Raw genomic sequence first — 135,122 nt, forward strand, 5'->3', positions numbered from 1 at the left:
CCCAAAGGTGTGAGCAGCTACGGGATCCTTCTGCAAGTGCTCCAGAAGTACTTGTTCTAAAAAGAGGAGAAAAACAATGTTTAAATGTGGAGCTATGCTCCAGGCAGCAAAAGCTGCATGATTGCTGCTCATTAAGTTGTGGGGATCTCCCAGCTCAGCTGTGAGGGTGTGTGTGTCATTCTGTGCACAGCGTGGCTGTTGGAAAAATCATGTCTATGCTTGGGGAAAAAAAAAAAAAAGCCTTTTTTTTCTGCTAGTGTCTGAAGAGATCTGAGCTGAAACAGAGCCAGAGCAGAAATTTTCACATTCAAAAAAGCCTCCACAAAAAAAAAGCCACTACATGGTTATTTTAAAAGCTAAAATATGGTTACCTCTAATGCCTGGAATGCCAGTGATGAATCTTCTGGTTTCCTCATTCCACACAACTTCTGGACAAGCACTTTTTTGCTCACTGTAAGAAAGTGACACTCTGTAGGTGGTTTGTAACTCCTACAAGCTGGCTGCAGCCCTCTGTTCCAGGAGCACTGCCTGCTACCACCAGGGCAAACACAACAGTGCAGGTACAGCTCCTTGTAGTCACCAGGCAGGCTTCCTGGAGAGGGTCCCACAGAGGTGACATGGCAAGAGTTCTGGGTTTCCTTCAAGGCTCCCCCAGGAGGATCTTAGGATCTCAGAAGAGTCCAGCTGACCTGAAGTGTGTTGGTGCCAAAGTTGGAGTGGGCAGTTTGACCACCTGAGTTTGTTGAGTGGGGTGAATGATCCATCCCTTTCCTCACCTGAGTGGCTTGGGTATGAAGTCACCTTGGAGATGCATATCATGGCTCATTTGAAAGCACACAGAATGTGAGCAAATTATATGGTACTGCACATTTTGAGGGATTGCAGCCTCACATAAGGACTGGGAACATGTGACAGAAATATGATGTTTTTCTTCTGTGGCACATGTTATTTCCAATTGTGTTGAGAGAAATTGAGAAATGAAGGACATGTGAGGATTGTTGGGGAATTTCCTCCTGGAAGTGGAGGCTTTTTACTTTGCAATCTTCCTTGCACAACAGCTTTTTTCAACCTGGTTCCCAAGCTGAGCATCTGGCAGGGCAGGTCAACACACACAGCTGAGCAGAGCATGGACGTCCTCCTGTGGCAAAAGATTTAATCTCAGCAAGAAAATGTTGTGAGCTGCCTGGATCTGTCCCCTGCAGGAACCTGGGCAGATCCCCTTGCCCAAGAAGGGTCCTCTCCCACCTGAACTCTACTTTTGACAAAACCCCTGAGAAGTATGCAAAGGGAAAGAAGTGTCTGAAATATTTGCCCGTTACTTTTCTTCACTGACATCAACTGTTTAGCCCCATCACAGAGGGGCTGTCATCTGTCACTGCATGCCCCTTCCTCCTCTCCACTGCATTCATTGGGTTCTTGGTGCTCAAGTCCTTCCCTCTGCCATGAGAATCAAACACAAGCTCCTGCTCTCACCCCTGTCACTGGGGGTCACATACCCTCTCTGTGTCCTGCCTCACAGTTGATCCAGAGCCCCAGCTCTCTCTGACCTCAGATTAACAGGGGCAGGATGAGGCAAAGGTCAAATTCAGGTGCAGTGGGGGCAACTGGATGTGAATGTTTTTCCTTCTGATTGACCCCTGCATCAGGAAGAGGAAAGCCTCGGGTACCACTTGGCCATGGATGAGTTTCTGCCCGATGCCTTCCCATCTGTGCATCAGGAGGTGAATTTTTCTTTACCTATTTGAAGTCATTTCGTATGTGCAGAAACAATGAATCACAAAGAGAAGCCTACAGCAATTAGTTACTGCTTTCACCTTTGCCAAAGCTGGATTTTTTCCCCTAGAACAAAGCCCAGGCAAGCCTTCCTACGCACAACGAGGGTTACGTAGATCACTCTGGATGATGTTTCTTTCACAGGCCATGAGCAAGCAGAGCAGCTCAGGAGAACACTCCATGTCATGGGCATGTTTTCCATTCTTCCTTGGGAATCATTGTTTGCTGCAGTGCCTGCTCCTGGCTGGGAGTGCTGTGCCCTCCTGACATCGCTGCCTCTGTGCCAGGGAGCGGGCAAATCGGCCTGAAGTGTGGCAAACTGACAAGGTGCCAGCCCTGCCAGGCTGGGCACTGGCACTGCTGAGCTGAGTGTTGGTCAGGCTGCTTCCAGGCACAGAGATCCATCCATGGGTGACGTGCAGGCAGAGGCCTCGTGTCCCTCGTGTGTGTCCCAGCAGGCTGGAGCGCGGGGACATCGCTTTCCCAGGAGAGGACTGCTGAGACACAGCAGATGAGTAAGGGCTGGTTTGCATAAAGATTGCACACTCATGCTGTGAAGGAGGTTTCCTAGGCACAGCCTCATTTCCTTCTGCGGGCAGGTTTGACTCCATGTAGGAAAAACCCTATTCTTGAAGTCTTTGGGCAGAAACCAGTTTATGTTGGCAGGCACAGCAGCGTCCTCCTGGCAGGTTTGGGTCCACCCAAGTTTGACTGCATGGAGGCAAACTGCTCCTCTGGAGCCGAACCAAGTCTCCACTCGGAGCTGAATTCAGGTGTCCTGCCCACATGGGCCATGTTTTGCAGACAAGAGGGCTCGTTCCTCTCCCAAAAGGCTCTTCAGCATCACCAGTGCACCAGCATCTGCACGTCTTCTGGGTGGGTTTCAGCTGGAGCTGAGGGCTGCTTGCAAGAGGGAGAGAGGAACCCACAGGTGGCAAGTGCAGGGCTGAGCACTTTGGTCTCCACCACTCAAGGCTTTGCTGGAAGCATGAAGCTCAGCTCTGTTCCCTTCCCATGGTGAGAGGTAACTCAGCTCCCAGAGGTGAAGCCAGCTGGTTTCACACTAGAGCAGGAGAGCAGATGCTGAGAGGACACCCTAGGAGAGAGAGAGATTTGTGTCAAAATCAGCTGCCAGGCAGGGAAAGAGACCCTTGTCTCTATTGCCTCTGGCTTGGGTGATGCTCTGTGGAGTTACAGAAGGGCAAGATGGATTTATCTGTCCCAGAGACTCCTTTAATGTACAAGCTTTCAGTAATAGGATTTGTGCCCCTCCGACCCTGTCCAATGTCTTTTGGAATCTTTATTCAAGACTTAACCTCCTGCAGAGATAATGAATTATATATAGTTCATTCTGAACTCTGCAACGTTATTCCCAACCTTGCTCAAGTTGCCTGGAACAAATAAAATTTGTATGCAAGGAGAGAGAAAATTTAACAGCATTTGACTGCACTTAAATTATTTAAGGATTTAAAGACAGGTCGTCTTAACATGCAGGAAACAGTTAACTAAACACTGCAGCCAGAGAGCCATTTCCCCCCTACATTAGCAAATAATATAAAAAATCTCTAAAAGCAGGAGGTGGTCTGACAAAAATGCTCAAAACTTTGTAGGAAAATTCAGAAATGGCCACACAGTCTCAATTCAGGAGTCACACTTCAAGTATCCTGACCCCAAACTCTTCATTTTGCAGGTGTTACGTGCTACACATCCAGTGGCACAGTGAGTAAACACATTAACTGTTCTGGAAGGCATGGGAAGGAGGGGAGCCAAGGCTGCTCGGGGCCCTGCTGACCTACAGCAACAAGTGGCCTGGCACTCAGCTAGAAATGCCACTGCTGAAGCTGTTCTCCCCCGGGTTCTGTCTCATCCTCTCTGCCAAGTGCAGAGTTGGGGCTTTGTCACCCACAGAGGCAGAGCCACCATGCACCAGGTGTCACCCCCCAGCCCTTCCCCAAAGCCAGACCCAGTCTCTGTGGGGTTGTTCAGTGTGACAGCTCTGCCTGTCAGTCTGCTGCCTGCAGCCACCAGGCACCACGTACCCATCCTGCTGCCCTGCTGCTCCACACTGCTGCTCAACCAACCCAGCCCTCACCTGGTGACCCCAGCAGCCAGACCTGTGTACAGGGGGTGTGAAAGCCACCTCTGCACCACCCCTGAGCTCTGGAGCTGGCACCGGTGACTCCCTGCCTGTCCCCCAGGTGAAAATCTGCACGGGAGATGGAGAGGTGAAGCATCACTTCATCGGGAGAGAGAGGGGAGCCAGGGGGCAATGCTGCCCCACAACCTGCCTGCCATTCCCTCACCACCCACCTCTGCCCGGCTCCTGCTGGGGCCAGCACAGAGCTTGTCACCCGGGGTGTCCCCTGGTGGGCTCAGTGCATCAGGGCTGAGGTCACGGGCAGTCCCTGGAGGACTCGGTGATGCTCACATTCTCAGACCATGAGCTCGGGCAGCTCGTTTTGAAGCTGCTGAATTTGCAGGAAGGGTGGCTGTGGGGTGAGTACAAGCTGTCATCCCACTTGGCAGGGCTTCCCAGGACACCCGTGGCTGCGAGGGACATGGGCTGACAAAACACTCTTGGGATGGCAACGCTCCAAATTTTGCATTAGGAAAACGTTGAAAGCCGCCTACTTCCACTTTTTAAATTAATCCAAAACCAGCGGTTTCCCTAAGCTTAGAACGCTCCGTGCTGCTGTGAGGCTGAGCACAAGGCTCTGCTTTCCCCCAGGACCTGCATGGCAGAGGTGTCCGGGTGGCTGCAGGCAGGGATGTCCCGCAGCTCCAGGTGACACGGGAACCTGGGAGCGGTGGCAGGGGGATGCAGTCTTCCAGGTGACCACTAGGTGGGATGAAGCCAGTGCTGGAAATGCCACGAGGCAAGGAATGCTCAGGAATACTGACGGATGAGCGGGGTTTTTTTCCCCCCCTTTCCTTGATTTGGAACAAAACAGCTTTGGTTAAGTTGAACTAAAAAGCAAATAACAAGTTTTGACTAGTGATGAGCTGGCTGAAGTAAAATATCCCAGAAAAGGGAAACTAAATAAATAGGTGAATACATCAGCAGAAGGAGCAATCCCAAACCAGATTACTTGCTTGTTTCAGAACCTGTATTTTCTACCAGAAAAATCCTAGGGTGGAAAAATCCCTATTGAAACTTTGCTGCAGGAAGAGGGCTCTGCAGCTCCGGGGCTGTGCCCAGCGGGATGTCCTCTGGAGGCAATGCCTGAGGAGGAATGAAAGGAGTCAGGACAAGGAGCCAGCAGCAGGGACCAGGCAGTGACAGGGACCAGGCAGTGACAGGGACCAGGCAGCCTTAGGAACACCCTTTTCTGGGGGTCCTTTTCATTCCAAAGACAAGCACGTTATTAGTGAGTAGGAGAGGAGCTGGTTAGAAGCCAGGCTGCCCGAAAATGATGGCTTGGACTCACCCTGCTTGGGTCTCCAGCCCTGATAAACCCACTCCCACTCCAGTTGATGCTTGGCTTTCCTCATTTAAAATGCTCCTGTCATCCTGGTCAGCTCTCCAGGGGGGCTGGAACTTGCCAGGCCTTGCTCTGTGTCCCCACAATGCCTGCTGTGGGCATGGGTGGGCTGAGCAGTCACCCTCCTGAACAAGCTCCAAAGGTCTGGGAGGCCATGAACAGTGCTCCACATCTGCAAATTACTGAGTTCTTCTCTTGACACAATACTGTGCACCTTCTACAGCCACGAGTCTCCCCATCTTCTCTTGTTCTCACCTTAACTCTCCTCTTCTCTGTTTCTTTCCCCTTATTACCACACTTGGCTCTGGTTTTCATCTCTCCCCTCTCAGCAGTGACCTGATTCCCCTGTTGATGTGTGTATCCAGGTGGATGCCCACCTCCCCTCAGCTCACCTCCTCTCCTGAAGTTCTGTGCCTTCCTCTGCCTCCCGAATGACAGCAGCTCTGGCAGAGGCAGCTAAACTGGCTTTGCTTCCTCATTTGTGTGGCTCATACAGCTGCCCAGCTTCCCGTTATCCTGCAGGGCAGCTGGACAAACCAGACCAGAAGGAGCCACGGGACCACTGGGGAGGGCTGACAAACTGGTGGCTCGGGGCCAGTGCCTGCTCACTGTCACCTCTCCTAAACTCCTGCTGGGCTTTCCTGTCAAGGGGCTGATGCCCCCTGGTGATTGGGTCAGAAGGATCAGACTGGCATTCGGCAGGGTAGGGCAGAGGGATTTCTCAATATTTTTTGATCAGTTGTTTTAATCTCCCAGTTTGCTGGGAAAGCTTTTAATCATACAGGATGGAATTATATAATGGCAGTGTTGGAGTAATTTAGGTTTGGCACCAGCTTTATTAAAATAATGATGACTATTTATGCAAGACCAAACTTCTAAATTTACTGATGGAAAACTTTCCATCTGTCATTCTTTTCATCCATCCTTTCTTCCCTCCTTCCATGAATCCTTTGTTCCTTCCTTTCATCCATCCTTCCTTCCCTCCTTCCATCTGTTCATCAGTCAGTCCATCCATCCATCCATCCAGTCCATCCTTTCTTCATCATAAACACAAAGGATGACTGCTCCTGACCTAGCCCAGATATGCAACGAGTATCTGATTTGTAAGTCTTTCCAGCCCATTTGACCTCCTCTCTCCTCCTCCCTGTGCTCCATCACAGCAGCCCTGAGATGAGGTGCCAGATGCACTGTGCAATCCCAGGCTTGCCCCAGCAGGGACCAGGACCAGATGTCCAAAGGTCTGTCACCTCTGTGATGTAACCCAGCACCATCCCAGGACTTCCTCCAGCTCTTGGCAAGCCTGACGTGCTGACACACTCCAAGGAAACCCTCTGAAGGGGACACATGACTCACAGAGATTGCCAAAGCACCTCCAGTGACAGTGCCACGGAGCACACAGCAGGCAAGGTGGCATCTGGAGAGAGAGAGAGGTCAGCCTCTGGACTGAATGGGTCACCATGCCACCTCTTTCTGGGCTCAGATGAGGAGTGTTCTGCAGGAGGCTTGGGTTTAATGCCTGTGGGATGGTAATGCCAGGTTTGGTAACAGAGCACACCACAGACGCTGAGAAAGTTTCTCCCTCTAGAAGTGATAAGGTGATGGATGGCTGAAGGCACTGGGACTGCTCCCATTCTGATCTCTGAACTTCTGTGGCTGGCTGCTGCTTTTGGAGAGACTTCTCTCTAATGTCCTCTTTAAAAGTTTGGATATCTTGAAATATTCACACCAGTCACAGCTGCACAAAAACATTCTTGGAAGCTTTCAGGGAGCCATACTTCAAAAAAGCATCATCCTTCCACAGAGCAGCAAGGGAGGAGTTGTTGCCATTTGCTTCCTAGGTCAGACAACCCCAGGCCTGAAAGCATCAGCTGTCCTTTGCTTGAATCCCAAGAGCCTGGAATTGGGTTCCGACCAGATACAGGTGGGCAAGAACCCCACAGCAGGGCTACTGCCAGGGCAGAGCTGGGATGGGGTAAGTTTGAAAATGAGAGGGAGATGTTACATGGAGCACCACTGCAGCTGGTGGGAGCTGTGGCTGCTCAGGAGACCAGGAAGCTGCCAGTAAAGGTGCCTCAAGTGGAAAACCTGCACAGCAACACACTGGTGGCCCTTGAGGACACAGAATCACAGAACTGTCACAGCTGGAAAAGCCCTCTAAGATCACCATGTCCAACATCCACCCCAAATAAAATATATTTATCAATATCTGTATCACCCACTAGAGCATGTCCTGAAGTGCCTCACCTACACAGTTTTTAAATGCCTCCAGGGACGGCGACTCCACCACCTCTCTGGGCAGCCCATTCCAGTGCCTGACTGCTCTCTGAGTACACAAATTCTTCCTCATCTCCAGTCTAAACCTCCCTGGGTGCACCTTCAGAGCAATTCCTCTGCTCCTATCACTGCTCACTTGAGGGAAGAGGCCAGCACCCACCACACCACAGCCTCCTTTCAGCTAGAGAGTTTTCAGGGAGTTGTAGAGAGTACCCATGAGGGTAACCAGAGCAGGCAGGGAGATGTGGTACCAGGTGGGCCTTCCAGCCCCAGTCTCCAGGTCCTGTCCCCACCTGTTCCACACACCGTGGCTCAGGGTGACACAGGCATGGGAGAGTTTCCCTGGCAGGAGTCTGCAGCTCTGGTGGAGGGGGAGAAGAGATTTGGTGAGGCTGAGGAGCCCCAGGGGTCACTGCAGGTGCTCTCACTGGTGGAAAGAGCTGCAGCCAAAGGTGACTCTGATGGTGGGTGGTGAGGGCAAGGAAGAGCTGCACCAGAGGGATGGAGGTGGTGCCAGCAGAAACCATGGAAAGAATGAGGGAGGTTCACTCTCTGAGACACATTATTTGGGGTGTGTCATCAGGACCTGGCTGCGTGGTTGCTGGACTGGCAATCTACGTCCAGCCAGCCCAAGCTGTTGAGGTGGCAGGCTGGTATGTGGCCCCAAGCTTCTCAGTTGCTCAATCACCTACAGGAGTGAGAAAAACATGGGGTCTGGAAGGGCTGTTATGGGCTGGGAGTAAGATGAGCAACAGGATAGGTGGAGAAAGCCCAAGCCAAATCAAGACAGTCAGCTAAAAGCTAAGGGAGATAGAAAAATCCAAACAAATCCTGCAGAGGTCTGGCAGTGGACTGCTCCTCTTAGGTTTGCCTGATCCAACCAGCTCAAGGCACCATCAGCCCCAGGTTGCTGCTGTGCCTGCAACTGGGAACTTCTGCAAGAGCAGTGGGGAGAGGCACCTCCAGCTCCTCTGTCTGCACAGGGTGGCAGCAAGCAGGGCAGGGACAGGGCTGGGAGCCTTCTGGCCACTGGAGCTCTGCTAACAGATAGGTGGGGTCATCACTTAGACAAGGTGGGAGAGAGGACCAGCCAGAGCAGATGATGGACAGACAGGGAAGCCTGAGGGGGAAGCAAAGATGTGTCAGCAGGTGTCCTAAGAATGGTCACAGCAAGACTGGAAGGAGGCTGCAAGGATTGATTTTTGCCCCATCTTCCCACTGGAAAGGCTGTGCTAACTGTGAGGCTGTGCCTGGGGTGCCTCTAGCTGCCACCAGTTACCCAGCAGAACAGGTTCCTGTGTGACAGCTGGATTACAGGAGGAGAGAGGAAGTGAAAAGCTGAGGAGCAGCTAATAATGGCTGTGTGACACAGAGTTAACCCATCTAATTGGGAATGACCAAGGATCCCCTTCTAACCCCACGCTGAAGGGAAACACAAAGGAAGAGGCTGGGAAAAATGTGCACCAACCAGACCCATCTTAAACACTGCCTGACCTGCAGAGAGGGCTGGGCAAGGACTGGTCTGTAGCATTGCCAACAATGAGCTCCTGAGTTATCTCAGAAGATGACAGATGGGCAGGACATCCCAAGGCCAGACCAACCCAGGCTGCTCTCTGAAAGACCTCACATCAAGCAGGGGGAGCCAGCTTGCCTGCAGCCAGCAGGACGTGCACAGGGCTTCCCCTTCCACCCCTAGGTTGCTATGCTGGAAGATTTTCTTGTCTTTGGTCCATGCCTCTTGGTCAAGCTTTCCTCCTGAGAAGTGGTGATGAGCCTTAAAGCACCACTTACTTGGGCTGAGCAGGCCTGGCCCCTAATTGCATTTTGTTTGCCTGCAGGCCTGTGGCAAGCAGAGATGATGCTGTGGCTGCAGCATCCAGAACATGGTGTGGATCTGCCCGAGAAAGACCAGGAGAGCCACGTGTGCTAGTAGGTCACAGACAGCACAGCAGTGAGAGCAGCACAGTGAGAAAAAAACTCAATCCCAGGCCATAGCCTTGCCAGCAGAGCTCAGATGCAGCAGACTGGAGCACCATGGCTCTCCTGCTGTGTGCTGCTGCTACAGATCCCTCTGCTCAGATCCCTCCTCTTCACCTCATGCACTGCCCGCTGGGGAGTGAAGTGCGAGGCAGATGGGCAGGGGCTGGGCAGAGCTATTTCCACAGGCTCTGCCTGCCCACACCTCTGCTCTGGCTGCTGCTCATCAGAGGAAAAATAGCAGGGAAAGTAAGGCCAGGCTGGGAAGTGAGTAGGAAGCTGGGTGAGCAGCAGAGCTGTCATTGCACATGACTCATCTCTGCCAAAGGAAGGGGCAGAGGCCACAGGGTCAGGGCAGAGCACTCAGACAAGCTCTGCTCATCCAGCCCCAGCTGCAGGGACCCTGCTTGGGGCCCACTCACAGCCCCCCTGCTCTCTGGCTGGAGACCCAAAGACTGCTGCTGGCCAAACCAGGGGTCCAGCCTCCTCTGGGGGCCTGCAGTGTGTGTGCAGTGCTGAGCTGGCAGCAGCCTCCCCATGGCAGGTCACAGACAGGCAGTACCCTACAGAGCAGGCAAGGCAGGGTCAGGCCCTGCTACCTACAAGCTCAGCTGAAAATGATTGCTGGGCAGCACACAGCAGGCAAGAAAAGGAAAGTCACTTCTGAGAACAAGATCCTCCCTTTTATTTGCTTGATTCCAAGAGCATCTAACACAGGCAGGCAACTTAAGGAAGGGGAAAGGGCTGGTTTATTCCTCCACAACAGTCTCTGGCTGAGAGCTTGAGAAACTCATCACTTGGTAATGTCTCAGGCCCCACCACTCTTCCTTAGAAAGATCCTGTTGCACAATGCCAAGAGAGCAAAGGTCTCAGAGTCACAAACACCAAGGAACACAGGCTGGAGCAGCTCACACAGCCCTCTGGAAAAGACCAGGAATGAGGCAAAGGTTGTGCTTTTCCTTACATCTTCTGAAAACGTGAGAAGTGATGGGATGATTCAGATGTTGTAAGAATCCTTCTTGCTCACAGGAGCCACATTTGGGGCATGACTAAACTCACCAGGCTATTCTATCACTCTTTCAGACCAACAAGATACCAATTTAAAGCCCAAACTCAAAAACTGGCCTTTCTCCTGCTCCCAGCTGTATGATAGATACTGTGGCAGAAGCACTAGGGGGAAGTGCTGGTACCAGTTCTCAGTTCTGAAGTGCTGGTACCGACCAGCTCAGCCAAGCCACACCAAGGTTCCCTTTCAATCAAACCACAGAGACATTGTGACATTGTGTAGGACTTTTATTTTAAGGAGTGGAATTGTTTTGAGCATATTCACAAGAATAAATATAAAATTACTCTTCAGAGTAAGAAGATGAACTTTTATAAAAATATATCTCTATCCCACAGAACCACTCAGGTGGGGCTCTCATTAGGAAATATTATTTAATAAAAAAATAAAACACTGAAAATAAAATGCTTGACCTATACTGATTGGATCACAAAACAATTGAAATTTTTAAAAGGATATAAATATTGTAAATATCATTAATAAAAATAACATTTAAATAGATGGGAGGCCACTGACTCCACCAGATGACCAGAACACTGTAGGAAGCCTTGGTCTCTTCTACAGGGCACCAACCTCCTTGTATTCGCTGGCGTTCGTTCGTCTCTTCTTGTTTCGGTACCTGCAAGGACAGAAGTGTCAGCTCTGGAGAGCCAGTGGCTCCAGATGGCTTTTTGGGGAGCAGGGGGATGGAAGGAAGTAAAAAAAACCAACACACACTGTATGACCTGAGGTTAGTTTGAGGTCTCTAGCAGCTAGACTCTGTCTGCCCTCATTGCCAGCTCTGAGATAACTTGCACGCAGTCTCCTTTCTCAGCTCCTCATGAAGGTTTCACATCTGCATTAAAGACTTGCTGCTGGCACTAGGTTTGTCTTGGAGAAATCCTGCTGGGTCCTTCCTGCAATAGGGCAGAGTACCCTGCCCAGCTAGGCCATCTTCTGTTGGGAGGTGATGAGCCATTGAGTCTCCAGGTGGGGAAGAGGAATTCCAGTGGCTACCATCTAGCTGTCAGACCTGTGAAGCTGAGCTCTCCCTCGGGGGCTGTTCCACCTTCTCAGCTCTCTGTCAGCTGCTTACCATTAGTTATTAACCTGGAGAGCCATCCCTGCTGCTTGTGGGTCTGCTGCTGGAGAGACTGCTGTCCCCCACAGTACAGCTGGTAAGGCAATGCATGTGGTATCACACTGACCACATGAATACAGCAGGTAAACAAATCACTCAGTATTAACCCATGTCCCCCATGGCTGAGGAAACAGCATTACCAAGAAAAGGAACAATTTTCCTGTTCCCTGGCAGCCCTCTCCTGTATCTCAGCAAACCCTCTGTGACAGAGGTGAGTGAACCTACACATCCCTCCATCAGGGTTAAAAGGCACAGGAGGATTGCCTCACCTGCAACTTGAGTTATGCTCTGAAGTCAGTACACCTCTTTTTTGTTTGAACACTTACTAAGTGCAGGCCTGCAGGTCTGCAGATCCATCTATCTCCCTGCAGCCAAGTGAGTGCTGGTATCCCATCTATCTGGAGGCTTGTGGGGGACATCTCATTACACATACAGCTGACTCGCCTTCCTGAGCCACAGAGAAAATCCTTCTTACCTTCTGCAGATGTAGTAGACTGCAATGGAGATGGCAGCAAGGCAGAGCAGAACTACAATGACTGTCAGTGCCACATACTCCTTACTGAGGGGCTGCCTGACCAGCTCTGAGTGCACACACCGGACCCCGGAGAAGCCCACGTCACACCTGGGGGTAAGAGGCAGAATCAGAGACACCACCCTGGGGATGCACCTTACCAGTGCACAGCACTGCTGCCTGCTGCTTGCCCCAGGACAGCCACTTGGAACTGATGGAATGGCCCCAGAAATTACTCCAAATTCTTCAAGCAAATGAGAAATACCCTTAAAAATGCCTAGAGGGCCTTGATTTTGTAGGCTGGATCAAAGGAGAGGCCTTGCTGCTTTGCCTGAGGTCCAGATCTCACCGTGCTGTAACATAATGCAAGGTAAGAAGCCCATCAGAGGGAGTGTCCCCAGTTTGAGTTGGGTCAGTGGTAAATTTCAGGTGTCCAAAACTCTCACCCAGGCTTCACTGGAGCCAGCACACGTGCTTAACACCTGCTGATGTGCAGCTTAGGGGTACTACAGATACACTGCTCTCTGAAAGTTCTTGTAGGCATTAAATGCTTGGCTGGAGCGGTGTTAGCAGTCAGCAGCAGTGAGCTCTAGGCCTATGTATGGTTCACCTGAAAGGCACCTCGGGGAGGTCTGCAGGACACACTGTGTCCACTCCATACCTGCAGTAGTGCTCATCCAAGTCCACGATGTACACACACTGCCCGTGGAAGCAGTAATCCTTCATTTCAGGCTTGCATCTGGTTATCCCAACTTGAGCCACACGGGGACTGTTCTCTGTCTGGACTGCAAGTGAGATTTTGTTAGCACCTCATCAGCCTGATTTTCCCTTTGTATTTCCTAAACACCATACAAGCTTTACAGGTATGACTAACAGCCTTGCTACCAAGAGACCTCCAAGGCAGCAGGCAGTAAAGCAGATGAGCATTCTGAACAGAGAGAGCATTTCCGCAGGCCAGAGTTACATTGAGTTTTCCTTTGGGAGGTCCACGTAAGCTGTTTCTGATTTTACAGCAGAGTTCTCACCTCAGATAGACTTCTTCTGTTGAAGAGGCCATATAAAAGAAAATGCAGGCTAAAAAATGGTCCATGTTCAACACCACCAAACACTCTGTGGGATGTTGGCAAGGTTGCTCAACAGAAAACTGATTTCTGAGGGCACCCACCCCAGTGTGGCTGCCAGCCCAAGGGAAGATGGGAAGCCAAAACTTGTTATTTACAGAGAGCTGTGCAGTAACTCACTCAGTGCTGTTGTGCAGTTCTCCATTTCACCAGGCCCACATAATGGGATCACTGTTGTGCTCAGCACTGCTTGCAATAGGTAACCTATGAGAGAATAACAAAATAAGAGTCAAAACTTGATGCTTTTCAAGTAGAGTTAAGTAATTCAGTTGAGGTACTCTTATTAATACAAGAAACACAGAAGCTTTTGTCTTAGTAGGAAAACTCTTGTGTTGTAAGTTGAGGAAACCCACAGGCCTGAGAGATTACATTAAGGTGGCCCAAAGAAACATCTCTGAAATGCAAGCTTTTAATGCAGAAGAGATACCAAACAGAAACTCGGTGCCTGTGTCCACCTTTCGGGCACAGTCTGGGGGAAACTGGGCAGGAACAGGCTCAGAAAGGTTACACAGGAGAGAAGGGAATTAGGGCAGCTCTGACTTTGTTGGGTTTCTGAGCAGCCTGGCACACACCTGCCCAAGGGACACAGCCAGGGTTCCACAGTCAGAGCTGACAATCCATCACTCAACACAAGAGAAGTTCTTTCAGCATCAAACCCAAACTGTCCTTCAGCCACAGCAGCCCATGGGGAGAGAGTTTCTGAGGACTCAGCAAGTGAGTGGAGCTGGTAGGTGACCCAGCACACCAGGTGAGTGCTGAGCCGGGCTCAGTGCCCCACCACTGCCCCCAGAGACCACGTACAGCTCAGCCCCAAGGCTGCTCTTCAGGCTGAGCCCTCCACTTGCTGTATCCTGCCTGAAATCCTGGCCAGCCCCTGCACTAATGCCCACTCTTGGCTCCAAGTTCCTCAGCTAAAAGCTTGCAAAGACAGCTAACACAAGATCCCAAATCCTCTTCATCTGGTCACTGGGTTGGAGGGGTTACTGCCCAACGAATGGAGGACTCTGGGTACTGGGGAAATGGCTGTGCTGTCTTGGGGAGCAAAGGGCCTCCTGCCCCTCTCTCTGAGGTTCAGCTTCTGAAGCATTTTGGCATCCTTTGGGCTGTACAGTGCTGTACAGGCACACTGTCAGGCACTGCCCTAGCTAAATGAACAGTTCCAACAGGATCTGAAGGCCAGCACAAGTACCTGTAGCTTCATGGCCAGCCCATGAGGAGCAGCTAGCCATGGAATCCACTTGGCTAATGCTCCTGCTGTGGTCACAAACTAACCTGCCCATGAACTGCTTACTCATCAGCCCCATTCCACAGAAGTCTGTAATTTGTGTCTTTGGGCTGTTTGGCTCTATTAACTTGTCAGGTCATGCATGGCTAATGGAGGGAGTGTGCCTTCATAATTTCTTGATCACTCTAATTCAACTCCAGTTATTAGAAAGTTTCATTACATCTCAGAGTTAATTCTAGTAGTGATTTATGGATTTCCTGCAGCACATCTAGTTCTGGGGGATTAACAAGCTTTTTTTTTTTAATTCTTGACTCCATCAATATACAAGAACAGCAGAAAAAACTATCTTAGAGGGACAGGCTTTTTTTGTTTCTGCTTCCTTAACAACACTATTCCTTCTCCTTACCTCCCTCTCTACTACATTCCTGGCAAAGCTAATAAACCCACCAGGCTTCAGAAGAAAGGACAAAGTCTATGTCCACCAAAGTGAGAGTCACTTGACCAATGGTGCTGTCACCTTGGATTGCAGAGGAGAGGAAGCTGGTGACATCCGTGCCTGGCAGGGTGACTCATCAGGACCTGCCTTTCACTCCAGTGGGGCAGGACCAGCGAGTTTACTTTCAGGGTGGGATTTTTTTTCTTGTTTTTAAACAGCTCTGCACTTGCTCACTGTAGAGTACATCAGGAGAAGCAGTTTGACACTCTGTAAGGCCACTTTGAGAAAGAAAAGCTGAAAGTGTTTGAAGGATGAGGCCATCAGCTAGGAAATGGTGGCAGCTCAGTTACTGCTAGAACTGCAGGCTCTGAGCTTCGGCCAAGGACCTGCTGTCCCAGATGATGCTGGGAAAAGAAGATTTACCTAGTCAGTCCTTCCCAGGAAGCAGAGGGACACTTCAGGTGTGCTCCATGGGCTCCCCTGGCACAGGACAGCTCTGTCTCACTAGGCAGACAGGCTGCCATGGGTAAAAGAGATGCTGAACTCCTGAGACTGCCAGAGGCAGTGACCTGAGGCTGCCTCTGGTTCCCCTTGCCCTGCTGCTATCACCTCTGCATGACGTGCTATGGCAGGTTTGGGCTGGGGCCAGGTGAGAGCAGGGAACACAGGTGAAGGCAAAGTATGCCAGAGGTACCCGAGATCACCACTTCTATCTGCTCAGTTAAGCAGATGGATTAAGCCAGCTGACAATCTCTACATAGTTCTGTTTCAGCTTGCATACTTCCTTAAGCTGAGAATAATCTGAGCAGCTGCTTTTTTACCTAAAGTTCCCTGTTTGAGAGTTAGCAGAACCCAGCTTTTGCATCTGAGAAACTCAAACCTAGGTGCATCAAAGAGATGGGTCAGCTCTTCTCTTTGCTCCAGAAGGAGGTGCAGCTTTCCAGCTGGAGGACAGGCCAGAACTCAAGACACCTGTGAGGGACAATTAAAAATAACTTCATGCTACAACACCAAACCAAGGCTTGCCCTGTTCCAGCTGCTCCACCTGACTGCAGACACCAGGAGAGAAAGGCTGGAGTGCAGGTGTGGATATTTGCTGAAACCCAGCAGCATTTTCTATATTCAGGTAAAGTTCTTCCTGCTCCACACTGTTATATTTTGCCCTTTCCCCCATACACATAATTCTCCACTGACATCAATGTGTGTGGGGGGGGATCCTGCAGGAGGATAAGGGATCCACACACCACAGAGGTGAAGCAGAGCCTTTCCCAGAGTGATTAGCAGATGATGTATGGACCTGGGAGAGGTAGTTACATTTTTATTCCTTTGCTGTTCACTAAACAAACACTCTAGAGGGTACAAGATAACAGTAATGAGATGGTGGATATTCATTATTTGCAGGAATGTGAGTGCCAGGCTTATTGTTCCACCACCAGCATGCATGGACAGTCCCACCTGGCAGGGCAGGTGTTCCTGTCAGCCTCCCACAGGCAGCAGTGGCTGTTCCTGGAACAGTAACAGTGCTGCTGTCTGCTCATCCTTCTGTGAAGGAAGGAAGGAAAAGGAGAGACAGAGGCTGGCTGCCTCCACTTCCTGCAGCCTTCATCAAAGCTGAGATGCCAGGGCTAATCACCAACAGCCAGCAGCAGCTTCCAGTTACTGGATGACTGCTCGGGAGGAAGGGTGCTCAGGAGGCTCTTTGCAAGAACCCCTGTTTTCAAGGGGTCTCATCATCATCCCAGTTAGCTTTGCTGGTCACTGAGATCACAATCCTTGTGCTGGTTCACCTGAAGAAGACTCCATGATATATCACATTTGGCACCTCTGGTGCCTCTGCCACAGGGCCCACACTTTCCATGTAGGTTGCATTCTACCTCTAGATCAAGGTGGATCCCTGTCACCTGATTTTGGACACCCAGACCATGCCTTGGTGCTCACTCTGTCCTATTGGCTTTGCAGCTTGAGCATTTTTTCCTAGGAAAGGTGAAGCAGTCATTTGAGGATAATTTCAACCACCTCAGACCCAGCCCACTTTCCCATCCTTGCACTTGGAATACATCATCTGGCTGCTTCTTCAGATTTTGAGCAGGAAGTCCCTGGTACCTGGTTGCCTGACCACACCAGGCATCAAGACAGGTGTCCAGCACTCCTCTTCCTGAGATGAGACATACAAGATGTACAGGTTGCTCTTCTCAGCCACGTGAAAGGAGATGCTGTCAGCCCTTTCTACCCCTCATGCCTGTGCCCTGTGTACTTTTGGCAGTTGTCTAAATGGAGGCACCAGGTATGACAGCACTGGGAGAGAAAGGCTCAAATCAATGACCCTTAGGACAACTGGACAGAAGTGACTGTATGTGTTTCTGGGAAGCAGTGTCCAGGTTTCCCCTTCTCAGGTTCTGTACCCATGACTTCAGAACTGCTGACCCTAAGTCGTGGATTCCCAGGACCAGGCCAGAGCAGCTCTGAGACTGCTCTGAGTGGGAAGACTCTTGTTCCAGAATTGCTACAGGCCCACACAGCCATCTCCAACGTTGTGCCAGGACTTACCCTGAAGCAGAGATAATGCAAATAATGACATATTGTGTGCACCCAGTCACCTTGGCACTGCTGCCACACCTATGGAGACCTCCAGCCAGTGATCTTGTTCCGCCCCTGTGCCTGGGCCACTCTGCTTTCCACTACACATATGGGGGCAAAGGTCCTTACACCACAGAAGAAACAGAAATCTATTATTGCTTCCAGCCAGACACATCAGCTACTGCCATTTTCCACATCTCCAGACTCAGCAACTTTTATGTTCAGCCCACTTGGTGATGGTCAGACAAATGTCATGCAGGAAAACTTAAGATTAGCATCTCCTGAAAGTGTCTGGAGATCTGAGGCCTGCCTTCCCCACTGAGGGACATTAAGTAGCTGCAAGGAGCCCAAGTGTCAAGAAACTTCATAAAGCTGCACATTGTCTTCCCAGCTTCTGCCAGTGGCAGGGAGTTCTGTTTAGGCTGGTGCCCTGGCAGGGCAAGGCAGTAAAGTGCCCGTACCACTCGTTATGATGCCATCTAGCTATGACTAATCTGTCCCTTCCTATTAGGTTTTGTGCCTGCCCCGGAAATACATAAATCTGTATACAAATCTGTGAGGACACACCAGTTCCTTCCAGTGCCAGTTTTGTGCAAAGCATGGCTGAGTCACAGACTACAAGATGTTTAGCTCACTGTCCTGGCAAGTAAGATGCTGTGCATAAGCTACTGTGGAAATACCTGGCCAAGATGAAGGACGGAAACTCACGGTGCAGAAGGCTTAGCAGATGAGGAAACATCTACCCCAAAGGAGAAGTCCTGGGAGCTGAGCTGCCCCATCCACTGCAACCCTGAGCCCAAGACCACGAGTGTGAGAATATGCTTTGTCATTAAGGCAGCGTATGAGTGTGGCAGGTCTGGGTCCTGCCTCTGAGGTGTGCTGTCCACAAAGCTGGAGTCACCTCTGCCAGCCCCAGCGTGTGGCAGGGAGCAGCTCACACCCAGGCTCCAGGACTCTGGATGCTCCAAGGACACACGTGTCCACTGTGGACTTTCAGGTAGCTGATGCCATGCAATAGAGTAACAGCTCCCAGCGAAGAGGTGGAGAAGTGTCAAGCCAAGGCTGGCACAGCCTGCTTTGATACCACAAGGAAGTCTCTGCGGCCCTGGGGACCCACCTGCTGGGTTCAGTCTCGGTCCTCCCGCAGCAGGACAGGACCTCAGCTAAGAAAGAGAACAGACTGCACGGCCCTGAGCAGACTGTGCTGCCAGCAGAGCTGGGAGAAAGTCCATCAACACTCCCTTCCCTCAGCCCCTGGGGACACCCGGGCATCGCGCAAGGAATGCGCCCCGTAGAAGCGCCCACCGAGCCGGAGCCGAGTGCCCCGCTCCCCCGAAACACAGACACCCGGGTCCACCCATCCCTGTCCTCACCTGGGAGAAGAAACTCCTCCTGGCTTCAGCGCCAGGCAACCTGAGCCCTACGTTTTGCGGGAGATTTCCCAGCAGCTCGACCGTGCCCCAGCCCGGGGGCTCTGCGCCCGCTCCCCTCCCGCCCCGCACGGGCAGAGCACTCACCCAGGCAGAGCAGGAGGCTGCGGACCCGCAGACAGACGGTATCCATCGCCCTGGCGTCCCTGGGGAGCAGAGGATGAGGAGGATGAGGATGAGGAGGAGGAGGATAAAGATGAGAAGGATGAGGGTGATGAGCGATCCGCAGAGGGACAATGTGCTGTGGTACCGGCCGGGCCGCCCCGCACCTTTATGTGCCGGCGGGAGAGGCGGGGCGGGTCTGGCCGGTGTTGAAACCCCGGCTCGAGGCAGGTGCTCGGCCCTGGCTTCCTCGCTTCCTGCCCCGCCGCCCCCGGCCGGGGCTGTCCCTGTCCCGGCGGCCGCCCTCCCCGGGCCCCCGGCCCCCGCAACCCGGGGGCGGGCAGGAGGGACCGCATCGGCCCCCTATCCGGCTACCCGCCCCCTAGGCACTGTTCCCTGCTTCGTGGCTGCAAACGATGCGTGGGGTGGTACCGTGACCCGACCCCTCCGAGCAGACTGCTCCCCGCACCCACACCGCAGCTCATCGGTGCGAGAGCCGAGCGCTGGCCGGTGGGTCCTGCCCGCCCCTCAGGGACCACCAGACCGTGGCACTGCCTGCACGGAAACCAAGAAAACACCCCAGGAGGGTGCCTTCCCCACCCTCCCATCTCCTGGCATTGCTGGGCACACAGGTGCTGAGGCCAGGGAGCCTCGGCCCTAGGGGCAGAAAAGCTTTATGAAGTTGCAGCCCATACCAGCACCTCATCCAGAACCTCGACCCACCACAACAGGCTCAGAATCAGCAGGTGCTTATGCCACACGTCCCTCCAGCCCCTGACCTCCTTCAGCCCTTGGCCACCTCACAGTCTGGCAGCAAGAGCAGCTCCGGGTGGACACAGATCTTTCAGATCCTGAGACAGCAGACACCTGGTTACAAGTATTTTGTACAAAAATTCCTTCCAGGCACCTTGCTGAAGCCCCCACACTGTCAGTATGTTAGGCAAGGCCAAGTTTCCTGCTTCCATCCCATCCCCAGAGCTGAGGGATACTCCACCCCCAATGTATGGGACACATTTGCCTGATATATAAAGTGTTTTATCTAAACAAGCTGCTCAGCAATGGTTATTTCTCTTCCTTTTAAAGCAAAGAACTTCCTCTTCTGCCATACCACTTTCCACAATCAAAAAAGGGCAAGGTGATACCCAGTTTATGGCAGAACTGATAAGCCTATCTCACAGGTTAAGGAATTCAAGTATTGGTAGTGAGGTGCAGTTTAACAGCTGATGACTCAAGTGTCTGCAGGTTTTCCGTTTTAAAGTGGTTATTGATACAAGAAGGTTAATCATAGGAGATACTGCAGAGTATGATATACTACACCCCCATGTTCAGATTGCAATTAAAAGAAATAAACCCATCAATTCAGGGAGCTGGAATACATCTGGTACTTACAGATCACAGTCGTCCTTACTTTGGAAGCATTTTCTCAGGTCTGCAGAAGTGTGGAGATGCTGAAATGAAAGAAAGCAACATCTTAGCTATAGAATTGTATGTCAGCACTATGCTATTAACTATCCAAATGGTACAAGAGTGGAAGCAGTGTTTGGAAGTTTGTCCTCCACAAGTAAGTTGGACATGATACGGCTGGAATCTAAATCCTCCTCTTCCCCCCTCTAGCATTAGGGCCACGGCCTGCCCCCCACACGAGCAGCCTATTGCTTTAAGATGAGCAGATGGTAGATTTTTTTGATGCCACATAACTGGTTTTGTTGCTTCTATAATATAGGCTGATTTTATAGCCTGCTCTTTCAGGGATCATAATGACTAAAGGAAGGAATTGCAATGATTAGTGAAGCATTTCTGTGTGTGGGCATACAGATGCCTTTAAAAAGCAGCATCACCATAGAACTTCCACTTTATAATTAATTTCACCCTTAAATTCCTGCATGATTTATCCTCTGAAAAAGAGCATTTAATTATAGTCTTGTCCCAGTATCCAGATACTAAGTAACACTGACACAATTGGAGACATTCATTGGAATTTCCTATGTCAGATTTCAGCATCTGGAAAACAAGCCTCATACGCACAACTTGGTTTCATCTTCCTGTAACGCTCTGGGTCCCGTGGTGCAGGATTCCCCACCCGGCACCCCTGCCTTGCTGCTTTCACCATCCATCCTCTCCATCCTCACCATCACCTCTGCTCCCCCGTGGAGGAGCCTCTCGGAGCAGGGTTGCTAACACACACACACACACACAGACAGAGCTGGGGAGGCAGCTGGCACTGCAGGGCCCCTTCCTGCAGCCGGATCGCATCCCAGAGGCACCGAGCTGGGAGGGAGAGTGCCGGGAGGCAGCGCGGGTTGGGCAACCCGCATCACGGGTGCTCCGCAGCTCCCAGCACTGCCCTGGATTGCAGCTGGGCTGAAGTGGCACACCCAGGCACGGCACTGATGGATTGGTGCCACTCAGCCCCCAGAATGCTTTGACGTTTCAGGATTTTCTTCTTCACAAAGTGTAACAAGTACACAAGCAAATACCTTAAGAAATCAGGGAAAAGACTTCCTTGCTTTTACAACCTTGCAATGGCTCGTTATCCATCTTCAAATAAAAAGCTCTTTACAAACTACACAGGCTCAGCTCAGGTCTATCATGTGCTTAATCCTCTTTCGATGGAACAGGCATTCACCTCTCTTTGGACAGAGCAGAGGATTCATAGCATGAATCTGAAGGGTATGGACTGAGCTTTGTCTAATTGTACAACTGGTGACATAGAAGATTATTTTATGCACAAAATACCCTCTCCAACCTAGAGAGGAAAAAATACAGGTTAAATGTACATTTTCCTGTGCTTAAAATACTTCTCCCCATGGTGGTTTGCTGCAGAATACACTCGTGTATTTCCACTTGATGGAGTGTTTTAAAGCAACTAAGTCCATCCATGACAAGCAGCTACTACTTACTTCAGCTGCTTCCTGTAGGATTTGCATCCAGCTGTATACATTGCTGCTCTGTGGGTGGATCTGCATTGTTTTTCTCTCCTGGGAAGTCCTTTTTGCAAAATCAACATTTCTTTGTTACAAAGCATTTTTGAAACTGGAGGAAAATCACTCCTAGTCTTGCACGGAAGCCCTTGGCCCTGTTACGCACACAAGCAAAGAAACAAAATGCAGAATTTTCATCAATTCTTGGGAAAATTGGCCAGCATTTTTGAAAACAAATTTTATACACGTCATAAAAGTAAGACACTTCTTTATACACAGTAAGGTTTCACTGCACAACACAAAATTCTCAGGAAATACTCTCAAGAGATCACTGCACTGAGGTGCAGCTCACTTGACAGCCTTTTCATCTGAGCTACAGAATATTAAAGTATGAAAATCATAACTGGAAAAAAACCACAGGGCTCAAATGGAACACAAATGCCCTAAAAAGGGACTATATTTACCTGGGATAGCTCAAAGAGTGAGGAAAAACCTTGAGCCAAACTTACTCCATATAAAGGTCAGCTTCAAATCTGTCATGTACGTGAGGGATGAATCAGGTCAAATATTCTTAAACAACCAGACTTTCCTATAAACTATGAGAGGTCAAAATGCTACCCCCAAGGCTGAAAGTGGCTGATGTCTCTTCCAGTAAATGCAGGGTGAGGTTAAAGCTACTGGACAACACAGATGTTTTGCTGTTTTAAAAAAAAAAAAAAATCCACCCAATTCACTGATTCTCAGCTCAGCATTAACTAGCAATCAAAAAACCCCCCAAAACTCAAACTGCTAATTCTCATCCATCTCAGTGTGTCTCAGAAAATGAAAAAGGTGGCCAGATCCACCACTTCCTGCTGGATTGCTCCCTACAGGGCAGTTTTTAAAGCTTCACTCTTCTGGCACTTCCATTACTCTCCCCTGGGCAACCCCTGCCTGGCAGGGAGTCACATCTCAGTGGCAGGGAGAGCTTCATAATGCTCAGCTGGTGTTTTCCCTTTCCTAATTACAGCCCAGTGCTCCATGCTAACTTATTTCTTAGCCTCCAAGGGGTTTGTAGCTTTTATAATTTCTAGGGTCTTTTCATTGCTACTGTCTCTATTTGCTGCTAAAGCAACCTGTGCAAGTATCTTACTTTTACCCTTGCAAAGGGAATAAGTTGCAAGCTGGAAGAACACCAACCCCTCACCTGCCTACCTGTGAGCTGTTCTGGCCATCAGCACCTCTTTTGAGTCCTCTCTTCAAAAGTGCTTCTCATTCTCCAGGAAGATGAGAGTCAAGCACTGAGACAGAACACATGCAAACAAGAACAACTGCCCTCTCTGGTGGGTGTGGGGGCAGCACTCAGAGCCCTGAGCAGTGCTCAATGTGACAAACTAAGTGAAAACAGGTTCCTAGTGGCTGACCATGTCACACACCTGCTCAACAGCTCTGCCCTCAGCACCACATCCATCTGGGGACAGTGAAATGCAGGAATCTACAGGAAGGCTGGAGAGGGACTTTTCATCAGAGTGTCCAGTGATAGGACAAGGGGACATGAATTTGAACTGAAGGAGAAGAGGCTTAGACTGTATCTTAGGAAGAAGTTTTTTAGTACAAGGGTGGTGAGACTCTGGAACAGATTGCCCAGAGAAGCTGTGGCTGCCCCCCCGAGGTGTCCCATGGCAGGGAGGTTGAGGCAGATGATCTCCATGGGCCCTTCCAACCTAAACCATTCTATGATTCTATGAGTGGTGGGACTCAGCACTTTGGCAAGCAGACAGCACCCCTTTCACTGCTGCAGGGGGTGAGGAGACGAAAGGAAAGGCAGAGCAGAGGGAAGGTTGATTTGGAGGCTGTTTCCAGGCTCAGAGTTCCTGTGCTTGTCCTGCTGAATGGGAAGCAGCAGCACTGAGCTGTGCTCCAGGCCTGGCAGTGTCACCAAGGGCTGCAGCCACCTCCAGACTCCATGTTTTGGCTGAGACTCAGCAGTGACTGTCACCTGCCCGCTGGCCATGCGCAGAGGGAGCTGGGCACCCTCACAGGAGGAGTGTGTCATTAGGGTGATGGAGTAAACAGCAATTCACCTGAAACCAGCTCAGCCAGCACATGTTTCAGAACCTAGGAAAGAGGCACAGATCCACTGTATATTTGTTTGGCCTGGTAACCAGCGGTAGGCATGGGAGCAGATGCACTTAGTGGAATTCCCCCATCCACTGGCATTATGGGACACTCCCAATTCTCTTCTGGTAATTACTGTTAATCATTACTATTACTGAAGTGACCAAAAAAAAAAAAAAATAGAAAAGCTGTCAAGACCAGGTCTTTATTGTGTTGGCTGTTGTCATGCAGAGGCGATGAGACAACCTGCCCCAGGGAACTATAAACACAGTGCCCAATTCATCTCTAGCACCATACTTCCAACTAGGACACTGTGGTCTGCACTGAAGCTCCCCTAAAACTCGAGAAAAAATAAGTCCTGGCATTCCTCCCAGCTCACAGCATGCAGCTGTGCAGCCAGGCTGTTCACATCATGCTCCCTGGCTGATGAGATGCAGCTAGAAGGGAAAAGAGCTGATCAGGAATACCCCAGGGCCTCAACACTCATCAAGATGTTCCTGTTCTGAGCTTTCTCTCTCTCTGGGCCCAACATGCTATAAAACCCCACATTCCTTCATCTCCAGTGAATTTAGTCCCAGCAGCTCTGGAGAGCCAGCCCTGAGTCACATGGCATGTGGAAACCTCTGGGGCTTGGTTCGGAAATGACCGAGATGATGTGAAATCATTTCTAGTCACCTTCTCCTCCCATCCGTGGTCTGAACATCACCTCAGGTATCCAAACCTCCCTAGACACTGTTCCTAGGTCACAGACTGAGGAAATGAATTCACCAGCTTAGCCACAGCCCCAGGCACCAAGAGGGAGCCCCAGGGAAGGACTGGAAGCCTCTGTGGGGCTGAGAAGGGCAGAGACAGCTCCAGCACAGGGGGAAACCATCTGCCTGCAATTCTGATTTTTCCTCCCACCTACATGAAGGTCTGGCTGCTATCAGCCACTGGGAAAGGAGACAGACCCCAGATTTCTGCTTAGAGCACCCCAGGAGTGCAGCCTAGATTCTTCCCTAACCTAAAAGCACACAAAAATATGTTCAGCCCCTGCATGTTCCTTTGTCCCCTCAGCAAGGAGCTGTGGGTTTGCCTGAGGGCCAAGGGATGGCAAAAGCCTAGGGAGCTTCCCCCAGAAACTCATCCCTACCTCTCCACCCATGGGTAGGGAGGGTGCTGGTCACCTGCTGGTCACACGGGAGAGGGGGTGAAGGGAGGATCTGCAGCTGGATGTCCTGGGGGAGAGATGCCAGCAGGCTGGTTGGCTGACTGTGACACTTCCATGGATAACACCTCTGCATGGTATCTACACATCCACCCCACTGTCCTCGTTCCTGGAGCTTGATGTTATTTAAGAGCTGCAGGAGGTTTCCTTTATGTCACTCGGAGCACATGCGTGTGTGATCAAGTGGGACAGGACGAAAGCCTGGGCTGGGCTTAATGGGATTGGTGTCACTTACTGAAGGAAGAACAGCACTAAGGTAGGGCTGGCAGTTCTTCATCAGTGCTCCTGCAGCCAGGGTCTTTGCCCTTCATGAAAGGAAAGGCAATGGGTAAGGGTCAGTGATCCAAAGCTGCCAAACAGGAGTTAGGTCTGCAGATCCAGTTAAATTCCTCAATAACACCAGCCCCCCTGCAGGGCCTTCCAATAAAACTGACATCCACAAAAACTACTTTTATGTAAGAGGCTGAATAAAGGCTGCACATTAGATGCTCAGGATGAGACATTTTGGCCACCGACTTGCAGCATGCCTACAGCAAAGGTCACCCCTTCAAACCTGACACATTCACCTTCCAGTTCCACACCCAGATTAACCTACCCTGCCCAAACCAAGCACACCAGCAGCCTGACAGCAACCGAAACAAAGACCATTAAGTTAGCACAGGGGGTGGCATCTCCTGGGTGAAACATGCCAGACATGAGAGGCTGTGCAGAACACAGCTCCACACCTTTGTCTCCATCCCCGCTTCCCAACCCTTCCTCCCCTGTTTCATTCTTGTAACATTTCCCCTTTGTGGACCAGGAGAGAGATTTCCAGGAAGGGCTGCTGTATGCAAAGCTCATTGCTCATCTTTCCAAATCATCCACTTTAGAGGGTGCATAGGTTAACTAAACGACAAAAAGAGGTCCCTGTGCAAGACTCTTTCCCCTCTCTCTCGGAGCGTTCCCTTACGCAAGGCGCCGCACACATCTCCTGCAGGGGGGCAGCTTTGGTCACCTCGTGACAGCACCAGAGCTGCCAACTGCTCTGCACATCTTGGAATTGTCTTCTACGTACATCTCAGTAACAACAGAGCCTTTAGGCAATGGCCTTCGATTGTTTACAGGGTTTTCATAAACAGGATATTAGCAATTTGTAAATATCCTGCTGGAAATCACTGAGCTGTGCTTGCAGGCTGAGAGCAGAGCAGTTTGATATATGCCCATCTGCAGTTAATCTCTCTACTAAAACTTCACTGGCAGCATTGCACAACTGCTCCTGACAGCAATTGCCTCTAATTGTACGTACCAATGCCTCTACTTCATGGCTTCTATAAATTGTTTGTGCAGTTGGTACATCTTCAGAGCATTTGCTGGGGAAGTATAAATCAAAGAATACATTATTATTGCAGTCATCATTTTCCATAGGCTTATGCTGTGCAGTTCTCATTCGAGTAGAGAAGGCATGAGAATCACACTTCTCTGAATTCTTGTTGCTAAACCTTACCCAGAGGCAGGTTGGTTTTTTTTGCACCTTCATATGAACCTTCAGTCCAGGTGAATGAACACAGCGACAGAAAAAAACTATGGTTTTCTTGGCAATTCCTCTAGTGTTGAAAATAGGGTGTTCTGCAGTCAGTCTAAAAATACCTCCCAAAAAGAAGCTGTAACACTAACCTCTCGTGTTAGCAGTTCACCTCAGGACAAATCCTTTCAGCAGAGTTAGAGCCTGGAAGCTCCCTCCAAGCTAAATACTGCATTAAAAACAATTCATAGGCTGGCACATGTTTTACTGACTAGGTAGCTAGCTTTGAGGGATGGAGGAGCTGCCTTCATGCAGAGAGAAGCTCCAGCATGGAAGCTAACAGAAGAACACTTGGTGCAGGAGAAGTTGTGTTACCCCTAATCCAAGTGTGAATAACCCACTACACCAGGAGTACACTGATGCAAAGTAGTGCAACAGTACATCTTAGCTCCAACACAAGTGCCTTAGAGATTCATAACTCCAGGCTACATCTCTGCTAGCACCAAGGCAGATGCCAGTAAAGCATTCAAGAAATAATAGCTGATCCAAGCTTAAATACTACTTAGGCAGGAGTACAAGTCCTCAGAAGAACGTGTGTTGTTGTTGTCTCCAAGCATGTTGAATTAAGAAGATCTTGTCTCAGCTACCTGGTGCCCTTTAAAGTAAAGAGCTACTTCTTACCAGCACCCTAGGGTCTGCAGGTAACATGGAACCTAACACTGTTCCCATGAACTTCCATGTGTCTGAGTCAGGCTGCTTTTCCCCAGCTCTTACACTCCTGTCTCTGTTGTACCCTTGACCACAAGACACAGCACTGTGGATGGGAGGCCATGGAGGTGCTCCCAGAGACACCCAGCTAAGCCATGCACTGCAGTGAAGCTGTCTGTCCCAGCCAGCCCAGAGTCCTGAAGGGAGTTCTACAGGTAAAGAAGACCATGACAGCCCCTCAGCTGTATCTCTGTCTCTGAATTGTGGCTGTGTTGTACTCTCCAGCCTTGTGGACTCTTCTTTTGCAAAAAAACCCCATTCCTCCAGTGGCATGTAGCAATCCTTGCTGGCTTCAAGCTGGGACCACTTCATACCACAGCCTTTTTCTTGCCCTTGCTCCCAGCTGGATGCTGCACAGCTCACCTCCAAACCACATCTTCTCTGTCACCAGCTCATTTACACCATCTCCCAGTTCCAGTCCCCTACACCCATCACCCTCATTCTCTGCTTTAGCGACCACAGTCCTGAACAGCAGCAGAGCACAATGGCAGCAAATGAAGCCCAGGCTGTCTGGCACCAAACACACTGGCACCTGGGGGTCTTGTGGTGAGTCTTCCTCCCAAGAGTCCTCAGCACATACCAGAAAAAGGCACTGGACTTGCAAGTCTTGTTCATCCTGCACAGAACTCCAGAGGAACCAAGATAAGCTTTCCTAAGGTTCATCCCCCAGCCCCCTGCACACACACTTCCCCCAGACTTTGGTAAAAAGCACGTAAGTCACAAGCAGATTCCCAGAATGACCTCAGTAGGACCCGTGTCAGCAGAACATCTCAGGCAGCACCCCGGTTTCTTCTCCTCCCATGCCAGTCCCTTGGGAGGCAGCAGAGATGGCTCTGGCTGCAAGTGCTGCCCTGGCTGTCCCCATGGGGGGCACACTGCTGTCATTCCTCCTGCCACCACAAGTGGGAAACGTTGTCCCTGTTTTTCACACCTCTAACCCATCGTTACCAACACCTGAACAACAGCCAGCTGCACCTCAGAAAGGTGTCTGCCCTCAACGAAATGATCATCCACTTTTTCTTTCATTGAAAACGTTGAGGAAAAGGCAGTGGGTGTGAAGTCCTGACGCTACTTCTTCTAAGGCAGATCACTGTGCATTGCACTATGAACTCAGCTGGGCTTCAGATTGCTTTGCAGATAAGGCAGGAGGAAACTGTAACACCCACTACAAGTGTATCTACAGCTAAGGAACGAGATAACTAAACGCCCTTGGGGAGATATGAAAGGCATTTAAAGCATAAAAATTGCTTACCTTTCCCTTACCAGGCAGGCAGATAAACACAAATGTCTGTTCAATAGTGCCCGAAAGTCTGATGCAAGCCCTCAAAAACAAAGGAAATCAAGGCTTTGAAGCAACCATGGTGCAAGGATGTGCAAATTCCCCACCAACTCAAAAACAAGCAGCTTGGAAGAAAGGCACAAGTTGGCAGAGATGACGGGCAAGGTGAAGGTGGAGGGCAGAGGTCGGTGGTTGTGTGCTGGACACCAAGGCCCGGGTGTTTCACAAGGGCATTCCCAGCTTGGCAGGTGCTGCCCAGCACTCAGACTTTCAGTCACGAGGCTGCTGGGACAGACTCTGCTCACCACATGCTGAGAGAGGGTGGGAGCAATTTGCTTTACTGCTCTTGCCAGAAGCCTCCATTAGTATATGTTATGAAAGCTCCAGAGAGGCAAAACATTTCTAAAACCACTTTATTAAAATTAGTAACACCCGAAACTCCCCCCAGTTGTTTGTGGATGGCAGGGCTGAGGGAGGCAAGCAGCAAAAGGAGCCAGGGCAGCCTTGCCTTCCTCTGCAGCCTGACAGCCCAGGGGAGGCTCCACAGAATTCCCTCTGGCTGCCCGCTTCCCCCAGAGCATGCTGAGGGACAGCCTGGATTTCAAGTTACAGCTGCACAGTGTTACTGAAGGACTAAGCAGTGTCTGCCACCCCTAGCACCCACAAACTACCTGCATGGTGTGTAATGCTCTCAGCCCATGGCATCCCTGCAGCTATTCTGATACTCTGCAATGGCAGCACCAAGGCAGGCACAGCATCTGCAACACACCCAGTGCAGGAGCAGAGACCTGGACCTGCACCTCCTGTCCCCTCACACATCACCTCCTCCATGGACAGCCAGACAGAGCACTCCTATCTGCCTCCCAGACTCCCTGTCCTGATGCTCCAGGAGAATGGAACTGTGAAGCTGACCAGGGAGAGAGATTTCAGAACTGTCAGGTCGCTATATTAAACATGAGGAACACTTGGTCCCTTAGGCCCATCTGTTCTGCAAGCCAGGACATGTCAGATGCTGTGGCCTCAGCAAATCAACCCAAGCTTTTTTCCCCCCTTTGCTGCTTCCTCACCCTTAGCACAGGCCAAATAAACTTCAAGCTCATGTCTTGTGCTTTACAAAAGAGACTGGAGAGGTCTACAGCTTCAGACAGGCTACTGAAATAACAGACCCCCAGAGGCAGATGCAAGCTTCTCCTGTACCATCTAATTCCTTCTGATATATGGAAACCTCTGCTTGCATTTCTTTGGCACTGACTTGTATTGAATCATATGGAACTGTAATTCCATATTACTTCTGTTAACTATCATTTTTCCATAAGCTTTGGGGGAATTTAACATGTGGAAAGCACAGGACTAAAGATCTCATGCCACACATGAAGACTGTTCAGGCCATCATCTGCACCTTCCTGCCTGAAGATCTGTCCCTGCACCATGGGCTCCAAACACTCCCGTGGGGCTCGGGGAACACACTGTAATGGGATCCAACTCTCCCCCACACTGCTGGCTTTTGGATTTCTGGGTCTTTTTTTCCTAACCCAGTTCTTTCAAGGACAATGGGATGTTGTCTGCAGGGCTTTCTACACCTGTACTGATCATATGAACCCAAGTTCTAGGTTAACTAAGATTATTTTTATGAGAAATAAAAGACAAACTCGCTGTTCAACATTACCAAAACACCTGAACCTACGTCAGAGCTTCAGCTCTGTATCAGCGCAAGGTAAGGCATGCATATTAAAGTCAGAGATTTTCTAGCATATGCACAGGGCACCTTTGACATCTGGCCTCTATATTTCCATGTCAGGTTGACACTGATCACAGGAAATATCTTTGGCATAACAGAAATTCTGTTGCAACAAAGCAAATTTGAAGAAAAAGGGAAATTGCCTCATATCTGTGCCATGTTTTCTTTCAATACAAATAGATACAACTATATGTACTGAAGGAGAGAAGCACTCTCACTTTCATTTGCTTAAAATTACAGATAATTCATACTCCAGAAGTCCTGTGGTAGGCATGAAGAACTGATGGATGGCCAATATAAAAACCCTGTGAAAACACACCAAGTCTATTTCCCACTGCTGCCAGGTGTTACTTTACAACAAATTGCTCAAAACTGACACCATTAATTCCACTACAGTTCTATCTGCTCAAACAGGAGAGGCAGGGGCCCAAGTGCAACAGACCCCCAAACCATGAACCACGTGTAGTCTGCTCCAAAGCCTGGTGAAGTGGATGGAAAAAGGCTCAGGATTTCAACAGCCTTTGTCCAAACAGCCCACAAGTTTTTTCCTCCACCCAGGGCTTTTCACCTTCTCTTCAACCTTACCTAAATGTAAGCACACCTACATTCAGGAGTTGCTGCTTCTGAACAGCTCATTAGCTTGGATCTCTTCCCTTGATCTTCCTATATATCAGAGTACTTCTTACTAAAAAACCCACTGCAAACAGATGGGAACTGTTAAGAAGCCCATGGCCCTCAAAAGACAAATGCCCAAATACCCCAGGACTCAGAAGGTGCAAGGAGCCTGAGATTGCACCCCTAAAGTCACCAGACATTTACTATAGCCTGCAGCAGGGTGTGGAGACAGGCCAGAGCTAACTGGGAACATCACAGATCCCTGCTTCCTGATTAATTCAGTTGCTACATGTCAGAAATATATAATGGGTTAAAAAGCAAACAAACTAACCCTGTTTGGAATCATTCTAAATACCCCTTTAAAGACCTTCCAGGCTGCAGGTTGAACATGGCACCTTACTGGGAAGAGGGCACTGGTCAAGTTTACAGTGGTACCCCACACAGAGCCATCTTCTCTCTGCCTCAATGAGCTGAGGAGGTCAAACCAGTACAAAAGTGCCCTGAGCAAGAGGAAAGGAAACAAGACAGCAGCCTCCATCTTTTCTCCCAACCCCACCAGACCTCTCAGTTTCTTCTCAGTGAGATGCAGCTCAGCCCTGGGAAGAGGTCAGAATAGGGTTAAAATGCTCCTTTGCAGCTCTCCCCCACACCCCACTCAAGGAAATAATCTCCATACAGAGTAAACCCTGGGGTTTTCCTTCTGCCTCGAGGCACTTGCTCTTGGTGGGAAGAGGGGACACCTGCTTTGGGTAGGCCATGAGGGATGGATCTGAAAGGAATCAGGCTGGACCTGAAGGAAGGAGTCAGGGAGGAACGGGAGGGCTTACACAACTTGATCTGACCACCCCCAAACTCTGTGTGGTTTTGCTGCAGTCAGAGCCATGGCACGGCCACGTCTGTGCCTGCCTCAGAGCCTCTGTGTCCTGGTGTAAGGACATGCCCTTTGCCTCTGCCACTTGCCATTCTTCTTGGGAACACACAGGAAGAAACTCCTGGCATTTCTTGGCTCCTACACTCATTTTTCATGCACAGAGGAACACCGAGTCCATAGAGAACATTTTTTGCTGCTGTAATCTTGATGGAAAAAGTAGTTACTGATGGAAGAAGGAGTTCAGGAGGTGGTTGAGAAGTGCCTGAGGGAGGAGAACTTTCAAATGTATTTGCACATGAGAAGTCACGAACGTGCCACCAAAAATGTCAAGAGAAGTATTAACAAGGCAAGGGGAGAGGGAAAGGGAATTTCCTGTCTTTCAGCTCCTCAGGAGCCCTGCCTGCATGTCAGCATGCTGGTTCACCCCGGGAAACCCAGCCAGCCTGAAAGGCTGAAAGGCAGAGATAAAGCCCCTTGGGGGCCCTCTTTGCATTTCTCTTCCTCAACAGCATTTCTCCAATAACCCCACACGAACATGTGGTGCTGTAGCTTTTAAAACAGGGGAGAAGCCCAGAACTGTTAGGCAAACACTGCAGGTCATGGCTGCACAGGGTGGGCTGTCACTCCAGGTGCTCCTCACTGTCCCTGCCTGCCTCTGACTCTCCTCAGCCTGCTTCACCACCCAGCTGGGTGGCTGCTGGGCTGCATACCTCACCAAGCAGGGATGCACCAAACTGCCCGGGTCCTCCCTGTCACATAAAGCTGTCACAGCTCCCTGAGAGCACGGCCCGTTGCCCCACAACCTTTAAATTTGGAATTAGTATCTATTAATACAGCTTCCTGGAACAGAGCTGGTATTCAAACCTGCTGCTGGGCTCCGTCAAACGGCCAAGAGAAGTCAATAAAATGCAGCTCATCATGGGATTTGCCATAACAATGGGACACAAACAGACTTAGTCTTACGTATAGAAATGATGTCAAACAAATTAGCTTTGCCCAGGTTAGTCAGATGCTCTTGCAAAGCAGAGCTCTGTCCTCTCATTTCTCAACCCTGGCTGTGCTGTCAGATGGAGCTATGGAGTGATGTCTTTGCACACTCATTCTCAATGTGGAATTTAGAGGAAGGGTTCTTGCCTTTCCACCCTCAACAAAACAAAAACCCAAAGAATAACCCAAAGAAGCAGAGATTAACATATTTCACGGAGTGATGGTGACACTCCTGTCCCTGGATCATAAGGTGGGTTGCCTTGGGAAGCTGAAGGTGGTGGCAGCTCAGTGAGTCCAGGGACTGGGCTTGCAGGAGCAACTTGTGTCTGGGGCAGCATCTCTGGGGAATCAGCTCAGGGCTCACAAATGTACCCTGCCCAGGAAGCTTCCCCATGTTGGCCCCTGCCAGCTGGCTCTCCATCAGTCTGTCTCTGGTTAGCCTATGGCAATGCCATCCTTTTGCTCAGCCATGACCAGGGAACTCAGCTTGACATTTGAATATCAGGTATTCAAAGCACAGCAAACTGTATTATTGCTTATTAAAGGACTAAATGCTGTTAAAAAGAAATGTCACTAGGGAATCTCTGCAAGGAAACTTGTTGGCCAGCATTCACCAGGTAAATCTGACACACAGTTTTCATCAGTGTTTAAATAACTCAGTGTTAGACAGGTTATCAAAACCTTGCATCTGACTGCTAAGTGGAAAACTAAGCCCAGAGCTACAGCTTGATCTCACAGGTGGCCTTATTTCCACAAAAGGGAAAAAACCCCAAACAATCAGATAGAAAACTTCCTTAAAATCACTCTGAAGGACATGCCTCCTCTGCCAAGTTCAGCTGGTCTTCAACTGCTCCAGAGAACGAGCACCTGAAACTGTTTATAACTCTCATTTGTCTGTGAATTTCTGTCTCACAGACTATTTTTGTAGTTAAGATTTTTATGTTAGGCTTTTTAAAAATTAAATTCAGAATTCTAATTTGAGTCGGGCAACCTACCACCAAACATCTTCCTCTTCTGCACAGACTGCTGGTGCCAGCTGTGCTGGGGCACCTCCTTCAGCTTGCCAAGAGCTGCTGCTTACAGAGCCTGCTCCTGCTCCTGCTCCCATTCCACTCAGCGAGAGTAGGAGCAGCCCAAAGCCCCAGCCAGGGTTTTTATTGCTGTCACGACACTGACTGCTGACACTGAGCTTTTAATGAGTACCTGCACTTTTTGTTTGTTTGTTAACTGGGTCTTAAAGGAGTCCCGAAGGATTCCCTGGATTAACAGTACAAGAGGGACCTCTACAGGCGTCCCCCTCGTGGGAGCAAAGCTGAAGGCAGGACGTGTCCCAGCAGCCACCCAGATGTCACTGCAGAGGCCACCTGCCTGCCAGGCACAGACAGGGAGTGCTGAGCTCTGCAGGCAGCACTTCCAGCCTCAGTCAGCAAGTCAAGCTGCTCACTGGTACCTCCACGGCCCCCAAGTGATACCCTGAAATACAAGCATTTTGTTCCCCCCCTCCTTGTGTTTCCTGCTGCTTTTCCTCTAGACTAGATCCAGCTATCCCTCTGCCACGGTGGTGTTTGGTTCCATGCCAGGAGCTACTGAAACAAGCAATGCTACTGGAGACCCTCCCTGTGATGGGCTGCAGCTGACCCACTGCAGCCTTCAGATGACTTTCTGCATCATGCAACCTCTCCCCTTGTCATGATACTTCTCTGAATAGCTCCACACAAAAAAATACAACAATAACAAATAGTTACAAGACAAAAAGATTCCACTTGTCATACCAAATCTAGAATGAATATTCAAAAAGAAACTCTTGCTGTTTACCATCAGGGTTTCATTTTACCAAGACTAACTCCTCTTTCCCTCTCTCAACACTGCAACTCCATCACCAATCTACTAGAGAACTGTTCTTCAAAGAACTCAAAGGAGCAGAGGAATGATCTACCAGCACCAGGAGCAGGTTTGAACAGTTTGATACCTCTCCTCCAAGCAACTCTAATCCCTCCATCTTAGTTCTCCACAGCACATCAGTCCCAAAAAGCTGCCTTGCATCACAGGGATGTTCTAAAGACAAATCCATGAAGGGCTGCAAGCTTCAGGGGTCATGGGAGCTATTCTGAACTCATTTATTATAGCAGCTGTTTTGCAACACTAGTCTGCTCTTTGTAGGACCAGAAATTAAATAAAACATAAAATGGGTGTAAAGAATGACAAAGCTATAAACATTTTGCTGAGCACTGTATGACTTGGGGGGGTTGATTTGCTGTTTGCATGGGGTTATTTTGTTTTCCTATGAGGTTTTTTTTTGGTTGGCTGGTTTAGTTTTGTTTTGGTTTTTTTTTTTTCACAAACTCCAGAATCCATAGAAAGTAACCAGTTTCACAGCTAGTTCTCAGGACATAAACCAGTCCTCACACTCAGACCATAGGCTAGTAAGCCTTGAGCTACCCACACGAGCACAAATCAGCTTTTTGCTTTTAATATGCACTAGAAGCATCTGGGTTGCCCTGGTAAGAGGGAAGGACCAGAAACCCTGCTGTGTTGTTATGCAAAACATACCCTTGGTTACCAAGAATAAAAAAAACCTTCTCTAAAGGAAAACAGTCTCCTACCTGCCTGCCTGCCACCAGACCTCTGAGACCTTCTTCAGGAGCCTCTGGCACTGTCTGCAGTTGGACTGGCTATTGGAGTTGAAGGGCCAGTGGCCCAGCTGCTCAGATTGAATCAGCTATATGTCACCATCAGTGCTCCCTTCTCAGCAGCCAGGACAGGGACACCCTGTGCTCCCAACACAGCTTCCCAGCACTTCCTTGCAGTATGCTGAAAGGACAGTCCTCCCTGCCCCAGCTGTACATCTTGTCTTGCTGGGACCAGGGAACCTGCAGGCCACCCACACACCTCATCAGAAAATGGGTGTCAGAGTCAAGGGAGGTTTCCAAGGCACCACAGTGTATCTGTGTGGGGACTGCAGGTGCCAGGGCAGCAGCCAGAGGGCTGGGTGGCTGAGGGCAGCTGGGCTGGAGAGATGTACTGCAGGAAAAGCCAGTATGGTTCCACCAGCCAGGATGACACACAGGGCTACTGCTCTGCCCCCTGGAAAGGCAGGTCCCAGTCTTTAGTCTCTCTTGGGCCTGCTGAGCTGGTGACACAACAAAGGTGATGCAGGACTGCCTAAAAGCTACCCCAACACCAGGGCTCCTCTGGAAATGACAGTTTTTGGCACGTGTGGCTGATAGGAAGCAGAAGCTTAAGACTCTTTTAATTATGCCATTACAGAAGGAGTCTGAGCTTGATAAATGAGCCAGGAAAGATGATCCTACTCCTCTGACAGGCCAGTTCTGCAGGAAATTCAGCACTGTAAGCAGCAACACACCGTGCTAGCCGGGTGGCTTCTGTCACTTATCAAGGCAGGGCTCAGCAGGGCTGGCTGGAGTGATCTGAGGCACCGCAGACTTCCTCAGCCGGGTCACTGCATCCAGCAGCAGAGTGATTCATTGCTCCTGCCATGCCTCAAACACAGCCTGGGCCTGAGGAAATGCCCCCAAACTGCAGTCACAACATTCTTCTCCCACATGGGCTACAGCCTGTAAACACTGCAGGCCCATGGAGAGCTGTCCCCTGTGCAGGAGTCCCCAGCACTGCATGGCTAAGCAGCTGCTTGCCTGCTCCAAGGTTGGGCTTCAGCATGAAGGGTGTACAGCACCCAGCCTTGATAGCACTTGGGAAAAGAAAAAGACCTCCACTTCCTTCCTTCTTCCCATCTGTGCCTTTCCACTTTATTCTCATTCTGCTCTCACACAAGGTCTCATTTTGCATGGCAGACTTATCTGGTGTTTCAGTATTGAGCTTTTCTTCCACTAGCAGAAAAATCTCAGCAAATTGTCACTGGCAGTCCTTCCAAAGCTGCCTTAGGACCAGAAAGCAAACCAAAAAAATATTTTATTAATTGGTCTCTTGCTAAATTGTGGCCTTGAAATAAACCTTTCTTTCCAATTACGTTGTGTGTGTGTCTCTATAGCTACAGAGTGCTTTATTGCATTAAGAAAATACTTTTGAAGAGGCACTTGAATTTCCTGCAAGGCATCTGCTTGATCACTGGTATGTAAAGGGCATCCAAAAAGTCAATAAGAGGACATGCAGATGGTTAAAACCAAATCAAAGCCATTTCTCCCCAACAACTTTCTTTGGATAAGTGAAAGTCCAGTTGTTCCAACTCCTGCCCTTCGAGCCTGAGCACGTTGTGTCCCTGCTCCAAGGCACAGCCTCTGTGGTGCAGAAGGGTTGGTCCTCTGCAAGGGAATGTGACACTTGTGGGTGCCTGCTGGCAGAGAACTCACTGTGGAGAAAGAAATCCACACACAGGACAAAAGCTTGGAGGCTTTTCATCCTTTGACCTAGAGAGCTCTCAAGTTTTCCCCAGGATCCATGAGAAAGCTCTCTCACCTGTGTTTTCCTGCTGTCATGCATGTTTCTAGTGGGTGTTTCTGTTCAGTTTGTCCAGGGTGTGGGAGGATGAAGGGTGGTTTTGCTGTCTGTGCTGATGGGCAGACTGTAATTCCATTCTAAGTGCACTCTCACTGCACACACCTGAGACAGAAAACAGCAGGGCAGCTACTGAAAGCGGTGAGGAGCAGAAGTTGCTTTTCAGCAGATAATCAGAAAAGGTCAGAAAAATGTGAAGGAGCAAGCAATAAAGAGATCTGAAGACTTAACTCGAGATGAAGAAAACAAAAAGGCTGAGTTGGGAAATCAGCTCAGTGCCTCCTACAAAACACTTGTGTCAATGTGCAGAGGAAAGGAGAGTTCTGGCTCCATCCTGCTCCTCACCAACAATCCTTCTTGTGTGTACACATGCTTCTTGCTCCAATCTGTTGCACAGGGACTCCAGCCAGTGTGTGACATGTTTTATTTATTGGTATCAAAAGGGGAGTCGAGATGACTCAGCTACTGACCAGGATCCCCCTGTGTGAGAAGCCCACTAAACTTCAGACCACTCGAGTGCCAAATGTACATTACCCTTTCCAAATCCAGTTTTTCATACACATTCCAGCATTATCATTGTGGTCTCACAAATACACAGGGTGTTTTCAACAAACAACAAGCATCCAGTTGTGAAAATAACTCACATTAACAAAGAAATGGAACTTTGCAGCAGGACACCTAGATTTAGGAGCCTGTATCGCTCCATAAAACTGCCAAGTACCTGACTGCCCTTTTCTCACAGATGGCTAAGCAGAGCAGATGCATCTACAACGTGCAAGAGCTGAAATGAAGAACTCCTAGAGCCATCTCCAGTCTCATCAGCACTGGCAAAGACTCCAACTGTCAGAGGGAAGTCACAGTTAGTCCTAACAACTTGATAATGAATTTTCTTTCCTTTTCCTTGAACAAAACCTTTTTACCTTTGCAATTCTTGGTAGACAAGATGAAGAAAAAACAAGCATCTGGAATGTAATTTTTTTTTTCCAGGATGGAAATAAATCCCTGTGATCATTGCTTTCTTACTTGAGTGGTGACACTGTGCACACAATGTGAGAAGAGAACAGCCTGCTTCCTGGCCAAAGGTATGCTCAAGTTACATAACAAAATTCCACCTTCTCTAGCAAATGAGGTCTTGTGCTGAAATCACAGTGCAGCAAGAGGTGGTGCTCTGCCTGACGTTCCAGGCATCTGAGGAGCTGCTGTAGGATGTCAGTCAGGGCAGAGTTCTTTGTCATGAGCACACCCAACAATCCATCTACTGGAGGAGGTTCGATTCCTTTGCTTATGAAAACAGTAAGAACTTGCCATGCCTAGAGGTGTCATGATCTAATTTTCCAGGAATTGCTTCCTCCCTATTGCTAAGTTTAAGTGAGCTTTTGAGAACCATCCATTTTCCTCAGTCCAGAGCACTTTATGGTTTTGTCCTTTATGGCAAGAGAAGTCTGTACATTGTTTGGCACACTGGAGATAACTGCTGTGCTGGAAGAGGGCTGTTTGCCCACACACAAGGCAGCAGACACTGAAATCAGAACCCAAATGGTTTCTTATCAGCACATGATGTTCAGAGCACAACTCCACTGTGAGACAGGTTGTGCTTTTCCTCCAGAGGAGAAAAACAAAGAAGAAAAAAATCAAAACAAAAGAGACAACACTGTACTAGGGCTTGAAATGACTGAAAGCAGCCGAAACCAACCAGTCCTCCCCTCAGCAAGTACCAACCACAGGAGAGTGTTGAGAGGGCTGCAAGTATCCTCAGCTTCTGGAGCTGTGCATGGAGCAACCTTTACTAAAAGGAAGAAGTCTTTCTTCACAAGTGAGCAGAGCCCATCAGTCCTGCAGGAGTCCCTTTTACGTACTCGCTCTGCCATTCCCTTCATCCCATCTCCTCAGCCAGGCTGGGGGCCCTGCCAGGTGGCACGGGGTGGCCTTCCCAGCAGAGCTTCTTCTCCTTTACAGGCAAATTGGTGAGTGTTCCAACGCCAGACCTTCACAACGCTGTCTCGCCCATGCAGACTTTGTAAGGTGATTTCAATTTCCTGCATCTAAAATGGACAACATCATGTGAATTTAGTCAGACAAATCTATAAACCACAGCAGTCTGAAGAGAACCCAGATTTAATCAACTGACTCGTTGAGGCAGCCCCAGTGAAACCCATGTTTAAGCCAGTCACACTCTTTGACCCGACTGGCAGATCAGAAAGCAGAGGTATAGTGTCAGCTCCTTTGTGATCACACCACAGATCACTAACAGCTATGAACACACTCCCAGTGTACACCGTTTCCACTGTACACCGTTTCTTCCTGCCCACAGTAATTCAGATGAATGTAACCAGAAGGTTATATATCTCCCATACCTCTTTCTGACGTAGCAGTAGATGATAGCAAGTATCCCACTTGTCAGAATTCCCACACCAATCCCCACAGCAATGTAGCGCTCGTAAGAGTTATGTGCGTAGGAATTCAGTGTTAAATGCTCACACCTCTCTCCATTATAGCCTGCAAGGCACCTACAAAACAAATATACACCATGCAAAAACGATTCAGAACTTGTTATTTCAGAAATACATCTACGTTTTCATCACCTTGAAACAATTTATAACAAGCACAAATGAGGATGGGCTGAATCTGGTGCTCACTCAGAACCTCTCTGCTCCACCAAGACTACCAGTTGCCCCAGTCTGTCAGGATTAAAGCCAGCTCAAGCACTGCAGCCACAGCAGCAAAGGCAGTCTCAGCACACCCTCAGCACAGAGGGTGTGGATGAGGAGCACTGTGCTCTGCTGATCCGCAGCTGCTATCTGGTCTCCAGAGGCCAAACCTGCCCACTGTGGACCCTACTTCAAGGACACCATAATCCTGGCTGGTGTACAAACAGCAGAATCAGGGAACTGCAGCTGGTATCTTGGAAGATTCCCCCCTCCTTCACAGCACTCACTGTGAAAATCTTATTCCTCTACTACTTACCCTAGCACCAGTTGTAACCTGAGATGCCATCACAGCAGTGACCTACAGAGTTGTGAATTTTCCCTCTCCCTTCCCTAGTATGACTCCAGCACAGCACTGCTGCCCCGTTACCAGTCCTGAGCCACCACAGCACTCAAGTCTGTGCCAGAACTGAAGCCTGCAAATACTGACACAGCAGCTGTGTTCTGCTGAAAATTAGTCCCATGAGGTCAGTAACACACAGTGGACAAAGAAACAATCCTAGTGTTGTTATTTCCCAAGAAGGATACTTAGAAGCAGAGCTCTTTACTTGCATATGGGTTTCCTCAGCTCACTGTGGAAGGCGCAGAGCCCATTGATACAATAGCTGTGGTGTTCTTCCAGACAGGTCTGCATGAGCTTCAAGAGCTTTGGCTGCTCTGTGTAGTCTACTGTGAAAGGGAAAAAACTCATGTTATATTGGGGAAAAAAAATCATCTGCATAGATTTTCACAAGTCAAGGTGCACAGACACTGCCTGCAGAAGACACTTAATATACATTTACTGTGATATGTCTCTTGAGCAGATTCAAGCAGGGCTGAACAGAACAAGCTTCAAAGACATTCCAGCATAGCTTTAGAGAAAGAACAAACTCCAAATAAATTACTAGCTCTTGAGAAGTATGGATAAAAAACATGATGGGAGATTTCACACAGGGTAACAGCTGCACTATCTAACCTGCAATCCTATCTGAAAAGCCATCCCAAGAACATCAGGGGTCTAGGACATAATGAGATCATTTACTTATTCTCAGTATGCTTTTCCAGTCTGGATTAAAGTTATTAGTTAACTCATTTTTTCTTTTCCCCATCACAAGACAAACTACTACATTTCTACCACCCCTACCTGCCAGCTCAGCAGCTATGAGCAAGTGATGAATGGTGGGATTGCTCCCTCCATCCACTCTCCACGGGCTAACATCAGCAGTGTTCAATTCAGCTTGCAAGCACCCAGGACTGCTCAGATGCTCTTCCTGTGCAAAACCACAGTCTGCTACTCTTAAGCTTCTGAATTTGTGCAAAATTCTATCCACCCAGGTCAGTAAGAGTGCTTCTATGAAAGTACAGACCGTGACTCCTACACATTGACTGAAGAGCCCCTGAGCCCAGGAACAAGGCACTCTCCTGTGCAGGAGGAGTGCAGAGGCTGGCATGAAGCTGTATCACAGGAGCAGGGGTGCAGCAAGCGAAGAGAAAGCTCCAGAGCTTCACCATGAAAGCAGGAATCTTCTGGAACTGGTTTCTGCCCAGTGACAGGTATTGCTGGTGGGGTGGGGTGTCCAAGCAATGTCTTACTATTTCAGGACAGGGAACTCTTTTAGTGATGGCTGAGCATGATTTCCTAAGCCATGGCTGTCAACACCAGCTTTCAGTTATGACCACAGAAAAATAACATCATGCAGGAAGGTGACAAGGTCTGCTCAGCATGACTAAGCAATGGTACAGCAACCAGAAACCTTCCCTTCTGACTAAGAGCTGAATCAAGGTCTGGAGATACTACACTGATGGAGCCACTGGTAGAGATGCAAGCCTCCAACTGTCCTGCGGGCAACTCAAGATCAGGAGTAACACCACCAACCTCCTAAATTCCCAATCAAATTCCAGTTTGAGTCACTTAATGGCAAGAACTCCCCTGTGTACTCAACTAAGGGATTTTTTCTTTGTTCTTCATGCAGCTTCATCACAGAGATGACAAGCAGTGGTAAACAGCTGCTCTACTCTACACCCACATGTTAGAGCAATTCCCATCCTCAGTTGTGAATCACCTCGTTTGGGCACCAAAAAGGCACAGTGCTATCACTGCTATCAGATCAAACAACACTGCTTTGAAAAGTGCCCTCTAAAACCTGACAATCAGACTTTCAGCTTATCAAGAGACTTAGAAAGAACAAGTAACAATTCAAATCTGCTTGAGAAAAGAGCATGTTGGACAAGATAATCTCCAGAGGTCAATTCCTTAGGAAGAGCTACAGGCTGGGAAAACATCTCTTACTTTCCAATGAACTTCTTTGAGAAAAGGTCACCTTTTCCATTCCTGTATGGAAAAATCACCAGTTCCTCTTCACACTGTGGAGATGGCAGACCTAAAGCCAGAAGCTACAAACCAAATGCAAAGTTCTGGCCTAGCAGTCAAGTGACAACCCCTACACACAGAAGGACACACCGAGATGCAGCAGGGAGTACCTGAGGCAGTTCACACACCAGGTTTGGGGCAGCATCACCTCACAGCAAGCTCTACACTGCCACAGCAAGGTTGTCCCCCTGTGCTGACACCAAAGCAGCCTCTCTGCTACAGAAAGCCCTGTGCAGACCAGACACAACCACAGCCTTGAGCCACACACTCTGCAAGGGCAGGAGTTGGCTATGGCTACACGTACCAAGCTCTGGCTCTTTTCTGTCTGTCTCAGACTGGTTGGCTGAGAGCACAGTCAGCACAGGACCAGGCCTCGGAGGGACAGATTTAAGGAAGAAAAGAAAAACTTGAGAAAGGACAGAAAGGAAGTAAACACAGATTTTATGACAAGAGATGGATAATCCTGTTTTCTGCACAGGAGGAAACTACAGTGCTCACTACTGGAGAAATCACCATGCAGTGCACAGGATGAAATCTGCAAAAGGACATTTTCACTCAGGGCTGATGCACCTGCAGACCAGATCAGAAAATAAGCAGTGGCACATTGCTGCTTCCACCATGCCTCTCCCCTTTGGCACCAACTGCTTTGTATCATCATTTCAGCACAAAGAGGGGTGAAGCCACTGAATCTACCCACCTACCAGGAGCCTTCAATGTGTGCTTCCTGACACCTGAATTACTGCTTTTCCACTGGGCACTCAGATGCCTATTGCACGTGTTTAATATTTCACTTCTATCTCTGCCACACAGAGGAAAAAAAAAAAGACCAAGGAAGGCACAATTCAGCATACCATAGGTGTGAAATCCCCAGCCAGCTCTACTCAAATTTCCACCAGCTGGATCCATGTGGGTGGAACACCCCTCCTGGTTCACCCTACCACTGCCGAGAGGTGGCAGCCTCCCATCTGCCAACGCCTGGAAGAAACCTCACCTCATGCAGGTATGGAAAACCTCTTCCCCCGAGTGCCCTGAAAGTTAGTCCTGTCATTAGAAACAAAGCTCAGCCTAGAGCAGAAGCTTGCCTAGAAAGCGACTGAGACAAACATCTTGCTGTGCAGGTGACAAACAAACAATTCATCCCTCCCTCCTTCTCAGGAGCGAGAGCTTTGTCCATCGTGGGCTGCAAGATCAGACCTTTCTTAAACGTACACACACAAACTGCTAATTATTTTGACATTGCAAAAGCATAAAGTGCCTCTGAAAGAATGATGAGTCTTGAAAAGAAAGAGCAACTTTCCAACCCATCCCAGAGAATTGTGCTAATTCATATCCTACTACCCACCTAGATCCTAAATGAGCTGTTGAATAAACATATCCATGTGCCCTTTCATGTCACGTGAGTTAAAGAATGCTGCGTAAGCACTTGACAGCTGCCTGCAACTGAGTCATTCCAACAGATACACTTGGCAAGATCTGACATGAAATCAAACCTACAGGTACCTGGGAGCCCGGGCATGCCAAAACTGACAGACAGGCAAAGAAAAGAGTCAGCCACTCAGATCAGGACAGCTCAGCCTGCAAGAATGGTGCATCGAGGAGGAATGGGAGAGTCAGGAAGGGGAGGGAGAGAAGGGGTCAGCCCCAGGTTCAGGGCTTCCCTCACAGGCTGCACGGAAGACACAGCTCATGGCATTGAAGGATCTCATTTCTTCCCTGGTAAAACCAAGCCCTTCCCTACTCCTGGTTGCATATTTTTCTATCAAGGCTCCCCTTCAGCCCAAACACCATCAGGAGTTCTTTATCCCTGCCAAATCACCTACCAGTCAGGCATCCTCCCCATTTTCCCCGTGGCTGATGACTGAACCTAATGCTTCCTAACCCCAGCACTGGTCACAAGTAAAGCCTGAGCAACATAAAATAAGGAACTAGAACATGATCTTGTAAACAGGAGGCAAGTGGATCAAGCAGAAATTAATGGTTTTCAACAAAATGCACCTCAGTCCCCAGGAGATTTGCAATCCCACAAGAAACTGTCAGTTCCTCCAGTGATACCTAAGCAGGAATCCAAGTTCTTAGCATCCAGTATCACTAAACTTTATTATGAACTCAACTTGCACAAGGACCAGAAGCTACAAGAAACCTTCAGTGATACAGTCAGTTTCTTTGTCAGCTCTTTAAAAATTTCTTTTCAGTCTTCTTTCTGGAAATGCTGTTTTCTAACCTTTCAGTGTTTTTGTAAAAGATAAACCAAAATATACTTTTACCAGGGTAAACATGCCCTCATCTGCTTGTGAATTTGCTTCTACTTTTGAGCAGAACACACTCTCAGCTACAGGTGTCTGACTGGCACAGCCACAGCTGGCACACAGCTACACCAGACAATCAGACCTGGCTGGGCCCCTCTAAATCAGCCTCCTTCTTGTTAAAGATGGTTCATAACTCATGCTCTTTGGAAATAATACCAACAGAACACTTAATGAGTCACAACACATTGTTACTTCATTGTACTCCTGACTGCTGTGTGGAGCTCTGGCAGAAGCATGTCACAGGCAAATCCACTAAACCAGACCCCAGTGCTGCTCTAACACATCAACATCTTCCTGACTTCACCTACATAGGTGTGTGTATACACATTATACATTTTATATATATGAAACCCAGATATGCACTATATACATGACTGTTACTCTGTAATACTGTACCACTACAACAAATCAGACAAAACCAAAAAATCTAAATTGTAAGAAAAAAAAACCAAAAAACTTATGGATCAACTAAGCCAAACTTGTGGCACATCCTGTGATGACATACAATTACCAGAAGGTAATTTGTATGCATGTTTATGTACTTTTTAAAGTACAAAGACATTAATAAGTATTATGGTTAAAATCCTTTCCTCCTTTACCGACCTGCCAAAGCCTCAGCTGCAGATCACACAGTTCTCCACAAGGAATGACATCACTGGCACCTGAAGTAACACCAAGAATGCAGCTTGCAGGAGCAACACAGCCCTCTGCTCTTAGATGTTGGCAGAAAATAGCTTGAGTTCACATTTCAATCAGAAAAGAGAAAGAGAGAGCTAGCAGTCTGAAGAGGGCTATGGAAGCTGCAACAGCCAGAAGCAAAACTCCAACAAAGCAAGCAGGCACCCAGGGCAGTGAGAGGCACCACCTGAAGTTATGCTTGCTGCCTTCTCACTGTGTGCATGTTCACACTGAAGACAGATCGAAACCAAGCACTCGTTCAAAGGGGCAGAAACAGCCACCAGAAATGCAGATCTGTCCCAATTAGCCTTAAAATACCTCCTGCAAATTGTAACTGCCTTCAGATAAACGATTCTCCAGCTGGTGGACACTGAGCCTACCCCAGCTGAAGGGGAGGTTCTGCTTCAGAGAAGTTTTTCAGGCTCCTTGAACAAAGAAAGGAGCTCATCTTGCAAATAAAACCCACAAAATTCAACAGTGTCCAAGTGACAGAAGCATGATAGCAGCTACCAGCTTAACAGATTTCATTGGGGTTTTTAATTTTGCCTTTTTTTTGGGAGTGTGACAGATTCACAGAGACAAACAGAACAAAAAAGAAATACCTTCAGTGTTGTTTTTTGTCCAGTTATTCCATAAGTCCGCGCTGAGGGATGACACAGTAACAGCTGACTCTTCACTCAGTGCCCCCATTGCTGTGTAATGCAAATAGATGCTTACTGTAACAGAAAAACTCAGTATACCTATTCAAGGTTCAATTCAGAAAACATGTACCAACTTAAAACAACTGTGACCCGATGCAGCAACATGGTAACAACTCATTTAAAACATTCTTCGCCACAGCATAATTATGCTTGGAGGAAAACAAACTATTGTTTGCAAATTTCCAAAATAAATACCCATCCTGTTCTTCATGCTGCTACCTTACACCATTTACAACACTCTTTACCAGCCTTAGTAGCTTCCTTTTTAAAAGTCTGAATTATATCACTCCAATAATTCCACTCCATGAATTATACCCTATCCATTAACATCTCCTCCAGGTTTAGAGCTGCTAACGTGATTCTCCTTGGCAATGCCTTCGTGTGCTTCCCACCCCTACTGCTCGTTTCAGAGTCAACTGTAGTTCAGCACAGCCTTGTATCTTACGACACTGAAAAGCCTCCTCCAAACCTACCTTTCAGCAAAATATAGAGTAGCATTCCAAATGCCATGGCAAGCAGCTGCTTTAACACCTTCTCAACTCTTCTTCCCAGATGGCTCACTCGCTCCGCTTATCTGTGCTCCCAGGTTTTCTCTTCCACTTATACGCCACGGAGCGTCATCTGCTCTTCTCACCAATCAAAGAAAGGTGCATCTGGCAACAACCTCAGCCCCCAGGGCAACCACACATTTATTTAGGAAACTGCTATTATCTAGCAATGGGATCAGGTTTTCTTTTGAAACCCTGGTTTCCTATTACCTGTGGGCATAATTGTGCATGCAAAGATAGAGTTTTCAAGGGAGGCCGGGTACCTGCCAGAGCAGACCAACCAAAGACAGGAAAACAGAGGTAAGCAAAATGAAAACTGTTGTATTGTGAAAAACGTGATCTTTCTTTCCCTTAGCAATGTAGGGCTTGTGTCACTGCCAGGAGAACTGTCAGTGTTCAGGATGCTACTCTGGTTTCCAGGGACCAGCCCCTGCTTTGCTGGTGTTCCTTCCTTTGGTCCTCCTTGTACCTCAGCTCCCTGCCATCCAGAAGAGGAACTGCAAGACCAGCTAGTGCAGAGATTAGGAAGCGATCAGACATGAAGATAATGGATGCTGCTCTCCATCAGTGACTGCTAGCAAGATGCCTTTGATCCCAGGTTCTGTCAAGCCAAGGGGCATGCTAATCACTCTTCATCCAGCCTCTCCGTGTGCACAGCACTGCAGCAAGGCAGGCCACCTGCCTGGTGCAAGGTTTGGGGTTGCTGGCTGCAGCTACGTGAGGTTGTGCAGGGCAGGAGGTGAAATCTGGCAAAGCACTGGCACCAAAAACACAGACAGAGAGCAGGTAATGCCTCCTGAATCAGGTGATGCCTGCGTTACTCCTGCCTGGCTGCTGCTGTAACAGCCCATTTCTGCCTTTTCCAGGAGGTGGGTGTGCACCTGTACCAAGTGTTTGTGGATCTCCAAGATGTACCTGCCACACACATTTCTTATACAGAACCATTCTTCACAGCCCCAAACGCTGTTCAAATTCCTCAGTCACAAGCAGCTCAGAACAAGCAGGACCAGTCTCTCTGAAAGCTCCTTACGTAGCCAAACACACCAGAGCAGATGGTCCACAAAGCCCAGTTCAAGAACATGCAGACACACCAGCAACCTGACTGGCCAAAGGAGAGCTGCACACTGCACCCCTGCAGCAACTTTCACTTTCTCAGCTGTGACCTCCAAGCAACAAAAACATTTCACCATTTTTGTATTTTGTAACAAAAGATCTCTGGATAAATGCTGTAATAATTCTGGTCAGCACAAGCTCTCCCTGTACACTGCACTCTCCCCAGTGACCTGAAGGATTAAATCTAACCACTTCACATGTTAAAGGAAAAACACAAGCTAGTTATGTGCATTTTAATTATGCGTCCTGCTCATGAACTGCATTCCAGGAGGCTTTTTTGCTTCCTTTGCTATCCTGAATTGCTGCATGCCTGCACACTGATTGAATGCAGCTCCAGCACTCCCCAGAATGACAGGAGTGTTTATGCCTACCTGGATAACCTCTGCTATCAGTTCTGAGCAGGGCTAAGAGCCTTGCTTTCAACACACATCTGCACAATGGGAGCTTAATCCAGCTTGAATCCCAGATGTGGCTTCATCCTTAGGCAATCGAGCTGGGTGCGGTAGGCCTGGGAGAGGGCTGCCCTGGATAAGGTCGTGCCTCTGCCCGCCACGGGGCATTCATGCTTGGGCCAGATTTGACCAGGTCTGGCACGTGAACATGCTTTTGGGTTGGTTAATAGGCCCTTCCCTCTGGTTGCTCCTTCTGGATGTTGTCCCAGTGGAGAAGACTTTCAGAAATGGGTCTGGCAGCTCTGGGAACATCAGGTGGTTGAGTGAAACCTCCGTCTCTCTGGCGTTTGTGTAGTGCTAACCCATCCACCACAGCTGGAAAGAGACTCAGCTTTACATGGGCAAGGAACCACTGCTAGGCTGGGAGAGACACAGACTGAATCAAGTGACATGAGCAAAAGAACATAAACTGGTACCCTGCCAAAAAAATGCAGAGGTGGTTATAGTCAGATCAAAGAAAACAAAGATGGACACAGAACAGCAATGTAAAGATGGAAAAACTAATGACTGAGCATGCAGAAGACCCCCTTCACTCTGCTCCTAATGCACTGACAAAAAACAGAAAAAACACAATCACCCCCAAAACAGGATTAAATTTATTCTGTTATAGCCAATGATGGGCTGATTCACCTCCCAGTATGTATCCCAGCACTTCCATTGGGACAGATAAACAAGTGTCCACACTACTGGCACTCTATTCTGCACCTAATGATGATTCTGTCAGCCTCTGCTGCATTCAACAGATTTCTCAGGAAGTCCATCACAAGAACAATCAGCACAGAAGTGATGCCCCATCTTGTTGCCTTTATTTTTAAAACTGTATTTTTTTTTGTTGTTTAACAGCAGTAGTATTTAGCCACAATTTTTTTTCTTCCCCTTTCAAGTTATCTATAGTCTACTGGCAAACACCCAAGGCTCTTGATGAAAATAAATCAAAGTTATCCCAACTGAGATAAAAACAGGAAGATAAAAGTCCAAACCAGTGGCTTCAGTGGGAACTGGGGTAGGCTCTGCGTGTCAGCAGTGCACACTCAGCTCCCTGGTGTCTCAGTAACTCCACTCCAATCTGACACTGCATGAGACTGCTCTAGAACAGCCTCAGAACTGTAATTTTGGGGAACAGAAACACACTGATCTCACTATCACATACAGTCCCCTCAAAGCTGCAAGACAGGGTAGTCAAGGGTTCATCAGGGCACATCATAGACTTAAAAAAAAATAAAAATACAGTAGCTCTTCATGCAGTTTCAGAAAAGATAATAATGAAATCACTTAAAATTCCAACACAAATACTTCTTCAGGGACAAGCTTCTGCTTTTCTTATCCTCTTCTACCCCTCCCCACTACATTTAATACATATACACAGTAGTTTTAACTACATTCTGTTTAATCAATGTCCAATCCAGTCTGAGTACCTATTCAGGGGCTTTGGGTGGGATGAGGGTATTATGCACCAAACCTTTTTGTCAAATAAATCCAGACATGGAAAGAAAATTATTCTGGCCCCAATTCTAGCTATTTGTTCATGCATACCTCTTCCTTATGTTTAGGCTCAGGATCTCACCAGCATTCGTGTTTCATTATTTTAAAACAAGTACTGAATGTTTGCATCCATGTCCACATTCCTGCCTGGCAGCTGAAACAAAAATACCAAGTCTTTCACTCCTTTCAAATTTAAGATTTCTGTTGCTTCCTCTAAGCCTTTTAAACAGTTTAAAATATTTAAAGACTTTAAACTATACCCAGAGTGCCTCATGACCTCAGAACCCAAACCATATTTTTAAAAGGTATCTAGCATGTTAAAACTTATTTTTTATACTGCTTGATCAAATCTGAGGCTCCAAAGTGCTTAAAAAATCTTGATAACTGTACCCCATTCCCCAGATACAAATGTGTGTTTGTAATTCCTGTTTTGTCCTTCGTTGTCACAGAAATAATAAATCACCACCACCATTATCTGCATAGGCTGCATTCTCCAATTCATTTTTGCTCACAATAAGTCATCAGGAGGTAACACAAAGTATTTTAACATTTTGTAAACTGTCAGATTTACAATACTTCACATGAAAAAATAAATACAATGTAGAAATAAATATCTTTGTTGTAAAAAATAAATGTTTTGTATAGCAATAAATAGAACAACTTGGATTCTTCTTCCAAGGTAGCCCATTTGCTCTAGTAAATGAGCTTTTTAGCAACTAGGAGTGTGTTCTTCAGAAGCATTGCAACAGTCATAGGTCCTACCCCTCCTGGCACTGGAGTGATAAAGCCAGCCTTCTTCTTCACTTCTAAGAGAAAAGAGAAAAAGGTATTGACTAAAGATGCTTCCATGAATTCTTTTTCCCTTCAGTTGCCCACACAGACCTAGCTGGCAATGAGCACAAGGGGCAGCAGCTTGGCAGGTGTTGGACAGCATGGGAAAAGTTCAGGCAGAAGCCTTGTTGCAGCCACAGGGGTGACAGGAATGAGTCAGGACTGGGGCTGCAAGGCAGTTTTCTTCCCCCGTGTCCTGTTCCCCAGGGGCTAGTTCTGGGGGCACAGTTTCACAGCAGCCTGCCCAAGCTGACCTACCTGCAGCAGGGTACCCCTTCCTCATGGCAACACACACCCACACAGCCTGGGGTCAGACAGCTGGAAAGGTAATGCTGCCAGGTGCTTTGGGCATGGGGGGGTTTTTGACTGATCTGGCTGACCAGCTGGCTCAGGAACATCTGGGTGACACAAGGGCAGGACCCCAGGAAGGCAGCAGGGCCTCACATGATCCCCACCTGCCAGCTGTAATGCTGCACTTGAAATACCCAGCAGAGCTACAGATTTCATTCCTTAAGTGAAGAGATGAGCCCCAAACTGTGTGTGCTCCTGAGGAGAGGCATGCAGAGTCTGCTGTACCTCTCCAAATTGACAGCAGAGCACCAGCAGCAGCCAGGCCACTTATTCAGCCTCTTTCCTCACCTCTGGCTTGCATCTTCTAACAAAGACATTCTACCATCATAGGAGGGAACTTAAAACCACTGAGGGAGAAAGAACACTTCCCTGATTGATTTGCTTTGCTGCTTCACAATATGGATAAAGAACAAAAATGAGCACTGTCTTCAAGGAAAAAACAGATGGCAAAATACCCACTGCAACTTCAGGGTGCCTACACTGAACTAGGTGCAGATCTCGGGTGATGAGACCCTGGTCCAGGCTGCCCAAGGAAGTTGTGGCTGTCTCATCCCTGGCAGTGACCAAGTCCAGGCTGGATGGGGCTTGGACTTGGTTGGATGCAAGGAGACTGGAACTGGATGAACTTTAAGGTCCCTTCCAACCCAAACCATTCTATGATTCTCCAAGTTTTAAACAGTAAAGAAACTTCTACAGCTGAATTATCCCCAGCCATGAACCACATCAGACTATCCAAAGTTAGGATACACTTTGAATGCTTAAGAGGTAAATATATACAGATTATTTCTTTAAGCATTAGTACTTGTTGAGTTAGCCACTTTGTACAAGGAATTAATGTAATGTAGCAATAAATCCTGGCTGGATATTCTTATCTGCTGTGCAAAATGCAAGCCACTGCAATTGCAGGTTACTTGCAAAGGCATTACAAGCAACTGGCTGGGAATTCATTGCATGACAACCTGTAATGAGCAGTCATTTGCTAATAATGGTTAGGCCAAATGGTGTGTTACTAACTGGATTACTACAGAGGGTTTTTTTCTCAGATGCCACCGTGAGAGGTTTTTTGTTTGTTCATCTGGGGTTTTTTTGCTTGCTTAGGAATAATTTCTTGGAAACTCACACCCCACTTTCAAAAGCATTGTTTTTTTAAAAAGGCACACACACATCCACAGGAGAAAACTGAGCAAGCGTAAGTGACACAAGCATATACATTCCCACTGAAGTCACTACAGCACAGGACCTATACCTGGCTGAGAGAAGAGATCCATGGCTGGAAAACCAGGCACCTTGATTTTGGAACAAACAAGATAACTTGCTTGTGATTTAAGTGTATTCATCTTGATTGCAAGTGGTGCTTTACTGCTGAGAATAACAAAGTCTCACAAAAAGAAATGTTACAAGAGAATTTGAAAAGATGGACATTAATTTTTATCCAGAATACTTACTGGACTCTAAGAGTGGGGTATATGAAATGAAAAACCCACTGGCTGAACTCCTCAAGGCAAAGACCTAACAAGAGCACTTGCAGAAGTGAACAGGGAGTATCTCACTGAACAACCAAAGGTTAAACCTCATTGAGAACAGATTGTAATTAAAACTGTGAGGGTTTTAATTACTCAGTTGACTGGTTCCACCAAATATAGTGTTAAAATTCTTGAAAAGGTTAACAAATTGCAATGTGGTTTTTACATGTAAATTTTAACAAGTTAAGACTTCACGTGACAGTTATTATTAATATTCTCAAACAAATAATTTGTCTTTTTAATAGTTACACTATTTTGAACTACCCACCATTTGAGATTGGTGTTTATGGTTAATACATTTACTAAGAATTCCCAGATATATGTTGTAATTATTGAAATGTACCCACAACTCAAACAAACACCGTAATTACCATAGGAATATTTTAGGCATTTCTTATGGAAATAAGTCTGTTTCCATGGCAATGTTACACACCTCTTCTTGTGGTATTATTCAGACTACTCCTATCTGACTTGCCAAGAGGTACAATCCACAAAGGGACCCTGCCTTACCCAGAGAAAGCCTTCTCATTAGTACTGTGTACAACATTCACTGTCTCTACTGTTAGTTCCTGTCCTCAGCAGCAAATGCAGTGCACTCTTTTCACAAGTTGCTGGGGAATTTCTCTACCCAAGCTCTATCATCACAGAAATCCCTGTGGGTCACTCTGGCAGAAGACAGATTTTGTACCAGTCACTATAAAACCACCTGGGTGGCTGATCCACAAAACCTGATCCAGATTTTAAAATGAACAACAGGTGTCTGTGCTGGAGAAACTACCATCTGCTAGGTTTCCTTCTGTAAGAGAACCAGAGACACAGGGAATGCAGTCTTCCAAGATGAATGGCAGTGACCAAAGTGGGGGAAAAATAACCTGGTCCTCAAAAATGTAAATAGATTCTCTTTTCCTTGGGAAGTGGAGCAGAGCAGAGCACAGTTCCAGGACAGCACTCCAGTGTGGTCCATCTCGTGCCACCAGGTAATATGCAGCACTGGTGGCTCCTTCTTGTTTCTGCTTCTGAGTGACAGTGTAACTTTGTTCCTAGCTCTACCTGCTGCCTGGAGATGCATGCTGCTCTCCCAGGCATCTCTCTGCCAATCTGGAAAATGTTGGGATGCAAATGAAGTGCCTATGGGGGAGGAGCTGCTATTTTGCAGCTTCTGTAGAACCTTAAAATCTTCCTTTGATTCTTCAGAAGAAATGAAATGTAGATTGTTTCCTTGAAAAACAGGATCCACTGCTTTGGAAACAGCCCTTCATTCCTAGGTTCCTTTAAAGCTAAGGACATCAGACACCTAATAGGGTTAATCACACAAACCAAGGGCAAGTCTCAACCTGAAGGCACTTCTGGGTCTTGTGCATCTTCATTAAGTGATGCAGAGTAATTCCTGCCTAAGCACTGTTTCCACACAGCTTTCCTAGTGCCCATAAAGCTACTCAGGATCACTGCATCCCTGCAGCACTGCATAAGTGCAAATCACATGGCCAGCAGTCCCAGTAGATATTCCATATTCCAGTTTGCACATTCCCAGTTGGTATTCCTGGATACCAGCAAGCATCTACCACGTTACAGTTTCTTTCTTTTTCATGTTAACCCTATCCTTCTCACTGCAGCTATTTTGACAACAATATGAAGGGAAATCAGTACTGTTTTTCTAATGTACTGCCCAGTACTGTAATTCTAATAGTGTATACATCTTTCCTGCTCCAGTACCTCTAAAAGCCAAGCAACACAGCCATCTTGGGCAGAAAAATCCAGTGTAAAATTATGCACAACAGCTTCTTTGCATTCAGCTCATTAGCACAGACAGGTGGCTGAGATATCTCTGTAGCTTTGTGATAACAGTGGCAGCAGAAATGCAGGATCAAAGATCACTTACTTAGACCCCTGTGTGACATACTCTTCTGCAGAGCAGCACCTAGGCTTGGCCACCCAGCAGCTTACTGCCATCAGCCAGCAATCTGTCAGTCTGACCTTCTGGGGGTCACAGTCTCATGCTGACATTATTTATTTCTTGCACTAATGGAGCATAACAGGCACCACATTCCCTGGTATCTGTGGTGCAGCAATATGGTGACAAGTTTACACGGACTGCACTTTCATTGCAAAATGAACTCCGGGTCTCCAAAACCAACTGAGAAATTAACTAACAAAAGTTATAGCAAGAGCAACTAGAGCACCCACTTCCTATTTTCACGACCACTGTTTGGAAAAGCCACAGAGAGAGATAATTTGGAAAGGACTCAATAATCTGCAGAGCACCTTCAGTGTGGAAGGTACCGCACGGAATGCAGAGCGGCAGCAAACGCCCGCCAGGAGCGGCTGCTGTGCCTCTGCTCCCCAGGGGCTGGGGCTGAGCCACCCCTGCAGGACCACCACCTCCACCAGCCACCTGCATCAGGTGATGCTGGTAAAGCTCTTCAACCACATGCCCGAGTTTCCAGGAGCTTGTCAACTTGCCTGAGTGCTTTGGAGTCGTGAGCCCTGTAGCTGATGAGGACAGGATACATTTCCCTCCTTCTCACTCAACTGATTATTTCTTTTTAGTTCACATGGTCTGTGCAGAAGTGATCAGTGAGTCTGGTTCATTCTTCACCCTAATACTATTCACCACCCTTGCTTCTCCTGCATTCACTATATACAATTATCCCCCACTCAAAAGAAACTCCTAATACACTTGCTGAGACACTGTTCAGTACTGGGAACCCCTCCCTGCTCCTGGTGGGACCCATTTCCTGGGATCTTGTTTGCATTGCCTAGGCTGCACAAACTAGACAAGGACAACTCATCACTTTCCATTGATACTGCAATGATATAAAGGCCTTATATAAAGGATTTCTTTTCTTTAGAGGCATCTAATAAAGACTCAATCCCCATCATTCCTATCTGATGGTAAAAGATACAGGAGGAATCATAAAGAAATATAAACAGCATTTAAAGCAAATCCCACTTGACTTCCGTACACTTTGGTCTCATTTCCAGTTTCAAAAGTTAGCTGCTGCACTGATGTGTGACTACCCTGCTCTACCAGTCACTCTTGCAAATGGTGCTCCACCCAAAAAAAGCTGTTCCCAGTTAAATGCTCTGTGCAAGTTGTTGCTTTACTTCATGTTCCTGGTCCCTGTACCCCTCCTCCTCCCTTAGCATTATTGCTGTGGCAACAAAAGCCCTATAAAACCCGGCCAAGTACACCTACACATGTATTACTCTGTTCATAGAAACATCTCTCCCTTTCTGTGACTGAAACTTGCTGCCCAAAAGTAATTAAAGTGGGGCTGGCAGAGGGTGCCATTGCATCTCCTCCTGGTCACTCTCACCCTCCTGCTTGTTGCTCCCAAAAGCTACAAAACCTCCCCTCCTGGACTGTATATGTTGGCATGTTATTAACATAATCAGGGGTACACTGAATGTGCTGCACTGGTTATAATAAAGAGAGATGCCCACACAGTTTAAGATATTGTAGGAATAACAGGCTTGATACCTCAAGCACTTTGCATTTGACCTCCACATACACAACATTTCCCTGTCTTACTGTTTTAGGTGCCTTGGAACTACCCAGTAAGCTATTCTGACATAAAGAAAAAAATTGCCTTTTTTGATAAGGGCACAATTTGGAGTGTCAAAGTGAAAAGGACATTTGGGGATGGAAAAATAGATTAAAAAAAAAAACAAAACACAAGTACTGTTTCAAGGCACTCCATAATAAACCCTGGGATTCTTGCCCACAATAAATGGAGGTGTCCCAGCCACTGCTACCAAACCAACCATTAGAGCAGCTGTAGTAGTGACAGCTGCAAGTCTGATGCTGTCACAGTTTTCAAAGTCAACTAAATCTTGCTGCTCCTTCTCATCTCCAGAGTGTAAGAGAGCCAAAGTGTGTTCCCTTTGCAGGCAACCACATGCAGCTCCACTGCCTACAGTGGGAGGGGAGATGGCTCCAACAAATGCAGATTTTAGAACAGATTTCCAAACTTTTACAAGTCGTTTTTGAGGAGTTAACAAATTCTCTTGGCCTGTAGCAGGAATTTTTTTTCCTCCAGGCACTTCTTACATTGAATTTAATAAAAAAAACAATTGGGAAAAAAATGGCATTCTTTTGTTGTTAAAGAGAGAAGAATAAACTTGGGTGACTAAGCTACCCCCACGAGAGATTAGAGGATGGCATTCAAGTATTGCTAGGGTATGACAAGTAGGTCAAAACAGTTTCCACCCACCTATTAATCCTAATTTCCACTATGGGAAATTTTCAGCCAGACGACCTGGTGAAGTAAATAATTTCCATCTACTTCTTACAAATCAGCTTTAACCTCTGCCTGCCCAGTTAAACCTCTGCTCTGCTCACCTGCTGGATGTCCCGACAGTCATTTATGTACTCAGCCTTACCTTGCAAAACTCCTTCCCACTTTGCCTTAAATATAAACTCAGCCAAGTGATCAAATGGAGAACAGGATAAAATGATTTACTACACGAGTACACTGGCTTGTTCCATTTCCTAGCTGCCAAATCAAATACTTGGCAAGGCTGAATGACTTCTCAGTATTTAGAGCTCTATGCACTGGGATGGGCTTTTCTGTTGTTAGAGATTTAGTGAAACTTTCACCGATACCAATGAACAACAATTTCCCTTTGGCAATGCACACTGAAATGCTACTTGCAACTGTAGTGGCATAATCCAAGGTGAAGTTCCTCCCTCCTTTTTGGATCTTCCCTCCCCCCAGGTAAAATCCTGAGAACATCCCACAGCAGACATGACGAGACATATACACTGCAATGCTGAAACTCTGAATCATGGCCCTGCCATTGAATCTACACTTGTATTACATTCACAAGGTCTCACAGTTAAAGAAAAACAAACAAAAAGGCTACAATTTCATGTTTCTCAAAGTTACAGCTTCTCCCTTCTCATATCTGCTAAAGCAAACTAAAAAATAATGAAAATTCTCTGCACTTCAGTGCAGTTCTGAACACAGAAAATATCATCTTTTACTTGTGATCATACAGGCAGGATAACAGAACAAAAAGCTTTAGGTTCCACGGGATCTTTGTTGTACATACACAGTTACACATCTCCAAACACATGCTCAGACAATGGCTTAGCTACACTCCTGCAGGTAATTCCATTGACTTTAGCAGACAGGTATCACATATGGTGAGTGAAAGAAGCAGGAACTAAGGGAGTGATGTAATTACAAATACATACAGCTGGCTAGAAACATTTTGAATATAATTAAGCTTTGAGACATTATGCCAGCCAAGATGTTAATAACTGTGAAAAAAACCCCTGTGGGTGATTTTCATACTTATCAAAATAAGGAACTCAAACCATTAATAATGTGGGCAAATGCTGCCTAAGCTTCCCACACTTAACTCTGCCAATAAGCTTTAATTTTCAACTGCAACAATCCTGCTATTCCAGTCTGGAACTCCTCCAGAGCAGAGATATTTAATCAGGTTACATTGTGAACTTGCTCTGCAAGACATTAAGCGTTAAAAGATCAATATGTAACACCAATTTTTATCCCATAGGCTTGCCTGGACCAAGATTTTCAACAGTTTAAGATGAACCCACATTAACCCTTAGCATAAAAGATACTTTTAAAGCAGAAGTTATCATTTTCACACACAAGCACAAAGTGAGAGCATAAAAGGAGGCTTTAGAAGCTGTGAAAAAATACTATTTGCTATGAATAGTGGGAGATACCACACTTGTGAAAAAGCAGAAATTTTATTGCTTACTATTGCAACACTTCACAGACTCATAAGGGACTGAAAAACCTGGAGACAAGCACCTTCTGCCACCACACTGCCATAAGAGCTCATCTCAATCTCTTAAACATTGTTGGCATGCATAATTAAACGTAACATTTTCTCTCCTATATAACACACCACTTCTTAAGAGCAGATATATCAACATATAGTTTGCATTCTTATTTATATAAATAAATTAGAAATAAATTCCTGCAAGTGCTGATTTGAGGCAGTGGCTATTCTAAGTATTGATAATGGATGTATCCCACAAACCTCAATATATTTATCCAAGTTGATATAAAGTGTTTCACTGACCTTCAAAGTCCACATCCCCAACTAATTTGGTCTTTCCTGTAAGAGGATCGTGGATATGGTTGATGCCTACATCAATCACAGCTGCACCTTCTTTGACCATATCAGTTGTAATCAACTTTGGGATACCTGGAATCATCAAGGGATATCTGATTAACACAGCCAGGTAGTCTGGGGTCACCAGTTTCAAACTGTACCAAGGGGGGGTGCATGCACATGTATGTATGCACAAAACTTAAGAGAATTCTTTCACTAGAATTCTTCTTGATACATCTCACAATGAAAACGACTACTCCTGCTTCATACAGTTTGTATTTATATTTGTTGACTTTGGCTAAATATTTTCAGCTAAACCTGCAACCATCATGAACAGGATCTCAGTGAAGGCAATACTTGCTGACTTGCGGCAGTGAGTCCCCTTCAGAGCTTTTCCAAAGACAAGCTGTGTGATAAAGGTGCTCTGCAAGCCACAAGAAACTGTTAGCATTACAGGAGGTCTGCTGACCCAGCCTTGTGAGCTCCTGAAGCAAGCTGTGTGTATCTTACCTCCACAGCATTTTCTTTATTTGTTGCTTTGGGATTTGTGTTACTCTTGTCATATTTAGTGAAGTGCTCCCCCCAGTTACTTAAGGAATGAACATGAACTGCATGAAATACCACTGCTACAAAATAAAAATGCTATCATGGTGAGAGAAGCTGACCTCTCCTGCCATCTTGTTTTTGACTCTCCCCATTTATAAGCAACAGACTGACAACAAGAGAAATAAAACGGCCAGCTCAGCTTTAGTCATGATGAACAGCATCAGCTCAGTCAGTAGGAGAGAAGCAACTGCCTCCCAAGTAAAACTTTCTCTGCTTGATCCTCTTGTAAGTGAGCAAGAAAAACACACCAAGTGGAAAACCAGTTGGATTCCTGTATCCAGGTAAGAGGGTCCAGTGGTACTTTACAAAAACTGAGAGCATGGGTAGAGGGAATACCAGAAGAGCCAGGGGCTTGTTTATAATGTCACTAGTGCAATGGTAATCAACACTTATCATTCAGCAGTGACACAAGGTACTGATGATACAAAGCTGGAAAAAACTGTGAATACATTATTTTAGATTTCAAGTACCACTGGGGGGAATAATAAAAAAAAAAGAGCAATGCATCAAAACTCATTTGACATTCAACAGAAAGGCAGCAAGGACACCATGTTTACATACAAATAATTAACCTCCCCAAAGGGCAGACCACAAACAACTGGTTGGGCTGTAAGTTTTCATTAACAGAATTTGGGATTAGATCATCTGAACACAGGCACCATCACGCTACTGAGAGACACACACAGAAGCTCTAATTGCTTCAACACATGACAGCAGCTGGGATGCCAAGCTGCCACTGTGGGTGCCAGCTCTCTGCTCACATCTCTACACAACAGCAACAACAATAAGGATTACAAGGAACCTGCAAGGAGTTAACCTTTTAGAGCTCATGACAGCCTCCAAGGATACTTTGGCACAAAAAGAGGAACTACTTTTTCTTTCCAATGATCAATATGACACAAAACAATAAACTTAAGCTTGTTTCCTTTGCTGCACTCTCCAGAAATTTTAACCACAAGAACAGAGCAAGCAATCTGAGAATAAGGAAGTCTTTGTCACTGGAGGTCTGCAAAAGCAAACTGAACCAGTAGACACAAAATGACACTTTTGGTGCCCTAGTGTGGAGGAGATGGGCTTTCAAAAGACCATTCTCACCCTGTTCTTCTACCATTTCCACATGGACATTGCAAAGGGGAACCAGGAAGACCTCCTACATTCAAAGGTTATCATGAGAACACAAAGCTCTGTCTCTTGTGATCCTTACATAATGAGCCACTGAAACTCAGCAAACACCATTACCAAAACTGGTTTCAAGAGTGAAGAATGGGAGCCTGAAACAGCAATAATCTTTTCCCTGTATTCATTTTAAAAGACCTCTTATCTTTCCTTCCTATCATGCAACCTCGAGCTCTGAGTGACAGGAAATTCCACCAGCTTTAAAACCCCACTCACTTTGGTTCTTGCACCAGTTCTGTTCTGCAAGGAATGTTCATCCCAACAGCAGATTAACTCCAAAGTAGAAGACTAAGCTCCCCTTCTCCCCACCAAAGCAGCTTTTCCTCAGGTGGACAAAAAATGGAAAAGAAAGCAAATGCACATAGTTCAAGAGGATAGTTTTACTGGAGGCAAGTGCTGGTGTACAAGGGCTTTGGCTTCATGTCAAGTGCTGGATGAGAGCCAGCTCATCATTTAGATACAGGCAATACAAGAACCTTTTTTGTTTGCCATTTCTCACTCCCCCATAGGACACAAGCTTGAAACTCTGCTTCTAATGTTGAGCAAGCCAAGACCTCAAATTCTTTCCTATGCCAGCTGATAACATCTGGCTGCATCTACTTCATCACACTCTTGTGCAATCAGTTGCAAGCTGGCTGGTAATTGGATAATGCCTCAGCCTTATGGGGGTAAATGATCTGTGTGTGATAGGGATGGAAGCATATTAACGGAAGCTGCACAGTTACACCCTTTGTAAAATGGTTTGATAATAGGCCAAATACTTAATAGCAACAAATAAACTAACCCCCAAACCAAATGAGTAGATTTATTTATTTAAGCCTACTTTACATACCAAGTGGGAAGAGATAAGCATTACAGAAGCTATTCCTAAAATGCACTGGCTGAAAAATAAAGGAAAAAGCTTTGACTGGTAATTTTTGTAAAGAAATTATTAATTGTATTTTAGACAAAGAGAAAACATAACCCTACCTAATCCCAGACTAGGTGCAAGAACTGTAAAATAGCCAACTGCTGAGAAAGGTAACCAGCCACTCTCTGAATAAGTGTCTGACAATCCCACAATCCCTATAGCAGAGCACCACGGATCCTGTTCCGAGGGACAGCACAAGTAGTGCCAGAAGAACTTCACCTGGTATTTGGCACCTCTGTTCCTCTGCCTCATTACCCCCTCTCCAAACCTGGTGGGCAGGTGAGTCTTCCCTCCCAAGACAGACTGAAAAGCCAAGCTAGCAGAAGGCTGACTAGTCAAAGGCTGCTCACAGCCTCCATCACCACCCTGGAGGTGCTAGGGGGGCTATATGTGCACCACAGGTAAAGCTGCATTTCATTCTTCTACAAGGGGTCTGAGCTGATGGTAGAGCCAACAGACCCTGTGGGATGTCTGCATGGGCAGGGACAGAGGGCAAAGACCAGAAAGGCTACAGCAGGATGCAAAGTACTGGGTGTGCTTAGTAGGAAACACTACACTTTGACTAGAAATGCAGAAGCTGAGTGGTACTGAAAGAGTTCAAAAGCTCCCCCTGGAAGCAGACACAGATTTATAGGGAGGGGTAGGCTGGGCAGGGGCAGCATTGTTGGAACTTATGATGCAAGGAGTTGGGAGGGAACAAGAGGGAAGGAATAAACTGCAGGGATAGTTACAATCAAAGTAGACAGAAAAACCAGGGCCCAAGGCTGGGGGCAAAGGAGAGACAAGATATAAAGGTGGGTATTCTCAGAGTCAGGAGTGAAAACAGAATCCCATGATTTGAAGCATTACAAAAGCCATGAATGCAAGTGAACAAACAACTCCTCAGAGCACCCTGTCAGAATTAATGGACACACTGTGACAAGTCATCACACCAGGAGCCAGAATGCAGCCATCTCTTCTGAAGTATTCCACGGGAAGAGGAAAAGGAGAACAAAACCCTTGCTCTTCTATGCAGACACACAGAAAAAGCCATTCCCTATTTGCACGCCTTGCACAGTGGCCTATGACAGCAGCTGCTTATACTTGGCAGGGTAGAAGTCACCTTTTTTTTAATAGTCACTGAACAGGTCACACATTTCCAGGGTATGTACAACATACACAGTTCTCAAATAACAAGAGGAACTTTGGAGAGATTCCACCTTTCTAAAAGTGCCATCTTCCCCAGAGCACCCACTGGGGCAGGGCTGCATACTGTTTGCACAACCTGACCCGGGAGGGTTTTCATCACTCCAAGTGTATCTCATGTTGTGTCATGAGTGATGTATCATGCTCTTGTTACAAATGACATGAGGAAAACAATGTGAAGAACAAACACAGCTGAATTACTACTGAACCGCTTCACTCCAAGCCTAACTGATGACAAACTATGCCCAGCATAAAAATCAGAAGTGATGACCTCACTGGAAGCAGTGAATGTGGAGCAGAAGTTACCAGTTTATTTCCAGGTAGCACACACATTCCTATGAATTCTGCTCAGGCCCACAGCTGAGTAAACACCTGTGAGAACCCAGCTGCTGCTTGTTTCTGAACTGGCATGAGAAAGAGTTAGTGCAGTCAAGTCCCAAAGCAAGAGGAAGTGATGAGCTCCTGAGAGGTACCTATCTGCCTTCATCTAGAAAACAGACTGGTGAAGAGGATGATGAAGAGGGAGGGAGGGAGGGAGGGAGGAGGGAGGGAGGGAGGGAGGGAGGGAGGAAGGAAGGAAGGAAGGAAGGAAAGGAAGGAAGGAAGGAAGGAAGGAAGGAAGGAAGGAAGGAAGGAAGGAAGGAAGGAAGGAAGGAAGGAAGGAAGGAAGGAAGGAAGGAAGGAAGGAAGGAAGGAAGGAAGGAAGGAAGGAAGGAAGGAAGGAAGGAAGGAAGGAAGGAAGGAAGGAAGGAAGGAAGGAAGGAAGGAAGGAAGGAAGGAAGGAAGGAAGGAAGGAAGGAAGGAAGGAAGGAAGGAAGGAAGGAAGGAAGGAAGGAAGGAAGGAAGGAAGGAAGGAAGGAAGGAAGGAAGGAAGGAAGGAAGGAAGGAAGGAAGGAAGGAAGGAAGGAAGGAAGGAAGGAAGGAAGGAAGGAAGGAAGGAAGGAAGGAAGGAAGGAAGGAAGGAAGGAAGGAAGGAAGGAAGGAAGGAAGGAAGGAAGGAAGGAAGGAAGGAAGGAAGGAAGGAAGGAAGGAAGGAAGGAGAAGAGATACAATCCTCATGTAATCTTCCCAGATGGTACAAGAACAGGAGGAAACCATGAGAAGTGAGAGGACCCAGAATTTTGCCATGGTTTTTAGGCAGTTGAACTGTTTGTTGTTTTTTTACAAATTAATTTATATTTCAATTTCTAATATCCCCCAAACAAAAAACAGAGCTTGCTCAGAAGTAGAGTTCTGCTTGTTTCTTTGTTCTAGACTAATCAAACTACAAGTGTTTCTCAAAACATTGCTTTAAGATTATAGACACTGATCTTTGAGGCCTCTTCCTCTAGGTAATTTCCATTCTCTTCCTCTTTACATGATAATTGGGAAAGAAAAAAATAAAATAAAAATTCACCTATTAGTAACAAATGCCACCAAAACTACCAGTTAATTTGGCAAGGCTGCCCTTAATTGTAACAGCAAGGGAATGATACCATTGTTTTATGAATGCAGCCTCCAGCTGATTTAAAGAAACCCTCCTATCAAAATTTAAATGACTCATGATTTTTGCTCTGCAGAGAGAATGTTTTAATTTACATAATTATACCTGTATAAACTATGCACTGACTGGTTCCCAATCTCGAGTTCACTCTAAAGTCTCCCTAAGGGAAAGGTGTCACATGTGACTAGAAACAGTTTATGAGTCTGCAAATGTGAAGGGCAGGAACAAAGAGCCAATCACTTGCTCTTCTTACAACAAGAAATCCTACCTACTGCAACACCCTCAGCAAGCACCAGCACCAATTGTTTGGTGAAATGGGAAATAGTTAGCAGTGCCACCAGCACAGGCACCAAAGTCTCCTTTTAGGTTTTAAATGTTGTGATTGGAGTATTAACAACTAGTATTACCTGCAGCTACTATAACAATGTCAGCGAGTTGGGTATGGATCTTGAGCTGCTCTTTGGGTGTGTATCTGTGAGTAATGGTCACTGTAGCATCACCTGAAATGCAAGAGGTTATTGATTAATTGTCACATATGTAACATCTGCAGGGCATTCACTCCCAGGTGCAAATTACCTACTTTGGTACATTAACAACAGTACAGATTGTTATCAGATTTATCTTGGGATGCATCATTTATTTCAGAAGAGGCAGAACACTCACAACATTTGCTGTTCATTTATATAAAAAATATTTATGATTAAAAATTCTCACAGGATGAAATCATTTATAAACTGTGGACTTATTCATCAGCTTCTTGATGTTTAGTGAAATCATGCAGAGCAAACCCAGCATGGAACCCACTGTCTACCTCATTAAGCACAGTTTGAATAGTGTGCCATAACATTTAGTTGTTTGCAACAAACTAAAGCTGTAAGGACAAGATCACCCTTGTACTCAACCACGTTTGTCATTCATCTGTCCTGAAGCTCCCCAGATGCCTCCACTGATACGTGGTTGTACAGACAAGAAAGAAGAGCAGAGCCTTCCCTGTGTGTGTGACAACTTCATCACAGCACTTCCCTCAACTCCAAGTTTAGTTTTGGCCCGTGTTTTTGACCTATTTTGAGTGGTCAAGGAATAACTGTTAATTCAAGTTCAGTGAAGTGGCACACTCTCATACTGGTATTCCCACAACTGATTATCTGGACAACAAAAGATGACAACTCAGACTCTTTGTAGGGTCTGACTGTGTAGAGCATGAGTCTAGCAGCTACCACAAGGAGGACACTCTTGGGCCAAGGGTCTTTGCTTGGAAACCCTACTGACAATAACAGAATGCAATGGTCAGACAGCAAAACCTCTCTCAACCAGAACACTGTCCAGCTTCATCAAGGAGAGGCAGTCTGGAATATACATGTGGAATACAATTAAGAGTGGTGTTCTACTGTAAATCTGGATTTACAAAATGCCAATCAGTTGGATCCAAGACTGTTTATGACCATAACCACCCAAGAAATCAATGCATCCAATGCATATATAATCCCCCACCCTTAAAACATCCCAAGCCTTCATTTTAGGCAGCTCAAATATAGCAGGAATGGAAAAGATTGGGCAACAAGGTGCTCAGATGTTTGCAGCTGTCCCACCATCTCTTGTCTCCTGATAAAACAAAAACAGCTGAACCTTCACACCAGAGCAGGAAGTGTTTGAAGTCATCACAAATAGCAGCACACATCCTCTTGGGCAAACTCAAAAGACCTGGGCCTGCTCCTGCATGTGTGCACATTTCTTGGCAAGAAGCTACACATGAACCCTTCTAGTAAAACATGAAAAGTCATGTGCTGTCTGACAGAGATACTGAGACCACTCCACACAATACCAACTGTCACAGGGACAAGGACTGAAGTCTGATACTGCAGCCAGCAGCAAGCACAGTGATCCCTCAAGGGCAGCCCAAAAAAGCCAGCAGCAAAACAAAGCTATCAGAGGAGACTCATCCCAACAATGTCCCTGTCAACTATTCATACCACACAGTGTTCAGGTGTTAGATCCTCTCATCTCTACCTTCTACTCATCAGAGACTCCAAGGTCATGTTGTTAACCATTAAGCTAAAAGTTTCTGTGACTTCAGATGTTAGCACCACATCTGCTTCCTCTGGAATGTGTCTGACTGATCTGATCTGTACCTCTTGTCTCATTAACTCTCTTCCTCAAGCATTTCATCTTCAACCTGTCTGTGATCTGACTTCTCTGCTCTTTCTCTTCATCTTTGATCCCTTTTCTCCATTAGTCTCTGCAGTGGATTGTCTCCTCAAAGCGAATGGGATCAAGACATATTCAGATAAGAAGAGAAAAATACAGATGTGCACAAGTAACTCCATGAAGTAAGGTGAGCTGCCAGAATTTAGAAGTCTCTCAGCAATGAGAACTGGAGTGCCTTGACAGCTAATTGCCTTCAACACATCTCTGTTGTAACCCTTCTTGAGAGCCATATCCCAGCTGGCACCTAATGCCTGCATATCAAGATTCCTGTAGCTTACTTCCTTGAATACCTTTGGAGTAGTGAAACAACACCACACACAGACAAAACAGTTGGAACAGGACTGCAGTGTTACTCCTCAGTGATACTCCTCACTTTGCTCACCTAAAGCAGTGTGGCTCCAGCTGCTGACTCCCTGCTACACTGGCTGTGTCCATACTGTCTCAAGGGAGCAGCACACAGACTGTATGGTCAGAGTTTTCCTCCTTCAGAGGCCTCATTCTCCAGATAAGTATTAGTAACAAAGCACTTCACCCCCTACTGAAGAACTACACCTATTCTTTGACATGACACACACTATTTTTCTGGGCTAATGCTCTACCAATCCCACTAAAACTTAGGGATTCCCTGAAGGGACATCCTTCACACAGGAAAGGCAAATAGATTTGTCCCTGTGTTCTGGAAAAAAAGTCTTGAATGATAAAAATTTTCTGCTACTTATTTTAAGCAGTCTTGTCCAAAATCACAATAATTAATGCCAAAATTATATACATGAGATTCTTTTGATCTTGTACTCAGCAGAGAGGATGAGAAAAACCAACTGATAATATGCTAAATTAAAAATATTCATGCCTTCTAAGAAATAAAATTAGTGTTATTTTCCCATCAAAATTTTAGTGAGGAATGTGTCTGTAGTCAGCTCCTGAAATGAAGTAACTGTTCTCACTACCAGAAAGGAAAGGAGAAAACCAAAAAGAAGAGTGAGGGGAAAGGAGGTTAAGGAAAAAAAAAAAAAAAAGCCCCTACCTTCAGAATAGCAGCCCAGAAGCTTACAGACAGCTCAGAAAGGGTAGGTTTTCCATTTATTTGTGATCATGCCAAAACAGAAAATTAACAACTATTTTTATACTGCTGCTGAAAGAAGAGGAATATATTTAGCAATTAAGGTTCTGTGAGTTACTGCTGAGTCAATTCACTGGCTTATAAAACAGAGATAGTCTCCTGACCTGCCTACACAAGACAATTTGGTTTTAAGGGTTCACACAGTTTTCTGATCTGATCAGATATTGCCACCTGCAGGACATTGTAGTTTGTACACTAAAAACATCACTGATTAAGACAGACCCCAGCTTTTCAGTTTAGTTCATAATCTGTAAAATAACAACAGCTAAAACCTGTAACAATACCAAGCACACACTTTGCATTACTTCTCAATAAAAAGGATTTAATTAAATCAGTTCAACTGCTGATAAAACCCTGACTGATAACCTGAGGAAGTTCTTCTCTTGCACTCTGTAGGGCCTGTCTGGTCCCTATCCCACTGAATAATAATAAAGAACAAAAAGGCTTCCACTTCATTTGTAGAACATGTCAAAATTGTTCTAAACATATGCTTAAGAGGAAAGCCTACTTTTGCTTGGTAAAAAGTAAAATTAGTTACTCTGACATATTAACCTCCAAAAGACATTTCACTTAGAAACTGAGCACACTTACCAAAGCTCCCTCATCTTGTGTGCTGACAGGCATGTCTGATCAGAACACAAATGTTGCCCTGCTATTAGCACTAAGCTAACTGGTAGAAAGGCTTACTCCATTTATTTTTATTAGATTTACATTTCCAATCATTCCTTTAGCACCACCTCCTTGATTTCACTATACTTTAGCTTTATGCATACTCTTTCACTGTCTCAGCTTTGTCCCAGCTGCTTTCAGTTTCTTCTTTGCCACCACACAACCAGATTCCCGCAGCCACCACTGAGCCTGCCTTCCTTTGCAGATGCCATCCAGGCTGGCCTTGTGCTGAGCAGAACCACAGAAGAAAGGTAATGCAGAAATCCAACCAGATCACCAAGGGCAGCCCAATCTAAGAGATGATAACTGTACTGACTACCCCAAAGGTATTTATTGAGAAAGGAAATACAAATTTTCCTTTGTTTTCTCAATGCCAGCTGCTTTATACTGTCTACAACCACCTTGTAGGAAGGAAAGCTAGAAAAACTACCTTAAAAATACCCTTTTTTTTTTCAGAATAAGCAAAGGTAACTTCAATGAGTTAGCTTTTTCTTCATCTAGAGTCCAGTGTCACTGTTGGTAAGGGAATATGTAAATGTTTTCCTGTCCCTACACAGACTACTTAGATGCCTACATGACATCAGTGCCAGTAAATAGGGCTGCCAGCCAAGTAAAGTGTATCTCTGCACTCAGAATGTAGGCAGATGAACATGGAGCACAACAACCTCCACAGGCCAACAAACCAGCAGATCTGACCCCCAGAACATGTCACACTACCAGGCAGTCAACTAACAACTACAAATCAGGATGCAAGTGAACCAAACAGAGCCATGGCTTAACCTAACTCCAAAGCTGCAAGATGCAAAACACTACTTGGTTACAGCTAAAACAACCAACCCTGCAACTACTGGGGCTTTTGTAACTAGATGCTGAAAGAATCACAGGTCACTAAGTCTCTTAGTTTCCAGCTGACAAACACGTAAGTAGTTAGCAAGGCAACTCTATGCTGTCTAAAGGCTGCTTCACACACCAAACTGCACTGCCAGGAACACACATAACCCAACGTGCAGCAAATGGCATAAATGCTGCTGATTTCCATGGGAATGGGGATGAGACCAGAACTATGCACCAATGGTAATTACAATTCAAACACTGAGAGAAGTTTCAAATAGCAACTTTCCCACAGAGGCTCAATGGAAAAACCAACTCTATGATTAGTAAGAAGCTTTTAGTGTTTTATTATATTAATAACAGATTTCAGTCCACTCATATTAAATAAGCCTGGGATTAAACATTCATGTTTACCTCATTTGTGCACACCACCTTGGCAGTTTCTAACATCAAAATGAAGTTGCAAAAGGGCAGTATTATATTTAAATTATATTTGTTTTTCTTGCTCCAGCACAATCACAGCAGCACATGCATGCTTCTGTAATTAGAATTACTTAAAAATATTTCCATTACAACCCCAATTTCCAGAGGGATATGAACTATACTGCAGAAAAATCCCCCAGGCTAACATGTATCATAGAGCTCCCATTGAAAACTTACACTGCTGGTCATTTGGAGATTTTCACAATAACCACCTAAATAACACAGCACAACACAAGGATCATGGCATATTTATGTATATATATGTGTGTATGTGAATATAGATGCATGCACATGTCTGCCTATGAAAAACTTGAAACATTACATAAGCATGAGGCTATGGATACAGCTAGAGTACTCTGTATAAACATCTCATGAACCTCTCTGCAGCTGGCAGCAGGCAGAGTTATCCTCAACATTTAGTGCTAACCATGTTTAAACAGGAGCTGTTTCAAAATGATGACATTACACCAGATAAAGCTGAGTCTAGAAACTGCTTTCTTGACAACAGGCCAGGAAATACATTAGCAATTTTTTTTCCTTTGCACTCATTGCAAATATTGCACAAGAGACAAAATCTCTCTATTTATCTGAATTAAAAGAACATTCATGGACTTACCTCCAGGCCTTTCATGCTCTCCATCAGTATGTAAAAGCATTGAAATAGGCATTCCAACATTCTTAGATCTTCCAGCTACAACAACATTTTTTCCAAATGTCTGTATTCCTTATAGGAGGAAAAAAAAAAAACTTTCTGCTACTTTGATATAGCTAAAACCTTCTCCTTAAGCCTCAAGATATAATTGTTTGCTGTTGCAGACTGCTGACATCAACATGACTTGAAAATGCACAAGGCTGAACTTGAGGGATGAATCCACAAAATAACTTTCAGATTTCACCTTGAAGAAACCAAACTGCCAACTCATTCTGGCTATCTGAATCATACTCTGGAGGAATTTAATTTCTGTTCTCTGACCACAAGGGAAATGGAAGTTTCTATGTCTACCAATAACAACTTGTATATTATGACAACTTTTGAATGCACATGCATTGCTTTCCTCTTCTAGTACTGAATTAAATATTCCCATTCTTGTTCTTTGTTCTCCCCTTTCCCCCACAAAAACGTGTGTACTCAACATGTGTTCTGATAAATAATCAGGACAGCAGTATCACAGAATGTCCCTTGCAATACTATAATAGACAGAAAAATGATTTACCAATGTTTTGTAAAGTACTCTACATGGACTACTGTCTACACCTCATTAAATAGTAATAGATCTCATCTATTTGGCACCCCTTATTATTAGATTAATCCTGTAAAAGTTTGTTCTCCATCCAGCCCAATATGTGTAGATAACTGACACCAACACCCAACTCCATTCATTTTTTGAGAAAGGAGGAGTCTCAGCCCAGCTGAGTTTCGTACCTGTGCGTTTGATGATCTCCCAGACAGCAGCAGCAGTGGCAGGGATTACAGAAGGCTGATCCAGACACAGACGCCCGACATTCATGATGTGAAATCCATCCACATCCTTTTCAGGAGCGATGGCGTTACAGATGGCTCGTTCATCTATGTGACCTAGGGAACACACTGTCACTTGTCAGGAGTCAGCACTGCCACTGGAATCCTTCCACAGAGAAGCACACAAGTCTGGTCTAGCTAGAGTGATTATTGGTATTGGTATTGTTATTCATTAGGAATAAACTACACTCCCCTTCTAAAGGCCAAAATCACAACTTCACCTTTTAAAGAAAACTAAACTGTGCAGTTTGTGCCTCTGCTAATAAACATATTCAGGTAAAATACAAGAGGCTGATACGCAGCAGAGAATGATAACTTAGTAACTATAAAGGCTTAAGCAAGACACCTCAGAGTTGCTTGTGCATTCTAAGCTCTACTTAGGCATATTGTGTTTTCTCATTATAAGGAGCTAGCTAATTCAAAGACATGCATGTTTACTTAAAACATGGAAATCTGTCAGAAGACTTAATAAAAAACCCTAGTGTTAAGCAAGACTGTTATGATTTACTATTTAATTCTCCATTTTCTCATGACAGGAAGTTTCCTTCTGAGTCCTAGTGAGAAAAGCTTGTGGAAATTTAGATATTCAGAACATTGCTAAAAGAGTCTCCTAGAAGTCAAACTAACCTACTTCAGATTGAACATAACCATAACTTTGTTTTATGTCAGCTTGGGGAATAAAAAAAAATAGACAAACAATGAAGAAATAAAGCTGAAGTAACCAATTAAACAGTTTTTGCAAAAGAAAATGTGTTAACCTTAGGCAAGTCAGTTGTTCACCAAAGACTTGGCAGCCCTGCTTTCCCTTGTGATGGGGACAGGCCACAACACTACTCTGACAAACACCTCCTCACTGCTCTCTTCAGACTCCAGACACAGACGTGGTAATTCATGTTTATGTAAAAGGAAAAAAAAAATCATGCTTTACTTGTATTCTTTTTTTTCTCCTACTCAAAACTGATTTGCAGGATTTCAGAAACGGGCACAGTATTGGGAAGAAATCCAGCTGCAGAGCTGGGCACAAGCAGGCTGACATGGGCCTGTGACCAGACAGAGTAGGACATCTTCCCTTCTTCACCACAGACACTTCTGAAACACCATCTTGGGCGGGCCATCCCCAAACAAACAAAACCAATTTAAACTACATAAGCAGTTACTGTGTTACATAGTGAGCAGATTTTATTTGCCTCAAGAAATGTGTTTTCCTGGCTTGTTCCCAGTTGGCCCCAGATGGCTCCATTTACTTTCAAAGGAACAAAGTATTTTCTTAGGTCTGTTACAGTCAGTGTCCTAGAACATGCTCAGTCTTCTCTCAGCTGATACTCATACAAACTTCTGTGCTGCTGCTCCAAGCTACTCTCCATGGCCAAGTTCTCTGCACTCATGCTTTTACTTCTTAACCAAACTTGAAAGACAACACTGGCCATCCCTTGCCCAGCTGCTCTGACAAGCACCCAGAGAAACCCTGATTTACACAATAAACAACGTGTGCCTCTGATGCTGACATGCAAAAAATACAGACTGCTTCCCCAAAGGGAAGACTGCTGAAAATAAAAACTCAGCCAGTAGAGATTTGCAAACATACCCCATGGATCAAGAAATATGGACAAGGAAGGAGGAAGCTGTTCAGTAGCAGCAACAATGAGCTCCCTGGAAATCATTTGGAGAAGCTGTAGAGACACAGCTTGGATTTTAACATCCAGTTCCAGCACAGCAGACAACATATGGGCAGGCACACTGTCACAACAGAGGGATATTGGGTTTGTACTCATTTGTCTCATACTTCTTTGCTGCTTACAGCTAAGAAAACAGATTTTCATATTCTGCCTCAAATAAATATCTAACATTTCACAGCCATCTTCCAGGTAACTTTAAAAAGATACAGGAAACTGCACAAAACCCTTAGCACACTAGAGGTTTCCCTTAGGTAAATGTGACAATCCTAAAAGTTATGTTGTTCCAGATCAAAAAACTGAAAGAGAACAAAGCTATTTTCTGCTTCTATTTTTATCCCAATGTTGATTACAAGCCACACCTCTGTGTGGTTTACTGCAAAAAAAACCCAACCCCATACAACAGCTTCAACTCTGAAATCAGCAGCCTCTACTGTTAAAAGTTTTCACAAGTTCTAGGCTTTGTCTCCTTCCATTACAATGCAAATCAAAAGACTTTTGGAAAGCTAACAGCTTTCTGCCCTTTCATTCCTGAAGTTCCTTCAGGAAAAAAAATAACTCAGTTGTATCTATCATGGAAAGAACTTCTTGGACATTTTCAGTTCATAGCTTGCATATTTAACTTTACAAACAATGCAATATGGGAAGAGTTCTGCTATTGATTAAATCATTGAGAGGTTTTTACTAAAGCAGGTAACAGCAAGACCTCATACTATCAAGTATTATAGGTCAGAGGGAGGCTATTTAGCCTTCATGTAGTTACTGTGTTCTGTACCATAATTCTTGAGAGGGATCTTCCACAAGTTCATTTGGGACTTAAATACTCAAGAGTATTAGCATCAGGCATTTGAATTGACACAACTAGAATTCTACTCATGGGTTTTTTTTATATATTTAGATGTTGAACAGGTTTAAATTCACTGTTTCCAGTCTTCAGTTTGTTGCTGTACTATGTATTGATGAGGACAGAGAGCTCAAGAGCAGACTGTAATGACCTGATCTCCACCACGTAGAAAAAATGCATTTCTGTAAGAAGTAGCTAACAACTTCACTGACTACCCACACAAGTAAGACAAGAGACACATGACACCTCCCATTTCTGGGGAACACAACAGTGGATTTTCAGTCCAATGGATCAGTGTGTACTTTCTACATGCTTCTGACAAAAGATTTCCATCCCTAGGCTGTCACTGCTCCATCTTTTGCATGAGTTTATACTACTGAAATTAAAATGGTACGCTACCTGTTTGCCCTAATCTGTTCTTAGAGGGAGAGATGTTTGATCAAGGTAAACCGACCACATTCCATCACCTTCCAGAGCTCCTTCCTTGGTGTCCTTACTTGCGTTGTACTTCCACCTTGTGGCCAACTGATTTCACCAAGTGTCAGATTTCATTCATCCAACACAAAGCACTGAACTTTCTCATGAGGAACGCTGATGTTCCTTGGAATACAAAGCAGCTCTTCCTCTGTAACACTCAGCACCTGCCCCAGTATTTGCTATGAAACAACAGCAGCTACAGCTGCCTGAACGTGAAGATCAAGACTAGGAATAAGAGTGAGGATTAAGAGCTTACCTAGAAACAAAGCTTCAAAAAGATAAAATTGCAAATTTTATCATTGCCAAGGGGTATTTTAGTAAGGCTATTACACATTAGAAGAAGAGAAATAAAACCCTAGAATACAGTAGAACCTACTGGAACATTAGCTCACCAGGAATATTATGGACAGTATAGAAAACAAGTATTTAAGGCAAAACTTGGAATCATTCTCTGGAAACCATAACTTGGCATGAGGCAGAGGATGGAAATATGGCAGAGGTCTGGGAGTACAAGGTGAAATAATGCAAAATATTAAAAACCAAACCAAAATGTGTGGGTGGAGGTAAATTCCTTGAAATAACAGTCTGACTGAACTTCAAAAAAAGGCAAGGTTGACAATATGAAATGATTCTCACAATTTAACTTGCTTTTTTGTTTAAAACAAAAAGCCTCCAGGTTTATGTTATTATTATGTTATTTCTTGTTATGCAACAAGAAATTTAACATCACAATAATCCTTCATTATGCATCTCCTCTTCCAAGAGCTTCATATATCACTAAGATACACTTGCTATCCAAAATGGCACAGCTCTATCCTGTTACATTGACTGTATCTGAGGAGTGAGACAAAAGATGTCACCTACCTGGGAGAGGTAGCTGAACTAATAAACCACTAACTGTTGGATCCTTGTTGAGTTTTGCAGTCATATCTAGGAGTTCTTCCTGAGAAATATCTTTAGGCCTCAGTATGATCTCACTCGAAATGCCTGATAAAAAACAAAGCCAGATGACATATTAGTATCAGGAATTTATCTACTGACAGCTTAGTCATTTAGTCTAAAAACCCATCTGATGCTTCAGTGATCTCTTAACCATGGAGGACTGGCTAAAAATTCTGCTTTTGCTGTCTTGTCTTTTTAATGCTGCATTTCTAGATGTCAAGTACAATCTTACAATGAAACAAACAGAAAAGAAAAACCAAATCTATAGTTGGACACAGTAACCCCAAAATTACACAAATATTAGATATCTGAAAAATAAAGCATGTAATTCTTCTACAAACATGCTGGAGAATTACAACTAAAACTGAACAGATAATGCTACAGTAGCAATACTGGCACTTGAATAATTTTTCTACTCTGTAAGACAAAACTCTTTATTGGAAAATAAATTTTTTCAAGTTACTTTAGAAGATGGCAGTTTCACTCTTAGAAACATTGAAGTTCAGTTCAGGCTACAATATTCATTCATTTAGAGGAGAGACTGTAACAACTGGGCTTTGCTCTGTTAACCTGGTAATCAGTCACTCAGCTTTACTGTTTGATTTCTTTACCTCTGAAATTTTGCCCTTCCCATTCAGAGCTCTTAGTAGCTGTGACAGATACTCCCTCAGGCACAGTAGATGCACATATTATTAAGAGGTCAATGACATGATGAAGAAAAGGGCTCTTCTGAATATATCCCATGAAACTGGTTACTTAATCACTGTTTCCATCAGTTCCAGGGTAGTAGGGCTTTCTCCTCCAGTTGGAGGTAGGCTGAAGATCCACACATGAAAGGAATCTAACAGCTACAGCTAGCAAGCTCTTAAGCAAATATGACACATTCAAAGATAATCCAAGTGTCTTCAGAAACAACTAAAAACTGCCACAATTTCTCTGATGATCTTTAGTCACTGGGCCTCTCAAAGCCAGTTAAGACATTTAACCGCCAAAAACTTGCCCAACATTCTCCATTACTTTCCAGTTTCTAACAGTAGGGGTGCAAACTGTTTCCTAACAACAGTTTAAGACCCAGAACTGAACTTGTGGCTACCATTCATGTGCCATTAAAACTGCTTTCCTCACATGGCTATCCAACTTCCTTTCTGAGGTTCATCAGAGAAGATGAGGAAGAAAACTGCAAAACTGAATAACAATCTAAAGGGCATTCCCCCCTCATCTTGTTTTTTATTTTTAACTAATAATATCTCGTACTTAACAAACCAGTATTTATATTTCATATCACATACCTACAGCTGCTGCTGCTTTTATCTTGTTTCTGACATAAATATGACTAGCTGGATTGTCTCCTACTAATATGACAGTGAGATGTGGTCTCTTGTTACCAAGGGACATCCATGATTCTACATCCCTTTGAACTTCTTTCAATACTTGTTTAGCAAGTTTTGTCCCTGAGATAATGGTTGCTTCATCACTATAAAGACAAAAAGATAGACAATATTTAGGTGTAAAATGTCATGAACAAGACACTTCAGTGTGCGATCTACTACATTAAATACTGGCACATGCTTTGATCAATTAATTTGCTAGGATTTCAAATGTTAATTGAAAAACAGTAACACAGTAACACAGTCCCAATCCACCCAGGGAAAGAAGTGTTTCCCCACTCTCTTATTTGAAGAGCAGGAATGTGTGAGCAGGACACACAGAAGTGGAACTCATCTGCCACACCCCACCTTCCCAACACATGGAGCCAGCCAGGTTGAACACAGCTATGAACCCCTGCACTGGGCAACAGAACATGACAACATCCTTGTGCCCTGGCTTTAAGGAATTTTTACACATCTCCCTTCCCAAGTTTCTTTCAAAAATCCATTTGACATGGGATTATTCACATTATTTTGCTCAAGCCTCAATGATAGTATTTCTTAGCTTTCTTAGGACTTGAATCTTTTAAGCCAGTGGTGACTAGTTCAAGAGCTTCTGTCACACTGTCCCCACTTTTGTCCTTTCAAGTCCCTGTCCTTCCAGTAACCTCCCCCTGGGGTTATCACATCTGCCCCACATTATCAAATCTGATGATGGGAGAAAAAAGTAAACACTAAGCTATCTGTAAAAATGCAGTAAAATAACACCAACTCCCCAAAAGTGGAACAACCAAGACAAACACCAAGTTAAAGTTACTAGTAGACAAGTCCACTCCTCTCCTAATCAGTCTTGATGATTTAGCTCAGCTGGTCATCATTCCAGAAAGACAACACACTGTTCTTCCCATAAAGGATTTTAATAAATCACCAGAATAATTTACTTTATCTTACACCTTATGTTTGGCTACTTGGACTTTTGTTGCATGAAACTTTGCTTGACACCTAAAATAAGTAGAGCATGCAATGGTATTTTACCTCTACTTTCTGAGAAGATAGCAGTATCTAATATTTAATTATTAATTCTAGGGGGTTTATAATTTCATTTAGAACTGTAAGACAAGGGTACAAATTCAGTCTATCATGGACACTTACTACTTACTGCGTAACGTAAGTGTGATTTTAGTTCCAGAGAAAAGCCTCCATAGGAATTAAAAAAAAAAATAAAAAAAGAAAAAGCCAAGTAGATTAAAAAATGTTTGATAAGGTAATAAAAATAATAAAAGGTGGACACCGAGCAGTAATCTTTTTCTTTCCCTGAACATCCAGAACCACAACATTTCAACACTCTGCAAAAAAACATGCTTGAAGCTTTAATGATTGCCTCCACACAAACACATTTAACACATTTAAGCCTGTGTTGGCTTAGTTTGCCATGACGAAAGATCACAGTCAGCTGCAAAAAGAATGTAGTGTTCTGGTTTTATACTAAAATTGGACGGGTTTTCAAAATGCTTCAAGTCTAATCAGGTGGGTATTTTTCTATGCCATGTTCTGGGGATGAACGAGACCTAAAACAACATGCAGGAAGAGCAAAACCACCATGGTTTCCGAAATGGTCTACAGCTTTACACTGAAATGGTCCATTTCTCACTGAAATGGTCCAGCTTTACACTGAAATGGTCCAGCTTTACACTCTTTCTCTACTACAAGAAACTAAAAGACTGAACATAAAACACATGTAAAAACACGTAAAAAACATGTAAAACACAATATTGTTTTGCTATAAGATGTATATTTGCCTGTTTACCAGCATACTCAAAGGTGAGACACGTTTAATAGTTCAAGACATGGGCAAAACATTTAAAAGACATCAGATACCATATTTATTCATTCTTTAAAGACATATAGATGGTAGAATATTAAGGATTTTAAAATATTACCTAACAGCATATGGAAGAAATGAATCGTGTTGACTCTAAGATGGAAAAAAAAAAAAATCCTAGAAGTATTAACTAACTTCTAGGAGCACCACTCCACCATAACACAGCTCATCTGTTCCTTGAAAATAACCCTTCACTTAAATAAGATCATATCTGGAAACAGATAGCTTCTACTAGCCCTTCTGAAAGAACCCAAAACCAACAAACAAGCAAAAAAACCCCACAGCTACTTACATATTTTAAATGCATCCTAAACAGTTTTCTTGCCATTACCTAGAAAGTTACTGGAAGAAACTTGTTTAAATGCTAGTGGCTAAGAAGCAGAACCCACCCTTGGGTTTAGATGCAAAAGGAAAGAAATGAGGTGGCAATGCACTATCATTTACCATTGCAAATGGAGAAATGCCTGTTTCTCCTCCTTCCAAGATTATCCTCTGCCCTTCACAATTCCAGAAATTACCTTCCCAAAAGAAAGAACACCATTGCACTAACGTCACTTTTTACTGTAAAATAGCCAAGGTATTTTTAAGAAGTATATTTCATCAAGACCAGACTTTCTAGTATGTAATTATCATTTATTCCTACCACACCTGGGTTTACTTAAATACCATTAAAGCTTCGAGCATTTCTCCAGCTGCAACACATAAAGTGATGAGAGCTCATCAGGGAAAGATGAAGCAGCAGCACACACAGACACACCTGCTGCACAAAGTGCACTTAAAGTCAGTTCCCTTTCAACAGGGGAAACAACCTGAGCAACTTGTTTGAGTACAACAAAGGTCACCTTGAAAACACTTGTGACCTCCGGCATTCAACTCTTATTTGTTTTCTCTGCATCAATCCACAAAGCAAAGACAACACCTGCAGTCTAACCCACTCAGGACCTGCTGAACTGAGCAAACTTTCAGGTCCGTGTTTGAGACAACTCCAGGGTAAGTTAAAAGGCTGACAAGCAAGAGCTGGAAGCCCCTGGCCAGCTGCAGTGCTATGTGAGACACTGCACGACCACACGGGGTTTATTTATTTATAGCGTTATTTAAATTTATTTTTAACATTATTTGTTTTTTCTAAGAATAAAGGAGCACCACAGCATCGCACCAGATGGGATGCAATGGGATGGGCTATTACCATCACATGTCCCCTCAGACCGATGTTTTTATTCCTTAGCAAAGATCAAAATAGAATCACAGGATGCCAGCCTAGAAGGGACCTCAAGGATCGCTTGGCTCAACCTTTCTAGAGCAGAAATACTCGCCTACAAGTTCTCAGGGAAAATAATAATCGATGCCAGAAAATTAATATAGACACTCTGTATTAATTCTGTAAGCAATAAGTAAATAAGTAAAAAATAAGTAATTCTGTAACGGGCTCTTTAAACCAAGGTTTAACTGGCTGATTCCCCTCGGGGAGGAGGCGGGCAGGCAGGCCACACCGCAAGGGCTGCCCCATTTCAGGGCACCCTGTAAACCCCCAACAGATCAACATCGCCGGTGCCGCAGCCCTCCCTCCTTCCCAACCCGCCGGTACCTCTGCCGGACACAGCGGACCCCGCGAACCCCCATTTTCTGTGCAGATCTGACACTCAGGAGGCGAACAACGAGCCCCGAACCCCCGTTTTCTGTGCCCATCTGACACTCAGCAGAGGCACAACGAGCCCCGGCCCCCTCGCTTCCCGCTTCCCGCTCCGCTCCCCTCAGGCTCCTGGCGCGCGCGCTCCCCTCGCACCGCGACCGTTAAACGGCTGCGGCGCGTGCGGCGGCCCCGCGTTCCTCAGAGCCGCTCCCCGCGGCACCGGCAGGAGGAGGAGGAGGGAGGGAGGAGTGGAACGAGGATGAAGATGCCCCGAGGGGTGCGGCGTACCTGGCAGCGCTGCGAGGGGAGCTGCTGGTGCTACAAGCGGCCCGTGGAGCCGGTAGCGAGAGGGCTCGCCATCGCCTCAGAGGCGCCAAGCCCGGGCGCAGCACGGAGGAGGACGAGGAGAAGGCGGCTGCCGCCATGACGGCCCCGACGGACGGAAGCGGCGCTGCAACCAAGCGACGAGAGGAGGAGCCACGGCAAGTAACGGGGCCGGGGCCGGAGCGGGCAGGGCCGGGCGGAGCGGGGCGGGGCGGGGCGGGCTGCGCTGCTGAGGGGCGGGCGGAGCTGCCTGGTGCCGTGACAGGATCAATGGGCTTGAGGGGCGAGGCGAATGCACCGCCCGGCAAAATTGAAAGAGCGATGGTAGAGCCGCCGGTGAAGGCACCTCTGTAGGCAGGCTATCACCTTGGTGGTGGCCCGTGGCTGGCAAACCCCTCCCGTGGCTGGCAAACCCCTCCCGTGGCTGGCAAACCCTTCCCGTGGCTGGCAAACCCCTCCCGGGGCTGGCAAACCCTTCCCGGGGCTGGCAAACCCTTCCCGGGGCTGGCAAACCCTTCCCGGGGCTGGCAAACCCTTCCCGGGGCTGGCAAACCCTGCGGGTTTGTGTGCTGAGAGGGCGAGCGGCACAGCCCCTATCCCCCCCTCCCCACCCCTCCAGGCTGTGCTTCTGGGGGTTGTGACAGGAACTTCTGCAGATGGTGGTGCAAAAACCACTCCTCATGTGCAGCCCGGGGTCCGTATAGACTCCCCTTCCCTCCCAAGTGTGGTAGGTGTACAGCCCGCACCGGTTCAGATCTACACAGAGAAGCATTGATGCCCCTCGTCATTCTCAGCAGCACCCTCGGGGGTTCTCAGGGCAGTCTGTTGAACGTTCTTGCAGGTCACCTCTCAATGCTTTTTCTGTCAGGTTTTATGGCCACCCCGGGCTTGCGGTGCCGTGCGGGATGTGGCCGCGGGGAGGCACTCTGTCCCCGCGGGACTCTCCTCACAGCTTGGGAAGCCGGAGCTGTGTGTGAATGCCGTGAGGAGCCTTCCTGGCGGCCTGAGCTACCTCCCTTGCTATGTAGTCATACCCTGAAACGTAAAACGAGAGCCTCCGGGCGCTTCGCTTTTTAAAATATCTTCATTTCCCTTAATTTCAGTTTCCCTGCTCCCAAATAATGGTGACAGGGAAACAGAAACAGGAACTTAGCCATAAATTACAAACTATTTTACAAATTATGTCTGATAAGGGAACCTTTCCATGGGTTTTACATTAAAGCTTATTCTATTAAAAAACAAACAAACGAACAACAACAACAAAAAAAAAGCCCCACAAATGAAAATTATTTTTCTGCTAAGATGCATCAACAAAACATAACCCCAGCATTTTATATGGCTTTTACTTTGGTATGCAGACACAATTAGCATTGCTACTGGAGCCAAAGGCAGTCTGTAAGAGTAAATCCACATCCAAGCTCCCAACAAACCCATACTAGTTACCTTCTTTCTTGTCTCTTGCCATGCTGTTCTTCAGCTGTCATTGGTTTTGAAAGATCACTAGATTTATAAAATTTTTTGTAAAACACTCACATGTAGACAATCCCAGAAAGTAACTTCTCTCCAGTTCACTCACACAGTTAAAAACCCCTGGAAATGATATAAAGTTAGGTGACAATTTTCAGTGTAGTTTTGACATTAAAAATGAAAAATGTGAATTGTTAATGTTATCTCTATGACACTGTCTAAGATTGTGTCACTTTCTTTAGTGAAAATCATCCCAAATTGTGTATTGTCCCAAATCTTCCCAAATTATGAAGACTCTGAAGTATCTGTCATCTACATTTTAGAGTTGGTGTTCCCTTACATATCATGGTAATTTACCATCCTTTTTTTGTGAGGACTTCGAGACATAGCAGCAGTAACATACTTTGTACATACTTTTCATATCTGGTTTTGGGTTTTTTTAGAGCACAAATTTCTGTCCAGTGGAGAATGAAATTCTCTACATTTCCATCTCTGACTTTTTGCTCTGTGTTTTTAATTTCAGGCAAGGACAGAAGTTTTGCTTCTGGGATCTGAAGAGGTGCTTTGTTCTGAGACAAGGACGGAACGCTGGCATTAGTGGCTGAGGTGAGCAGCTGATCAAATCTTATGAGCAGGGCTGTGAAGGGCTGAAAATCACCTGGGGAGAAGCTACAAATACTGTGGCAGGCTGGGACTGGGAAAGGACAGAGATAGGTTTGTGTTAGGTAGCTCTGAGCAATCTTCTTTTTGGAAGATACCTTTATCTGCTGATCAGCAGCCTGTGTGCTGGCAGCTGCCTAGGATCAGCAGAGAATTACAGGAAAAATGCTTAAGTGAGTCTATGAAAATGTGTAGTTGATCTTGGCCTTTGGAGAGAGGAGGGCATGGGAGAAATCTTATGAAGAAATGTCTCCAAAAGTTAACTTTCAGAATAGAAAGGAAAAGGGTCCATTTTACATGATTACTATAAAAAAATCTATTTAAATGCCCTTGTGATGAGGAGTGCAGTGTCCATGGCAAGCAGAAGATGCTGGTCAAAATTAAATTGGAAGTGCAAGTTCAAAAAATCTGGTATGTTACAGGAACATGGTTTGACAAAGGATAAAGAGGTCTTTTAAAAGCATGCCCATGTTCAGTGCCTTTCTCTGGACCTGAATTTGTTTGGTTTCCCTGGAGGTTTTTAAAACTTCATTCATATATAATTATATTTTTCTTTCTGTGCAAACTGGACACTATGCAGCTTTTATTTACATTTCATTATAGATAAAATTTAAAGGTAATATCAAATGAGGAAGAAAGGACTAGTATGTTTGTTGAAATAAAAATGGCAATGAGGTGTGCTCTGTTTATTGTCTGGATATTACAGAAACAGTGTTCATCTGGAAACTGACAGGAAATAAGCACTGTATTGAAAGGTCACTAATAATAAAATCTAAAGAAATGTATGTGCATGGCATCCTAAGATTAGATATGGGTGATACAAGAAATCCATTGAGGAGAAGCATCAAGTACAGCCCCTTAACTGAGATTAGATCTTTAGTGTGGGGATCAAAACCCAGGAAGCTGTGCTGCTAGCAGGGACAAGGGAAAAGTCAGGTTTATGCTGACACACACACAAGTCAGGAATGATAAGGACAAATCCATCCTTACAATGAATCTCTTAGCTCAGTAGGAGAGCAGTATTTGTAATATCCAGTGTTTCACACAGAACACGGGTATGCCATTTCTTTTTTGTGCAACGCCAGTTCTGCCCAGGGTGTTAGAACCTGCTTTTTATTTAGTCTGTGGAAACCTCTTGAAATCCAGCACCTTCACTGACAACAAGTTCAGCTACTTCACTCAAATAGTACTGGCAAAAAAACCCGACAGATCAAACCCTGTGCTGACTGTTGCTTTCTTGACAAGTGAGTTTCTGAGTGCACCCATTCTGTGGGGCAGAGGATAGTGAACTCATACCCATGGAGCAAGATGCTTCGTGGCACTTTTTCAAGAAGATGATGACAGAAGTCTTAAGTTTTTTGAGTACTTCAGAAATCTGATGTGGCTTTGATGTGTTTGGGTTTACCAGCATTTCTTGTTGGGCAATACATTTCCACGCTGGACATTGTGTGGAAGGCAAAAATCCAGAATTGCACAAGAATATATTCCATGACCATGTTTAGTAGACTAACTGCATCTAAAGAAGGATGCATTACACAGAGCAGGAGGGACAAACTCTAGCAGTCTTCACTGAACCCAAGTTTTAAAAAATAACACAAAATAAGCATCTGTTCCAGAAGGTAAATGACATTTTTCAGCTCTGGGCTGGAACTGGTTGTTGTCAGTCTTTTAGTCCCCATCTTTGTCGTGCACTGGGCAGTTCCCAGTATGAAATAAGCTGTCTTGGGGGAAAGAATGCTTTTTAATCAGCCTGCTTTCATGGGACAAGTTGAGTTACATAGCTGTGTTCCTAAATGACCTCACAGTCTTTACCAGTCTGAATACAGATAAAAGTTAATGTTTGCTGAAATAGAAAAAAAGGCTTTTCCCCTGCCTTATACTATTAAAACATGAAGCTTTTTTAAATGCTATTGTATTATATGTTTTAAAAGCTTGAAGGAAATCTATCTGAATGGCAGCTGCTCCAGCTCACTTGAATGTCAGGCAAGGGCTTTAGGCAGTTGTAAAGTGATTTTTCAATATGTCCACAACTGAAAAAAGTGTCATCCAGTTACCTGCTAGGTAAAGAGGAAGAAATAAGAAACAAGGACCATCCGTGCTGCTGTGATTGTCTCAAAGGAAAGCTTGTGATGAGGGTGAGGCAGCTCTTTCCAGCTGTCACAGGAGAACACTGTATGATTTCTAGTCAGGTCGTCAAAGCTAGAATGTGGTTATCCCTTCAGATAAGGTTTTCCTGGATTTCATGAGCAAACAGCAGTTGTTATTTCTGTCACTAAATACTGTGTTCCTGGTGACTGAAGAGATTGTTTGCACCAGAAAAAAAAAAAAAAAAAGGATCCAGAAATGAGGATTTTTTTTGCTTTAAAAGGTGTCAAGGCTCATTGTTACAGCTGGGACTTCAACAATTTCTTTTTCAGGAAACAGATTTACTGTTGCAAACTGTCATGTTTGCTTATCACAGCAGACACTGTTGCTCCTTCCCACCCAGCAAAACATTTTTAACTTTAAACACAACCCCACTTTAAGTTAAACCAGAGCATGTTTGTGCAGATTGCAGGGGTTCCTTGGGTTCAATATATCATAGGCACACTGACACAAATATGAAGGTCCATCTGAGCAAGGAACTCAACAAAAACTCCGTATCTTCTTCAACAGGAAAAGATTTTTATTGAGCTATATTTGGTTATGTTACAGTTTCATGGTAAATCCATCTTTTTACATAAATGTGATTTTCCAAAGAAGAATAAGGAAAATTACTTATTCTCCATGAACTATGACACTATGTCATACAAGTAGACATAAAATATCTAAGCCTCTTCAGAACATTTACCGTTCCTTTACATCTTGGGTATAAATACCAAAAAATTAAATGTAAACTCATTTAAAAATCAACCAACCCCAACATTATCTTGTTAGAAACCAAGGTAATCTTGGCATAAAAGCCCACAATTTCATGGAAATGCTTCAGCTCTCCTAAGTATCAAATAGAGAGAGACCTCAGGAGCAAGCTTGCTGTAGTTTGGCTGGGCAGAATCTTGTGCAAGAAGATCCTAGGCAATCTACAGTAAATGCTAGGAAGTAGCTGGGGAAAATAGGTTTAGCAGAACACTGTGAGCCCAAGGCTCCTGTAGGCAAGCAGGGCAGCAGATTGAGCATGGCTGCACAATACTGAGTTTGCTTCAGCCAGCTTTTATTCCTGTGTCATCCCAAATGGGCACTGAAATGCCCAGTTCAAACAGCCACCTCCTTGTCCCTACTGGAAGGATTCCACACCCATCAGCTCCCTCTCTTCAAACCTCTAAGTATCAGACTATCTGCAGACATTTACACAGCTGCCTCCATTATGCATCCTTCTTCTTTTTGGATATTGATACTACTTATTAGAACTTGTGGGCAAACAGTACTTGGAGAGAAGGAGCTTGCACAAAGGTTGGGCTATTCAGACTGTTAGAACTGCAAGCAGGTCACCAAGAGGTGACAGCAAAGCCTGTGCTGTCTGATCAAATGGCTTCAGTCACTTCAGGTCAGTCAATAAATACATATGTATGAATAGGCAATAATAAATAAAAGGGGAGGGCAGGGTCTTAGGGGGATTACACATAGAACAGCTGGTCCACAAACCCAGCAAAACTAGGCAGTTGAGCTGTTATCTTCTTCCAGCATCCATGTCCTGGTATCTTCTGGCAAACACAAGTGGCTTCTGTTGCCAATGTTTCTTCCCTCAGAGCTGCTTACGTGGGCTGCAAGAGGCAGAGTTCAAATTATAAAACCAGTAGAGAAACCTTTCCTAAGCCTTCTTGAATGCCCCAGATACTACGATTCCTTAGGACCTTAGGACGTGTGTCATCTGGAAAAGGCACCTGATGGTGACGGGCCACACTGGCCTGGCCCTGCAGCTAGGTTTGCATTCATCAGGCATTTGCTGTGGGTACTCCACCTGAGCCGCAGGGTTTTCTCTTCCCAATGACGAAGCCCCGTCTTGGGCAAGTTAGTGGCATAATTAGGTAGTTTTCCCCACAGAAATCAATGCCAGGAGGTGGCTGGTTCCTCCTGCTCGGCCCCCAGCACCCCAGGTACCTGCTGAGCACCCTGCTGACCATCAGCTTGACCCAGGGAGCGGCGGGGCTCAGGCAGATCGTCTGCCCGCGCTTCGTCGTTGCTCTGCGGGACGAGAGAGACATTGAGGCCGGGACCGGGACAGGAGCCGGAGCGGGGTCGGGGTTGGGGTCGGTACCGGGCACTTACATGACCTCGGGCACGGCGCAGTGCGGCCCCTCGGGGACGAGCTCCAGGCGGGCCAGGCGCCGCGGCGGGATCACCTCGGAGACGGTCTGCAGGCAGCGGCAGCGCAGCTCCCCGGCACCTGGAAGGTGGATGGCGATCGGCCTGAGCCGTGGCTTCGGGAGCCCCGGTCCCCACGACCCGACCAGCCGGGCCACCTCGCTGCACCCCACGCATTTCCCTGGCGAGACCTGCCCGTGGGCGGCTGGGTGTCAGCCCGCCCGGCCATCCCGCAGCCACTTACCCTGGCAGAGAGCGGCGGCCAGGAGGAGCAGGAGGAGGCGGAGGTGCGGGCTCATGGCTGGTGCTGGCGGCGGAGGGGCTGCGGGACTCTGCTGCAGGGCCCTGGTGGCCGCCGGGGATTTTATATGCCGCCGGGAGCTGCCAGGCAGGAGAAACATGATTCACACGCCGTCACGATTCCTTCTCTCCTCCCTGCACATCCTTTGCTCGCCTTTTGCCCTGTCTGTGACCGGCCAAGCCGGCACGACACCGCGCCCTGCAGAATGCGGAGTCGGTTCCGTGCCTCCGGCCCAGCTCCCTGCCCCACTGATGCTGGCAGGAGGTCTGTTCAGCCTCCCCCTCTTACCGGGGAGCCAGCGGGGGAACTCAAACAGGACCATACTGCCCTTTAGACACCAGAATTTGGAGGTTAAATTTAGCCCGATCCAAGTATATTTAAAGTTCATAAGCCTGAAAGATGCTAATTGTAACTGAGACATAAAATTCTAGGTCTTCTGCATCTAGGGATAAGTTTACATTTAATTTTAGTGCCTGGGTTTCTCTGCCAAGCACACAGCAATCTCATCGTGGAGTTAGTTGTTAGCTGAAAAGCAAACAGACCTGCATGTTGTTACACAAGGCAGTGAGTGTCTGGCAGGGACCCTCTCCAGCCGGATGGAAAGATGGCAAAGCTTAACTTCTGCCAGAGGGCCCAGGGATGCCTCTGAGCAGCAGCTGCATTCCAGAGGTGCAGCAGCCATCCCACCCTTTCTTCCTAGTCTTTAGAGATAGTGCATTGTTTGATTTCAAACCTCTGGCTTTGGACTGCTGATGTGCTTTCTGAGGCCACGAAGACTGACTAAAACTTTTCCCTCAAGATCCTTCCGCAGATATAATAATTGTGCTGGTTTTTTTCCATGGAACTTGATACTAGGCAACAGACACCTCATTTCTTTGAACTTGAGCAATGCAAACTGATTAATTACTGCAGTGTCTGCGAGCCTGCAAATAAACTCTCTGCTTGATTTCAAAATACTCCTAGGAAGAGGGAAGCTGAAAATAGCTATAGGATTCACAATCTGTCAGGTATTTCCCTGCAGGCTTACCAATGAGACTCCCTGGCCACTGATGAGCTGAGGTTCTTCCCCCTGGAGCTGGGTGTGAACTCACTGGCTGGGGCATTGCAGTCTCTGTGGCTCCAGGTCCATCAGATTTGGTAGCCTCGGGGCACTTGACTATTTCTCACTTTTGCCAGCTTGCAGTAATTTATGAAAGCACTGAAGTAACCAGGGGAAGATCTCAGAGCATGGGCATTTGTATTTCCCTGCAAAGTGCCTGCCTCTCCTGCTCAGTCTGCCGAAGGGTAGGGAGCAAACACCACATTCCTACCATCTGTAATTGCTTCTGCCTTGCTCATGAGTCTTCTGAAAGAACTGCAGGTTCTAGCTCGATCAGTAAGTAGCAACTACCTAACAGTAGCCTCCTTCCACAACACCAGGACTCAGCTACAGCCCTGCCTATTGTGAAATTTCCTTACAAAGGTGCCAGGAAAATAAAAAGATATTTTCATTCTGAGAATCCTGCTTCTCCAATACAAAAATATTCAGAATAGAACCTGAAGTGATATGCTAGGTGTGCCGCGTGCAAAGGGTTCATAAAGACACGGTACAGCTTTAAAATCCAAAGAATATAGTCTCTGTGAACTGTTTTCTGGCTTTTTTCTCACCATCTTCCTGCTCCCTCTATAAACTAATGCTTACTGGCTTGTCACTGTTTATAAGATATGGCATTATGGGCTGGCTTTTATTTATTTGTGAAAAAAATCTCCTATGCTATCAGTTTGCTTTTCTTTTTGTGGCAATGTTACGTGCAAACAGGTTTCTGGTTAGGAAAGCACCAGCAGCCTGGTGCTGAGTGCAGTCATCTGGGATTTCAGGGTGAAGTCCTCATCACACTGAAGCCAATGGCAACTTAGATGAGGCTGACTTTTTGCCACTGGCTTCAGCTGACATTCAAAGTACATCAGGTACAGAATCACAGTTAGTGCTGACCTGCATTTTATCCCTTTTTTTACCAGATCAGGGAGGGCAGCCCTGGCTGAGCTCTTAGAAAGTTGCTACAGATGTCACCTTAAGAGCCTGTCTCCTGGAGGGAAAGGACTTCTGTTAGAGAGTGGCCAGTGCCCTGTGTCACAGAGAAATCTGCATTAGCAGAGAGTATTTCATTGAGTAACTACTTCAGTATGACCCTAACTCTCAGCAGAAATCTATGTCCAGTAATAGGCTGAGCTAAATGACATATATAATTATATCAGTGCTTACATTAGTTTGGCACCTAAACATGGAAGTGGTAAAGCAGCAGTGACAGACTCTCCATACAGTGAGAAACTCCTCAATGGGCCCTCAATGTCCCCTGGGCTTCAAACTATCAACTCCAGCAATAGCCCCATAAATTCCTTCATTGTCTCTGCCTTCTCAAACAGCTGGAAAGCCACTTCCCAGTCTTTCTTGTCTCCAGTGGGAGATTTCCTAACAAATAACCAAGAGGGCCCTAAGAACCAACAAGCTACCTTGAAGTAAAGCTTTGCATCTTGTGAACTGGAAGTTTCCATCTTTTTGTTAGGACAGGTTTTTTTGGGATTTGGAACTTAAACTGTTCAGGGCTCATAAAATGGACTGGACAATGTGCCCATGTTCCTCTGGGCCAAGAGCTGCCTCCCTGTGCTGATACAGCTTTCCAAAGCAGTCTAGTTTATTTTTCTTCAACTAGGTAAGTTAATTCCTATTAATTCATTGGCCACTGACTGGGTTTGGTGTGAATTATAGCATCATTCAGCATTAATTCAGCAGATAGGCTGTTAAGGTACATTGCTCTTAAAGGGAGCTCTGAGTACTTAGGGGTTTATAATAATGAAATAATGATGTGTGAGGGAAGCAGCAACTCGCTGCAGGAGATGAAGAAGCACTGAGCTTGCCTCACCATGCCAAAAAGGAAATAGTCTTCAGTCAGCAAATGTGGCTTATTGACAAGATGTGTAACATCTGCAGAGCTTAGGCAGAAGCTTATTTACTCAGTCATTTTCCTGTGATGTAATTAACCAATTTGTTTGACATTCACAAGAGCATGTATTGATGGGCTAGAATGCCTACATTCTCTGACACATCAAACTCAACAGCCAGGCTGGCCTTTAGCCCAGGCTGCAGCTTTGGGAAAGTCTTGTGCAAAATACCCACCACACCAGGAGAGCAAGAGGAAGACCTGAAACAATATTCTGTGAGGAACTCCCCTTTAAGCTGTGCTAGGCTCACCCTACACATCTGGCTACGTCAAGGCACACTCAAAGCAGTGTCATCAGGACCATGTTTTAGAAAAAAAAGGTAGTAAAAAGTCAGATGAGCATCATTTATTGTGTGTCTGTCCCTGTGAAACAAGAACATCTTGTGCTGTTTGCATTGGTGCTGAGAATATCTGCAAGTACTCCTTTGTATTGGAGCCATTGCAATTATCTGTAAGGAAGGCTGTGACTTGGAGGTGACTGAAATTGGGAATATGGGATCCACACTGTCACTTTCAGTTAGACTTCAACCAAGTCAGGAGGAAAATCACCCAGGACCATCCCAAAGGAATGAACTCCTTCAAGGATGATGCCCTGGGCAATTATCTCTATTTTGCAAACAGGATCAGCCCAACCTTCTGGTCAGACTTCTGCAGGGAGATTCCCCTCCCTTTTGTAACTGACACAAGGGGTTGGTCACACTTGGTCATTAGTTACTGGCAAGGGACAAGAGAGGCTGACTGAGCCACTGGCAGGCCACAGGTATGCTCTCCTGCACCAGTGGCTCCTGGGAGGAGGGATAAGAAAGAGATGCAGATCACATCGTTTTCTGATACCAGAGACTCTGATGCAGAGAAGCCCAAGGAGAAGGAGTGACTTTAAAAGAGTTGATCTGAGATGAGGTTTGTGTGTCAAGAGGTCTCTCTGATGCCACAGGGCAACAGCATGTCCTGCCTAAGGAAGGTGTGCAGTGTGCACAGCTCATCCATCCTGCTGCTCTGCACTGGTGGGATGTTTAGGACACTGAAGGAAGGTCCAGCAACTGAACCTCTCCTGGACACGGACATGGTAGACCTGACCATTGCTCCCACTAGGTGAGGCTGGATGATTGATGCAGAGGATGATTAAGGTGCTTTGAGAAGTAGTGGTAGAACTGACAAAACTGATTTTTCAGTGGAATTGAAATTTGCAATTGGATTGTCTGATACTTAACTAGGTACACGATCCAACCAAGGAACTTCCCCTCATCAAGGCACTCGTAGCTTCTCTTTCTCCCTCTCCCTTAGGTCCTCTAGCACATTATGAAGGTGTGTTCTGTGCTTATGCTGCAAGTCTTTTCCTTGGTGTGATTTCTACTGTTACCCATAGACTTTTAGAGAACATGTAGAAATTCACTATCTTTGTTCCTAATACTCTGACAGTGGCCAACACGCAAAAGTTGCCAGGGTAACAGAGGAACACAGAACAATCAAGGCAGCTTCCTCACAGAAGATAATTTATTTACTAATACAGCCCTGATAGAAGATGCCAAATAGATGTGAAACTGGATTTCAGTGATGTTCCTCTCCCAGGCAGTCATACAAATGAAGAAATCATATTTGACAGAGAGTCTGCTTGTTGTCTGTGGCAGCTACAGACATGTAGCAGGAGTAGTGTGAAAATGTCCAGCCATTCCAGACCTATTTAAGTATGTGTGTACTGAGGAGGGGGACAGTGGGTGGAGATGGGGAGATACTCAGATGAGGACAAAACTGCTGAAGTCCTGCTGGCACTCTCAGAGAGAGCTGAGAATCCCCGTCAAGCTTGTGCCCTCCCTCAGTTTGTCCCTCAATCTCCTCTGGCCACCAGGAAGTGCCCCAGGAGCCAGAGGGCTCCAAGGGTCACAGAGGGAGTTCTGGAGCAGCCACATCCCCTCTTTGCTCCTCCAAACAGCCCTGGAAATCTGCCCACTCTGCTTCTCTGTTGTGAACTTACTGATCTCCAACTTTTTTGACAGCTGTAAGTATGAAGAAGGGAGGAGAGTGCCTTTTTTCCTTGTTGTAGCAGCATAATTTGCTTGTAGCAATGGCCATGCAGACAGATTTGTGTTAAGGCAGCCCACACGTACCCCAGGCAGGGACAGGAGCCTTCTTCCTAGGCACTGAGTAGGTGTGGATCAACAGGACCATTTTTCCCCAAAAAAGTCTTCCAGAGCTGAGTCACAACCATCTGTATGACCTGGGAAAGGCAATGTCAGGAGGTACAGATACTGCAGGCTTCTGATTGCACACCTCTAGGATGTATTTGTTACTGGAACAACCAGGCAACATGCAAAGCAAGTTGTGTAGCATTTTCAGTTCCACATTCCCATCAGTTTCTGTTTTGTTAAGGAGAACATCCAGCCTGGTCATGTTTCTCACATGGCTTTATGAAACCATCACAAACCTTGGCATTCCCAGTATTTACTTAGGAGAGTTTGGCTGAGGAACAGATTAGAACAAATTAGCAGGCTAATTATGGCTGAAATAGGTAGTATCACCCTTGCTTTACCCACAGCCTCCTGCCTCCTGCTGTGTTTTCATGGTGAATGTGTTAGAGAAAAACATCATGAGAATAGTGTTAGTGCTTTGCTGTAGGTGAGGTGACAGAAGCATGTCAGTAGGCACAAAAAGAGCCTCTTAGGCTTGAGAAATCTGAGACAATCACACAGCTTCATATTTAAACAAGTGTCAAGCTGTTAGCAGTGATGAAGTTAGGTTATCTGACTCCTTGCCATCTAGACTGCAGTTTGCTGGCTGCATTCAGCCTAAACCAGCTCAGCTTCCCCTGTTCCCGTGGCCCTCAAGGCCTCTGCCAAAAGGCCAGGGATTCTTCTCAGCCTCTCCAAGTGGCAGCACTGTCTCACTGCAAGCACAGAGAGAGGGTGGGAGGGTAAAACCTTTTCTTCTAACCTTGCACAGAAAAGGGGTAAGCCTTTTGCCTGTAGGAAACTTGTCCTCATTCCAAAAGGAACCAGAAACTGGCACAAGTCTCTAAGGGAATGTAGGAGCTCTTAAAGAACATCAGATGGCCTTTTCCTGAGCTTTACTTACACATAATTTTAGTTCACTTATGGTCAAAGTATTTTCTTCTGTAATTAGTTCTGGTATGACATGCGATTTTGCACATCCTCTTTTCTGCAGCTGATCCTTTTTCTCTCTCTTTCACGGGCACTTGAGAACACGAGTGGAGTTCCTGCGTCAGGCTGCTACGTGTCTTGCCCCCACAACTCCAATGCCTTGTGTCATGTGTTGTTGCTTTGGTTTATGACATGTTTATGGCTATTCCGGAATTCAAGATTTGCAAGTGTGTTCTTAAATCTCCCCCTGAAACTTTCTAATCTTTATTTACTTACTAAATATTTCTTTGCTGTAGAATATAAATCCGAAGCTTTAAGCACTAATGCAAAATCAGAAAAAACCAGTCAGATTTCAGGGAAACATTCCTGGTGTGTGAAGAAGAAATCTGCTCATGAATCATTATTTGAATCACTTTAAGCAAGCATGTTATAGTGACTGTTTTGAACTGACTTGACTGGATTTTCTGGTGAAATTTACACTGTTTCTTTATAAGAAGAATGTCAGCAGTTAGAGGTAGCTTCTTGCAGCTAAAGTATGGAAATTATATTTACCTTTTTTTCCCAAAGCAAACCAAATAATCATTGTTGTTTAATGACATTATCAGGATAGAACAGGAATTCCCTGTAGGAAAAACTGTACAGGCAGGGATGCCAAGATGGAAAGAAAATAAAGTGGCTTGAAATTACAAGGACTACTTTACAGTAATCTCAGAAGATTAACTGCCTGAAAACCAAAGCAAGTCAGGACTCAAAACAGGTAAGATGTAGCAAGTGAATCAGTCCTAGTGAGATCTTAGTTAGGTGGTAACCTAGTGAGACACAGAGACTCATTGCTGAGCTTTGTCCTCTGCAGGTCAAATAGTTCATAAGGTTGCTGGTCTAGCCTCTTGAGAGATCAGGAAGATTATATGTCACAAGCAAAATGGTGATTGCCCTATGAAACCAGGAACTATCTAATGACTAATTTGTCCCCCTTTCCAGTTGCAGTTTGCTAATGATGTCCTTGGCAGCAGTTGGCTTGTAGCTTGGTCTTAAAAGAAAATTGGGAGAGCGAAACATCTCTGTCCTGCTCTGTCATTCCCTCTCTTCCCAGTTTCACCCCTTCAGTAAAGTTTGTGTCATTTGGCCAGCTTCAGAAAGCTCTCACAAAGGGGTGGCAAGATGTATGAACCAAGTTAGTACAAGTTTCTGGAGAGGCCATGTTGGATGGAGGGAGAGATTGCATCAGACCACATCTGCAGCATCAGCTGTGCTCTGTCCACCTTGCCAACTGGCCAGGCCAACTGGCAGCCAGTGCCACCTCTTTAGATCACAGAGATGGAGCCACCATTCCCTCCAGGCTATAGCACCATGAGCACTGCAGGGTGAGTTCCCCATATGTCTGCCCCAAAGAAATGCCAGGTTCCTTTCAAGGCAACACTAATGAATGCAGATTTTATCTGGAGGTGTGCATGGCTATGTTGATAGGAGCACACACACTGCAGTGACCTTAATCTCTGGGAATCAGGTGCTCAGTACCACCCTCACAGACCTCTGTGTGTCCATAACTAGTTTTCTTCTAAACACAGCCCTCACGAGCTGAACAGCAAAACAGGTTTATGCCATATTACCAGGAAGAAGGATTTGCCCAGTTCTAGCAAACTAGGGCAATAAACAGTTAGGATGATACACAGCTAATCCAGTGCTGGTCACTGAAACTGTCATGAGCAGATCCAGCTCTGAGTAAAGATCTGTTGAGGAAGTGTCACTCATACAGGGTCAGATTACATGTTGTTCTTGGACAGCACACATGAGTAAGGACAGTTTACGTGGCTGGGTTTGATGCCTGGATGACTGTTCAGAATATCTGAACTGACAGACTCATTCCATAGTGGTTACTGCTGAGAAAATTCCAGGAGAAATCTCCTGGGGTCTGAAGTGTGAGGTTGTTTTGGATGTAGAGCAGCAACATGTGGAGCTCAGTGGTCATGTCTCCAGCAGAGGCATGTGCCAGAGAGGTCAGGAACGTGCTGAGCTGCAGCAGGCATTGCCAAGCTTCATCCTGTGAGACAGAGCTCATACAAACAGGCCTGGTGCAAGGGAAACAGTGTCTGGGAGGAGTTTCAAAGCCAAGACCATCCGTATGAACAAGACTTTGTGCCTGCAGACTTCCAGGTCACCTCCAGCTCCAATCCTTCAGTGTCCTTAGCACGAGCCTCGGGATTACCAGAGCATAAGATCTGTCCCAGCTTATGCAGCCTCTAAGGAAATGCATACAGTTTTATTTGCCACAGTACTTAACCTTCTTCATGCTATCAAGCTGTCAGTTTCTTAAATGCAGGAAGTGGTCTGTTGCTTTGTTGCACACTTGGTGAGAGGTTGTGTTCACTGGTGAGAGGATGTGTTACTGGTGGCAAGGCTAGGAAAGCTAAAAGGCAATTAAACAAGAGACAACATCTCTGATTTCAGCAAGTGAGGACTTCTTAGCAGCTCAAAAATGAATTGGTAGGTTATGTCCCAGATACAAATCTTAGTTCAACTTCTTAACATTGCCTAGAAATCATGTAACAGGGGCAGGCTCTGAAGGAAGAGGAGTGTTTCTTGACAAGTCTTCGGCACTTTGATTTGCAATTAATTATGTTCTGATTAGTAAGCACTAGAAAAATGTGTTTAGTCACTGCTCTGTACTGGTGTCTAAGTCAGGGCATACATACTGCTGATATCCCCCCTCTATTACTGTTACCTGGGTTTGTATGCCAGGACTGCTTCAGAGTATTCCCTAGCTGGGATGGGGAGCTCTTCCCTGGCACCTTTGACTCCTCTGGTGGATCCAGCTCCGTCATGAGGCACAAACATAATGATCTGTGTTCTCAGAGAGCCAGTACTGTGGGTCTTCAGTCTTGGAAAAATTTGCTGGAGAGTGTAGCCAAATTTCAACATCATGCTACTGTTTTGTGCAAAATATGTTTTATATCTATGGGATGGTTTATTTAATTGAGTTTTCTTTTGTGTTTCTCTAGTTTTGAACAGCTTCCAGTCCATATTCCCATATAAATAATACCTGAATTAGTGAGGAATACAGAAGTCTCATTGTTCAATTTGTGTCATAAAGGATCTCCATTCAGTTTTGTCAGCTACACTGGGGCACTACATCATGTGTGCTCATTTATTTAATACCTCTTGAGTTGTTAACATTTGAATTGAAAATGATGATCTCCAGCAGATGATGGTCAGCATTTGCTTATCTGTCCTCTTGGATTTTCACCTAACATTAACATTCTGGAGTCCTTAGGTCTGCTTTTCTCTCCTCAACAGAGTTAGAGCTTCTCCTTCCCCTGTGCTCACTGATGACAGTAAGAGCATGAACAAACACTGTTGATAGCTGCAGAAGAATGTGTTTATATTACTCAAGCATTACCTCAGCAAACACAAAGGGTTGGTTTGTTTGCTAATATTTTCTCCATTATTCAACTTCAGGTGCCAAATTACCTTTTCTGAGATAGCTGATGGGACTGTAGTGCCTGCCACACTGACCTTACTGTGTGTGACTCCTGGACACTCAGCAAGCTCAAAAAGTGCTTCAATCCACTGCTGGTGGAGTGACTGGTTCTGGTATTTGGTACCTAACATCCAAAGGGTGGGAGGGCCTTCATTTTGAGGTTGGGAGCAAATTGTTCCAAATTGGTCAAGCAATTTTTTCTTAATCCTCTGAGGGGGAAGAAACCTCAGAATTTTTAATGGCAGGCATGACCCTGGGTAAAGACTACAACAGGGGGACTCCTTCCACTCCCCCAGAGCTACTCAGTTTACAAGCTGTTGGGGTCATCACAACTCCTGAAAGTCACAAAGAGCTCCTCTGGACCTTACCAGCTGAAAATCCCCTGCATCTTTGCAACTTCTGCAGCTTTTTGCCCTTGGATCCATGCAACCATCATCAGCAACTCTTCGTTCAGCAGGAGGGGTGAATCTTTTGCCATGGGCTGTAAGGTCCTGCTTGTCTGCCAGAAGCAAGCAGCTTTTCTGGTTGCTGGGGCTGATTCTCTGATTTGCTTATTAACTCAGGTACAGTTATTCAGGGTATGCAGCTGCTGCTCATGTGTCTGGCAGCAGGACTGAACACTTTGCCAAAGCCTTTACAGGCAAGGTGCAGCACACCCTGTGGCAGTCCCTGGTTGCTCCAGAGGTGGTATCTAAGCACAGGATATGCTGCCATTGTGCTGATGCTTTCTGGGTAGTAATGTTTTGCTGTGGTGGGTAGAATTATGTCAGGCTCTCCTGGGAGCATAATCAAAAGACTGATAAAAAATAAGTATTTCAGTTTAAAAACTTAAACCATTGTTTTCAGTTCGAGCAGAGCAGCTCCTGAACAGTAAAATGCACATTTCATTGCAGGACATTGTTGGCTAAGATGAAGCTTTTTCTTCCCAAGGGGATCCTCAAAGGAACTCTGATAAGGATGTTCTTCCATTCTTATACTTTAAGCCTGATAGCAAAGATTTCCTTTAACTGGGAAAAAAGCTTTTTCAAACAAATACGTAAAAACTGTTACATCTTCAAATACTTAGAAGTAAAACAAGTGTGAGTCTCTGAAAAAATGAACTATCCACCCAGTAAAGAAGTCCAACCCCAAACCCCAAAACAACTATAGAAAAAACCCAAACCTGGGTTAAGCAAATTTCAGTCAACTAAGTTCACAGGTTGAGTGGAGCTGAGTAACATTTGAGGGTGTGCTGTGGATAGCTGTGGTCTTTTGGTTGAAGTGATGATGTCAGTTGAGAAAGCAGTGAAAATGGGAACAGGGCTTGGAATGATCACAGAATCTTGGAAGTCTTCTGTTATGACCCCCACACTTTAATCCTTTATGTCACTATCATTGCTTATGTTTCAGTGAAGCACAACCAAAGCAGTCATACTTTGCTTACAGCCTAGAAGATAATAAAGCTGCCATCTCAGGGACTGCTCTCTTAAAGCACTCTGAGTGCTATGTGCAAGTCTGTTCTCCAGCATATTTGAATTTTCTAGTAAGATCATTTACATTGTTCCTGGCAACAAAAAATCACTGCTATTATGGTGAAAGGATGGAAACAATAATACTGATAAATTCATTTCATTTTTAACGAGTTACCCAAAATAGTATGAAAAAGAGCAAGAGGAAGGGGTGTTCTTTGCAGCTTGTTAAAGGGAAGTGTTACAGAAGAAGATGTTTGGAGGAAAAACAACAATAACATTTTTGATAATTTGATCACCACTGAGGCTAGTGTTGATTGTTATCTTCCCTGTTTTCTTAGTGTTTGAATATATGCTTGCATTTGACAACATTATTGCTTTCTAGTGAAGTTCTTCAGTTTGCTTGGTTCCTCACTTTGCTAGGGGAGCACTGTTCCCTCAGCACACCTTCCATCTGGGCAGCCCTGCCTTGTACTCATGGTACACAGAATTTGAAACAAACAGGACTCAGGACTTCCCACTGAGAACTCACTCAGACCTCATTGATCCACCATTATCCATTTGCTTCTTATTCTGTTTCTTTTTAGAGTCATTTTAGTGTCAGAGGACATTTGCATACTCTTCCTTATCATTTCAAACAGGAACAGTATTACAAGAATTTTTCAACAAGGAAATTATTCTACAGCATTTAGCCTGCCAAAAAATCAAGTGTGTGCATGTTTGTGCTCTTTCCCACGTTCCTTACTTGATCCAGTCTCCTGCTGACTTGGGTGAAAAATTTGGCTGATGCTTTAGTTTCTCTTAAGTCACCCATTATTTCCTGGAGGGAAATTCTCCCTGGCACCACCCAGTTCCTTAATTTGCCAATGATAATGACATAGTATGGTCCCAAGTTGCATCAGGGGAGAGTTAGGTTGGATATCAGGAGAAACTCCTTTACAGAAAGGGTTGTTAAGCACTGAAACTGGCTCCCCAGGGAGGTGGTTGTGGCTCCATCCCTGAATGTGTTTAAAAATCACCTGGATGTGGTGCTTGGGAACATGGTCATGGGGTCATGGGGGGTCATTGCCTATAGACTAATAGTGTTAGGATGAGGTTGGGCCCAATGAAGGTCTTTTCCAGCCTGAGCAATTCTATGGTCCTATGACTCTAGCAGAAATGAGATGAAATAAATAATAGTTACTTAAGTGGCAGAGGCTTGAGCACAAACCCAATGGCTTAAAACCAAACCATTAGATTTTTCCCCAGTTTACCAAGCTTCCAACAAGGAACAGGAAAAACTGATGGAGTGATACTGGAGGTGCCAGTGTTCCCTTTGGAGGGAAAATCTGACTTCTGTATCTTCTGGAGTCATTGGCTGAGTCCATAGAGATACCATCAACCTGGCACAACACTGCTTTTTTTTCAAAAAAATTTGGTCCTGTTCCTCATAAACCTTAACTTCCATGCAATGTGGTAGCTGGACCTACCAGAGACTGGTTATTGTTTAAAAGAAATGGTATTTGTCAGTGCTGCAGAATTACTGAGCATAGCTGTGCTGGCATCTGCTTGCAGAAGATCACAGAAAGATGTCACCATGTCATGAAAGGGCAGGTGCAGCCCAGTCAGGGAGCCCAGTGACACCCACAGCCTGGCTGGAGATGCTCCAGAGGAGCTGCTGATCAGCTGTTGGCACTGAGGAGATAGATCTGGGTGTCACAGGTGTGATGTGCACAAGGTCTTACAGCAGTCAGAGAGGTACCTGGAGTTCTAGGAAGCATTTAGAAACTAATTATGTGGAGAAAAAAAACCCTTAAATATGAGAAGATTGTATTGCTTTCAGTGGTGTGTGCTTCTGCAGTGGGGTAGAAGTCACTGTCACAAGATGCTGAGCAGACAGAAAGTATGGTGGCTTTGAAGAAAATGCACTGTAAACATTGTCAGTCTGCAGCTGCAACAGCACTGACTTTGTGCTTCTGTTCTTGCTGAGCATCAGATCTGACTAACAAACAACACCTCGTTCTTTTTCTCATCTCTGAACTGCACTGAGATTCTCAGCCAACCTTCCAGATCCTTCCATGCATCGTATCTTCCTCTCTAGAAACCCAAGAAACCACCTGTGTGCTACCTGGCACTAATAGTTTTTATTAAAAATAACTGAGTGCAGGTAATAGTGAAAATACACTTTGGCAGTAATCTTCAATGGCAGAGATCTCAGGCTTGGTTTTATAGCTGTCCGAATTCTTGATTCACTTTTGCACTGTTTGCTGACTGAGGAGTCTCTGTGGTAGTTTGTATAATTTCCAAAGGATCTATTTCCTGTAGAGTCGCTCATAATATCCTTTATAAACAAGAATAAATTCCATTGCATTATCAAGCCAATACTGTGTGTAATTTTCCTGGGATTTTCCCATGTTGTGTGATAAGAAATGCATTAATTTCCAGAATGGGAGGCAATCAGTAACCAGAAACAGCATGGATAATGCATCTGGCACCTGAAACATAACCAGGGTGTTTGTATTACTCAGTACTCAGCACAGGCAGAGAAGTGGAGGACTGTAAACCAGTGTTTGCATTCCCTATTCTAAGGAAGAGTTAAAAGTATTTTTCAGGGACTTTCCAGTATTTCTTTCAATTACTTCCTCTGTGGTTTGCAGCATTTATACATTAGAGAGAAATACACGTTTGGTTTTGTAAGAACAATAACATTGAAACTCGAGGGAACAAAGGACAGGTGGTGCCTGGAAACCTCTCCAGACAAGAGCAGAACCACAGGCATGGGAGGGGGAGGTTGAGAATAAGGAAAAGGCACAAGGCTGTTGCTTGGTTAGTTGGTTGTTGCTGCTGTCCTCTTGCCCACAGACTGAAATTGTTGGTGAAAGAAAGAAGCTGAAGTATTTGCAAGTGGGATGGAGTCAGAAAATAGGTGAGGTTAGAAAGGACATGAAGAGTCCTCTGCCACGTTTAGTTGTGAGGAGGGCAGTAGGGAAAGTGCACAGAGGGCAATGAACACACAGGGCAGCTGCAGCACGGGCTGATGTGCTGCATGGGGACACTTGAGATGCCAGACAAAGTGCCAGAGGGAGCAGAAGCTTACATGAGCTTGGGAAAAGGAGAAGATGGACAAGAACATGTAGTTAGCTGTGGGGAAATCTCAGGGTCCTTCCTTTCATTGTGGTGCACATGCCCTGACTCCTCACTGCCTGCTCAGCTTTCTGGTATGTTACCCAGCCATGCAGACACACACAGACACACAGACACACACACACAGACACACACAGACACACAGACACACAGACACACACCAGACAACAGACACACAGACACAGACACAACAGACACACATACAGACATATTACACACACAGACACACACAGACACCACACACACAGACACACATACAGACACACACAGTACACACACAGACACAGCACACAGACACACACAGACACACACAGACCACAGACACACAGACACACACACAGACACACAGCACACACACAGACACACACACACACAGACACACAGACACAGACACAGACACACAGACACACAGACACACAGACACACACACAGACACACACAGATACACACACAGACACACACACACAGACACAGACACACAGACACACAGACACACAGACACACACACAGACACACACACAGATACACACACAGACACAGACACAGACACACACAGACACACACAGACCACAGACACAGACACACACAGACACACCACACACAGACACACACACAGACACACACAGATACACACACAGACACAGACACAGACACACACAGATACCACACACAGACACACACACACACACACTAGACACAAACACACAGAGACACACAGACACACACACAGACACAGACACACAGACAGACACACACAGACACACACAGACCAGACACACACACACAGACACACACAGACACACAGACACACACACACAGACACACAGACACCAGACACACAACAGACACACAACACAGACACACACAGACACGACACACACAGACACACACACAGACACTTCCTAAAGAGCCCACATCTTTCCACAGGGTGCAGTTTTTTCCATGGCCTCTACATGGCCTGCTAGCTGGAAGGCCACCACATTGTTCAGAGTTCATGTGGCTGAACACCTCAAACTGATGTCAAAATACAATGTGCTGAGGAGAGCTCTGGCATCAGTCTTACTGCCAAGGGTCACTAATTCCCATTTTGATAGTCAAATAGTAGCTTCTTGGTGTAGCAATGACTTAGAGCTCCGGGGCTGATCTGGCCCTGGGCAGTGGTCAGGCATCTGAGGGTAAAATTCACTTGGCTGCAAGGAAGTTAAATAAGGAGCCATGCCCTACAGCCCACCAGTCCCCAAGGACTGGGACTAGCCTGAAAGGAGGAGGGTGAGGATTTTACCCTACCCTAAGAGTTTGTTGCTGCATTCAGGACTGTCAGGTTGCCATAACAGGGTGTGTTACAGTCCCAAGTACCAAAAATTTTCATTACAGTTACAGAAACCAGGCTGGGGTAGCGAGAAATGAAGCAGACTGTTCCCAAATGAAGCTAATGAAAATATGAAAAACCAAACAGATAAAGAACAGATTTGTATTGTAGAAAACATTTAATAACATATTGTTAGGAATAAATACACTCTCACAAGCAAATTCTGTGTGTGTAAGATACAGTTTTTCCATTAGCTGATTGAGTAGCTAATTAGGCACACACCAAGTCCTTGTACAATGCACTAGGACTGTGAACATGCTTTAAGAAATGAGTAGTAGGAATGGAAAATCCAATAGAAATTAAATAAATTATCCTAATTTTCTCTCTTGTATGGAAACTACTCAATAAATACATTTATAAATAGCATGGAAATAACAATAAATAAATACTAAACCCACTGTCCTAAAGATCCTGTAGGCTAGATTTTTAGAGTCAGAAATCACAGTTCACAGTCCAAGCCACGGGCTGACTGTGGTTCAGAAGGCTGTTGTTGACACAACATACAAGGGCACTCCAGGGGAGTAGAGGAATCACCAGTTTGCTGGGGCAGTAGCAAACCAGTAAAGGCTTAGTGTAAATCAGATGTGCTGGAGTGCATGGCACTTCACTGGCTGGGTTTGGCTGCAGGGCCTGCCCAGGGCTCTTCATTTCCCTGAGCAAACCACTTCTCCTATTCAGAGTTTTCAGTGTCATGGAACAGCATGTCCCAGAGACAAAACTGACCCATTTGAAAACACTTCCTTAAATAGATGCCATTAAATAAATAAATAAAATAAATAGTCCATAATTAATATAGTAATACTGCTGCAGGAGATGGAAAGTGGTGCGCTGCTTGACTGATGCTTTTTCTGAATGTTTCTCTCAGTGGAGCAGCCAGAGCAGTTCCCAGCTGTTTGCTGTCCTGGTCCTTAGAGTGGTGAGTCAGAGTTGAGCTGAGCCCTGGTAAGAGATGAGAGGAGAATTTAAATGGAGGTTCCAGAAGGGTTCTCATTCTGAGCACTGCACAGGCTGCTAAGGATGTGTGCTCTGTTTCCAACCCTATGTGCTGTCTGGAGGCACAGGGAGAACAAAGGAGGTGTTTCAAAAGCAACTACTGAAATCCCAGGGTGTGCATCTCTGGCAACTTCTGCAGCTTGAGTTTCTGCTTTTGCTCTTACCAAGAAACTCATTAACTCAGAAAGATGGATTGTTAACATATGCTACTGCAATTAAAGGGAAGGTAAATTTTTTTTAACTCTTGTTTTCCAAGTTCCAAGGGAGCTACACACTTTGGTGTTCTTTTCCCTTCAGATGGAGTTGGCAGTACTCAAAGGTTTGTAGTGATACACCAGCCTGACCAAGCACCCTGCAGCAGAGCCAGAGAAACTAAGACTAATTCTAGAACTGAGCAGCAAGTTTCCTTGTTCTTCAAATCTGATTAAGAGAACATGGAAGGTATCACTGAGAAGTTTTACAATTTGGCTTTTTTGAGAGGTTTTCTACTCAACTGCCCAAAATGAGACAGAAAAGGACTTACTTGGCCAAAATTGCCTTTATGATCAGCTGTACCCAGGGAGCAGTGGGCTCCAAGCACACCTCTCTGCCGTCCTTCAGAGTCGCTCTGCAAAACAGGGAATAGAGAAAAGTCAGAAAACTATTACATGGATTTGTTTCACTCACATGTAATATTTATTTTTAGATTAGTTAGTATAAATTCATACCAGTGCTCCAGGGCAGACCTGGCCAGTTTGTTATATGTATTTCACAACTGAGGATACTAAACCTGTCCAAACATTGTGCAAGCCTGCCTGCCTGCTGTCAGAGCAGTCACACATTCCCAGAACCACTCTCAATGTGTAGAGGGGCTTGGGTTGAATTTATTTATATTAATAAAGCTTTCTTATACCAATGCCTGAAAACTCCAGAGGGGAAAAGGTGTTTCAGCAGTATGAGGATTTCAACATTCTTGGCTCTCCTCCATGCTGCTTAAGACCATGTTAGATTTTATTTCCCTAAATCTGCTTCTGGGGATTTTTTTCTCTGAGATTGTCACAGGGTGTTTCAGTGCCTAATTTAAACAGGATGTAAACAACATTATTGCCTCTTGTATTACGAAACGATCATGAAATTCATATTCTACCACCAGAAATATTTGTTATGTCCCATGCCAGATAAGTAGTGATCAGTTTAGGAATACATAAGGTCATAGAGACAATGGAAAAACCCAACCACCTGAGTTACTCCAGGCATCTGCCTCAGAAGGGACCCCACACCTGACACCACGTCAGCCTGCTGGCTGTCTGCTTGGTGTGAAAAGTACAGCCCTTCAGCAGCAGGGTGCAGGTGAAGAAGAGGAGGGCTCCTGCAGAGCTACTTACATGACTTCAACGTTCTTGCAGTGGGGGCCGCTCTGTGTCAGCCTCACATCTTGGATGGATTTAGGAGGGATGAACTTGGAGTGAGTGGCTATGCACTGGCACCGGAGCTCCGTTCCCATCCGCGCCACGGGCCCGCCTGGGAGCACAGCAGGGAGAGAGGGATGAGAGGTGCTCCCGAGCACAACTGCTGTTTAACACCATTAGCAATTAAAATACTGCATTTGTCCAAGCTGCCTCAAGCCCCATGGTATGAACATCGGCTGCTGAGCTGATTCAGAGGAGCTGGTGCCCAAGTACATTTAAAATTAAATTGAACATCTTTTTGAACTAAAGCCACACGTTTTGTGGTTCCTCGTACTGGTACAAGGTACAACTATGGTAAGCTGCATTATTTTAGCATCTGGATCAACAAGCTGGCAACTATTGAGAAGACAGAGCCCTAGATCTTTTCATTAGTTGGAGGCTTGTCCATGCTATTATGATCATATTTTCTGTTCTCCAGTCCCAGCTGCATATTGAGGCATTATGATCAGCAAGTAACAAACACAAAAACATAAAATGTTCTTCATGTGGAAGGGAGAGAAACATTCAGATCCTTTCTCTAGATGCATGCACTTCAAGTAAACCAAAACAAATTTAAATTACATCCTTAAATGTCTTCCCACCAGATGTCAGTAACTTGTCAGTACGAGGGCTACCTAGTACATTTCTGACTGAAGAAAAGTTGCTGAAAAATCTCTTGAAGTAAACTCATTTGCTGAAACAAGTATCAAGCTAGCTCTCTGCAAGGACAAGCATCACACTAGGTGCTGAGGCAGTCCTCCAGCCACAGGGAGCTGGGGAGGGATTTACTTACTGTGAGCCAGGGATGCTGAAATCAGCACAATAAGCAGGGCAGCCTGAAGTTTGCTGTTCATGATGACACAGGAGTGTTGTGGCTGGGTTCTTTCTCTCTGGTTCTGTGGAGCAGTGACCTCTCTTGTCCCAGAGGATTGCTGATACCTGCTCTGAGCACTGCATCTCCTTATATACAGTTTTGTGCCCAGAATGTGTGCTCTGCCAGCACGGGGACTGCGTTAGAGGAATTTCCCAGATGCAGTAAAAATGAGTCACGTGAGCCTTGTGTAACTCCTTCCTAGATGACGAGGAATTATTCTGCTAGAGAGTAATATCAGCTATTAATTCATTAAATATGTAACTAATAGCTATGCAAGCTGATTTCTTTTGCAGGCTTTTGTGAATTTTGTGTTTTTCTAGTGCATACTCCTATTTAGTAAAATAACTCTATGAAAGTTTTTGTTACGTTTTTGTTACAAGTTCTGATGGCTTATCCAGGGTAAGAACTCTTCTTCATAGGTGTGCCAGATCTAGACTTGAGCCATTTAGTTTGTTACCTCTGTTCATGGTTTTGGCTTACTAATTGTCTACTTACTTGATTTTAAGCCTCAGAAGTGGAAATTGGGTAGTGCTGAAATAACTGAGAAGCTTTTCCACTTAGGTTAGGATTTTACCTATTTTGATATTAATGATTTTATTTTTTTGTTCTTTCTGTTCAAATGTCCTCTTACAAAGTAAAATAGTCTCTAATATTGGCTGTTCAGTAAAGGAACTGAGACTGCAATGTTTGAGGCTTCCTGTGGGAAGCAAATACTGAATTCTGAACTGCTTTGAAAATCCTGCCTGTGTTTTTCTTGTCCCACGTGTGAATGAATGCTAGGCAGAAGCAGCTTGTATGCAAACAAAACAGCAGGATCTGCTGAACACAACTAACTGTGTTTGCTTTGTTACTCTAGATATTCCTAATAAGTCTTTTCTGTAATCTTTTGCAGTGGCCATAACCCTCGGTCTTAGCAAGGTGTTGTGGCACTGCCATAAACATTTCTGCTGAAGGACCTTGTTGGATGGGTGCTGGGTGTGTATCTGCTGTGTCCAGCAGAGCTATTACCTTGCCACGGAGACATTTTCAGGGCAAGACTTGTGCTCAAATGCTAATCTGTTGCTTAAACAAAGGTTTGGTTTTTCACCCATCTGGAGTGCATGTGCTTAAGAGAAGCCATTCAGTTGTATTACTGTAAAAATGTTCTTTTGACCACAATTATTTCTGCTGCTTGCAACTCCCAACCTCAAAGTGTCATTTTTCTGTGCTCTGTGGATTTATAGAGGTAATTCTCCCCAGTTCGGAGAAGTCTGTAAAAACTTAATTATGTTTAGCATGTCAAGCATCAGAATCTTTTGTGGTAAAATTGTATTCATTTGACCATAATTTATTATGGTTTACTGTTTACATTTGTCATTAACTTACTTGATTATAGGAACTTTGATGAAAATTCATCTGTTTCCCATCCCTGTGTCAGCTGGCCCAAGAAAAGACAGCATCAAGTTTGCCTCTCCTACTTCTTGCTGAGTATTGAGTCAGTAGCAGATACCAGTCCTGACTCCTGGTGGGGCTTCAGAGCTGCTTGTCTTAGAGCTTTACTGAAAGAAAAAAATTAGTTCCCAGAAGGTTGTGAAAAAGGGGATGATTTCACCAGGTACTGAAGGTTATGCTTTATTATTTATGTTGTAGTACATTGTATAAATTATGGCAAATTATCAAGGTTGTTTCACTGGCATCAGTTTGTAGATGTTGGGGCTTTAACCAGTTTACTCAGAACAAAGTTTTGCAGTTTCTTTTCTTTTGGATTCTCTCTGTGTCTCTGTGTATGTATGTATGCACACACAGAGGGTAATTAATATTCTGGTAGAGATCCCACTTAGTCACTATTTGCAGCTTTGTATCTAATTTTGGTGTATGCTGAGCTGTCCATTAGTGTCCATAACAAAAAAAGAAAATTCCCCCTCAAATCCCCAAGTAAAAGCAATGACTGCTGCTCCTCCTCACCACCAGACTCAGCTATTTCCTGAGTGTGGCAGTAAGAGAGCTGCAGAAATCCCCAGGTCAAAAGTGAAGCCAAGAGCCTTCTCCACCTAAATGATTAACCCTGCCCCCGAGCCAAGGGTAGCTATCTGTCTGAAAGAGCAGGATGTCTGTAACAAAACAGAAATCCACTATGATTTCTGAGAGCTACAGCATCTCTACCCCCCCTTCACTGATGTGACACATTTCCATCAGGACTATGTAAGGGGGGTGTAGTGGAGATGACAGTGGCTTGGAAAGGTTGAGACATGAGCCCAAGCCCAAAGGCCAGGCACTCCTAACCTGTGTTCCTGGGAGTGTCCTGCTTCATACAAGTTCTCCCAACATCCCTTCAATTCTTTGCCCAGATTCCCTTCCCAGCCCTTGCTCGTGGGAACTCCAAATCCACTAGCTGATTTGGGCAGGGTAAGTTTTGCCTCCAGCCATCAGGTATGACTTGTGCTGATGGAATTGCTGCTCCTTTTGCAGGGTAAGATCACTGAGCAAGCTGACATCACCCCAAGCAGAGACTTTCCATGCTTCCCCCCGTTCAAAGCTTGCTTGCAGCTAACAAAACTGTTGCAATAGTCTGATTGCTGAAAGGCTGATAAAAAAGGGAAGGAAATAGCTCCTGTGCTTTCAGGCAGGGGATAGGATGTGTTCTCTGTGCTGCAGGGTGGAAACCAGTGGTTTGGCTTTTCATGACGCACTGGCTTGAATAATGAACACAGAAGTCAAAGGGGAATCTTTTGGGATCTTGACTGCAATGACTTAAGAGTCTTGGCATGTACAAAGGACACCCAAACACAAGGGACACGGTGAGGGGGACTCCTGTGATTTGGTGACCAAGCCCATCATGAGGGATGGGGGAAAGCTGGGTTCCAGTCCCTTAATGTTTTGTGCCACCCCAGTTCCATAGGAATGCCCCAGCCTCTGGGCTAAGTTACTTTCTCTAAAAAATCCATCTTGTTTCAGTCAAATTCAAACCTCTCACTTGAGATGTTGTGCACACAAGCCCACAAATACCCAAGATCCTCTCTACAAGCTGCTCCTGTTACTCAGGAAAAAAATCCCACTTTGTGTTGTGAAATCACCTTGTTTTCCAGACATAGGGCTTGGCATTCTCCTGCCATTGCACCCAGCCCACAGAGGACAGGAGGGACAATACAGGGGCTGGGAAATAATTTGCTTCTGCTGCTCAGACACTGAGCACAACACTTGTGGAAGGTTACAGTGAGACTGTAGGGAGCAGAAATCTAAGAAGCAGAATGTCTCCTAAATGTTTTTTTTTTTACTATCTACATGAGGAAGTGATAACAAGGAAAGCAGAAAAGCTTAGGTCAGTGTGATTTTTTTTAATTTGTGTCTCAATACAGCCAGTTCTGTACCCTTAGTCAGACAGTGGTCAGTGCTGGACTTTCCTGAATCCTTCTGGAATCACAGATTAACAGTACAGCTCTTTAGTTGATTTGCCTTTTAATTTATGTATCATAAATATAATACTATCAGTATGTACTTCTGTGGGACATAAATGTGTACTTGTAGTTCATCTCTGCTTGAAAGCAGTCAGTTCTATATTGCAGCTTTCAAAATTGTGGGTTAAATGAAATGTTTCATTTGATCCAATGCAGTATGAAAAGACATTGACAATATTAATAAAAGGGATCCAGTAACACTAGAAAATGATACATTAATGTTCATTATATGACTGAATGGGAGCAGGAGCTGGGGTAGTACCTGCTGTAGGAAGGGTTCAATTGGTGCTTCAGCTGCACCTCCCTCTCACAGGCTTGGCAGGAAGCATTTTCTGGCTGTGGAAATAAGATGTGGAAGTGGCGGGAGGAAACACATGCTAAGTTTTGAGAAGTTCATGCTGGGAACTTCTGATTAAATTAGAAGTGGTCAGGAGGCACCTCATACGTCAAGTGTTCATCTCTGGCTCTGGCAGTGTCAGGGGCTCTGCTCCTGCTGCCTGCAGCCCCCAGGCTGGGCATTGCAGCCCCCAGGCTGTGCTCTGCAGCCCCCAGACTGTGCTCTGCAGCCCCCAGGCTGGGCACTGCAGCCCCCCAACTGTGCACTGCAGCCCCCCAACTGTGCTCTGCAGCCCCCAGACTGTGCTCTGCAGCCCCCAGGCTGGGCACTGCAGCCCCCAGGCAGAGCTCAGCCCCAAGGCTTCCAGCCCTGCAGGCAGGGCAGGACACACACAGCCGGGCAGGTTCTTGGTAGAGACAAACCCTACATTTCCAGGAAGAAATCCACCTAGGTTCTCAGGTGAATCTAGAGCTGCCTGTCTGGGGAAGAAGTGCAAGTGCAAACATCTGAATCTTTAACAAAAACACACCCTTTAGTGTTATGTGATCTGTTTTGATACACTCACTGATCCATTCTTTGGTGAGAAAGGCTTTCAGACAGACAGTTTGACTTTACCCAGGACACCTTCCACATCCATAGGCTTGCTGTCATTTTTGCAGAGCTGTAACAAGTGCATGAAAGACTTCCTTCAAAGCTACACTGACTCTTCCTTATTGTATATTTATTTGTCTGCTTACTTTAATTGCATCATTTCTATTTCTACTTTAAGGCCACTAAATGGTAAATCATTTCCTCTCATTTATTCTTGTCCTTACAGCACTAAGATATATGCATTAAGCTTGAAGTCCTTGGTCCATCACAGAGAGAGTTTTACAGACAGCACAGGAAATGAGCAGAATCTGCAGCTGTCTCTGGGACAGAAAATAACCAAATGTAGTAATGTAGCAGAAGGGGGGGCTGCTCCTTGGCATTCTCATCTGCAAGTGTTTCCTCTCCTTTCATATCCTTGAAAAACTCCAAGGTATATTTTTCCTTGACTTTTCTTTGGTTGGTAACTGCATGTTTTCTCTGGCCCTATAATTAGATGAAGCATTAAGTAAATTCATACTTTACTAATGAAACAATTACCATTAATACAAGCTGCAGGCAGGGCAATAGGTGCTCACCAGTTCTTAATGAACTCTTTTTACTCCACCAACCAATTGACACACATGCAAACACAAAGAAATTCTGGATTTACACAAATGCTGCTCCAAGAGAAAGGACTTCCATATGCCTGTGTCCCAGTTGTGCCAAGTCAGGACAGAACTGTCTTCAGTTACCAGAGTGGAAGCTCAAAGCTTAGAAGTGCCATCTGTCCACCTGAATTCTACCCAGCAAGAGGCAGTCTCTTTGGGCTTGGTTTGGGAAGTGCCAGTCATGCAGCCAGCGCTGTCTCTCAGCTGAAGTTGAGGTGCATCACATCCGTGGCCTTTTGGGTGACTTCACACACAAGGGAAGGTATCAAAGCTAGGAAAACATTTAAATCCCCAGGCAAGCATAGCTGTAGATTTAGAGGTAAGTGCTGGAAAGAATTACTAATGCCTGAAGAAGGTCAACACTTTCACACCAAGAAATGAAAACATGCCTTCTAAAAATAGGTTTCAGCTGGAGCTGTTCTAGTAAGGAAGACACTCACCTGGCCAAAAGAGCCTTTAGAGGGAGCTGGGACCCAGGGAGCAGGGGTCCAGACATACTTGTCTGTCACCTTCCAGCATAACCCTGCCAAAGAAGACACACAGGTCAGGACAGGACAGGTGGGTCCCTCCCACTCTTCCAATGTTTTGACATTTCTCTTGGCTATTTGTCAATTCAGTAGCTGGAGGGCATGGTACAGACTTGTGTTTATTAAATTTTTTAGATATTTTCCAGCTAGGAGTTCTGAATATACGAGGGGAAAACTATTTTCCTAAACCTTTTTACACTTGGGCATTTAAGTTTGGGGTTTATTTTTTATAAGGGAATGATATTAATGTGGGTTCTTGTGATGCAATCTTTTTAATGAGCCTGGTGAATTTTTTATTTGGTTTCTATTCTCTGCCTGGTCTTAGTTCAGCCAGTCTTTCATTAATTTGAAAACTACCTGGAATTGATTACCTTGAAAACATTGGTGTTTTTAAGTAGAACCTGGCTGAAATTGCCACTTAACTTGGGAGGTGAAACTGGATGGCACACAGTTCTGCACAGGGGTATGATATAATAACAAGTGTTATTTGCTTATGAAACCTGAGTGAAAGCATAAAAACCTGAAAGCTCCCTTCTCTATACAGAAACGCACTGGTCCAATTAATTAAATAGTTGCTGATGTGGTTTTAAACGAAGCTTACCTTACCTTTTCCTTTCTACCCTAAAGGAGTTTACAATATAAGCTCCCCACTCCTTGCCCGGGTAAAGGCTCTCTCTGCAGTTCTGACCCAGTGTTCCACACTGTGCCACGGGCAGAACAAGAGATTGGGAACTGTTTGAATTCGTGTCAGTGGGATCAAGATTGTGTCTTGGATTGATTCTTCATTGCCTAAATTATTAATTGTGCCCTGAAAGTGTTATGGGAATCTAACTGTCTCCTCTGGTGTCAGTCATCATTAAGACATTAGGATAGAGAGACTTTTAAAATCCTGTCTGGAAATGGCAGGACATAGGCAGGAAATCATCTCGTGCCTTTGAATAGAGGGCTTAACACCTTTTTCTTAGTGTCTGGGAGGCTTTGCAAGGCGTATATAACCCCACCCAAGGTAAATAAGTACCCAAGGTGTGAAATGCCAAGCCACTTCCTCCTATTGAAAGCCAGACTCAACTTTGCACAAGTGCTCAGGTGATTTCCACATTTTGGCAGTGAGGTCCTCTTTGGCTTAACCTCACCTTGTGAACAGCTTTGAGAGAGATGAACACTGAGTGGGTCCTTGTGCACAGGCATTGGGAGCCTTTTTCCTCTGTCTTCACCAGGGCCTTACTTCTAGAACACAAACCAGTTATGTCTGGGTAGGTGAGCAGCCTCATTGTGTGCTCCTGTGAGGCAAGGAGGTTTCTCTTCTGTCAGTCTTGCTCCTGGAACTCAGACACTGATTTGCTGAAGACTTTGAGATACAATTAACTGCACCACAGCAGCTGTTACCTTTCCAGAAGCATTTAAAATTAAACCTGTATCTCTAGGTGAAAATTCTGTGTTCTCATTGTGCAGGGGTTTGGCTGAAGGGATTACATATTTAATTAAGTACTGAAAATTTCTCTAGGCATTGACTAGGGAATTATGAGCTTAAAATGACTGAGGCATTGTCACCTAAGTCACTTAAGCTCTTCTATACATGTCATCTGTTCAGAATATGAAAAGAGAAAGTATCTGACAAGAAGAGTTACAGCAACACCGGGCTGAAATAAGCACTTAGGAAGTTATTTGGTTTTCTTTTTAACCTCATGCATGTAGAATAATCATAGGTATGTAAAGCAGAAGAGAAACGTCAGAAGAGAAATCTCTTGAATATTCCTCAGGAGTCCTTTCCTTGAGTGTGTATGGGTTAGTCATTGGCATATTAGATATTCTCGTTTTTGAGGAAAAAAGGTTGGTTGCCTGAAGGGAAAAATTGGAGCAAAGTATCATATGATTAAATATGTTGTCCATGTGAATTTCAGTACTGTATTAAAATTAAGAATCAATTGGGTTTTGAAAAGAGGGAGCCTGCCAAATGGGAGCCCTGGTGTTGTGTGTAGGGGAGGGGGCAGTTTGTCCTGGACAGACAGTGTCTGGCTGGTGCTCACTGAGGAGCAGGACAGGACTTCAGAAATGTTAGCTGAGACTCTTAACCAGTTCATAACTGGTTTAACTGGCAAGTGTCTCAACGTAAAAATGTTTTGCCAGGAGAACCACAATTCTGTGGAGTCCAAGCTGAGTTTTGGAGAGACAAAGCAAAGCAGAAACAACATGGAAGAACAGCCCGTGTTTGCCCAAAGTAGTCACCAAGTCAGAAGAGCTGTAGTGCTTCTCTTAGCAGCCTCTGAAAGCACTGAAACACATTTCTGGAAGCCCTGAGGGTCAGTGTCCTGTTCCTAAGAAAGGTACCTTGTGAGTGCACAGAGAGCAGAAATGCAGGATTTGGTCATTTCTAGGCAGGCTGTGAATCATGTCTCACTGCTGAGAGAGAACCTATGGGGCAGAAAGGGGCAGAGTTCAGATGCCCTGCCTGGGGTCCTGGTTGCAGAGCTATTGCTGATGGTTTGGATGGAAGAGTTTCAGAGAACAGCCCTTCCTGGGCCGTGATTCAGCTCCCAGTCCCTTGGCCTGTGTGTATCTGTGCAGCACTGAAAGGGGTGCCAGTCCTTCAGGATGCACGCATACTTCTAGGGGTGTGCATATCGAGTGGTTCCTCCTCACCTCTCCCCACTCCTGGATGGTATTTCTGACACGCTGACCTCCCAGCTAGATTTCTGAAAGAAGCCAGCTTGTGAAAACCACTCAGGAAACAGGAAGGCTTAGTGGTGTAAGACAAGTCTGAGCAAAACCTGTCCCCTTGGGAAACTTTGTCTGCTTTACGTTGTGAGGCTATGTGCTGCAGGGCTGTGGGACAGGGGCAGAGATGGGGACAAAGTCTGACTGGAATAGTTGTCCTTTTGCACAACAGCTCACTCAAACAGTGTCAGAAATTCCCTTTTCCTCTTGCACCTAATGCAAACATGAGCTATTTGTGCAGAATGTGGAGTTGGCTTCTTACTGAAAAAGACCAAGGAGGAACAAATATCAAAAGATTGGCTCAACATTCCCATTTTCCCAAGGGTCTGTTTCACACCTTCCCTGTAAATCACCATGCCACAGCAGAGGCATGGCTGTGTCTTAGGCTTTCTCCTGCTGATCCTCCTCACTGGAATTAGGGAGGATGCTCAGTGACTTCCTTCATGACTTCCAGGACTCCCTGCCTGTAAGTGATTTATGTAATTTAGGTTATTGAGAAGCCTTGCTCATTGCCAGATTCTCAGCTGCCACGAGACAGCCACCACTGCATTGGCCTTGAGCCTTCTGTGATTAACCATTATTTCTGCATTATTTTTTATCTCTGAATTTTGTCAGCCAGACCTCTGAAAACACTGATTCTGGCAAGAAAAGAAAAAGACAGTAGATCATTTTTATAATTCCTCCTATTTCCTATTGGAAACCATATGTACTCAGCATAGGCAAACATTTGCTGCTGTAATTAGCTGCCCCAGACATCTCAGACATCCCTTGACCTTTTAGGAACTCATTAAGTGATACCAAGTGAAAGAAAACAAATCCTCTTTTTTGGTTCTGTATAAGGAAGCTAATAACACAATATACTGAAGTGAAAACATTTCAAGAAGCCATTTATTAGGTACAAAATAATAAATATTTTCCATAAATAAATAAATATTTACTATTGACTACCTTATGCAAATACAAATAAATAAAAATAAATATATAAATTAATAAAGTGCTTTTTTCTAAGCAAAAGATGGCATTAAATGATAGTTTATACTCTCACAACTCTAAACCACAAAAAATAATGTCTCAGCAGGCACCAAACCTGCTGTCTCAGAACTTTGGCTCTCTAATTGTGCAAGCTCCCCTCTTCCAGCCCAGAGCCCACTAAGGGTGGTAGTGACTGGGGTACAGGTGATGTGCACTGTGCTTCCCTGGAGAGAAGGAGTCACTGGTCTGTGCCTGAACTGTTACAGAAAGGGAAGGTGTCATTTAGTGAAACCTCTGCTGAGAATGCTCTGCACACATCCAGCTGTGTCCTGCAAACAGGACTCCAGAATCATCTCCTTCTCCTCTCACAAGCCATTTTTACTGCTAGCTTTTTTCTGCTGTCAGTGTTTTTTGTCCTACATGATGAGACCTCTGTAAAAGATTTAAAGCGCTGTAAAAGATTTAAAGTTGCCCACTAACTAGAGGGCCAGGGAATCCTTGCTCTCTGGAAGCTGTAAGAAAGGTGACTGTAGGAGGGAGGAGGAGGTGAGCTGCCAGAAGCTGGATGAGTGTCTCTCCCATTCTTGCATTCTCAGGAGAGTTAGGGCATCTTTAGTCTTCATCTTAGGACATGGTCTCAGGCTTGGCATTTGCCCTAGAAAGAAAGAAAGCAGAAAAGAAGATGATTACAACTTGTCCATGGAACAGGTATCACTTGCTGGAGACAGATAAAATCCACCATGAGGGGTTTTGCTTCTGTGTCTAAATTCTCTAAGAGCCACTTCTGATCCTAAGGGACACTGGTACCCTGGGGGACCTTTCCAGAAGCACACAGTAGCTGTTTGTGCTTCAACTTCACACCTCTTGGGCCCCATTTTTCTCCCCCTCATCTAGATGAACCTTAGTTTTGAAGAACTGTTTGTTGCTTTCTCCCATTGCAAGCAAGAGAAAAGCCAGTGGTTAATTCCTGGGTTCCCTGAGCAGTTTCTCAGCACGCTTGTGCCCTAGGAGAGGTGTAGCTAACACTCAGGAGCTGAACCTCATGCTGTAACTCCAGTAGAAAGCAGTCACAGTGTTTGTCCCAGCTAGTGAGCACAAGCAGTAGTGACTGCCTGAGGAGACAGAATCTGTGAATCCTTCCTGGCTGATTTACATACAGGTGGTGATAAGCTGTGCTCATGGGGAACAAATGACTCACTTGTCCAGAATTGCCTTGATGATCAGCTTCACCCAGGGAGCAGCTGGGTCCAGGCACACTTCTCTGCCATCTGCCAGGGTAGCTCTGCAACAGAGAGAAAAAGAGGAGAAAAGGTCTACTTAGTGAATTCCCAAGCAATTTCCCCTTTCTCTCAAAGCACCAGTCTAGGTGTGCACTTGCACATTCTCTTTTACTCAAGGCTGTAACCTGACATCACGTTGTAGGGTTTTTCAATGGTTTATGTCATCTCAGAGCTGTTTGTTTGTATGTATTAAATCATTAAATCATGCCTCACTTTTTTCAAAATGGCTTCTTTTTTTTTTTTCCCCATCTTGCTTTGTTTTTGTGACAGTGTTTAGCTGAAGGGCTAAATCTTTCCATCTTGATTCAGAAATGTTGCTGCCAAGTCCATAGGAATTTTGTCACAGGCAGAGTTCTGGAATTGCAGCTGCATTATATGATCTGTGTGCTAATGCAGTCCTTCCCTTGGCTCAGGTGTAAGTGTGATCATCTTGTTTACCCAGCCATTAATACTGATCATTGCTCAGCATGGCTCTGTGTTCTTTGCACACACTGGTAGAATTCAGAGCTTTAGAAATCAGTTTTCTGTCTGCTGCCTGAGGGAAGTGGGGTGTTGGAGCATGTTGTTTGTGAGAACCACAGGCAGTGCAGTTCTGCGCTGTGAGCCTGCTGCTTTGTCACAGCTTTCAGAGAGCTCTTTGGACATCCCTCATGTAAAATCTGTTTCCTTCTTGTTCAGTAAGCAGGAGATGTAGCAGACACACTTACATGACTTCGACGTTCTTGCAGTGAGGTCCACTGGGGGTGAGGTTGACGTTCCGAATGAACTTGGGATGGATGAACCTGGAGTGGGTGCTGAGGCACTGGCACCGCAGCTCCAGCACTGAGCCTCGCAGGGCCGGCCCTGTGCAGCAAGAGGGGACAACCAGAAAGGTTTCACTGTTCTGCAGGAAACACGGCCATTCTTTTAGCTCATAGCACTAGTTACTGGCTGCACAGTCAGACAATCCAGTGAGCCCCTCAGCAGCATTTTCACTAGCAATTAGTTAAGAGAGCTGTAGCAGGGATTTCTTTACCTTTTGTTGCAACAGTTGTGATCAGGAGAAGAGTCAGGAGAGCAGCCCCAGCCTTGGCCATCATGATGAAAGAGGATCTCTTCCTTCTATCTCGTGGCTCTGGTTCTGAGGTGAGGTGCTCCCAGGGGTGGCAGTGCCAGTTCTCTGGGACCTGCTGTGGTTATATACTGAGTGGGCCCCCCACGTGCTCTCTGGGGTGACCATGGGTGGGTCACGCCATGGCTGGGTCACACCAATGGAAACTCCAAACCTGCAATTTGCTACAGTGCTGTGAGTCACAGGTGAGTGGGCAAGCCCCTTTCCATGGATGACAGTGAAACTGCTTTTCATTAACAGAAATCAGGAACTGTACTGAGCTGTGTGGAACCTAGGGAGTTTTGTAACACTCCGTGTCTTGTGACTACTTTCATCTGTACCTCGGTACCTTTGCTGTTCCTGCTACGTTATTCTTCACAGATTTCCACTTCTGTAGAAGACATTTGATCTGCAGTTTTCCATCTGTGTGTCTTTCTCCTATGATTTTTTTTTTCATTTGAAGACAAAGATAAAAATAGAAGCTTTCATCTGTAGAAATGACAGGTACTAGAACTGGATTTGGATGAGCTCCCCCTGACTTTCTATACAATTACACTTCAAAACATCTTTCTGTGTTGGGATAACTTCTGCAAAATTATGTACTGTACTTTTTGAGACTTTAAAATCTAGGATTACCAAAACAACCAACACAAACATAGAATCATTGAACTGCAGAGGCTGGAAAAGACCTTCAAGGACATTGAGTCCAGCCTTATCCAAACTGGCTTTGTTGTACTCCTGGAACATGGGGCACATGTTGTTATGATGGAATGGCTTGTTTTGCCCGATCAGGTGGAGGGGTTTTTGACAGAGAAGATGTTTGTGGCTTTTGTATGCTGCTACTCAGATACAGAGGAAGGGCTTAGGTGTCTTACATCTATCATGACATACTGATTACACAAAAACAAATCTTGGTGTGGAGCAATGGGAACAACTGGGTAGAGGTCTGGAGCCTGTAGTTTAAACCTGTAGTGTAAGAGGTAGTGAGTGGAAGACTTGGCCTGCAAAAAAACCCACAGTCAACAAAGATAAAATTCTTTTTGAGGTTATAGAGAGAAGTCAAAAATGATGAACTGTAAGTAAATGATCACATGTTTTATTGAAAACTGTTGTGAGCTGGATGAAAGAGAGGAGCTGCTGTTTCCATTTAGTTACAGGGACCAAGTTTTGGAGACGTGAAGTGAATTAAAAGCTGCTGAATTTCTATTCATACAGACTCTCACTGAAGGGGATAATTCCCAAGCCTTAACCAGGAGTGTCAGGAACAGTATCTGGGAGCCTTCAGCAGAATAAACACTTTCTTTGTCGTAAGGGTTGTAAATATAGCTATTGAAAAGCTCCAATATTCTTGTTATCAGAGTGCCTTAACACCTGCCAAGTGATAACATTCCTGGGAAATGATGGGTTTATCAGCAGTACATGACACAGGGGAATGCAGACTACCCTGCCTCCAACCTTGATGCAGGTACAGAAGTCCCTGTCCTTAGCACGTGGCAAACTGGTACATGCTGGATCAGTTCAAATCAATCTGTAGGTGCATTAAATTCACTAATTCCACTAACCAAGGCTTCCACATCAGATATGCTGTGGCATAGCAAAGGGTGGGAGAGAGCTTGAGGTACCAAAGTGAAATAAACTGGAGTTTCTTAGATCATTTCCTGGGTGTTTTCATCCAACTTTCTCTGACTTGTGTGTGACCTGGAATCTTACATGTCTCTATGCTCCAGGGGGCAGTGGGGAATTCCTGTCCCCTGAGGAACCCCTTACACTGCTTCATCTTCACCTCCCTCAGTGATTGTGCACCAGTATCTTTAGAAATACTGCCTCGTGTCTGGGATTTTAGACCCAAACAAGTAAAAGACCATTCAGAAATAGCTGAGCAGCTGAGTCAGTGAATGTGACAACTCCTGCTGTGCTGGGGTTTTTTTGGGTTTTTCTTGAACTCAGTTGGTTTCAGCAGGAAGGGGTAATCCTGCTTGAGCTTTAGATTTCCTTCAGACAAACTCTTCCTCTTATTTTCCTGTAGTTCTGTGGACCTATATGCAGAATCCCTGCATACTCTAGATCTGCAAAGGAAGAATGTCTCAGTTTCTTGGTGTCTTTGGCAGTCTGAGTCTTCGGTGTCACCTGTATTTTGGAGGTGAGACAATCTCTGCTGTGAACTTTACCTGAGGCAACCTGACTGACTTGAGAGGGCCAAACAGAACCTACTTCCAGTTACAAATGCCATTGGTATGCATCATTTCCCTCTAACTATTTTTTAATTAGACAGAAACAAAAACCCCAGCATTTTAAGTGTGCCAGCTGTCAGACTGGATGACTTTCACATGAAAGATCTGGAACACCTAGCAAGAGCTGCAAATGGAAATGTAACCCTGAGATAGAGGTTGAGTTCCTGTCTTCCTGATCAGCTTCAGCAGTGCCTGGGTCAGCCCTCTACAAAAGTATTATTGTCTTCTCTCAGTTAGAAGGCATTTCTGAAAGCCTTACTCATTTTGGTGACTCCTGGAAATTCCTGTACTTGACTCTGCCTCTCTTCTGGAAGCTGTTCATGCTTTGATTTACCACCACTGACAAGGATGGAAACTGCACTCCGTTTCTTTCTAGAAGTGCTGGTTGTGAAGTGTATTTTCTGCACCCATCCTCCACTGGGCAGGTGTGACAAAGGCCAGTGGGCAAGTGCTTTCCCAAAGGAGTAGTGTTAGTCAGAACGTTGCACAAGTCTTCCTAGAACAAGGGCTCTGCTGTACACACTACTTCCTCACAGCACAGGAGATGATGATCCCTGTTCCTCTCTTTGCCATGCAGCCCATGGTTCTTGCTGCAGAGAAGCACAGTTGCAAGACCTGTGCTGCTGGTGATTATTTTTTTCCACCTGCACTGCTGATGAAATCTCTGGTTTAGAGGCAGAAGAAGGACCCTCGAGTTCTGTCTCAAGAGGAAGTGGCACGTGGATCTCCCTGCAGCACAAGCAAGTGCTTCAGCAATACACAACTATAAAACATAGCTAAACCTTTCACTATCACTATCACTTCTTTCTCTTTCTTTTGATTTTCCTGTTAGCTGGCTTAATTCCCTCTGCTCATCTTGCCAGCCTGTGTGGGTCCTGGTGCTGTCTGTGCATGTCACACTTCACCTTTGCAGCTGGACTTCTCAAATTCATCAATGGCAACTCTGAGCACTGCTTCAGCAAAGCCCCCGAGTCTCAAGCAGAACATTTACGGTTCACTCAGAACTTTATTCACAGTTTTCAGTGGTTTGAAGGAATCCAAAATTGCAACCATTTCTTTCTGTGCCCTTTGACCCACTCACAATGCAATCAAAAGCCATTTACTGATTAGGGTTGATGGAAAATATCTGTTTGAAGTAACTGCATAGGAAATGAAATCATCTCCAGAAAGGGAAGCAGTATTGGAGGGAAAAAAAAAAAAAAAAAAGAAAGAAAATGAACAGGATGCTGCCTGAAGCAAAGTCATGATGCTCATGGTACTACACATGCAGCAACTTTTTAAAACCAGTGACCACTGTGGTTTATTTGCAATTGTTGCATTTTTATTTTTTTCAAATACTAGTAGGATTACTCATGGACTTCCCAGTATTTCTGTTGGTATCACTATATGCTGTCTTTCATATTAGGTAAGTACTTTTTGTCATTAATCATCATCACTGCAAAGCAATTACAATACAGGTAACAAATGCTCAAACAAATATTTCACTTACTGTGACAAGGCCAAGACTCCCAGGACTGAGCAGAAACAAAAGTTGAGAGTAAAGGAAGAACTGGAGAAGATACTTAGGAGGGGTATGTGCCCACACTCTCCCTTACTCCTCTGTAGGTTTCTACCCTCCCAGCTGTGCCAAAATCCAGTTTGTTCCCGAGGTGTCCCTCATCTACTTGAGGGAGGAGGATAACATAATGTCAGATTTTCCAGAGCTGTTGTGTTCTCAAGCCAGCTGTGAGGCAAAGCAGAATACTCTGCACCACATGGACACTGCAACCTGCCTACTGGTGTAAATCAGGAATAAATGAAAAGCAGTGGAGTCAGGCTTTGGGATTAGATCTAAACCTGAAGATTCCAGCCTCAGATTCCTGTGTGGAAATTATCAAGGCATTTTTTATTTTCAATGTTTCAGCTGTATGGAGGAAACAGTCTGAACGGGAGGCAGAGGGCTGCAGTGTATGCTTTGTGCCTGCACCTGAGGGACCCACGGGAGGAGGCAGAACTTGGAGCAGAAAGGAATTGCAGTCTGTATTTTATCCATCAGGGCCCATTCTCCTGTGGGGAGCTGGCTCCCTATGGGACTGGTTGGCGTTGTGTAGAATTGTGTAAATTAATTACATAATTAGAATCATGTAAATTACAATTTATACATTGTAAACTGTGTACATTTACATCACATGAAAACAAGACAGAGTTTGTAGCTCCTTGAACAAAGACCTCTGACACTGGAGCTGGGGGAAAATGGTCCTGAGTGAATGGCAGACTGGAGACCAAACTGGAGCAAACACATCCTGAGGAATCAGCTTCTGGTGCAGTCCTGCTGCTGAGACACTGCAGAATCATTAGCTGACTCCAAGAAGTTAAGTCTTACAGGGAATTCCATTTTCTTGGTTTATGTGCCCTGCTGAGTGCATGGCATGGGTATTTTCAGCTTAGCAATTCATGTTTGCTCTGCTCTGCAGTATGCTGATTTGGAGTATTAGCTGAGGAAGAGATTGCTTTGCCCTGTTTAGAGGTACTGTCCTGGCTTGGGTTGGGATAGGGGGGTGCTTTCTTCTTAGCAGCTAGAAAGCTAGGTCTGGGTTTAGTGTGTGGTTTGGTGTGAGCAGAACGTTGGTAATAGAGTGATTAGATACTGGAGGGAGCACGGCCAGAGCAACAGATCCCAGTTGGCCATTGGGATATTCCACACCACACAAGGTGACACTCAGTGGATAGCTGGGATCTGCCTGGGAAGCCCTCTCACTTTCTTCTGGAACTGCAGTTTTGGGATTTTCTGTCCTTCAGCATCCCTGGCCAGGGACAGGCTGGGCATTCCTCAGCTGGTGGTGAGCAGCTGAAGAGTTGTGCTGGCACAGACCATTAGGGGTTGATGTCAAACCCAAATGTCTTTAATATAGATCAGGGACATAAACCTAGAGGAAGGAGTTTGTTTTTCCCAGCACTTCCTTCCTGAAGCTCTGCCAGTCCCTGTTTGTTAAATCCAACCTATTGAGCTATGTAGTCCCAGTACAGCCCATGAGCAGGAGGTGTGCACTGAGGGAGTCACTGAGCCAAGCGTTTAAACACCCCAAAACCCAGTGTCCCTTCCCCATTCCTCTTAAGTGTAATAACCACTTGGGAACTGGTCTGAGTCATTGTTAGCTCTGGTTCCTTCTCTTCCAGGATATCCTTTATCATTTCCATTTCTGAAGTAGCTCACAGTCTTTCATAAGCTTCATCCTCTCAATCACACATATTCTTCAGAAACTATTTCATTGCTTATGCAAAACCTCCATGATTTCTGTGGTTCTGGAGGACAAAACCTCCTTGTGAAGTAAGATGTCCCTCTGAAGAGTTTCTCACAGACTGTCAGAGAGTAAAGGAGAAACAGAGCAGAGCTAGGGCTCTCTCTTCCTGCTGAAACTTGATGCTTGCATCTGCTGCTTTTTTGGCTTCAGTGAAGTTTTCAGGTTCTCTCCTGAAAAGATAGTTCTCATGTATTGTGGTTTTACTGCTTTATTTGAGGCTTTTGGCCAGTTTCTGTTCCACCAGTCCCAGGAAGGACTGGCCAGTCTTAACTTGAGGTACTTTGAGACAATTTTTTCTCCTTCATGCTTAGCGTGTCCTCCCTAGGAATCTTAGAGGTGGCCCACAGAAGCAGAGGAAGCTGAGGCAGTTGGGACATGGATGATTTTCAGACAGTAGCACCATAAAGAACAATTACCAAGTGCCACATGCAAAGCATTCAGCTGCCCAGCCTAAGTCTGCAGTTATCTACAACTGTGTTCACCTGGAGCCATCTTTGGTGACAGCCCTCAGTTCCACAGGTGAAGTGCAATGCTCCTCTAACCACACTGCATCTCTCACCTCTGAATCGGGATTTTTTTACAGGCTTTTCCCTGTGAAACCAAAGTCCCTTTGGAAAGTATTGCAGGTAATAAAACTGTCCCGTTTTGTGTGCCAGCAGCAGTGACAGGGACTCCAGGGTGTCCTCCTATACAAGTGCTGGCTAGTTGTAAAACACTCTGCAACTTCATAATTCATAAGAATTTGGCTTGTGCGTTCCCAAGGGAAATCTAATTACTGTTCATCAGGGAATGGTTACTAAACCAGAGCTCAAAACCAATTTCCTTACAGCAAATGTTGCAAAATGAGCAGGATGTGCACTATTTTGACTTGAACGTCACTGTTCACCTTTCACATGGATTGCTGAAGTATGCTATAGAAGTCTGGAAAGAGAAGAGCTACAGAATGCATCTGAACTCATTGGCTTTGTTATTACAATGTTTCAGTAATAAGGCTTGAATTTCAAGGTATAGAATTGGACAGGAAGGGAAAAGAAGAGTTCTGGAGTATATTCGTGCAGTTTCACTAAAATTTTAAGGTTTTTATGCCCAGTTTCAAGCTAGAGTTCAATCCATCATTGACCTTTGAAGCACTGTCTAACAAAATAGACATTCAGAATGAAAAAGCTGATGTGTCCTTTGCTGCTTTGGCATTGTCACTCCCACCATGACAAAGCTTTCTATCACAGCAGAACTTTTCATCATGTGCTTTTTTCATTTGAATTTGGAGATAAGTTTTAAGAAGCTAGTAATTAAAAATTGTGTGTCATGTCTTAAACACCCCATGGTGCATTCTGAAAGGAATGCTTGTAATTCTGTATAAGCCAGTCTATATCCTTCTCTTTTCACAACCCAGTCTGAAAGGAAATGCCAAGCACTCTGGTAATCACCAAGATAAATGCCAGATGAAAAGCACATGTCTGTAGAGAAGGCAGAAGAACAAAGAAGTCTGGTTGTTTGGGGGGTTTTAGATTATTTATGTAACTTATTGACAAGAAGTGTAAAACAAATGGCACACGTTCAGACAATGACTGAACAGCTTCCCTTCTGAAGATACTAAGAATTACATCTTAGTGTTCTGGCAGAACATCAAGGCAAGTTTTGTTGCACCAAGTTGAGTTTCTTGGAGTCCTCCTTCATTGGCATCTCTTTATTTCCTTTCTGAATCAAAGATATTTGTCAATACTCAACAGCTTTTGTGCTGTTTTAATATGTTTTTAATAAATTAATCCAGAAATGAATTGTTTCTCATTACTGTGCAGTGAAATCAGTTCCAGTGGTAAACTTTTGGGACTTATTTTGAGATTTTGGAATAGAAATGGGCTGAGACTCTTATTTCAGGCATGTTTTTCTTTTCACTCCAGTGCTGGTTATTTTAGGGTGAGTCTGCCTTATTTATGTGAGGGGGAGCCATCTTATGCTCCTACTTACTGATCTTATGTCCTTGAGTTACTGTGAATCTTTACTAGAGGTTCAGAAAAAGAAACACTCTAAAGCATACACCATGGAGAAAAGGTAGCTTAAGCACCTTGAGAATTGAGTGATTAGTATTTTTACTTTATATATCCACTTTAAAAACTGGGATCAGAGGATTGCCATCAGACAGGGTTGTATCATTAATCAAGTATTGGCACAGTTCTTTGACAAAACAAGTACAGACCTCAGATAGTGTAAGTCAAACAGGGCTTCTTTTTGCAAAAGTAGGACTTCTGAAGTTACCAAATGTGCTTCAGAGTATGCATCTAGAAGACCTTTGAAAGAAACTTTACCTTTATTCTCTGTATTTGGTGTAAAAAGATGCAAAGTATGCATATGAGGTTTTCTTAAATGCTTCAGGTGTTTAGACCTTTTAAAATGAAAATAGTCTGTAATTCAGAACAACAAAGGTTTGCTTTCTTCCTTTCTGAAATAAATCTACCTTGAGATCCTCTGTCAAGGATTCAAGCAATGTATTTCAGCCTCATTGCATTTCCTAAGCAAATAAACTAACAGAAAAATGTAATTAAGTTGAATTATGGTTTTCCTCCACACCTTAGAGACTGGAAATTCGACTACAGATGACAGACTGATTTTCAGTGCAACCTGACTTGTTTTTGTAGGAATTTCCAGTCACAGACAGTAGCTGAGAGCTGCCCTTCCTGCAGAGGCTGGCACAGCCTGCTGCCCAGCTAGGATCTGCATGATTTATTTCTCTTCTGTGTCACTTGACCTGATGCATTGTTGGGGATTGCAAGGGTCTTATTCCCCCCCTGGAGTCACTGTGGTGGTTTCCCTATCACACTTTTCACTTTTGTAATCTGAGGTTTTTTTCCCTTACCTCACATGCCTAACCAGATCCCTTAACATTGCCAGCTTTTTCCTGCTTTGTGATACAGGACAAGCTCCAGGCATCTTGGTGCCAAAGATGGAAGTCCCACCACTGCTGCCACATCTGCATCAAATTTGCTTTACATGTGCATAGTTCACCAGTCTGTTGGAGGATTTAGTCTAAATGTGTTCATATTAGAAGTGAGAGGTGTTACACAGAAGCAGGTTGTTACTATTTACAGCCACTGCACATTTTTTATTCTAGGGAAATTGCTTTTACTCTTTTAGGAAAAAAAAATCCTCATTCTCAGTGAAATTGTCTTCCCCCACATTTTGTGCTGAGATTTATTTTTGAACAAGATAGAATTATACACTAGCAGGACACATCAGTAGCACCAGAAATGTTGTCAGCATGAGAAATGTGGAGGAAAATAAACCTAAAATAAAAGGCTTGCCTCTCCTGTAGATTTTGAACTCCATGTTTAAAAGCTTTGCAATGTGTTTTGAGGTTCTGCCCTACTACATTGTCCAGTCATGGATGTGTGTTCTTGAGCATTGCTTTGAACAGGAACAGAATAAACTGATGCCCACATAATTTGTGGCACTGGTGGTGAGTAGGTGCTTTTATTTTATGAGAAACAGAGTCATTTATTATCCTACATTGCCAGTAACCTGCAGCAACAAGTTACTGCATGCACACACAAACCACCCAGGAAATAGCAAGCTGTTGACTGGCCAGCTGAACCTTCTCTTTGAACACAAGTCCTGCACTGTGGGGTGAAGTCTGCTTTGCAGGTTGTGCTTGGAGGGTTTTGCTGTATTGCTGTTGGGTACATCAGCCTGGTCCTGGAAACTGTCAGGATGTGTAGGGGTGGTTCCTGGTAAGAAGCTGACATGAATAAAGGCACCTGCCAATCAGCAGCCTGAGTGAAAACAGTCTGTAACAGAGAGTGAGGGTCTCAGCCCAGCAGAAGCCCTCCCAGCAGACTCTGTGTGATACTATCCCCAGTATCACTCCATCTTTCACGTGAAGACTTCACTTGCTGTCCATTTAGTGAGAAGAGCAGCCAGGGTGCAAAATAACATCTGTGCCTCCTGCAGGTGCCCCAGGGCTGGCCTATCTGCTGAGACCTGCAGCACAGCTCAGTCCTCTAAGGTGCTGACAGATCCAGCAGACAGAGCTCAGCCCTAGTTAGGTGATCACAGTGTCTGGTGGGAGAGAATGTTTTTTCTCATTGCAGTCTAGAAACTCAGTGATTTCAAAGCTAAAATAAAGGATGTTTTTCTGTTCACAGCAATGGCAGAAGCAGCTTCTTGCACTTAGGACAGAACAGGCTAGGTTGCCACATCCATTTGTTGCTTTGTCCATGACTTCACATTTTGGGTCCAGTTTTTTTCCTTTACTAATAATTGGCTTTGCTAGGAATACTGGGATTTCTCTTTGCAAGTGCTTCACTAACAACTTCAGGCAAGCTGGAGACTGTAGTATCATTTCAACTTCTTTGTCCAGGACCAGTTACCTTCTCTGTCACTGAACCCCATAGAGCTTATAAATAAAACTGGACCTCTCATGCCCTTTTTCTGTACTTATTCCGGGCAGATCTACAAATATCCCTGAGGGCAGGCTCGGGTTTTGTTTCCCATCTGCTCCCACAGCCTCAGACCCAGCATGGGCACCCCTTTAGCAGGGAAATACTAAGTGTGGTTACTGAGGCACAGCCAGCTGGCTACTGGTGTACTGCAGAGTCTCTGAGAGAGGGAGGTAGCTTAACCCATCCCTTCCCTTCCTCTTTCCTGCCCCAGGTGACCCCAGGAAAAGGCAGCACGATCAGATGTCCTTAGGAAGCCGAGGCATCTCTCAGCCAGGAGGTGTATGGAAGGTGAGAAGGCAGCAGTAGCTATGGATGGAACGGGATGCTCCCAGGAACCCGCTCTGAGCTCCGGCCGCCGCCGCTCTTCTGTTAAATACAACCAGGGGAAGCAATTCCCGGCCCCGATGCTGCAGTGACTGCAGGCACTTCTGCAACGAGAGGCAGGTGGGTATTCCCTCCCGGAGACATCCTGAGCCGCCCTTTGGCTCCGAGCAGGTCCACAGTTCCACCTGCAGGCCGAGTCCGCTTCAGCAGCCTCTGGGCACGGCGTTCGGAGCTTGCATTTCATGGCATCCAGAGGCAATCCAACACCGAGTCTGAAGCCTTCACATCCAACTTTTCAGTGCAACACCAGTTCCTCAGTTGATGTGCCAGGGAAGGCTTGGAATAACGTGTTGTTCTGGGAACAGATTGGGTGGAAAATAGAGCTAAACGAATCAGAAGAGGCCAGCATAGATCAGCTAAGTGATAGCTGGCAAACATCATTTTCACAGTCAAAAGAGCTTTCAGCAAAATCCAAGATCTGTTTTGGTTTTGTTTCAGCTGGTAAATGAAGCATAAAATTATGCATTTTGCAAAACTAATTTAAAGTTAGGAAGTTTTAGTTCCAAGCATCAGTGTGTGAACAGGTGTTGCATTAATTTTAAAAATTACTCTGAAAAATATTTAACAGTGTATGATTTAAATTATTTTCACTCCACAGAGGCCCTGCCAGCATGTAGGACTGACATGTTGCAGTGGCATGTGCACTTGGGCCATAGATCTAAGTCCCTCCACACAAACAACATCAGCCATGAGGACTTGAGCATCTCAGCTCAGCCCATTGTAACTACTTTGGCCATTGTCTGTGCTGTTTGTAGTGAAATAAGAAAAAGAAACAGAGCCAGTGGAAGTGAAGGTGTTTGCATGTGCCTCAGGTGCAGTGCCTGGGAGAGGAGCAGCCCTGGCTCCCTTGGGTCCCTGGTGCAGATGTTGGTGCAGGAGCCAGCAGGGGCCAGTGCAGGCTCACAAGTGGGATGATGCCAGCAGCCTCCCTACCCACTGCTGCCCTGCAGAGATTGGGCCCCTCAGCACACCCCTCAGGTACCTCCCCTGGAGGAATCTCCTCTGGTACCCTAACAAAGCAAGCTGAGCAGAACCAGAGAGTGCAGCCACATTGAAGGCCATGGCAATGAAACAGAACCAAGGTAACACCAAGGAATCAGTGCCCAAATCACAACCAGGTCACTCAGTGATTACCCATCAAGTCTTACATGAGAGCAACCCCACTCTAGAGAGGAGGAGCTGTAGAGTTCACAGCCAGCCATGTGTGTGCCACAGACACAGACCAACAAGTCTCCAGAACAGCCCAAAAACCAAGCAAGTCCCCCAGGAGGAGCTTAAGCAGGGTCATGGGCCCATGGATAGGGGCCAGGTGGGGGGTTCCAGGTGAGGAAAATAAGGTCTGCTAAGGTCAGTTGGTGCACTCAGAGCACAGACACTGAAAGAGATCTTGCTTTTCATTTTGCAGCATGGAGCTGAGCTTGTGTCACTGCTGTAAGAAGTCTTACACTGGGAAACAGCACATCCTGCACCTCACAGGGCCATGCTCATTGGTGGGGGAAGAGGAAGCAGAAGAATCCAGCCTCAGAAAAATGTCACCTTTGATGCAACTTCAGGTAAGAGAGGCAGATGTCTGTGAACTGCAGAGACAAAGGTCTGGCCCTCCTTGGAAAACACTGTCATTTTAGTGCAAACCTGTGATGCTATATGTCAAGAGAGTGATGCCAGGCTTGAGCATTCACATCAGTCTTGAAGAAATGGTTGTTATCCTTTGAGTCTTCAATTTCAGGGTGTTTCACTAGCTGTTCCTTAAGTTTTCACAAACATGTCTGAAACTCTGAAATTTATTGCCTTAAATGAAGGGTTGAAAGTTCAGTGCCACCTCTAGCAGTGCTTCTGAGCTGCCTGCTGCAGAACAACACAGAATCCAGAGGCGATCTGTGCTCTAGAAGAGGAGCAGTCAGGTCTCTGGCCATCTACTGCTCAGACACTGTTCCTGTTCCTGCAAGAACTTTTGCATAAAATTTTGTGCCTGAATTCCCTTCCATTCCTGCACCTGTTAGAACCTGTGCTCCCTGCACAGACCTGGGGAGTGTACAGCCCAACTTACAGTCCCATAGGCACTCCTGTTTCTCTGCTGGTTGACCATCCTCTTGTTAGAGACTGCCTTGGTCATGCAGCAGCCCAAAGTTTGCCTCCTGCCAGCCAGCCACGTTTCCCCTCTGCAGCATGCATGGAGAAGGTGGGACAACACCATCCCAGAGGCTGAATTTGCATTTCCAGTGGGCAGCTTGCTCAGATTCCTCACTTGTAAGGACATGTGCACTGGCTGGAAGCAAAGTATCACCTGCAGGGCTGAGAATGACAGTTTCAGATGGATCAAATTCCAAACTGGAAGACACACCCTCCACACAACTGCACAGGGAAGAATCTTCCCAGAATTCCAGCATCTTCTAAACATATATTGACTTGTTTTTGTTGCCTTACACAGGAACTGGCAGAGCTTATAGGCCAAATCAGATAGTGATTTTACATTCCACTGCCTTTCACCCAGCTTTGGTTTTCAAAAGAGCTTCTAGACCAGAAAGACATTAAATGATGACCAAATTTTAGCTTTGGTAATTCCTCTGAAACCTAGCATGCTAGCCAAGCACTGAGAGAAGATTTATCCCTTCAGAGTTAGAGGCACTTTTGTTTCACCCAGCACCACTGAAATGCCACAGCCTCTGCTCTCGAGCTGGCACTCAGCTGCCACCCAGCTCATGCAGCAGTCACTCTGCTGGGACCCTGCTCAGAGGAGTTTGGGACTTGGGTTTCTTAATGAGAAGAAAAATGTGATCTGTACAATCAGACACTCAGGAGAGGAATCTGAATATGACACAGTAAGTATATAAATATCTTTACTCTTGGTGAAATATGCTAGACAGCTGAATGCCCCAAGGGGTTAGTTGATGTTGTAATGGAAATGCAGTATCAGGAGGGCAGGAGTGATCCAAAGCAGGCAGTTGCAGTGTCTGTGTCTTCTTTCCAGTAAGAAGATGGAGCAGAGCTGAGGAGTGTCTCAGTAGCAGAGGGTGAACTGTCTTAGGGAGAACTGAGAAGTCACAGAGGTCTCTTCAAACCACCAAACCTAAGGCAGAACCTCAGTGAGTTGTACCAGTCTGGTTTTGCTTCTCAGTCTCTCCTTTGCAGTGCTCCCTGTGCTTGTGAGAGATTTTCAAGAGAAACCTCAGAAATGCATGCTATGGGTGCTTACAGATCAGCTGCTGTCTGCCTAGGTATCTAATGCAGCACAGACATTAAAGAGTCAGTTCTCTCTCTGCCTAAGTTTTATGATGCACTTCAGGGACATTACTTGCTTACACACCCAATATTCAACACAGAAAGGTTTTTAAATCTCAGATATCTCTGTATTTCTGCTCTCTTCCCCAGCAGCTGGATGTATCACTGCAGCTCCTTGTGTTTAGCAGCAGACAATGAGGAGCTGTGCAGAGCCAGAGGGACACAATGTGAGGAATGTCTGTGCTGAGAGCAGTGGGGGCTGCTCAGGCATGGGGCATTCCCCCTGCCCACTGCCTTCTGACTCCTCACTTCATCATCACAGAGCAAAGCAAAAGCACTGTTTCTCATGCTACTCCTTTCCATCCTGAATGCTTTTCTTGCACAAAATTTGATATGGCAGGATCTGGAACTGAGTAAATTTTCAGAAGATGAAAAGCTGAGGTGTCTTTACCAGGCTAACTGGCAACTGTTAGGCTTGGGGAAGACTGACAGCATGTCACATCCCCTGGAATTCAGTAAGACACAACCACTACCCACAGGGCTTAGGAGAGTGCTGCAGACCATGTCCTAGAGATAGCTGATCAGTTCATTACACAGTAGTGTGTGATGTAGGAAAGTAAAAAAACTTGTGTCTGATTTGCACTGTTTGAAATTCAACTTTTGGACTGATTCCTGGTAGACTTTTTTGTGTAAGGTTCATGTATTTATAATGTGACTCTAGGACTGAGCTTTACTGGAGCCGAGACACTGCCCATGTCTTCAGGGAATTCATGAAGAAAATACAGACTTGCATCTGTATACCTGTGATGCAAAATGTTTTGGAGTTAGAGTTATTGCTGAAGGCTGCTTTATGAAGTAGGCCATCTCAGGGTGAGCACAATGGGGCAGATTTGGGCACAGTAATTGTCCCCTCTCAAACAGTCATGCAACACTTTGCAGATCAAACCTTCTGACAGGTACCCTTCTGAAGGCAAGTGTAAAACTATCAGAGAAAATAAGAAAATAAGTGGCTGGGTTGGAAGGGCAGTTCCAGCTGCAGCAGGTGGTACATCTCCCCAGCACCAATGGTAACAGCTCCAAATGAGAATTAAGATCTGAAGCTTCCTCAAAACAGGTTTAGATCAGGATGAGCATTTGATTGTGGGGAGTACTGACCTGATATTTCACAGGAATTAAAAAAAAAGGGGGGGGACAGGCCATATGATAGCTCAGCTGCTTTAAGAAAGGGTGAATTAAAGAAAAACCATTAGCACATTGGAAATGGGAGTCAGGTGCTGCAGCCACATGACCCCCAACTGACCATTTCATAGCAGTGACCTGAGCATAAAAGGATCCTGGGTTAGTTGGGACCAGGAGGTTTTTGGGGTGGGAGTGTGAAAGGTCTTAATTGTGTTTCAGAAGATAAGCAGGCTGGTGGTTTTTCTGTCTTGAAGACAGGAGAGCACAGTGAACTGTAGAAAAGAATCCAAGGAAGCAGTATTTTAGGGAAAATTGTGCATTTGAGGAAAATCAGTGTAGAAGAGTTGGCTGGGTGTGGTGAAGTTGACTTCACTCCTGGCTGAACTCTCTGGAAGTAAGGAGCTGTTTAACTGCTGCTCTCTTGGACAGGGCAGTTCCCTTTAGTTCTGCCCTTTGTAATATTTTGTAGCTCCAGGCACTAAAAATCATTATGGAGCTTTATAAAGCTCTGTAATATCAAATGAATGCCTCAATGGGTGTGTGTAATCAATGCCAAGCCATGGGGTGTGACTAATGGTGCTTCAGATGCTTAGGTAAGATCTGCTGCTCTAGTAGTGGCTCCCAGGGACAAAGACAGCAATATCTGCAGGCTGCTTTTCATGCAGGCAAAGGTCACTGTGTGGGAAGTTCAGGCCCTTTAAATTATGTCAAAAATTGGAGCCTTTAGCACACGTGGTGCTGCAAACATCAGCTCTGCTTGTTTGCTGTTCCTTAAAAACTTGTGGGCCCCAACTTCACAAAATGGTGTCTGTGAAGGGCTGTGGCCCATGCTAGATAAGAAGGCGTTGTAGTGGGGGGGGTGTTGCACAATTACTTATTTGAGCTCATCATCTGTTTCCTGGTTTCTGGTTTCTGTGCTTATCAGCTATGTCTGCAAAACATGTCCTGGCACACAAGTATTGCTGCTGGCACTTGGCTGTGATGACAGAAAATAATCTTGCTGCAGACTGGGGGGGTCTCTGCAGGTTAAATGCAGTTGTTTAAAATTCCTTGGTGTGTTGCCATTAGCAACACAGTCCTCTTGGTAACATTTATAATTGAAAGGCAAGGTTTGATCACTTGTTTTATGTCCATTTCAGATCTGTCAGTTGAGGCTCCACCTTCGCATTGTGGTAACTGGCTCAGGAAGTCCAAGAATTTTTCATGTTTGGAGTAAATGATCTGAAGTTTTCCAGAGGCAGCTGTCTGCACACAATATTAGGGATTTTCCTTTTCACTATAAAGTAGGGAAATCTGTTGTGAGCTCATGTATATCCAGTTGTGTTCATCAAAACACTTCTTCTGAAGTCCAGAATCCAGGTGTGCTCTTGCCATGGCCAGCCTGCTTGTTGTGGTTGTGTAATACCCACATAGAACAGGAATCTCAGCTTTTTCTGCTTGAGATGTTCTTACAGCTTTACTGTAAGTTAAGTGTTTGTTAATGATTTGAGGCAAAGTTACTGAAGAGCTGGACTCCAACATCCAGTTATTCATTAACTTACAATTATTTTAATATTAAGCATGCAAGGAACCAAAAATGTCATACAGCCTTTAAAAACTCAAGGACTGTCACATTCCCTGCCTGTCTGAAACAAATCATCACTGCCCTGTTTTCTAAGGAGTAAAATAGTAAAAACCAAGTTGTGACTGGTTCTTAGATATCCAGGGCATATAAACTATCTTTATCATGAAAGATAAAAACAATAATGCTCCCTGTGCCTTGATTATTTGCTAGGAAAGGAACAGAAACATTTTCTTCCTTGGAATTTACAGTAAAATAATTTCTGCTATGTGGCCCTAAGTCTCCACAGAGCACTTAGCAGGTAGCTGGGTACACCTGAAATGAGATCAGAACTGGGCCACTGGTAGGAGAAGTTCAAATGTGAGAAGGAAACCAAGAAAGGAATGTGAGCTGTGTTCACCATGCCAGCCATGGTATGGATGAAATGAGAACTACAGTCATGTATTACAACTGGGTGCCTTGTTGAATTAATTTCTTACTGAGTTATCTTTGCACAAGTTTAAGTAATTTAAGCACTGGGTTTTCCAAACTCGCTTGCAAACCTGAAAAAGATATCCCTAGAAAATTAAGGCTTTGTTTGGTTTTTTTAAGATTAAATTAAAAGTTGGAAGTCAGTCTGAGGCTTGTGTTACACTGAGGGTTAACATCCCATTGCTCTGTTGCAAGCTAATGGTATGGCCTTCAGTTCTAAAAATACTGCAACAGGTCCTGGTACCCAGGGGCTGCGGTGTTGGTGTCCAGCAGGGTGGCTCACTGGTCACACAGAGACTGGACATTATCTGGGCTTGGAGACATGGAGGTGCCAGACTCTGCCTGCACTCTGTGCTTAGCTCTCTGATCCAAGAGCCTCAGGCAGGGTGCTTAAGTGTCTGCAGGTGTGACAGGATAAAAATCACATCTCTGGCTTTAAGCAAGCTGGGAAGTGGTATTGGGAGTTTTGTTAAACACTTGCAGAAGAGATGGAGGAAAGTGCAGCACCACAAAACTGTTGTCCCAGGTACCAAGTACATTGTGTTATCTGAGTCTGACTCTTGAGTACACCAGGGGGTAATGATATGAATCAAGTACCTATGGTCTGTTCTCCCTATCCCCCAGATATATAAATATATAAAAAGCAGAGGTAACTTGATAGAAATCACAATGCAATAAAGCAGATATGAAGGCAAATTCAGGCTCGGTATTTCTTGTGCTGTTCTCTGTGTGCCCCCTACACTTCCAGTTTTAGTCTTGATCCTGTGAGTAAATTGCTTGCTGTAAATGGGTGGTCAGACAGTAGGAATTTGGGAAGTATGGGTTGATTCAAATATTTTTTTACAGTTTAAACATCTGTTTATACAATTAGCTGCTAAGCAATTAAGCTAAGCAGTGATGCATCCTCTTACAGTGGGCTCTTGCCCAATGAATAATATTCATCAGGCTGCTCTACAGTTAAGCAAGAAATTGAATATAGAGCTGTGTGGCATCAAGGTGTAGTGGAACAGAGCGACCAGGTGCCTCTGATCATCAGGAAGTGGGTGTGAGCCGCTATCAACTCCACCTGTGCCCAGCCAGGGCAGGGCCCCTATGGAGCATGTGCAAGACCATGGGGCCAATAAATAGTGAGGCTCACACCCACTGAGGCAGCTCATTCTAGAGCTAGCTGAGAGAGTGGCTGGTTGCTTCCTTAGCAGCAGAACATCTTTGCTAGTTCCACACTGTGGGCAATAGATTCAGATCACATCCGAGTCTATATCA

General features: G+C 45.3%; 5 protein-coding genes across 11 annotated transcripts; all 5 read right to left on the reverse strand.

Annotated features, from left to right (window-relative positions):
• Positions 1-11,074: 11,074 nt before the first annotated feature.
• Positions 11,075-19,271, reverse strand: EREG (epiregulin). The gene is made up of 5 exons (XM_008497411.2): positions 19,077-19,271; positions 13,442-13,525; positions 12,862-12,985; positions 12,165-12,311; positions 11,075-11,188 (listed from the first exon to the last, which is right to left on the reverse strand). Exons 1-5 carry the CDS (start codon positions 19,120-19,122, stop codon positions 11,128-11,130), a joined length of 462 nt encoding a protein of 153 aa, XP_008495633.1. The 5' UTR covers positions 19,123-19,271; the 3' UTR covers positions 11,075-11,127.
• Positions 19,272-37,903: 18,632 nt separating this feature from the next.
• Positions 37,904-80,189, reverse strand: MTHFD2L (methylenetetrahydrofolate dehydrogenase (NADP+ dependent) 2 like). 6 transcript variants are annotated; one of them, XM_030450163.1, is made up of 11 exons: positions 79,975-80,189; positions 76,097-76,281; positions 74,730-74,852; positions 70,776-70,928; positions 69,969-70,076; positions 64,452-64,544; positions 58,652-58,777; positions 46,190-46,279; positions 40,802-40,922; positions 39,903-40,055; positions 37,904-39,590 (listed from the first exon to the last, which is right to left on the reverse strand). In XM_030450163.1, exons 1-11 carry the CDS (start codon positions 80,109-80,111, stop codon positions 39,536-39,538), a joined length of 1,344 nt encoding a protein of 447 aa, XP_030306023.1. In that variant the 5' UTR covers positions 80,112-80,189; the 3' UTR covers positions 37,904-39,535. The 6 variants fall into 6 exon arrangements, with proteins under 6 accessions (XP_030306023.1, XP_030306019.1, XP_030306021.1 ...); XM_030450159.1 differs by lacking the exon at positions 58,652-58,777; XM_030450161.1 differs by lacking the exons at positions 58,652-58,777; positions 69,969-70,076.
• Positions 80,190-85,436: 5,247 nt separating this feature from the next.
• LOC115598272 (interleukin-8-like) lies at positions 85,437-86,770 on the reverse strand. The gene is made up of 4 exons (XM_030449996.1): positions 86,663-86,770; positions 86,383-86,500; positions 86,215-86,298; positions 85,437-85,877 (listed from the first exon to the last, which is right to left on the reverse strand). Exons 1-4 carry the CDS (start codon positions 86,715-86,717, stop codon positions 85,859-85,861), a joined length of 276 nt encoding a protein of 91 aa, XP_030305856.1. The 5' UTR covers positions 86,718-86,770; the 3' UTR covers positions 85,437-85,858.
• Positions 86,771-102,351: 15,581 nt separating this feature from the next.
• Positions 102,352-105,634, reverse strand: LOC103531725 (interleukin-8). Of its 2 annotated transcripts, XM_008497407.2 has the most exons (4): positions 105,424-105,634; positions 104,568-104,703; positions 103,727-103,810; positions 102,352-103,149 (listed from the first exon to the last, which is right to left on the reverse strand). In XM_008497407.2, the coding sequence occupies exons 1-4, from the start codon at positions 105,482-105,484 to the stop codon at positions 103,119-103,121; spliced, it is 312 nt and encodes a 103-aa protein (XP_008495629.2). In that variant the 5' UTR covers positions 105,485-105,634; the 3' UTR covers positions 102,352-103,118. The 2 variants fall into 2 exon arrangements, with proteins under 2 accessions (XP_008495629.2, XP_030305727.1); XM_030449867.1 differs by lacking the exon at positions 102,352-103,149 and having other exon boundaries at positions 103,723-103,810.
• Positions 105,635-115,160: 9,526 nt separating this feature from the next.
• LOC103531724 (interleukin-8) lies at positions 115,161-117,146 on the reverse strand. The gene is made up of 4 exons (XM_008497406.2): positions 117,023-117,146; positions 116,715-116,850; positions 115,926-116,009; positions 115,161-115,382 (listed from the first exon to the last, which is right to left on the reverse strand). The coding sequence occupies exons 1-4, from the start codon at positions 117,084-117,086 to the stop codon at positions 115,352-115,354; spliced, it is 315 nt and encodes a 104-aa protein (XP_008495628.2). The 5' UTR covers positions 117,087-117,146; the 3' UTR covers positions 115,161-115,351.
• Between the last annotated feature and the right edge of the window lie 17,976 nt (positions 117,147-135,122).

The sequence above is a fragment of the Calypte anna genome, chromosome 4A, assembly GCF_003957555.1.
Source record: "Calypte anna isolate BGI_N300 chromosome 4A, bCalAnn1_v1.p, whole genome shotgun sequence".
Classification (NCBI taxonomy): domain Eukaryota; kingdom Metazoa; phylum Chordata; class Aves; order Apodiformes; family Trochilidae; genus Calypte; species Calypte anna.

Excerpts from the sequence above, each read along its gene's own strand:
- EREG (XM_008497411.2), bottom strand. The coding sequence starts at position 19,122 with ATGGATACCGTCTGTCTGCGGGTCCGCAGCCTCCTGCTCTGCCTGG. Across the intron at positions 13,526-19,076 it reads CAGCCTCCTGCTCTGCCTGG|GTTACCTATTGCAAGCAGTG; the intron begins GTGAGTGCTCTG and ends ATTCTCTCATAG. Across the intron at positions 11,189-12,164 it reads GTCTACTACATCTGCAGAAG|GTACCGAAACAAGAAGAGAC; the intron begins GTAAGAAGGATT and ends CTGTCCTTGCAG.
- MTHFD2L (XM_030450163.1), bottom strand. The coding sequence starts at position 80,111 with ATGGCGGCAGCCGCCTTCTCCTCGTCCTCCTCCGTGCTGCGCCCGGGC. Across the intron at positions 70,929-74,729 it reads AGTTCAGCTACCTCTCCCAG|GTCACATAGATGAACGAGCC; the intron begins GTAGGTGACATC and ends TGTGTTCCCTAG. Across the intron at positions 39,591-39,902 it reads TACTGCTACGTCAGAAAGAG|ATGCAGGAAATTGAAATCAC; the intron begins GTATGGGAGATA and ends TGTCCATTTTAG.
- LOC115598272 (XM_030449996.1), bottom strand. The coding sequence starts at position 86,717 with ATGAGCCCGCACCTCCGCCTCCTCCTGCTCCTCCTGGCCGCCGCTCTC. Across the intron at positions 86,501-86,662 it reads GGCCGCCGCTCTCTGCCAGG|GTGCCGGGGAGCTGCGCTGC; the intron begins GTAAGTGGCTGC and ends TCCACCTTCCAG. Across the intron at positions 86,299-86,382 it reads TGCGCCGTGCCCGAGGTCAT|AGCAACGACGAAGCGCGGGC; the intron begins GTAAGTGCCCGG and ends CTCGTCCCGCAG.
- LOC103531725 (XM_008497407.2), bottom strand. The coding sequence starts at position 105,484 with ATGAACAGCAAACTTCAGGCTGCCCTGCTTATTGTGCTGATTTCAGCA. Across the intron at positions 104,704-105,423 it reads TTCAGCATCCCTGGCTCACA|GCGGGCCCGTGGCGCGGATG; the intron begins GTAAGTAAATCC and ends CTGTGCTCCCAG. Across the intron at positions 103,150-103,726 it reads ATAAAGGCAATTTTGGCCAA|GGCTCAGCTCAACTCTGACT; the intron begins GTAAGTCCTTTT and ends ATCTCTTACCAG.
- LOC103531724 (XM_008497406.2), bottom strand. The coding sequence starts at position 117,086 with ATGATGGCCAAGGCTGGGGCTGCTCTCCTGACTCTTCTCCTGATCACA. Across the intron at positions 116,851-117,022 it reads CACAACTGTTGCAACAAAAG|GGCCGGCCCTGCGAGGCTCA; the intron begins GTAAAGAAATCC and ends CTTGCTGCACAG. Across the intron at positions 116,010-116,714 it reads TGCAAGAACGTCGAAGTCAT|AGCTACCCTGGCAGATGGCA; the intron begins GTAAGTGTGTCT and ends TCTCTGTTGCAG.